Source organism: Xenopus laevis, chromosome 9_10S, assembly GCF_017654675.1.
Source record: "Xenopus laevis strain J_2021 chromosome 9_10S, Xenopus_laevis_v10.1, whole genome shotgun sequence".
Taxonomy (NCBI): domain Eukaryota; kingdom Metazoa; phylum Chordata; class Amphibia; order Anura; family Pipidae; genus Xenopus; species Xenopus laevis.
In genome coordinates, this window is record NC_054388.1 from 107,182,575 (window position 1) to 107,293,514 (window position 110,940).

The 110,940-nt window shown below is 42.6% G+C and overlaps 4 protein-coding genes across 4 annotated transcripts; 1 reads left to right on the forward strand and 3 right to left on the reverse strand.

The window, feature by feature from the left end:
- Positions 1-2,585: 2,585 nt before the first annotated feature.
- rhbdl1.S (rhomboid, veinlet-like 1 S homeolog) lies at positions 2,586-25,396 on the reverse strand. Its single transcript, NM_001092742.1, is given in 8 exon segments — positions 2,586-4,672; positions 5,319-5,379; positions 6,317-6,417; positions 6,530-6,642; positions 11,535-11,683; positions 16,016-16,240; positions 19,811-19,969; positions 25,022-25,396. Coding segments are annotated over 8 exon segments (1,119 nt in total). The 5' UTR covers positions 25,061-25,396; the 3' UTR covers positions 2,586-4,400.
- A 3,672-nt stretch (positions 25,397-29,068) lies between these two features.
- Positions 29,069-39,729, reverse strand: LOC121399076. The gene is made up of 10 exons (XM_041578903.1): positions 39,130-39,729; positions 36,671-36,754; positions 35,285-35,317; positions 35,089-35,172; positions 33,612-33,685; positions 33,241-33,319; positions 32,538-32,580; positions 32,142-32,231; positions 31,090-31,140; positions 29,069-30,337 (listed from the first exon to the last, which is right to left on the reverse strand). The coding sequence occupies exons 1-9, from the start codon at positions 39,232-39,234 to the stop codon at positions 31,127-31,129; spliced, it is 606 nt and encodes a 201-aa protein (XP_041434837.1). The 5' UTR covers positions 39,235-39,729; the 3' UTR covers positions 29,069-30,337; positions 31,090-31,126.
- A 5,231-nt stretch (positions 39,730-44,960) lies between these two features.
- On the reverse strand, positions 44,961-69,531 carry rhot2.S (ras homolog family member T2 S homeolog). Its single transcript, XM_018239334.2, has 19 exons — positions 69,119-69,531; positions 66,705-66,763; positions 64,239-64,320; positions 61,400-61,443; positions 61,106-61,159; positions 59,789-59,841; positions 59,583-59,691; positions 58,480-58,581; positions 57,752-57,850; positions 57,017-57,125; positions 56,821-56,941; positions 54,228-54,312; positions 53,192-53,340; positions 51,971-52,071; positions 48,877-49,007; positions 48,691-48,771; positions 46,552-46,674; positions 45,777-45,973; positions 44,961-45,675 (listed from the first exon to the last, which is right to left on the reverse strand). Exons 1-19 carry the CDS (start codon positions 69,153-69,155, stop codon positions 45,558-45,560), a joined length of 1,854 nt encoding a protein of 617 aa, XP_018094823.1. The 5' UTR covers positions 69,156-69,531; the 3' UTR covers positions 44,961-45,557.
- Positions 69,532-92,088: 22,557 nt separating this feature from the next.
- On the forward strand, positions 92,089-93,977 carry LOC108703246 (protein PERCC1; the record flags this gene model as incomplete). The annotated part of the gene is made up of 1 exon (XM_018239336.2): positions 92,089-93,977. A coding segment is annotated over one exon (816 nt), but the record flags the coding sequence as incomplete, so codon positions are not given.
- Positions 93,978-110,940: the final 16,963 nt, after the last annotated feature.

The window sequence follows — 110,940 nt, forward strand, 5'->3', positions numbered from 1 at the left end:
AGCAGTTGCCTTCCCCCATTTGTATTTTTTGGATAAGTCTTATGAGAAGATGAATGAGTTGGTTGTAACCAAGGCAAAGTAAGAGCCTATATGGGGGATAAGTGGGATATTTCATAGAAGGAATTAATGTGGAAGGGGAGTGGGAGACAGAAGCACAGGGTTTAAAGGGATACTGTCATGGGAAAAAAATTTTTTTTCAAAATGAATCAGTTAATAGTGCTGCTCCAGCAGAATTCTGCACTGAAATCCATTTCTCAAAAGAGCAAACAGATTTTTTTATATTCAATTTTGAAATCTGACACGGGGCTAGACATTTTGTCAATTTCCCAGCTGCCCCATGTCATGTGACTTGTGCCTGCACTTCAGGAGAGTAATGCTTTTTGGCAGGCTGCTGTTTCTCCTTCTCAATGTAACTGAAGGAGTCTCAGTGGGACATGGGTTTTTACGATTGAGTGTTGTTCTTAGATCTACCAGGCAGCTGTTATCTTGTGTTAGGGAGCTGTTATCTGGTTACCTTCCCATTGTTCTTTTGTTTGGCTGCTGGGGGGGAAAAGGGAGGGGAGTGATATCACTCCAACTTGCAGTACAGCAGTAAAGAGTGATTGAAGTTTATCAGAGCACAAGTCACATGACATGGGGCAGCTGGGAAATTGACAAAATGTCTAGCCCCATGTCAGATTTCAAAATTGAATATAAAAAAATCTGTTTGCTCTTTTGAGAAATGGATTTCAGTGCAGAATTCTGCTGGAGCAGCACTATTAACTGATTCATTTTGAAAATTTTTTTTTTTCCCATGACAGTATCCCTTTAAGCTGCCGATGCACAGCAGAGCAATTAATAATATACACACAGATATTGCAAATGAGTCCTAACCTTGATGGAAGATAAGATGTATGATATCATGTCCTTCTCAACTTGCTCTAATCTTTTCCTGCCATGTCACGCCATAATATACTGCATATCTTTCCCTGTACATCACTGGAGGAGTGTCCTACTCAACTGGCCCAATATATCAATTTCCTTATCCGGGAGAATTCCCCTAAGTTTGCTCATAGCCTGTGCAGAGAAATCCCATAAAACTATGGCAGCATAGGTATTCCCTGTACTAAGCACAATTCAGCAGGAACAGTCCCTAAGTTTGCTCATAGTCTGTACAGAGAGATCCCACAAAACTATGGCAGCATAGGTATTCCTCTGTACTAAGCACAATTCTGCAGGAACAGCCCCTAAATTTGCTCATAGTCTGTACAGAGAGATCCCATAAAACTATGGTAGCATAGATATTCCTCTGTACTAAGCACAATTCTGCAGGAACAGTCCCCTATGTTTGCTCATAGTCTGTACAGAGAGATCCCATAACACTATGGTAGCATAGATATTCCTCTGTACTAAGCACAATCCTGCAGGAACAGTCCCCTAAGTTTGCTCATAGTCTGTACAGAGAGATCCCATAAAACTATGGCAGCATAGGTATTCCCCTGTACTAAGCACAATTCAGCAGGAACAGTCCCCTAAGTTTGCTCATAATCTGTACAGAGAGATCCCATAAAACTATGGCAGCATAGGTATTCCCCTGTACTAAGCACAATTCAGCAGGAACAGCCCCTAAGTTTGCTCAAAGTCTGTACAGAGAGATCCCATAAAACTATGGCAGCATAGGTATTCCCCTGTACTAAGCACAATTCTGCAGGAACAGCCCATAAGTTTGCTCATAGTCTGTACAGAGAGATCCCATAAAACTATGGCAGCATAGGTATTCCCCTGTACTAAGCACAATTCTGCAGGAACAGCCCATACGTTTGCTCATAGTCTGTACAGATACTGTAAAAGTATTCCAGCATAAATATTCCCTTGTACTAAACACAGTTCAGCAGCAACAGCTCCCTATATTTGTGTGTAACCTTTGCAGAAAGCATACCATGTATCTGTTTGTGAAGATTCTCATTCATCCAGGTCATGGTATATCAGTAGTAATAAGTCACCTGGACTTGCTGTGTTTTTCTTCGTTCTTGAAGACGTTTCACCATCATCATCTGACTGGCTTTCTTAATTTTAGAATTGTCCAGGCAACAAGTAGTTCCCCTTTAAATTACCCACTCATTTATTGAGACCTTATTGTGACATTCTCTGTCTCCCAAGGACACACTACAGACCAGACAAGCTGTTTGATATGCAGTAAGTATGAAAGGAAACTATTCTGGAGACTCCGTGGTCTCTATTACTTGCCAATGCCCTTGAACCTGTATTTCCATCAGATAAAATAATTGACAATTTGCCTTTGAAAATCTTAGATCCAAGTACTTATCTTGTTGCCTACTGGCTCAGACAGCATATCACCTATAAATAATGTAAAGGGCAAGTATGCCTTTGTACAGCATGTCGATTTTATTAAACAGCTATAGATAGCTCAGCTTCCCTGTACACCCGCTAAACCAACCCGTTAAAAAGATTACCCATGTGGCAACACTGGTGCCAATAAAATAGAAATTTTCTGTTTGTCCTGTGCAAGGTTTTCGGTTGGTTTATGTGTCCTTTATTTCAGATTTATGTTTCAGTCCGGGGGTTTCAAAAATTTCACAAATTTGTTCATTTGCAGTATATATATATATATATATTTTTTTTTTTTTGGGAATATTTTGACAATAAGTCGTAAATGTTTCTATATACTAAAATACCCATTTATTCTTTTTTTAATATATAAAATACAGAATGCGCAATTGGCGGGGCACGTTTAAAACTGATGCCTCACTATGTTCCCTAAATAAAATATTTGCATTCGAAATGTATTTATTTTTTCTTGCATGACCAGCTTTTGGCACAAAAGTAATCAAGGCTCATTTACTAACCCAGGGCTAATTTGCACCCATGCTGTGACCCATAACAACCAATCAGCAATTCTACTACAGGTAGAATAATGGAGATAAACTTATGGGGTAGTGTGTTGGGGCAAATTTGCCTACTGTTAGCAAATGAGCTACACTGAGTTTGAAGGCCAGTGAATGGCTTCCAAATTTGTAATCACTAATCTTGGATCCTGGGTTGGTGCTTTTTTCTTAGCCTGTGGTACTTGTGAGTAAAGAGCCACCATCTTTGCCTGTACTCAGTGTTTCCTTGTGCTGCCCTATTATTATTATTATTATTATTATTATTATTATGCCAACTATACTATACCCTGGGTGTCCTCCCCTAATGCACAAAAAGAAAACACTGCCAATATATACAAAGATGGCGGCACAGCTCTCTGATGACATATACCCTGGGCTCATGCATTTTTAAATAAGAGGAGTGCTAGCATGGGGTCCAAGGTTTACAATTGGATTTACTTGCGGGTCCACAACAAAGTGAACTGGCTTTGTGTTGTTCTTGAAGGTAATGCTGAATGTCATTTTTAGAGATAAAGAGTTCCTGTAGCTATACAAAGAGGCTGGAACCAACGGATGAGCTACACAGCTGGAGGTCCATGGGGTGGATATGGCCACCCAGAATGGTCAAGATTTTGGATGATTTGCTATTTCATTTTATAGGGAATAACTTGCCCACAGCATTGAAAAACTTGGACTGCACCTCCTTTCTGCAATTATTTATATTACACGTCCAATACACTTTTTATTATTATTTTAATCCCTCCCTCCAAGAGGCCCCTCTGGGTTCAGGGTCCAGGGCAAAAAATCCCTCTCTGACCTACTCTAAAATTGACCCTGCATTAGGGGCTTGTTATGAATCCTAAGATTCTATTAACCCTCATCTAATGTCTGTTTCAAGATGGCTGCCAGGTACTTTCTGTCGGAGGTGGGATACATTGGGAGACATCAATCAACATCCTACTGTTTAACACAAGTAGCGAAAGAGTAATTTAGAGGTAAGGGTTTCCAAGGGGAGCCATTCTGGGGTAAAACCATTTATCAGGCCTGAGATTGTTCCTTACATAGGTGAGATCTCATTACGTAGGTGAGACCCCTTTGTCCAGTGAATGATGATGATCAGGAGGTGGGTTCTCATCAGGAAAGTCTCTCTTACTTTTAGGATGTAGTGGTGGTTGTAAAGCCTCCATGAATCTTTGTATGTAATGGAAAAATGATGGATTCAAGGGTATTATTGCTTGATGATAACCCAGCTCCTGAACATCTCAGAGTGCAGGCTATGAAGAGTAATAACAGTAAGAGCTTACAAAATGACCTGGCTACATAGGTACATACATTTAAATTCTGTAGCAAACTGTATCACGTCACCCTGCTTTGTCACATTGTCTGTCCCACACCTGGATCACATTGATGTTGACTAGAAGGTCCAGCATGTGTTGGAGTGATATATCTTAGCTGGTTCCTCAGTTAAGGAAAGGTTTAGGATAAGCAGTCTCCCACATAAGGAGCTTCAGTTGAGGGATGTGCATCGTCCAACGATCAGGGGGGATGTGGTATCTGCACTCCTAGAAGTTCGTAGGCGAAGACATTCCAAAAGATAGCGAAGGCAAAGAAGGTAGCATAACACAGTAAGATGACCCACCAACCGCACTGGTCCTGGAGGTTCTCTTCGTAGCTGCGCAAGATGGTCAAGCCCATGCTGACACCAACAGCCGCCCCAGCAAGGTGAGCCATGAAACTGGGCTGGGGACCGGCTGCAGGTAGCGGAGGGGAGAAACGGAGCCAAACTGCACGACCTACTTCTGAGCTCACTGAAGAGAGAGAAGGGTGTTAAGGGTAAGGAAGCTTGGTCCAATTTTAAGCATTTCATCATCTAGCAGAGATATGGCAAGTATTTGGGTGTGCCATTCAGTAACAATGGCTGGTGGACATTCTTTTGGGACATGTGACCTGAAGAAAGGCCCAAAGGCTGGCATAGAATGGCACATTGTTAGGGACAGCAGGTTGCCCCAATAAAAGCTGAAGAGTATAAGGTAGAAGATATACCATGTGAGTATCTTGCTGAATGACATGAAAACATACAGGTGCCCAATTTGGATGCTCATGTGCCACCCCTCATTAATGGAAAAGGTGCTCCAAAATGTACCCAACACAGGGCATAGTGCAAAGTACAAAAAACATGGCATGTTGCATCTGCATTGTGTTTTGTAAATGACAGTCCAGAGACTCAAGCAATGGACTCGAGTAGATTACTGTTCACACAGTGTGTGCCCATCGGCTTTTTGAAAAGGTTTCGAAAATCTTCAATACATCTCTCCTTCTTAGCTCTGCAAGGAGGCAGCCCAAATGTACTGGCCAATGCAAATGCTCTGTTCTACATTAATCAAGCAGCGCTGTGGTTTAAAAAAAAAAAAGAATTAATACTAACAATTGTGTTATTTGAATAGATATACTTACTACAGACCAGTGCGAGTATCATTCGAAGGACCTTGTATGGACAGCGCATTCCAGCCCAGTTCTGTAGAAGGGCCATAGAAAAAAACAGCAGGGTTACATCACGCTGGGCTATTTTAAAGAGCATATCCATGAACAAAATGAGCAGAAAATGTGAATGGGGTACAGGGTGTTCATGATCAAAAATGGTTTTGTACTTAATGAAAAAAATGTTCCCCTTTAAGGGCAGAGACACACGGTCAGATTCGGGGAGATTAGTCGCCCAGCGACAAATCTCTTCTTCTTCAGGGCGACTAATCTGCCCGAACTGCCGTCCTCTGCCTTCTGGCCGGTTAGAATCGATCACGAGGAAACTTTGGGCGACTTCGGAAATGAAAGCGCTCCAAGTGCTATCTCGCTGGTGATTTAGATTCTAGACGGCAGGAAGGCGGTTCGGTCTCCTGCAGCAGGTCGGGTACCCGCGGGTTACCTGCAAAAAAAGTGGGCACCCTGCGGAATGAGGGGAGGATTTTCAGGTGCGGGTATACCCATGGGTCTGTAGAGTTGCGGGTCTTGGATCGGTTTGCGGTTCTTATCTAAATTTCTTATCTTATGTAATATTGTCTATATTTTACTCCTTTTAAAGTTTTACAAAACTTGTTTCTGTCCCCGCCCACTTTTGAAGATGTCACTTCCGGTTTGCAGCACCATCACTTCCTGTTTGATGGTGGTCGGCGGGTTGGGTCGGGTAGCGGATCAAAGTGGGTAAATTATGCGAGTTGCGTTTCGGGTCGCGGGCTGTGGGTTCGGGTTCCGGGTCTTAGAAATTGGTTCCACTCAGGACTCTAGGTCGGGGAGATTAGTCTCCCAAAGAAGAGGAGATTTGCGACTAATCTCTCCCGAATTTGACTGTGTCTCTGCCCTAAAAGAGACCTGTAGGGTGTGTCTATTTCAGATTAGGCTGACTGTGATTTGATCACATATAAAAGAAAACAATAGCATGATTTTACATTATAACATACCATAACAACATTGGCAAGATGGGCAGAGCACAGGGCATAGACTCCACCTGACCCTCCGACCAGTGGCGCTCTCATATCTGTGACCGACACTGCAAGGGATCCTGGAAATGGAATAGGAAAAAGTGACATACTGTGCATGGGAGTCTGGAAGAGCAGTGAAAGCTCTAGGAGTCCTGGTTTAAGTAAAACAACCAGATGATTTGGGGAACTTACCTGCCAAAACCCCTGCAAGGTACAGGAAGCTAATTCTCAGTATCCCATGAACCATCTCCAAAGGAACTCCGATCATTAACTGCAGCAGAGTGTTAAATCCCAACTGTTCTAGACTGTCAAAAACAGCAAAAAACAGTAAAATCAATGATTGGTCCACTGGATCATATGGTTGCGGCCATTTCTAGGATGTTATTGGTCATGCTTCTCGGGGGATTGTTGTCATGTACAGCTGCATTGCAGCAAAGCCAAAAACTTGATAGTCCATTATTCATAAAGGTTCCATTGCATAGTTGATATTAATGTCCCAGGTTTAAAGGAGAACTAAAAGCCTAACTAAAGAAGTAGACTAGAAATGTTGTACATTTTGTTTTGGGCTTCTGTACCAGCCCAAGGCAACCCCAGCCCTTTGTGTTTCCAAAGATGCCCCAGTAGCTCCCCATCTTCTTTTCTGCTGATTCACTGCACATGCTCTGTGCTGCTGTCACTTACTGAGCTTAGGGAGCCACTCACAATATACAGTACACATAGAATAGAAATGTCACAATATAAGGCTAATTAGTAATTAATACAGATAATTACTACATGGCAGCACAGAAACCAGTGCAATTAGCATCAGAATTGAATAATCAGCAAACCTGTAGCATCAGCTTATCTTACAGCCAGGGAAGCTCATTTTCTGCTGGATAATTAGTGACGACCCCTAAGCTTAGCTTCTCAACAGCCAATCAGAGCCCACTGAGCATGTGAGTGTCACAGACACTTTCCAAGATGGTGACCCCCTGTGACAAGTTTGAAGTCCTGGATCATTGCTGCTATTGACAAGCTGAAACTTTAGCCTCGTGCAATAAGTTCAGTATATAAAATATAGTCTCATTAGTCACTTTAATGTTTAGGATTTTGTTCTCCTTTAAGATTTAACAGCGGGTGTCCTGGGCATATCTGCTCTCTGCACTTTGTGACAGATTTAATGTCTGGCATGAGGGGCAGATGCCAAGTGCATTACTGATGGGTACAAGGCAGCCTTGTCCTTAACAACTGACAACTTGGGCTTCTCCCAAGTTAGTGGACACCTTTGTGCCTCCACACACCAGTCCCTGATGAATACAGTAATGCTGAATGCAGGAAGCTCTGTATTCATGGGAGGAGTGCCCCATATGTGATAAATGAGCTAAATGAAGTCAATAATCCATTGCATATTATTATGTGTAATTAAGTCATCCCTACTTTATCTCTCCGTTAAGAAATCTCTGTAGTTGTCCTTTAATAACTCCAAATACTAAGCAAATGTATTCTTAGAATGAACACCCACCCCTCTCTTGTCAGTCCCACCCACACATGTGAATCCGTTACAATCCCAATTTCCACAATAAATGCTCATTTAACACCATTTCTAAGCTTACGGCAGAGTATTCAGTCCCACTAACTGAGCCGCCGCTTGTGCACGGGGACATTTATTCATGTGGGATCTTTTTAGTATAAAGTATTCATTCATATAAATATGTGCTTTATTCAGTCAACTGGGTGCTCTTCGGGTGGAAGAAATAGGGGATCATTTCATTTGTATGGGATTTGGGGGGTATATTTTTCAGAATGGTAAAAGTGAGTCCATCCTTTCATATATGTGCTTCTAAAAATCCCATAGGAATAAACAGAGTAGAAGTGTAAATGATAGACAGGGGCGAGTTCTATGCTAAATAGATAGAGATCTTTACAAAAAAGTAATCACTTGACCCTACGTCACCGGCCTGCCCCTGCCTGTTTTCCCCAAGCAAAAAAGGTGACAACTCTAGCCGTATTTAGGGTTGCCACCTTTTGGCCCTTCTAACGCTGGGTATGGGGCGGAGCCATGATGTAACGAGGGTGGGGCAGTGACGTGGCATGTCAATCATAGGAAATCCTGCCTGGTTTTCCTAATTTGGCAGTTTTCACTTGGACAGCCAGGGTCGGACTGGGGTGCCCGGGGCCCACCGGGACTGGTGTCCAGGGCCCCCCTCTGACCCCCGCTACCTAGGCGAATCGCCGCTCGGCATAATTGCCCAGGCGGCGCATCGCGCATGCGCAAACGGAGCTAGGCACGCATGCGTAAATGGCGCTAGACGCGCATGCGTAAAAGGCGCGCATGCGCAAACGGCGCTGCGATCCGCCGAAATTTTGTTTATTTTTTTTAAAAAAAACTGTTTGGGAGAGGGGGTCTGGCCCGGCGGGGGCCCACTAGGGTCGGGGCCCACCGGGTATTTTCCCGGTATCCCGCCGGGCCAGTCCGACACTGTGGACAGCCCTTCAAAAAACCAGGGCGTCCGGGTCAAAACAGGACCATGGCGCACACAATATCCCCCCTCAGCTCTTGTGTATTACTCCTTTCCCTTTAGAGTGTAAGCTCTTTTGCATAGAGCCTTCCTCATCTTTTGTACCGGTATTGATTGTGATGTATGTAACTCCATATGTTCTATGTATAGAATTCATGTGATTTAGTTGTAAAATCACATTTACTTTACAGCTCTACGCAATATGTTGGCGCTATATAAATACATGTTAATAATAAATAGACAGACACTATTTATTGCCCCTGATTGGGTCTCATTGTACTTGAAGTGCCAGGGCCTATTTTGAATCTCAGTCCAGATCTGCCCATAACCATGTGGACAAGGGACAAGAGGGGGCACAACTGGACGGATCAGGGGCATTACAGTTGGTTGAGTTGTTACATTGCAGAAGCAGGGAATCTAGAAGCCAAAATGTATTCCTGTGTAGTTGTCACTATCAGGCTCATATTTACTCACATTATAGTAAACAAAGTGACATCCAATCTCAGACTGAATTCTATAATGTTACAATTGTAGGCACCAAGCTGCACACGCCGCTGCTATTTACATTCTACACAGGAGGTGTTACCATTGGAGATGGAGAATTAGAACTAAAAAGGCCTCACGTAGTTCCACTGGGGTTACTATAGCAACAGCCTGTAGGCCTTGAGATCCATGTAAGGAACGAGCTGAACGAGGTGAGAGCAGTGCTGAGGCAATGGGAGCAGTGACATGTAGTGACGCTGTGTGAGGGACACGTGGGAAAGGAATAGCAGTGACATGACTGGGCAGGAGGTGTAGCAATATTACACATGCAATACAAACAAGCTCCATATTAAATGTAATATGAATATTCATTACCACAGTAAAAGGTCAGGGGTTAGTTTACTCAGGCCTAGTGATCCACAGCAGCAACCTGACTGGCCAAGTAACACGCCAATCATTTACTTGGCCAATGAGGTCGCTAAAAGGCAGAGTTAGTGGGATTTAGTGTTGCCAGGTTGGTGGTTTTCCAGCCAAATTGACCTACTTTTTGGGCCTTTGGCTGGTTTGTACTTTGGAAACCAGCCAAAGTCTTTTTTCTTCCCCTAATGTGCCAAGCCTGTGTCTCCCAATGCAAGTTGGTTAATGTCGTTTTTGTTTAACAGTTTGCCAACTGCCAAGTTTAAAGGGGAACTATCTTGAAAATGAAAGTGTAATATAAGCTTCCGCTTACTGAAATAAGAATTTTTCTAAATATAATCAACTAAAAATTATGTTGTTACGTTGCTGAGATCAAGTTCATCTTCACTTTTCCTCTCTCAGCATCTGTTTCTCTTCATTCTCTCTTCATGCAGCAGTTGGGTGTCAGATATTCATTGACAGTTACATCCAATATATCTTATAGGGGGGCTCCTTTTGCCTAGAAGATGTATTAGAGCTCACTCTATTAAACTCACCAGACATCATGTCTCTCTACATGCAGGATTTGTACAAAAGGCAGTTATTTTGTTTGTACTGGAATCAGTTATTTGAGTGAGCTCTAATACATCTGCTAGGAAAGGAGCCCCCCTATAAGATATATTGGATCTAACTGTCTGATGAATATCTGACACCCAACTGCTGCATGAAGAGAGAATGAAGAGAAACAGATGCTGAGAGAGGGATAGTGAAGATAAACTTGATTATTTCAGAAACAGTGCAGAATATTTAATTGATTGTATTTAGAAAGTTTCTTATTTCAGTATGATGGAGCTTATATTAAATTTTCATTTTTGCGATAGTTCCCCTTCAAAGACTATAATACCCAGCATGCAATGGGACTGACTTGTGTAGAAGTCAGGTGTTACCAGATTTTGGGCTCTGTACCCGAGTCTCCTGTCCCTCTTAAGCATTCTCGTATTTTCCAGTGACTTTCCTCAATTTCAGACAATTTGGGGTAAAAATCTTTTGGCCACCAAAATGTCTATAAGTTGACATGTTTTACCAATATTTATTAAATTGTATATGTATTAAGGCCTTATAGGGCCCCCTCAGTGGCGGAACTACTAGGGGAGCAGGGGGGTGCGAGCGGGCCAGGGCCCGCAACCCCTCAGGGCCCCCCGGCAGCGCTGCACGCCACTGAAATCACCCTGGCAGGGGGGGCGGGGCCCGGCTGCGCGTCATGCACCAGGGCCCGCCCCCCTCTAGGAACGCTGCTGGGCCCCCTTTATAGTTACACTTCTGGTTAGGGGCAAATCTGACCTATTTTGCTTCATGGAAAAATTTAACAATAGTGAAAATTTGAAAAAGGGGTATTTTCATATATTTATTTTTTTAGACTTTTTTTCACAGCACATATTGTGCTATTTGTGGGCTACTTTTGAAGTGCCTCTCAGCTAGTTTTGAGCTGGTTTTGTAGCTGACTTTGTCTGGTTTTGAAAATTAGACCTGGCAACTCTGATGTGTCTGTCACACTTGCTCTTTAACATCCCCCTTCTCTGCCCTTCTTCATCTCCGCTCCGTGTAGGGTGTAGAATTTTAGATTGATGGTCCCATGTCACGTGTAGCTAGTGTCTATGAGTGGCTGCGTATCAGCTGTACTGTATGGCAGCACCGTGGTCAGGGTAGATGAGGAAACCTATTATCATTATTTTATGATCAAGGCCGTTGAGCCCAAGTCATTCAGTTCCTCCCAGGAAATAAACAGAATAAGCAGAACCCCTTGTGATGCCCAGCCTTACCCAACATGCATGAACATATAGGTGAGGAAGCGCCAAGCTCTGGCGCGGTGCCCGGGGTGGTATACAAGGGGGCTCTTCATATATTCAGGGTGGTACGTCTGTAAGACCCACTTGTTCAGTTTGATCCCATAACAGAGGAAAACAATGATCTAGAAAGAAGGAGACACCAGTAAGCTGAGGGGATCTAAGGTAAGTGATCATATAGACAGGTGGGTTCATTGGCAACCCCCTGTGAATTCCACTTTACTTGTCCTTTCAAGTTTTCCAGATCTCAGCAGCTTTTACACTGCTAATATAATGAGTCTGAAACAACAGCACCACCTTCTGTTAAACTTAAAGGAGAAGGAAACCCAGTCGGCGCAAAAACCCTCCCTCCTCCCCTGTGTTGCTTCCCCTCCCTCCTCCCCCCTGGCCTATCTGTCTCGCTGGGCAAATGCCCCTAACTTGTTACTTACCCTTCTGCGCAGGTCCAGTCTACGGAGTTCACAGACGCCATCTTCTTCCAAGCGATCTTCTTCCTGCTTAGAACGGCATTTTGGCGCATGCGCAGTAGGAGCATTTCGCCGGTACAGATCTACTGCGCATGCGCCAAAATGCCGTTCAAAGCAGGAAGAAGATCGCTTGGAAGAAGATGGCGTCGGTGAACTCCGTAGACTGGACCTGCGCAGAGGGGTAAGTAACAAGTTAGGGGCATTTGCCCAGCGAGACAGGTAGGCCAGGGGGGAGGAGGGAGGGGGGGCAACACAGGGGAGGGGGGAGGGTTTTTGCGCCGACTGGGTTTCCTTCTCCTTTAGGGCTATTCCACACGGGGAGATAGCCTTGCGTTTGCGGTCGCGGCGACAAAGCGCCGCGCCAGTCGCCGCGACCGGCGCAGGCGACAGTTTTGTATGGGCGCCTATGTAAAAACGCCTGTGCTAACCACACGAGGCGATGCGCTTTTCAACAGTCGCCTGAAAATGCCTCGCCAGGCTTTTTCAGGCGACTGTTGAAAAGCGCATCGCCTCGTGTGGTTAGCACAGGCGTTTTTACATAGGCGCCCATACAAAACTGTCGCCTGCGCCGGTCGCGGCGACTGGCGCGGCGCTTTGTCGCCGCGACCGCAAACGCAGGGCTATCTCCCCGTGTGGACTAGCCCTTAAGCTGAGAGTGTTTCTTTGGTCGGTTCTACACGAGATCAATATCACAAGACTTTCCTCTTCTCACTAATTTCATTTTCTGATGACTGTGTCCTGTTGTCCGAAACTGAGCAGCGGGCGGTGCTGTTGTGTCAACATATATTAAATGAAATTGCAAATAATAATACATATGGTAAAACTGCTTAGAAGTGCTCTGCGCATGTTGATACTTAATCGTTTCAAAGGGTTTGCAATTCCTGCCAGAAGAGACAGCAGGAGAACACAGTTTAATCTATACGAAGAAAATTCCTTCCATGCTTATAAGGTGGATATACTGTACATAGGAGCTGCCCTGCTACATTTCCTATGGACAGAAACTGAAATGCACAAGCCTCTTTGAGCAACAATATGGCCGCACCCAGTCCCATGTGTTATTGCAGCATGTTCCATGCACACAGTGTCCTACAGCTTAATTTCTACATCTAAAACCTATTTTGTATAGTTTCTACACTATATTGTACCCCTATTGCTGCTATTAATGTTACCGTTAATATTCAGAACTTCCTACCTGTGGACTGAACCCAGCCTCTGTTCTGTTAGGTGGTGCACCACTGTGGTTTAATTTAAAGGGATTCTCCCATGATTTTTATGATGTAGTTTTTATTTCTAAATGACACTGTTTACACTGCAAATAATTTACTCTACAATATAAAATGTCATTCCTGAACCAGCAAGTGTATTTAGTTGTAATATTGGTGTGTAGGTGCATCTCAGGTCATTTTGCCTGGTCATGTGCTTTCAGAAAAAGCCAGCACTTTAGGATGGAACTGCTTTCTGGCAGGCTCTTGTTTCTCCTACTCAATGTAACTGAATGTGTCTCAGTGGGACCTGGATTTTACTATTGAGTGTTTTTCTTAGATCTACCAGGCAGCTGTTATCTTGTGTTAGGGAGCTGCTATCCGGTTACCTTCCCATTGTTCAGTTGTTAGGCTGCTGGGGGAGGGTGATTTCACTCCAACTTGCAGTACAGCAAAGAGTGACTGAAATTTATCAGAGCACAAGTCACATGATGTGGGGCAGCTGGGAAACTGACAATATGTCTAGCCCCATGTCAGATTTCAAAATTAAATATAAAAAAAATCTGTTTGGTCTTTTGAGAAATGGATTTCAGTGCAGAATTCTGCTGGAGCAGCACTATTAACTGATGTGTTTTGAAAAAAAAAACATTTTTTCCCATGACAGTATCCCTTTAAAGGAGCCGGCCCTCCCCTCCTGTAGAAGAATCCAGTGCCCTGCGTATATAATGATTCCCATTTACCATATAATCGTCTCACTCTGTACATTGGCTCCGTGTGATTTTGGAGCTGACGTGCCTTTTGGCTGATTCCCCCCACTGGGAATCTTTTGAGTGGAATTCTGCCAACTGTGAGCCTTGCCTGGAATCAATAAATCTGATGGCGGATTTGAGCTGGAGTAGCCCAGGGACTAGCGTTCATTCTGGTTAAGCAGCTACTCATTTCTGGACATTAAAATCTCACTTTGCTGCAGGATCAGGATCGCTTGCTATTTCTAGAAAACTCTGCAGGCTGCCATCTCAGCAGTTTCTCTAGTGAGAGGAGATCTATCGCCTGACTGGTGGAAAGGCCTCATTTCACGCCACAAACTGGAATTTTCACAGAGACAAGTGTTGCTGGCTACTGACACACCAAGTATTTAGGAAAATAAGGGCATACAGGCACAAAATAGAAAGGAAAGGGGCAGACAAGGTAAGAGAGTGAGAGGGATGAAATAGCGGCACATAATAGGGGCACACAGGGTAAGAGAGAGAGGGATGAAATAGGAGAGTGGACTGGGCCAATTAGTTTGGGGCAGGCTGGGCCGATTCAGCTTGGGAGCAGGCTTGGTTGGATTGGGGGCAGGCAGAGCCTATCAAGGTTGGAGGAAAGCTGGGCCTATCAGAGTTGGGGGCAGGCTAGACCTATGGAGTTGGGGGATAGGCTGGCTTATCAGAGTTGGGGGTGGGCTGGACCTATGGATTTGGGGATGGGCTGAACTCTCAAAGTTGGGGGCAGGCCAGGCAGCATCATGTGCTGAGGGAAATATTATCTGTGCTGCCCTGTGGTCCGGGGCCCCCAGAGGTGCGGGGCCCTATTGGGCCCAATGGTCCAATAGGCCTAAGGCCGGCCCTGCATCTAAGTAGGGCAGCCAGCTAAGTAGTACTCATCCAGCTAAGAAATACTCACCTAGCTAAATAGAGAAGACAGATTAGGAAGTACTCACCAAGCTAAATAGTGTTCACTCAAATAAGAAGTACCCACCCAGCTAAGTAGTACTCAACCAGCCAAATAGTACCCACCCAGCCAAGTAGTACCCACCCAGCTAAGTAGTACTCAACCAGCCAAATAGTACCCACCCAGCCAAGTAGTACCCACCCAGCTAAATAGTACTCAACCAGCCAAGTATTACCCACCCAGCTTAGTAGTACCCACCAAGCTAAATAGTACTCACCCAGCTAAATAGGGAGGCCAGTTTAGGAAGTACTCACCAAGCTAAGTAGTGTTCACTCAAATAAGAAGTACCCACTCAGCTAAGTAGTACTACCCCAGCCAAGAAGTACTAACCCAGTCAAGTAGGGTAACCAGCTAAGCAGTACTCACCCAGTTAAGAAATACTCACTCAGCTAAATAGGGAGGAAAATTTAGGAAGTACTAAACAAGCTAACTAGTGTTCACTCAAATAATAAGTACCACCCAGCTAAGTAGTACTCACCCAGCCAAGTAGTAGTCACTCAACCAAGTAGGGCAACCAGCTAAACACTAGTTACACAACATCCAGTTAAGAAGTACTCACTCAGCGAAATAGGGAGGCCAGTTTAGGAAGTACTAACCAAGCTAAGTAGTGTTCAGTCGAATAAGAAGTACCCACTCAGCCAAGTAGTACTCACCCAGCCAAGTAGGGCAACCAGCTAAGCAGTGCTCACCCAGTTAAGAAATACTCATCAAGCTAAGTAGTGTTCACTCAAATCAGAAGTACCCACCCAGCTAAGTAGTACTAACACAACTATGTGGTACTCACCCAGCTATCTAGAATGGGGCCTCATGATTTCCGGTGATTGCCCTAACATGTTGTCAGGGGGTTAAAGCATGATTAGAGCTGTAGCACAGCAACACCAGATATATGTTCTTGAAGTCCTCCATATAGTATAGAACATAGTGACATTCAGGGGTGAGTTATGTGTTTGGGGACAGGGCTATTTGTCACGAGTCAAAGCACCAAATCCAGAAAGTACTAGTTGTACAATAAAACACTGGTATAATATTGACAAATTTATATTTTATAGGTTAGTTCTTGCCCATCATCCCTTACCTGCGTTAAAGTGACAACTGCCATGAAGATAGGTGGTGGGCATGGCCGGTGTTGGTAGAAGTACCAGCGTCTCTCCATCTCACCCGGCAAAATTTCATAGGCCACATAACGTACAAATCTTTTGTAGATGCCGAGCCCGTCCTGATCAAGTAGAACATCTCTTGGTAGGGCGCGTTGACCACTACTGATGGCCCTTCTGAAACTACTGGACCTTTTGCTGCTGATCTATAGGAGGGGCAAGCAAAATTACTTTCGTTGGACATGAACTGCCTATGGAGATCTCTTTACTGCACGGCTGGTATATTTAGAAGATGGACATCCTATATTCTCAAATAACAGCTGCCAGTTGGCCACAATAAAGTAGATGGAAAGAAGAAGCCTGAGAGGCTGAGAGGACTGTGGCCACCAAAACACATTGTGTGCTCTAAGAAATGGTGGTTCTGAAGTTTGAATTGGACAGGAACGTGGAGGCAGAGTTGAATGAAGAACAGTTGGAAAAGTGGAATGTGGTGGGTCATGTTTCCTGCTATCAGAATATATTGTATCCAAAAAAAGAGACCAGTGTCTACTAAAGTTTTTTCACTATATACTATTAGAGTTAGTCTTCTATTTGCCTATATTATGCCAAATTGGCAGCAAATTTGTATTTACAAAACCAGACTGAGAAGAGCAGGCTTGAATGGAAGAGTCTTCATCTTTCTTATCAGCGGATCCTTGTCCAATGTAGTTGGACGAAGACCCCAATCATTACATGGGTAAGGCCCTCAAACTGAATTGCAAGTAATTCCTACTTGTCGAACCAAAATGTATTCTTATAGTTCGATTTATTTATCACATTTATTAGATCCAGATACGTAGAGGTATATAAAGCTCTAGCCGCACAAAGGTTTTGAATCATTTTAGCAGCAATCATTCTCCGTACCTCTTTTACTCCACGGCTCTAGGGATTTGCGTTTTTTTAGATAGCTCTTCTACAGATTAGTTAAAATACTGAGACCGCAGTCCTTAGAGTCCTGCCTTTCTCTCCGTGTGGTGTCCCAGGGCATTAGACAGAAAAAAGCCTTATTTAGGAGATTTTAGGACAACTTCACCTCTCATCTAATTTCCTTTTCCATTCTTTTTATTCATGAATTGCTGAGATATATAGGATCCTCTTTTTATTATAATATCACATTTTCAATGAATTTTTGATATTTAGTAGCACTAGCACTTTAACCGATTAATTGATAATCAATGAATTCTTAAATTAATTGAAGTTATAGAAGCACTTTTTTGAATGAACTATAACTGATGTTTTAAACTAATTCTGGTAAAATGAATTGGTGGTGTGTAGGTATAGAATTAATTCAATGGCACGTGAAGCACTAAGCACTTTTTCTAACTGTTGCACCTTAAGGGTAATTTCATTAGTCAATTAATTCTACAACATATTTTTAACGATACTGTGGGGTTACTACTTTTCTTTCAATTTAATTAAATATTTTCATTGTCATAATGGATCTCTGCTGCTCTGCATCTTCTTCTTCCCCAGCAGATCAAACAAACAAATCAACTTAGAGGCAAGTTTGTCAAACAACAGATTTTTGATCAGTTTGACCAACCGAGTGGTGAATCAAATCAAACTGATTTCATTGTTTTACCCTTAACTGAATGACATGGGAACATGCTGAGTGAGGACTGTCTTCAACCCTCTATATGGATTGGACAAGTCCCAGTCAGATGCTTTGGCCTCATGCACAAGCTAACAAGCCATCAACTCAACTCATCTAAGAGTGGCATTTTGGAGGTGTAACCACTCTTTTCACAACTAGAGATGTCGCGAACTGTTCGCCGGCGAACTTGTTCGCGCGAACATCGGGTGTTCGCGCTCGCCGGAAGTTCGCGAACGTCGCGCGCCGTTCGCCATTTTGGGTTCGCCATTGTTGGCGCTTTTTTTTGCCCTCTCACCCCAGACCAGCAGGTACATGGCAGCCAATCAGGAAGCTCTCCCCTGGACCACTCCCCTTCCCTATAAAAACCGAAGCCCTGCAGCGTTTTTTCACTCTGCCTGTGTGTGCTGAAGAGATAGTGTAGGGAGAGAGCTGCTGCCTGTTAGTGATTTCAGGGACAGTTGAAAGTTTGCTGGCTAGTAATCGTTTTGATACTGCTCTGTTATTGGAGGGACAGAAGTCTGCAGGGGTTTGAGGGACATTTAAGCTTAGGTAGCTTTGCTGGCTAGTAATCTACCTTCTACTGCAGTGCTCTGTATGTAGCTGCAGTGGGCAGCTGTCCTGCTTCTGATCTCATCTGCTGACTGCTGCAATAACAGTAGTCCTTGTAAGGACTGCTTTTATTTATTTTTTTGTTGTTTTACTACTACTACTACTACTACTACTATAAGAGCCCAGTGCTATTAGTCTAGCAGTGTTGGGGAGTGGGACTGGTGTGCTAATCTGCTGCTCCTAGTAGTTCAGCAGCACCAACTTTAATTTTTTTTTTTAATATTCATTTTTTTTTATTTTACTTTTTTTTATTTTACTACCGCTGTAGTAGTGTATAAGTTGACCTTTTAGGCATTATTTGCCCTGTAGGCATTATTTGCACACTGTTTTCTTCAACCCGCCATCTAGCTGTGTGACCTTGTTCACATTCTGTCTAAATATCCATAATATTACCGTCTCCAGAAAAAACACCGGAGTGACTTTTTTCAAGCAGCATTCATATATTTTACGTAATCCGTATCCACCGCTGTAGTAGTGTATACGTTGACCTTGTAGGCATTGTTTGCCCAGTTTTTTTGGCCGCAGCCACTGAAGCACAGAGGCCAGAAAAAATATGCCATATAAATGCTGAAAATAGTCATTTTTTGCCATACGTTGACTCAACGTATATGGCAAAAAATGACTATTTTCAGCATTTATATGGCATATTTTTTCTGGCAACTGTGCTTCAGTGGCTGCGACCAAAAAAACTGGGCAAACAATGTCTACAAGGTCAACGTATGGCGAAAAATGACTATTTTCAGCATTTATATGGCATATTTTTTCTGGCAACTGTGCTTCAGTGGCTGCAACCAAAAAAACTGGGCAAACAATGTCTACAAGGTCAACGTATGGCGAAAAATGACTATTTTCAGCATTTATATGGCATATTTTTTCTGGCAACTGTGCTTCAGTGGCTGCGTCCAAAAAAACTGGGCAAACAATGCCTACAAGGTCAACGTATGGCAGTTGTTTAAAGAGAACAGTAGATTACTAGCCAGCAAAGCTACCTAAGCTAAAATGTCCCTCAAATCCCTGCAGACTTCTGTCCCTCCAATACAGAGCAGTATCAAGCAGATTACTAGCCAGCAAACTTACTATCATCTGTCCCTGAAATCACTAACAGCTCTCCCCCTACACTATCTCTTCCAAGCACACACAGGCAGATTTTTCAGATACATTTTTGCCCTTGATCCCCCTCTGGCATGCCACTGTCCAGGTCGTTGCACCCTTTAAACAACTTTAAAATCATTTTTCTGGCCAGAAATTTTTTTTTTAGATGTTAAAGTTCGCCTTCCCATTGAAGTCTATGGGGTTCGCGAACCGTTCGCGAACCGCTCGCGTTTTTGCGCAAGTTCGCGAATATGTTCGCGAACTTTTTTTCCGACGTTCGCTACATCCCTATTCACAACTTTCTGGATTGCAAGCTTTCCATTACAAGCAGGTTCCACTCAGAATAAAGGTAGTTTTATCCAAGATGTCAGTGTTTTGGGGCTCCCTGTACTGAGCAGCATATACTTATCATCTGTGTGTAGCCTGGGTTGCTTCTACTCACCAGGTCCACCAGCTGAGAGTAGCAGATTTGTCCATCCTCGTTGCCCTGAGAAAGGGCAAATAACATTTCCAACTTGGTGGGGTCCAGGGGCAGCTCATGATCGTTGACCAGGGCAGCAAATGTTTTTGCGCACACAAAACCTGTATGCTCTGGGTCAAGCTTCAGAGGGAGAAGACAGACGTTACTCTACATGGGAATATTACATATTACACCAAAACCAAATGCAATACTGAGTGTCCTGTAGTAAAAAGTGGCTTCACTCCTGCAGTACAGACAGGCATCACTTCTAGAAGGCCAAAACAACTATAGAATGGCTTTAGATTTCTTTCTACCAAAAAACTGTGATAAGCATCATTGTGTAATATATGAGTTTCCTTACCTTGTGCCTTTATATGGTCACAGAACCCCATAGTGACTTCAAATATCCTTATAATTTACAGTAGGGGGTACATTATCTCTTATAATACATGAGTGATACTCAGAGTTCCCTGTATAACTCAGCCTGCAGCCTTGTGTCTTTATATGGTCACAGAACAACCCCTCAGTGACTTCTAATATCCTTATCATTTACAGTAGGGGGTACATTATCCCTTATAATACATGAGTGATACTCAGAGTTCCCTGTATAGCTCAGCCTGTAGCCTTGTGCCTTTATATGGTCACAGAACAATCCCTCAGTGACTTCTAATATCCTTATCATTTACAGTAGGGGGTACATTATCCCTTATAATACATGAGTGATACTCAGAGTTCTCTGTATAACTCAGCCTGCAGCCTTGTGCCTTTATATGGTCACAGAACAACCCCTCAGTGACTTCTAATATCCTTATCATTTACAGTAGGGGGTACATTATCCCTTATAATACATGAGTGATACTCAGAGTTCTCTGTATAACTCAGCCTGTAGCCTTGTGCCTTTATATGGTCACAGAACAACCCCTCAGTGACTTCTAATATCCTTATCATTTACAGTAGGGGGTACATTATCCCTTATAATACATGAGTGATACTCAGAGTTCTCTGTATAACTCAGCCTGTAGCCTTGTGCCTTTATATGGTCACAGAACAACCCCTCAGTGACTTCTAATATCCTTATCATTTACAGTAGGGGGTACATTATCCCTTATAATACATGAGTGATACTCAGAGTTCTCTGTATAACTCAGCCTGTAGCCTTGTGCCTTTATATGGTCACAGAACAACCCCTCAGTGACTTCTAATATCCTTATCATTTACAGTAGGGGGTACATTATCCCTTATAATACATGAGTGATACTCAGAGTTCCCTGTATAACTCAGCCTGCAGCCTTGTGCCTTTATATGGTCACAGAACAACCCCTCAGTGACTTCTAATATCCTTATCATTTACAGTAGGGGGTACATTATCCCTTATAATACATGAGTGATACTCAGAGTTCCCTGTATAACTCAGTCTGTAGCCTTGTGCCTTTATATGGTCACAGAACAACCCCTCAGTGACTTCTAATATCCTTATCATTTACAGCAGGGGGCAATGTTCCCTCTAAGCTGTGCGATCGTGTGTGCGCACACAAATTATGAGGCCAGTGCATTCAGCAAATTGTGGTTGAATCTTGTATGAAAACACAAAATTGTGCATTTATTCTGACCTGCGCACACAGTTTGTAAAAATGCACACGCACGTTTAAAATGTGTAGGGAAGCACCGAATCCACTATTTTGGATTCGGCCGAACCCCCGAATCCTTTGTGAAAGATTCGGCCGAATACTGAACCGAATCCAATTCCTAATTTGCATATGCAAATTATGGGTGGGAAAGGGAAAATATTTTTTACTTCCTTGGATTGTCACGTGATTCTCCTCCCGCCCCTAATTTGCATATTCAAATTAGGATTCGGTTCGGCCGGGCAGAAGGATTCAGCCGATTCTGAATCCTGCTAAAAAAGGGTAAATCCCGAACCGAATCCTGGATTCGGTGCATCCCTAAAAATGTGCACACAAATTTTTTTTTTTTTGGCGCAGATAGTCAAGAAGGAATTAGAGGGAACATTGGTAGTGGGTACATTACCCCTTATAATACATGAGTGATACTCAGAGTTCCCTGTATAACTCAGCCTGCAGCCTTGTGTCTTTATATGGTCACAGAACAACCCCTCAGTGACTTCTAATATCCTTATCATTTACAGTAGGGGCTACATTATCTCTTATAATACATGAGTGATACTCGGAGTTCCCTGTATAACTCAGCCTGCAGCCTTGTGCCTTTATATGGTCACAGAACAACCCCTCAGTGACTTCTAATATCCTTATCATTTACAGTAGGGGGTACATTATCCCTTATAATACATGAGTAATACTCAAGAGTTCCCTGTATAACTCAGCCTGCAGCCTTGTGCCTTTATATGGTCACAGAACCCCTCAGTGACTTCTAATATCCTTATCATTTACAGTAGGGGATACATTATCCCTTATAATACATGAGTGATACTCAGAGTTCCCTGTATAACTCAGCCTGCAGCCTTGTGCCTTTATATGGTCACAGAACAACCCCTCAGTGACTTCTAATATCCTTATCATTTACAGTAGGGGGTATATTATCCCTTATAATACATGAGTGATACTCAGAGTTCCCTGTATAACTCAGCCTGCAGCCTTGTGCCTTTATATGGTCACAGAACAACCCCTCAGTGACTTCTAATATCCTTATCATTTACAGTAGGGGCTACATTATCTCTTATAATACATGAGTGATACTCGGAGTTCCCTGTATAACTCAGCCTGCAGCCTTGTGCCTTTATATGGTCACAGAACAACCCCTCAGTGACTTCTAATATCCTTATCATTTACAGTAGGGGGTACATTATCCCTTATAATACATGAGTAATACTCAAGAGTTCCCTGTATAACTCAGCCTGCAGCCTTGTGCCTTTATATGGTCACAGAACAACCCCTCAGTGACTTCTAATATCCTTATCATTTACAGTAGGGGGTACATTATCCCTTATAATACATGAGTGATACTCAGAGTTCCCTGTATAACTCAGCCTGCAGCCTTGTGCCTTTATATGGTCACAGAACAACCCCTCAGTGACTTCTAATATCCTTATCATTTACAGTAGGGGCTACATTATCTCTTATAATACATGAGTGATACTCGGAGTTCCCTGTATAACTCAGCCTGCAGCCTTGTGCCTTTATATGGTCACAGAACAACCCCTCAGTGACTTCTAATATCCTTATCATTTACAGTAGGGGGTACATTATCCCTTATAATACATGAGTAATACTCAAGAGTTCCCTGTATAACTCAGCCTGCAGCCTTGTGCCTTTATATGGTCACAGAACCCCTCAGTGACTTCTAATATCCTTATCATTTACAGTAGGGGGTACATTATCCCTTATAATACATGAGTGATACTCAGAGTTCCCTGTATAACTCAGCCTGCAGCCTTGTGTCTTTATATGGTCACAGAACAACCCCTCAGTGACTTCTAATATCCTTATCATTTACAGTAGGGGGTACATTATCCCTTATAATACATGAGTGATACTCAGAGTTCCCTGTATAACTCAGCCTGCAGCCTTGTGTCTTTATATGGTCACAGAACAACCCCTCAGTGACTTCTAATATCCTTATCATTTACAGTAGGGGGTACATTATCCCTTATAATACATGAGTGATAAATGCAGTGCTGGCAGAGCAAAATAAATAGATTTGGCTTTTTGTATTTGTATTTTGGATAGTTTGTGCTTCAGAGTGAGGGACAGAATATATACACTTTGCAATTTAATCGCTTCAGTTACTTCTCTCATATTCCCTTATTGCTTTAAATACATGGTAACACCCTTTCCTCTTCTTATTTCTTTTAAATATGCTTTCTCTCTGACACCCACTCATCTTCTTTCACCTTTTTCGCTATTTTATATATATACTGTAAAATAATTGGCTATATAATATATAAAAAAGTTTCCATTCTTCCCTAGCTTGATCCTTTTAACATTACCACCCACCATATTTCATTCTCAGACTTACTATGTATTTTATTCTTGTACAGTGGCCCCCTATCCTTAATTCTTCCTCTTTACAACAATCATTGCACCTTCTCTGTTACACTCTCCTCTACCAGCTATTATCCCCACTGTTACTATAGGCACCATCTCTCCCTACTATACCTGCTATCCCAGAGTCACACTCCCTTCCCAGAGACTATTATCCCACTGTTACTATAGGCACCATCTCTCCCTACTATACCTGCTATCCCACAGTCACACTCCCTTCCCAGAGACTATTATCCACTGTTACTATAGGCACCATCTCTCCCTACTATACCTGCTATCCCACAGTCACACTCCCTTCCCAGAGACTATTATCCACTGTTACTATAGACACCATCTCTCCCTACTATACCTGCTATCCCACAGTCACACTCCCTTCCCAGAGACTATTATCCACTGTTACTATAGGCACCATCTCTCCCTACTATACCTGCTATCCCACAGTCACACTCCCTTCCCAGAGACTATTATCCACTGTTACTATAGACACCATCTCTCCCTACTATACCTGCTATCCCACAGTCACACTCCCTTCCCAGAGACTATTATCCCACTGTTACTATAGGCACCATCTCTCCCTACTATACCTGCTATCCCACAGCCACACTCCCTTCCCAGAGACTATTATCCACTGTTACTATAGGCACCATCTCTCCCTACTATACCTGCTATCCCACAGTCACACTCCCTTCCCAGAGACTATTATCCACTGTTACTATAGACACCATCTCTCCCTACTATACCTGCTATCCCACAGTCACACTCCCTTCCCAGAGACTATTATCCCACTGTTACTATAGGCACCATCTCTCCCTACTATACCTGCTATCCCACAGCCACACTCCCTTCCCAGAGACTATTATCCACTGTTACTATAGGCACCATCTCTCCCTACTATACCTGTTATCCCACAGTCACACTCCCTTCCCAGAGACTATTATCCACTGTTACTTTAGGCACCATCTCTCCCTACTATACCTGCTATCCCACAGTCACACTCCCTTCCCAGAGACTATTATCCACTGTTACTATAGGCACCATCTCTCCCTACTATACCTGCTATCCCACAGCAACACTGAATATCTTAATTTAATGATGGGTATAATTTTTCCCAAAACACTCTATTTCCCCAATCCTTCATTTCTCTGCCTCCCCTCCCCCCTTTGAGTCCTCTCACCTGCCCCTGGATCAGTCGCAGCATAGAACTCCTGTCCATATACCTACAGTCGGGACTTGTATGAAGGCTGCAGCAAGAATAAGAGATTGGGGGTGTTCCCTGTAGCTGCAGGCAATCCCATGCACACTGCCAGCCTACCCCACTGTGCCAGGTAGAGGGGGCATATTAGGGCGGTTGAAGGGAAAACAAAGAAGGTAGGGCTGAGAGGTGGTACCAGAGGCTGCTGGATATGCAGGTGATGGCAGGGTGGTCACAGGCAGAATCTGGGATGGAGAGAAAATCGTGATGGTCTGGAGAAAGGAAAATGTACTTGAACAGGAAATAGAGAACAGGGGGTGCAAGGGACTGGTAGGTAGAGGGGGTGCAGGAGGTGCAGGGGACTGGCAGGTAGAGGAGGTGCAGGAGGTGCAGGGGACTGGCAGGTAGAGGAGGTGCAGTGCAGGAGGTGCAGGGGACTGGCAGGTAGAATAGATAGAGCACAGGGGAGCAGGGTTGGGGAGGGTCAGGAGATGAGCACAGGAGATGAAGGTACAGTAGAAAGAGCACAGGGGGACAGGGGTAAAGAAGTGTATGACTTAAGGGTGACAAGGAATGCAACAGGAGATAGATGATGATGGAGCTCAGAGGTAAAATAGGGAGATGAGGAATGGGTCAGGCAATTAGGGGAAGCAAGTGATGGAGAGGGGAAGGGGATTTGGGTGGGACAGGAGATGAAGGGAAACAGGTGATTATGGAAGGGCAATAGGGGGGCAGCTAATATAGCACAGCTGTCAGAAAATAAAGGGGGCAATAGAAGAAGAAGAAGAGGAGGAGGGTGGTCTGTCAGATTATGAAGCAGAGGGGTCAGAAAACTACAAGACAGACCGTGGAACAGTAGCTTGGGGGGATCAGGTTATGGAGCACAGGGGTCAGAAGGTTGTGGGGCAGGTAATGGAACAGAATATTGGGGGGGGCAGGTTATGGAGTCCAGGGAAGCTGGAGATAAGGGGACAGAAGTCACAAGTCCAGAAGGGCCAGGGGGATCCAGGCAGGGGAGCAGCAGCCCAATCCACTCGGCTACACAGAGGCACGAGATGTCACTTCCCTCCCAGCTCCAGGCAACAGCATCTCCCTCAGCCTCCGACCCCTCCCGCACAGACCCGGGGACCGCCTGCGAATGCCAATGAAATGGAACGGGGTGTGTGGCAGCCGGCAGCCAATCAGCACAGGGGGATGTGGGGGGCGTGTGATGGGTTGGAGATTATCACTAGAGAAGGTTTGGATGAGATGCGGCTGCTTTATGATCCCTTCACACCATATACACCCTGGCACATTGTAATCCCCCCGGCACCTACATCCAGTGTTGGACTGGGATACCAGAGGCCCACCAGAAAACATTACACCGTGGGCTCACTTTCCAAACTATTATTCCTCCTCTCCTCACTCAATCTCTTTATTCTCCTACTCTTTTATATTTACTTAGTCTATTATTCCATTATTAAACATTTTTTCCCATAAAGAAATAGGGAATGAGCATGAAATTGGCCACATAGTTAGAAGCAAAAGGGCCACTGACACCCGGGCCCACCGGGAGCTTTCCTGGTATCCCAGTGGGCCAGTCCGACACTGGGTACATCTTCTCTAATCAGCTCTGCACTCAGTACCACCTCCTGACTCATGTCCTCTGCTCCTGGTATACAGCAAAACCTGTTCATTTGTACCCTAACCCCCTGGCACAGCACCTACTTCTGCCTTGTACCCCAACACTCTAGCAGCACCTACTCCTGCCTTGTACCCCAAATCCCTAGCAGCACCTACTCCTGCCTTGTACCCCAACACTCTAGCAGCACCTACTCTTGCCTTGTACCCCAACACTCTAGCAGCACCTACTCCTGCCTTGTACCCCAACACTCTAGCAGCACCTACTCCTGCCTTGTACCCCAAATCCCTAGCAGCACCTACTCCTGCCTTGTACCCCAACACTCTAGCAGCACCTACTCTTGCCTTGTACCCCAACACTCTAGCAGCACCTACTCCTGCCTTGTACCCCAACACTCTAGCAGCACCTACTCCTGCCTTGTACCCCAACACTCTAGCAGCACCTACTCCTGCCTTGTACCCCAACACTCTAGCAGCACCTACTCCTGCCTTGTACCCCAAATCCCTAGCAGGACCTACTCCAAACTGCCTCGAAAATTCACCAGTGAAAAATTTGCCGTGTGCGTCAGAATAGTCGCGTGCATAAACATTAATGCTTGTCAAAATTATTCAGATGCCTATTGAGTTTAATGCATTTGGCCAATATAGGCGTATAACAATTGTCGTGGGCGTTGAAATTGACACGCGTCAAAATCATTTTGACACCCATTGACTTCAATGCCTTTCACCCATCACTACAACACAGTGGCACTCAGCAGCCCATTATTGAGTGGTAAGGGCAATCTTAAAATGGAATATACAGTACCAATTACATGACAAGGCTGGGGCTATAGGCTGTAGTGGCAGCCAGTATCAAAGTGCCATTTTATATGAAAGTGAACAAATCAAAAGTACATACCAATACCTGCATATTGTGTGGCTGCTCTGTCCCTGGGATCATCTTGGAGGCCTAGAGCCCAGCACTGACATTGTATAAGGAATAAGGGCTGACGTGTGAAAATTCCCATTCATCATCATCATCATCCCTCTCCCAGGTACCAAGTGCACATTTCCTCTGTCTTTTGCTCCCGTTTCCTTGGCAATGATTGTCTTGCATGAGAGTATGAAGGGAAAGCCAGGAGGTTGTTGTTTTCCCTGGTTATTCATACAATCCATCTAATTGGGCTACAGCCTTCAGATGCATGAACTGGGCCCCACCTGTGGCCCTCAGGCTGGTATTGCACTACAACTCCCAGCATCCCCTGACAACATTTGGCTCTGGGTGGATATTTGGCATGGTCGGAAATAGGAATAGGTGAAGGGGGTACAATTAGAAAGAGAGTGTAAAAGCCTGAGCTGTGTGTGTGTGTGGGGGGCTTCAATGGTAGTGGCAGAAGAGGTGGTAGAGGTGTGTGTTTGGTTTGCAGATGAAGCAGAGCAGGGCAGAAGACAGTAATATTTGCCTTGGGCACCAAAACTACTTGCCACAGCTCTGATATTGGGGGTTGCCAGGTGACCTTAGACCCAGAGGCACCACTAAATGAAGTCTCAGACTAGAGCAGCGGGCTACACCCTAATACCAATTACAAAGGAAGGGAGGTGAGATAAACCTTCCATAATAATATCCCATTAAAAGTTCATTATGGCCTCAATATTTTCTCTGTGGCATTGCCCTTAGTACAGAGGAGTATCTGTTTTAGCATAGGGAAAGTGTAGTTTATGGTTTGTTCAGCTGGCTAGACTGCCAATTATGCCACCTGCATGACCTCTTTTAGTTATTTGATCATAACACAATAAGAGGGCTATGGGTGCTGGTATGGAAGTTTGAGAGCAATCAGGCTGAAAAGGGATAGAAAAAGGATAGTTGCTTAGGCAAGGCTAGAAGGTGATGGCTCCACCGCAGGGTCCGACTAGGGGGCCTGGTGCCCACTGCTTCAGGGAATAATGTTTGTATCCATCTTCTTCATTTATCTGCCCATTCCATTAGAACTTTATTGTTATTCTCTGAATGGACAATAGAGAAGAAGATTTAACAGAGGTCTGAAAGGATATTTGCAGTACAAAAGTTATAGAAGATGGGAATGCACAAAGGCTGGGGCCCAGACTGATGAAATTAGGAGCATGTTCATTCACTCACTAAGCCAATCAATATTTGCACCCAAGGCAATAATACTACTTAGCCCCCCTAGTGAGGACCTGGCCAACAATACCCTGACCCTTGCTAATCGCTCAACTTGCTGATAGTCTTCTCATTTCTTTTCTTCTCTGGCTCCCCTTACATTTGGGCCCCACCCTGTTGTACCCAAGGAACATACAAAGTGAAATAGTCATTGATATTGGAATGGGAATTGTGCCAAATATTGTAACACTGAACAAAATTATTGTCAAGTTTAATCCATTCTGGTGGCCACATCAACATTTTTGGAAAATGGCAATACATTTTATTCTCTCTCATTTTGCAGAGAAAACAAATTCTTTGCTACCATCAGTCTCACATACGGAAATAGGAACATAAACACCAAAACTGGCCAATATTCTAACTGTGTTTTTTTTACTATGGTTATACAGTATGTGCAAGTAGCATTTGTTACAAATAAGGGACCACTTGGATTATTGGCCAAATGTCCCCACCTCCCTATCCAAAAACCCAACTAAATGTAAAATTTTTTGTTCACCTTCCAGCTGGACTTTCTAGAAGATCTTTAGGTAATATGGTAAGTAATATGGGTTACTTGACTGTCTTCAAGGCAAGAGTCTGCAAGTATTGGGAGAGTAGACCAAAGATGGTGGACAAGATGGAAAAAGTAGGACACTACAGAGAAAGAAAGGCAAGATGGAGATGGTACAATAAGGTAAGTGTAGACAGCAGGGAAATATGCTGACACTAGACAATACTAGGGACAGATAGGGAAGGTAGAGCAAGATGGCAAACGTAGGACAACATAGAGACAGTAGGGCAAGATGGAGGTAATAGGTTAAGGTGGAGACAGTAGGGCAGCTTGAAGTAGTAGAGGAACAAGTTGGGACCCAAAAAAAAGATGGCTGTGCAATTGCTTGGAAAAAAGGCCCTTTCAGGCAACTCTGTTCTTTGAAATTTAATAATAATAATAATAATAATAATACTAATGCAAAGAAACAACCCCCCAAAAAAAAGAAACAAAGTCTCACTTTTATTAAAACTAATGAACAAAAGGGTTATAAGATCTTATATTGAAATCACCAAGCGGCTAATGATAAAATTCTCAGCCCAAGCCCATTGCACCAGTACATGTAGGGTGTAACACTCATCTCTTGCCTTGTCACGACATTAACATTTATTAAGGGGAATGAATAAAATTGAAACGGGAACAGTACGGCTCTTTGCAACAGTTCAAACAGAAATATTAAAAGCAAAAACTGTACACAAGTGAGGTTTCCATGGTAACAATATCTGTAGCTGCGGCGGTTTTCTCTTGTAGGTGAAGTATATGCAAGTCAATGTGTTTGTCCGTCACAGAGCTGACAAGCCTTCTATTGACAAGGTAGGGCACTATCCATTGTCTCTTGGTAGGAACGGCATCTTCTTTAGGTAAAATTCAGAGTTTCAGGTTGATTGGTGAGAAATGGTAGATTGAATATTCTCTTTGATGTTCCAAAGTGATCAGTCAGGAGTTAGTCTATCTCTTAGACACAAGAAGGTGTTAGTATCCCGGAGTATGGCTGGAAGAGGAGATACAGGGATACAATGATACAGTTAATAATAAAGAGAATAATTGTGCAGTGCATAAAAGAACAATGGGGTAACTATGTAATAATAACATATAACATAATACATTAACAATAAGTAAATAAGAAGCATGCAGATTACAGTAAATAGTAAAATAACTCAATTATGGACCAGCTGCAAGACAGAATAATGGAAATAGTCGTACTAACTGGGAGACAGGATGATAGAAAGTTGGACCAACTTATAGATAAAATCCTCAATAGAGGAGAGAGAGGGAGCAATAGAAAGCTGAATAGACTGAAAGCATAATGAAAATAATGCCAAATAATGACATACAAGGTGAACCAACTATAGAATAAATGAAGGAGATAGAATGATGTAAAGTAAGAGGAGATAGAATGATGTAAAGTAAGAGGAGACAGGATGATGGAAAGTAAGAGTAGATAGGATAATGGAAAGTAAGAGGAAATAAAATTATTGAAAGTAAGAGTAGATAGAATAATGAAAAGTAAGAAGAGACAGAATGATAAAAAATCAGGAAGAGATAGGATGATGGAAAGTAATAGGATATAGGATAATGGAAAGTAAGTGGAAATAAAATGATGGAAAGTAAGAGGAGATAGGATGATGGAAAGTAAGAGGAGATATGAGGATGAAGACAAGTGGCTGAACAATAGAGCAACAGCTTTAGCCAAATATGATAACATATGGGGAGATTGGTTGAATAACCTAAACTGAGACCCACCTGGATGTGTTTTATTTCCCTTCCATTCACTGGTCTTTCATGTTTTATTTCCTGAGACAGGGCAAGAATGGAGGAGGTGTAATATTAGAGTTCTCTATAAAGATTTGGGTTTTTGTACAATTATGTTGGTGGTTTCCTGCCATCTCAGATTACATCCCCCCTCCACCCTAATCTCCACCCTCTCTACCCAAATAAAACTCCCATCTCAGCTCTATTGATTATGATGCAAACTTGTAAAAGTCATATACCCCACTAGCCACCACAAATTCAGTATAACTTTCTGTTTGAAGTATGGTTTTGCAAGGGAAGTCTATGATGAATAGTCACATGACAAAGCTTGTAATCTCCTGATGGGTTATATTCATTTTGGTCAGTGCATAGCAAGCAGTGGACAACCTACTTCCTAAGTTTGGTCTCAATTGTGTTTTAAAATTGAAAGCTCACCATCCTTAGGAAGTAGGATGTCTGCTGATTGCTAAGCACTGACCAAAATGAATATAAACCACTGATTACAAGTTTTGTCATGTGACTATTCATCATGGACACTTTAGGACCAAATATGGATACGACGCTCACCACCACTGAGAGCTTCAGATGTTGAGGGATGTTGAAAGGTGAATTTCTCTATAAAAATATTAGTCATGCAGACGAATAAATGCTGCCCTTAGGCAAGCTTGGGTCTTAAAAAGTCCATGAAAGGTCACCAAATTGATATCTGTGACCTAATGGAAGGGATCTCCCAACCAGTAGCTGCACATTCATAGACCCTGGGTCAGGAAAAAACTCATCCCAAACCCAACCCTATGCCAGACCCTCAAAATGTTGGCATAGTAGGACCCGCTCCAACCCAATATCCAGATCTTCTAAATCTACACTATTTCCATGTGCACCTCTGGTTAAAAGACAAAGAATCTTCAGGAGCACATTGACCCACACCCAACCCTAACCTGCAATTGTTAGCCAAATCTCAACCCGAACTTGCCCAACTAGCTGAAAACCTGCATGAGCTTCTGGTCAACCCGCACATCAATACTGCACAGAAGAAAACTCACCTTGATCTTTCTTCACAAACTGTGACGGACGATTGAATGTGATCCCATCAAATGTCTCATCAATGAATGAGTCCAGATCAGCAACGTCACCTGTGTGTACAGGAGAAGATGTCATCAGAACTTTCCACAGTTCACACTTGCTGTGTAGTATAGTCTTTAGTTTCCATTGGGTGATGTAGCTTACAATGGAAAGAACATTTCTTCTCTGTATAGGTGCATATTTCATTCCTTGCCTAAGGAACCAATGCCACCACTATGGTGCAATGCATAACATACACTTGTTTTTGTTTTATTGGTTTGGATAATTGCTCATGCAGAGAAGGAACGTTCTGTACTCACAATAACCTATTATGTCATAGACAGATAACAATACCTATGTGTTAATGAGACACATACCTTCTTTGCCAACTGTGATTTCAGATGCATCAATGGGTTTGGACTAGAAAAAGGATAGGAAATTGGATCAAACAGTGTTCATTCTGGTTCTTCTTTAAGAGCAATTCTTTTTACTTCTGGATCAGTCTGCCCATTCTATGACCTTCCTCAGAAACCATCACCTGGGCTTGGTGGCCTTTGGCTTTAATTTGCTCACCTCTTTATTTAGTTTGCTCACCTCTTTATTTAGCTACTCATACTTTCAGAAGTTCTTCCTAAAAAGTGGGGCCTTAAATAGAAGACAGAGGGTTCCAAGTTGGACAGCCATTTAGAAATCTGGAGATGATGCTCATGAAGTGTCTTCAACATCTCTAGATCTCCAGCAGATGACCGATGTTCATTCACATGACTTTTTGCTACTAGTTAAGAATGGACAGTGTAAAAAGAATCTAAATTGCATGGGCAATAAAGCTGCAGGGTGTAACCTTACTTATGGTGGTCACTGGGTGGTGAGAGCTTCAGCAACATCTCTATAGGGTGTCTATGGACCTATGGACCTCAATAAAAATTCTGCAACTGACCCTCCCCAATATATTTAACTTGGCCAATTTATAGTGCAATGTTCTTAAACTTCTAAGAATGTTGCTTCCTGTGAACAATTGTAGTCCCACCTCTACCTAACAAGACTCATTGTGATAGGCTGCAGCAACACCAGCATTTTTACCTGAGTCATCCACTCACAGATCCCACGACTACATTCTCCTGGCCTCTCACGTACAACAGGTGTGTCGGTCGGGCTCCGGCTGCACACGGACAAAGGAAGTCAGTAAATTTAAAGTTTTGGAGCTGACGGAAATGTGGGAGATGTGAGTTGGCCCATGGGAATGACCGCAAAGCAGATGCAGCAGTAGCCTAATCAAAAGAATGTGCCCAGTAGAAGGAACTGTAACTCTCGTTACCCACCATCATGGGTATTTGTTGTAAAGCTTCAACAACCACAATAGTCCTATTCTATTAGATAGTAGGGCAGGAGGGTCTACTGGCATGGGCAGCAGCTACATTACTGTAGATAGAAGCACATCTATTAAATACAACCTTTTTCTCAGTTCCATCGTTTTGTCCTGTAAGGCCTGAAGCCACTTTGTCCTCTCCACGTTGCAGTCTGCAGACTAGAAATAAAAAGCATAATGCACTTCTGTATTAGGTACAATCTATAGACGTATCATATACCCAGGGCATTGATCTAAATTGCATTTGGTCTGGCAAACGGGGGCACACCATTTGAAATGATGACCAAGGTCTGTGGAATTCTAAACACCACAAAACCCACTTGGGGGCACATCAGACCCTTGATCTTCTAGTTTGACTTCATCTAGTTTTTCCTGGAGAAATGTGTTTAGTACTAGAGGTACCTTAAGGAACTCGATGAAGTTGACTTTACGAAGACTTCCAATGACTCCCATCTACTTTTAGGTTACTCCCCACTGGTAATGCAGGTATGGGATCTGTTATTCGGAAACCCATTATCCAGAAAGATCCGAATTACGGAAAGCCTGTCTCCCACAGACTCCATTTTATCCAAATAATCCAAATTTTTAAACAATACCTTGTACAGTATAAGATCCATACTAAGTTATAATTAACCTTTACTGGAAGCAGAACCAGCCTATTGGGTTTATTTAATGTTTACATGATTTTATAGTAAACTTAAGGTACGAAGATCCAAATTACAGAAAGATCCGTTATCCAGAAAGCCCTCAGGTCCCGAGCATTCTGGATAACTGGTCTCATATCTGTAATAGGAAATAAAGGTGTATGGTGGGTTGTTCCAAAAATTCAAAAACAAAGTATATTAAAAGTCATTTAATAGGACAAAAAAAGGCCTAATGCGTTTCATGCCTATTGGGGCACTTACTCATAGGTTCTGCCTAGCCAGCCTATGAGTAAGTTCCCCAACAGGCACGAAACGAGTAAGGCAATTTTTGTCCTTATAAATGACTTTCTGTGATTAATATATTTTGTTTTTGAATTTTTGGAAAAATCCACCGTACATCTTTTATTTCCTATTATTGACACACACCTTCGGACTAGGGTGCACCGTGGGATTTCCTCCAATCTCTACCTAAAAATGAACTGTTGAATGTACAGGGTGTGGTACCCTTATTCTTCTTATTTTTTTTATTGAGGGCTGTAAAGAGTACAGCAGTAAAGAGTGACTGAAGTTTATCAGAGTACAAGTCACATGACTGGGGGCAGCTGGGCAACTGACAATATGTCTAGCCCCATGTCAGATTTCAAAATGAAATATAAAAAAATCTGTTTGCTCTTTTGAAAAAGGGATTTGCAATGCTGAATTCTCCCGGAACAGTACTATTAACTGATGCATTTTGAAAATAAATAAAACATGTTTTCCAATGACAGTATCCCTTTAATTTGCAATGCTCCAGCATTCCCTGGCAGTTGGTTGCACTGGCCTAATATAAAGTAAAATGTATCTAATGATCATTGTACAGTATAATGTATAGTGTGAATCTACCAATAATACATGACACTGAATACAAACAGTACATACCAGCAATATGACCTTCCCACTCCTCATGGTCACTTCTATAGGATAACGATGACCAATGGCATCAGCAGAGTTCAAGCACTGCACCTGCGCATGGACACGGACACAGTTATTTACAAATACAGTGGCCTATTTGGGACATTCATATCAAATATCGCATCATGTTGCATGCTGGTGAATCATAGCCGCTGTTACTTACATCTCGCAGTTCGATGGTGCCCCATAGCTCCCCCTAGAGGAAACAGACCAGATGTTCTTTGAGATACATAATGTGATTGGATGCAGTAATGAGTTAATGCGGGGGCTGAGACAGGACAATATGGTTGTCATCTCCACTGTCTCTGCCAGAATAATTACATAGTTACTGTACATAGTTAAATTGGGTTGAAAAAAGACAAAGTCCATCAAGTTCAACCCCCTCCAAATGAAAACCCAGCCCCATACACACACCCCTCCCTACACTCACATCAATTCTATATACCCATATCTATACTAACTATAGAGCTTAGTATCACAATAGCCTTTGATATTATGTCTGTCCAAGAAATCATCCAAGTCCCTCTTATAGTCATTAACTGAATCAGCATCACAACATCACCCGGCAGTGCATTCCACAACCTCACTGTCCTGACTGTGAAGAACCCCCTACGTTGCTTCAAATGAAAGTTCTTTTCTTCTAGTCTGAAGGGGAGGCCTCTGGTACGGTGATCCACTTTATGGGTAAAAAGGTCCCCTGCTATTTGTCTATAATGTCCTCTAATGTACTTGTAAAGTCTAATCATGTCCCCTCGCAAGCGCCTTTTTTCCAGAGAAAACAACCCCAACCTTGACAGTCTCCCCTCATAATTTAACTCTTCCCTCCCTCTAACCAGTTTAGTTGCACTTAGTCTCTGCACTCTCTCCAGCTCATTTATATCCCTCTTAAGGACTGGAGTCCAAAACTGCCCCCATACTCCAGATGAGGCCTCACCTGGGACCTATAAAGAGACATAATTATGTTTTCAGACTTCTAGCGAGACCTTCCGGCCAATGTGAGATGGATTCCAAATCTAATGCACAGTGGAAAAAAGACGCATGCAAAAAGTTCCTGTGGGTGCCAAATAAGGGCTGTGATTGGTTCGTTTGTACCTGTGGACTGGCAGCCTACAGGAGGCTCTGATTGGCATTAGAATGGGTTTTTGTGCAACAGAACTTGCCTCCAAGCCAGGGATTCAAATAGAAGCACCTACTTTGAGGCCACTGGGAGAAACATCCAAGGGACTGGGAAGCAACATGTTGATTGGGAGTCACTGGTTGGGGATCACTGCCCTAGACTAACGACTATCCCAATTAATAATAAGGCTTATGATGCAAGGCCCAGCGGAGCTTACAATCTAAGGTCCCTATCACATTCACACAGTAGGGTTAGTTTTATCAGAAGCCAGATAACCTGCCTTCGGGGTGTGGGAGGAACCAGGAGTATTTGGAGAAGCCCCATGGAAACACAGGCCAAATGTAAGTACTTGTGGATTGCGCCTGCCTGGAATGGAACCTAGAATCCCAGGACTGCAAACTTGGGTCAGGGGGACAGAAAAATAAGTGTCACCTCTTTCTCGTTGTTCCCTCGGAGCTTGTAATAAGACAGCGCCGACCCCTTGAGGACAAAGTTGTAGACTTTCCAATGGAATTTCTGCAGGGATGAGACAAGGAAGAGATATCAGTGTTAGTGCATTCCTGATGGGACAACAATATGTCATTACTGATTCAGCATGAAGCTTCTCTGAGATCTGTGTGACCATTGGGCCTACTTGTGTGTGGGCCAGAACCTACTGTCTCTCACCATGTTAAATAATGTAACATAGTCCACGTTTATTGTCCACGTTTATCGTGCACATCTATAGTCCACGTCTGTTGTACACTTCTATTGTTCATGTCTATTGTCCACGTCTGTTGTCCACTTCAATTTCCCACGTCTATTGTCCACTTCTATTGTCCACGTCTATTGTCCACGTCTGCTGTCCACATCTATTGTCCACGTCTATAGTCCACGTCTGTTGTACACTTCTATTGTTCATGTCTATTGTCCACGTCTATTGTCCACGTCTATTATCCACGTCTATTGTCCATGTATATTGTCCACGTCTGTTGTACACTTCTGTTGTCCATGTCTATTGTCCACGTCTATTGTCCATGTCTATTGTCCTGTTGTACACTTCTATTGTCCACGTCTGTTGTACACGTCTATTGTCCACGTCTGTTGTACACGTCTATTGTCCACATCTATAGTCCACGTCTGTTGTCCACTTCTATTGTTCATGTCTATTGTCCACGTCTGTTGTCCACTTCAATTTCCCAAGTCTATTGTCCACGTCTGTTGTCCACTTCTATTGTCCACGTCTATTGTCCATGTATATTGTCCACGTCTATTGTCCACTTCTATTGTCCATGTCTATTGTCCTGTTGTACACTTCTATTGTCCACGTCTGTTGTCCACGTCTATTGTCCACGTCTATTGTCCACGTCTATTGTCCATGTCTATTGTCCACGTCTTTTGTCCACATCTATTGTCCACGTCTGTTTCCATGTCTATTGTCCACATCTGTTGTACATGTCTATTGTACACGTCCATTGTACGTGTATTGGAGGCAACATACAGGTGGGCGAGCAGCTACCACCTTATTAATTCATAGGTATTGCATCCAATGGTTTTAATACAAGACACCAACAAAGAACATTGCATAGAATATATACAAAAATAAATTGTTCACCTTTAAATGAACCTTTAGCTGGTGATAGATTACTCCTTCAAGTTTTCCTCTGGTTTATGAATAATTAACATTTCTCAGCTGCTTCTTCCCACCTACTAACTGTGTCACTGACCCCGGCAACTGATAAACTGATGCTCAATGAGCCAACGTTTTTATTGTTACTTTTCATTTGCTTTTCTTTCAGTTCAGGCCCCTTACTATTCATTGTGACTTCCAAACTGCTGTCTGGTTGCTACAAGAAAGTGGCACCCTAGTAACCATATATAGTGCTTGAAATTCCAAACCAGAGAACTACACAGAAAAAATGAAATGGCATTTTAAAATGTAAGGGGTGGTTCACCTTTAAAGGACAACTAAACCCTAAAAATGAATGTGGCTAAAAATGGCATATTTTATATAGTGAACTTATTGCACGAGGCTAAAGTTTCAGCTTGTCAATAGCAGCAATGATCCAGGACTTCAAACTTGTCACAGGGGGTCACCATCTTGGAAAGTGTCTGTGACACTCACATGCTCAGTGGGCTCTGATTGGCTGTTGAGAAGCTAAGCTTAGGGCTCGTCACTAATTATCCAGCAGACAATGAGCTTCCCCTGAAATATAAGCTGATGCTACAGGTTTGCTGATTATTAAATTCTGATGCTAATTGCACTGGTTTCTGTGCTGCCATGTAGTAATTATCTGTATTAATTACTAATCAGCCTTATATTGTGACATTTCTATTCTATGTGTACTGTATATTGTGAGTGGCTCCCTAAGCTCAGTAAGTGACAGCAGCACAGAGCATGTGCAGTGAATCAGCAGAAAAGAAGATGGGGAGCTACTGGGGCATCTTTGGAGACACAGATCTTTACTGCTAAAGGGCTGTGGTTGCCTTGGGCTGGTACAGAAGCACAAAACATCATGTACAACATTTCTAGCTACTTCTTCAGTTAGGCTTTAGTTCTCCTTTAAGTTAATTTTTAGTATGTTACGGAATGGATAATTCTAAGCAACTGATTTTCATTTTTTCTTTATTATAGTCTTTTAATTGTTTGCCTTTTTTCCTGAAACTGCAAACTGAAGAGCTGCTGAATAAAAAAAGCTAAATAACTAAAAAATGAAAAAATAAATAAAAAAACAATTGCAAATGGTCTCAGAATATCCCTCTCTACAGCATACTAAAAGTTAATTTAAAGGTGAACAACCCCTTTAACCTATCCCTTTCCTTTATACTCCACTATACACGGAGCTGAGGAAGTGGAGCCTCTTTGCAATTCCAGCCATAGTGACATTGAGTTTCATTCCTTTTCCACTCACCAGATTCTGACGCCTCTTCTCCAGGATTCCAGACAGAGACACTGGGGTCTGGGCATTGCTCTCCATTGCTCCTATGTGTAGAGACCCCTCGGAGGGCAGAGACATGAGATGATACAAAGGGGTCGGTTAGTGAGCGGCTGAGGCTGTGAGATGCTCCTGACACTGGGAAACACACTGAAAAGACAACTTCTTGGACTTTGACATTTAATGGCAGTTATCATAGGAGCTAAAGTCCGGAGTGATGTTCCCGTCTGAAAAAGCGAGGAATCTTGGAATTTCACATAAAGCCCTTATGCTTCATTTTCTTGTCTATTCTTATAAATAATAGAAAATAATCCATTTCTGTCATTATCCAGGGGGTGTGAGATCCGAACAGTTCTTTTATTGTGGCCCTGACATTTGTGCCGGGTTTGAGAAGGAAAGAGGCAAACGGCTAATATCTTATAAACTAGGGGGGGAAAGTCGTTTATTAAAGTAGCCAGAATTGCTCTTCCAACAGTTATTAGCTGTGAGGGTTTACATTCCCTTTAAAGCTGACCATACTGCTAAAGGGGTTGTTCTTCTTTAAATGAACTTTTAGTATGATATTGAAAGTGATATTCTAACACAACTGGTTTTTATTAGGGATGCACGGAATCCACTATTTAGGATTCGGCCGAACCAAATCCTCATTTGCATATGCAAATTAGGGGTGGGAACTTTTTAATTCCTGGTTTTGTAACAAAAAGTCATGCGATTTCCCTCCCCGTACCTAATTTGCATATGCAAATTAGGATTCGGATTCGCTTCTGCACGGGCAGAAGGATTCAGCCGCATCTGAATCCTGCTAAAAACCAAATCCTGGATTAGAAGCATCCCTAGTTTTCATTTTTATGTTTTTTAGTTCTCCAGTTTGCAATTTTAGCAATCTGTCCAAGTTACCCTAGCAACCATGCTTTGAGTTGAATAAGAGACTGGAATATGAATAGGAGAGGCCTGAAGATGAGTAATAAAAAATAGCAATAACAATAAATGTGTAGCCTTACAGAGCCTTATTCGTTTTTAGATGGGCCAGTTCCCCTTCAGAAGAATAAGGGAAAAAGCTGCTTAGAATTAGCCAGTCTATAACTAAAAGGTGAATGACACCTTTAAAGATCAGACAAGTTTAAAAGCTAAAGACGCTTTGGGCAGAGACACACGCTCAGATTCAGGGAGATTAGTCACCTGGCGACAAATCTCCTCTGCTTCGGGGCGACTAATCTCCACAAACTGCCTCCCGCCAGCTACAATGTAAATCGCCTGCGGGATGGTACTCGGAGCGCTTCGTTTTCCGAATTCGCCCAAAGTTGCCTCACAAGGAAACAGTAGCGTAACTAGAGGGGGGCGGGCCCTGGTGCGTGACGTGCAGCCGGCCCCCCCTTCCGTACTCGTATTTTCGCCCTGCATTTCAGTGGCGCTCGCACCCCCTGCTCCCCCGGTAGTTCCGCCACTGCCAGGAAACTTCGGGCGACTTTGGAAAATAAAGCACTCTGCCATCCCGCGGGCGATTTACATTGTAGCTGGCGGGAGGCAGTTCGGGGGGATTAGTGGCCCCGAAGAAGCGATTTATCGTCGAGTGAATAAATCTCCCCAAATCTGAGCGTGTGTCTCTGCCCTTATTGTCGTCTTCAGCTTTTGGCCAACCAAACGGTTTTACGCACGGGGACCTACTGTATTTACAAATGGCTAGCTTTGGCCCATGTTTGGCCCCCCCAGAAAAAAAAAAGTAGTGATGGGCGAATAAATTCGGCAGGTGCGAGTACATGAAGAATTTTTGTGTTTCACGGCTAGTGAATAAATTTGCGAAACTGAAGTGAAAATTCTCCGGCAAAAAATCCACCATATCATCAAAAAAAATGATTTGGACGCCCATTGACTTTAATGCATTTGGATAAAATAGGCGTGTGTATAAAACGTGTGTTGCTCGAGTCAAAATGAACACGTATCAAATTGATTTCATATTCGCCCATCACTAGCCCCAAGCTGCCCAACTGGTGGATCTTTCCATGTTTTAGTCACATTCCAAGAGATGACATGGTGGGCCGGCCATAATTTGCAGCAGATATATAGGCCTTGTATATTCATAATGTCCTGGAGTTCGGGTCTCCACCTTCTCATGTTACCTCTCTTCTTTATACAATAGCACTGGCATCATTCTATTCAAATCTCTTTTTCAACAGCAGGTGCACTAAACACAAGGTGGCTCTGGCTATTTGGCATCTATATCTGGCATGTGATCAATACCTTGCAGGGGGTTTGGCTTCCACTTGCTTTGTTTTGGCTTTGTTGGTGCTCAAACACCCAGAAAGTCTTTTTATGGCAATGTTCCCAGCTGGTTCAAAGTGCCATCAGCTGCTTAATGTGTCACCCAAAGTTCCACTCGACAATTACCAAGAATTGAAGAAAACATTGCAGTCTCCACTTGAGTTGGCTCTGTCATCTCTCACACTGATTAAACAGAAGGCAAACCTTTCCCATGATCTTTGCCGGACGGCTAAGGGTTTCTAAAGGCACAATCAAGTATACGTCCAGCAGAGGGCAAGTGATACAATGGTGTGGCCAAACTCTAAGGTCTGATAGAAGATCAAATTCTTCAAGACTAACCGTTCTAGGACATTAGGTAAGAAAGTATTGGCGCCCCAAGGATCCTGTTCTGTTTCCCTGGGGCAGAAGTAGTGGTGGAGTTCTTGGCCGCCCCTCTAGGGATAACATTTTGCAGTAATGTCCCTAAACCTACACCTGCTGCCTGTGGTACTGAAGAAGGACACAACCTCAAGAAGACTCTACTGTGTTAAAGATAAGGCTCCTCAATAGAAAGTCTCTGTGTCTCACACCTCCTCCTGGCTAATGTGAGGGCTACTGTTCTACCACGGTCCTCATCAAAGTAATACATTTAACATTTGCAGAAGTGAGGGGGACCAAGTGATGCTCAGGGATGAACATCAAAATGCAATTCAGGTTCTAAGGCAGACACACTCTCAGATAGTGGCTCTATGTCTATATTCTGCTTTAATTATCTAATTGGAAGGTCTACTTCATTTTGGAAACATGTTATTACTTCTTTAGTATGCAGACAGTCAGCCCATGTGCAAGTAGTCAGATAGATGAACCTATCCCTCAGAAGAACCACCAAAATGAGAATATACTCCAAACTCTGTATTTCTGGACTAAGCTCAAAAAAACTAAGATGACAAATTCTGTTGGGTTAATAGCTGCCCTTTCAAGATCCAGGCTGCCAGGACTAGTCTACTGGGATGGGAGTTGTTCTGGATGAAAACCCAAGCCTTAATGAACCAGTTTTGTTATATTATGATGGTTTTGTCTCTATAAACCCAGAGCTATGGTCAGCAAAGGGGGGGAAACATATCCCAGTCTGCTGCTCCAACATTGACAGAAGTCTGTCCTCATTAGGGAATAGACGTTTCAGCAAGATGTCCACTGGCAGGAGAACCCGGTATCAAAAGAGACACTGGAACCCTGCAAGACAGTCTATCAGCTCAAATACTCTGATTTGCCATTGTCTGTCCCTTTGACATGACTGAAACATCTAATGAAGAATGAATTTCAAGTCATTGCAAACTCCAGGTACCCCCTTGTTTGTTTATAATGGCTGTCATGGTGGCATTATCATATCTGACCTTTACTGCAGCCCCTTTGGTTAGTTGGCCTGTTGCTTTGAATGTTCTCCAAACACCAAGGAACTTTGAGTCATCACAACCTGATTCTTCACCAGTTTCTTTTCTAGGAAATCAACTGTAAATAGGATCTCAACCTTGCCTCCTGGTAGTGGACAAGCCAGTGGTTTAGAAAGCATGGACAGATAGAACTTGGCCCATCATCTCAGTGAATACTCTTGAAGAACAGAAGTTGGCATGGTCTGTATCAGTGAATTACGCCATGGATGATACCACCCTGTTTGTCATCAGCCTAAGTAATGTCTTTATAGCCACTTCTGAACCATAAAGGAAGTTCTGCCGGCAACGTATGCCATGACATTCAGTACAGCAATGACTTGGGAGGGGAGAGCAGGTGAACTTTGTTCAGATGAGGAAGTAACTTAAAGCCTATTGATATGGAACTGAAGAGACCAGGCAATATTCTCCTTATCAAAACGGTTAAGGCAAAAGATAATGAATGCAAATGAGCCTTTACCACTCATTTACTCTCATTTTTTTCACCTAGGTATTTTGACTAAAGGTGGCCAAACACGGGCAGATAAAGCTGCCGAAATTGGTCCTTCAGACCAATTCAACAATTTACCTGACGGTGTATGGGGGCTTCCGACGGGTCTTCCCAATCAATATCTTGGCACGATATCATTTGCAAAGGTTTCATTTTTCCGCCGACCGTCCTGTCGGAGCCCATTGCTCCTCGTTGTAATCTGGTTGTTCGGCTCTATGGTCGAATGTTCAGATTACCCCAATATAGTCCTGCCGTGGGCATATTGGGGAACGATCCACTTGTATGGCCAACTTAACAGCCACCGGGGGGGGGGGGGAAGGTACAATTAGGGGCCCTGTGGGAGCCGAAACCCCTAAAAATGGAAAGATGTGTTTTGCGTTCAGGTCGTAGGCAAGTTGAGCACAAACGGGGTGTGGCCATATGTTCAACATTTACTGGTTTTACTACCACCAAGATGACCATTGGGCTAATAATTGGTTCCCCTTGGAAAAAGTGGGGCGTCAGCTCTTAAAGCTTTGGTCTTGTCTGAACTGTCATTGTTGCTTTGATAACAGAACTGCATTATCCAGGGGGGGAAATGCTTCATCTTTCAATGAGAGACACAAAAACCAGCCTCGGGGTAGAACAGTCCGTAATACACCATTTTCTTCAAAACTCCACTGCTTGTTCCTTCTTCTTCCTGGAATAACACCAGCCCCTTGCCAAAAAATCACACACGGGACCAGGGAAAAGTAATTAAAATAGGTCTTTATTCTTTACTGACATAAAAACAAAGTAAAATCGTGGTCTCCCTTTGCGATACAATTTTTATCCTTTAGTTCATAAATAACAAAAAGAAAAAAACGTGATTGATCTGATAAAAACCAAAAAGACCTGCGCCTGTACAATGTGGCAACCAGTCAGTTCCGAATCCTTCAGCCCGGCCGAACCAAATTATAATTTGCATATGCAAATTAGGGGTGTGGAGGGAAATTGAGTAACAAAATGTTTTCCTCTTCGCATCCCTAATTTGCATATGCAAATTAGGATTTGGTTTGGTATTCGGCCAAATTTTTCGCAAAGGATTCAGGGGTTCAGCCGAATCTAAAATAGTGGATTCGGTGCATCCCTAGTTGTGATGATATAAAACATAAACGCACATCATAGATCACCGAGACTCCAGGGTCCCAAGAGCTCATCTTAGTCCCGCTGGATGGGAGCAAAACTGCAGGTCACTTTGAAACGTGGTCTCCTGCAACACAGTGAGAAGTAGTTGGGTCAACTGTGGGGCCGCACTGGCACTAGGAGACTCGAGCAGCATCATAAGGAGTCAATACGTTGAATAAAATGGAATTGTTAACACTGATGAGAGGATTGAAGAGGGTAACCCCCACCTGTACTGCCAGGAATAGTAGATAAGAGAGGGAGGCATTGGCTTTCACTATCAGAAACCTCTTATCTGCTCTTGATATATCAGCACCATATAGACATATAGAGAGAGGGAGGGAGAAAAAGGGGTGGAGAGAGAGAGAGGGAGGGGGGGAGAGAGAGGGAAGGAGAGAGGAAGAGAGAGAGAGGGAGGGAGAGAAAGGGGTGGAGAGAGAGAGAGGGACAGGGGCAAGAGAAGGAAGGAGAGAAAGGGATGGAGAGAGGAGGAGAGAGGAAGAGAGGGAGGGAGAGAGAGCGGGACGGGGGCGAGAGAGGGAATGAGAGAGAAGGAGGGAGAGAAAGGGATGGAGAGGGACAGAGGAAGAGGGAGAAGGAGGGATAGGTGTGTAAGTTATATATGAACAGATTAAAAGATTAACATTCTTTTCACATGATCGGTTTGGGGAAATGTTGGTTCAGGAGGAGTCGGGACAAACATAGGTCAGAGGATACAAAAGCCTCATCTAAACATCAGCGTCAGTGCAGTTAATTCACTTTGGTGTTATTTGGGGCAGCTCTGCTGGGAGAAGGGAATAAGGCAGATACAAATGAGTGTAAAAAGGTTTCCATCGGTCTCATCAGCTGAAAGGGAAGCAGAGCAGTTACAATTAGTTGAGATGACAACTGTGGTCCCTTTAGTCTATTAGAAGGGAATGGGGTTAGAATGAAGGAGGCGGAAGCCTGTTACTGTCGGAAGTAGAAATGGCCCCTTGTGTTCTCTTCAGCCCCTCCCGGTGATTAGCAACGGAGGAAGGAGAGAGGCGGAGAGTGTTTCTAGGGCAGCTTTATCTTGATTGGTGAATAAGTGGAAGTCTGGGAGATTATTTGCTTCTCAGGAGAGACTTGTAGAGGGTGAATCCCACGACGGCAGCGACGGTCGCACCCAATGCCACTCGCAACCAAAAGGAGGCGGCGCTGAGCTCTGTGTCATGTACATGTCTGGGGAAGAGGGGAGAGGAGGTGTCAGTGCAGGGGACCCCAGTAATATATCGTTTGACCAGCAAAGCTTTCCCACAACCCCCTGCCCTACTGGTACTTACGGAAAAGCAGCGGCAGAGGCGAGTTTGCTGAAGATGCTTCTGTCCGGGGGGCCCTGGCAGGTAAAATGGTAGGGAGGCGGCAGTCGGTGCTTGTGGCAGAATTCTACGGGGGAAATGCCGTGCTGCTGTTTCACCTCTCCCTGGTCATACTTGCAGCCCACAAACAGGCACGGGGTCTGGCTGTCCATATAGTGCTGCTGTTACGGGGAAAATGGAGAAGAGTGGTAAGAAACACGACCCTAAAGGAGACATTTTGTGTCAAAAATAACAGTGTTTTATACTTATTTACAATTAGAAAAATTGTGTTTAAAACAGTCGTGTTTCAGTCTGATTTATTGAATATTATTATTAAATATTTCTGCACTCAGCTCACTGCACTGTAGGACAGGAACCAATCAGCAGCTAGCAGGACCTGACAGGGAACTGAAGCCTGTCTGTGCTTGTGAGACTGCAGGGCTGTGATTGGCTGTCCCCCTCCTACTGTGCTTTTGGTTAGGACACGCCCACCCCTCATTTGAAAAAGGGACCAGAGAACATCTATAGGGAGCTCTAATACAGGGGCGATTTTTTAAAGATAATATTAATTTTTAGCACCATGTAAAAGTCACATCATATATTTCTTATAATTGCCTACAAAATTAGGGGTTTTATCCTATATGTCTCCTTAAAGGAAATGAAAATGGCATTATAAGATCCATTATTCGGATCAGGTGCTGATCATGTATCTGAACTGCTAAGAAATGGTGCAAAGTAGGTAATTAGGACCCCCCCTCACCTTGTAGATGCTGGCACAGTAGTTGAAGGACTTGGAGTCAGAGACGTCGTACATTAAACAGGCCACGTCACAGGGAGAGTCGGAAGTCTTCAAGAACTCAGTGTCCACGTCCACTTCATACAGCTGCCGAGAAGCAATATCATAAGTACAATATGATAAGTACAATATTATAAGTACAATATCACAAGTACAATATCACAAGTACAATATCACAAGTACAATATAATAAGTCTAATATTATAAGTCCAATATGATAAGTACAATATCATAACTCATAAGTACAATATTATTAGTATATTATGGGGCCTGCCAACTGAATGCCCTCCATTACATTTCGAGGGCCTCCAGGTAAATCCTGGCATCATGGTGCAATAAAAAGCAGCCAAAGGGGTATTCCTGATAAATGCCTCACGATCAGCCAATTAGATTTCATATCCAGCTGTTTTCTGGATGCCATTGGCACAATGCTGTTGTACAGGAGGGACACAAACCTCCAGCCCTGTAGGATGCGCAGATGAAACCCCATTTTATTTGCATCAGAATGGGGGGGGGGGATCTCTGCCAATTCAATGTGGGAATGTTAAAGTGAGGCCAATCATTGGGGGTTTCTAACGCGTTCTTTTAATTAGGTTGATTAGGTTTTGCTGTTAATTGATTTGCTCCTCTGTGACAAGGCGCCGTTTGAAGTAGTTGAGGGACACGGTGAGAAGGTTTTACATTCACTGTTGTTTCATGATAACATTTATGTCTATGTGTGGGCAGGGCCGGCAACAGGGGGGCACAGGGGGTATTGTTGTACCGGGCCTAAAGGGGGGCCCATCTGTGCTGCACTTTTCAAAATAGCCCCCCTTGACAGCGCCAAAATCATGCTGAAGTGCCGAATTCCCAAAGAGCTGAAGAGCCAAAGCCGCGTAAAGACCCGAAGTTGAAATCCTGAAGCCACAAAAAGACTCAAAGCCATGAAAGGAGCCGAAGTTGAAGTCCCGAGGCCACGAAAAGACCCAAAGCCACAAAAGGAGCCGAAGTTGAAGCCCCAAAACAAACAAAGCCACGAAAAAAGCCGAAGCTGAAGTCCTGCAGCCACAAAAAGACCCAAAGCCACAAAAGGAGCCGAAGTTGAAGCCCCAAAACAAACAAAGCCACGGAAAAAGCCGAAGCTGAAGTCCTGAAGCCACAAAAAAGACCCTAAGCCACGAAATGTTCCGAAGCCACAAAAAGACTCAAAGCCATGAAAGGAGCCAAAGTTGAAGACGCGAAGCTGTGAAAAAACCAAAGCCACGAAAGGAGCCGAAGTTGAAGTCCTGAAGCCGCAAAAAGACCTGAAGCCACGAAAGGAGCCGAAGTTGAAGTCCTGAAGCCGCAAAAAGACCTGAAGCCATGAAAGGAGCCAAAGCTAAAGCCCCAAAGCCACTAGTTCAGTTCAACTGAACACCAATGTCTATGTTTTTTATTAAACCCCTGGCCACCAATGTATTATTACTCTATAGGCCCCTGCCACCAATATTTTTTTAAAAAAAAATATTCTATGGGGCCCCCAATGTTTTTTTTTTTAAATTGTAAAGGGGGGCCATGACCACCAATGTTTTTTGAAAAACTTTTATGAGGGGCCTGACCACCAATGATTGTTTAAAAACTTTTATGGGTGGCCCTGGTGTCAATGTTTTTTTGTTTTTAACTTATAAGGGGGGCCCTGATCATCAATGGCTTTTTACAGTATAACTTGTGGGGGATTTTCCATTTTTAGCGCTGATGGCTGTGTGACCTTTTTACTGTGGTGTGGGCGGGATTTGGGATGGGGGCTGGGCCCAGAAAATCTTGTACGGGGCCTGTGATTTCTAATGGTGGCCATGTGTGTGTGGGAGCTGCCATACTAGGTTGGAAATGCATCTTTGGCGAACACATGATCATGAAGAAAGAATGAATGCTCGTTGCTCCTCACTAAGCAAAAACTTATCAGCAAAGTATCAGCCAGATGTAGGCCCAGCCTTGTTTAACCCGGGATAAGAGCCGAGCATAAACTGTTCCCGAAACCCATTAAAGAGAGGCACATTGTCCCATTAATTAGCCTTGTTCATTGCCAGTAACGATATGATCCACAGCCCCGGAGTCCTTATCCCATTGCTCGGCCCAATAACTCACAATGAGATACTTCTCTTGGCCACCGACCAACACTGTATTCACGGAGTAGAACGAGGGCGGCTTGTTGCTCTGCCGCTGCTCCTGAGGAGAGAGAGAAGAAATTGATCAGATATGATGAGAGATGTGGGCAGAGAATAGAGAAAGGACATAATAAACATAAGGATGTTTACTATGTTTACTACTTACCTCCAGACTCTGCCCCAGAAAGGCTCGTAAAAAGGCCGACTTGCCCGTCCCACAAGGACCGATGACTCTGCACAGGAAAACGTTTCTCTGCGTCTGCCCCTTCTCCAAGTCTATACTCTTCTCTCTCATCACTACGGCACAAAATGAAGATAAATATTATCCTGTGTTTATACTACGACTGCACTGTATTTACCTACGACAAAAGTACAACAGGGACACAAAGCTGGAGGTTCAGCACCCGACTGTAGAAGCAAGCACCCTTTCATCTCCTCTCCCGCTGCTGCCTATTCAGGGACTTCTACACCACTACAGTGAGGGCCCTCATGGCAATGAAGAGGTTAAGATTTCTGGGCTTGAAAAACCCTTGCGACTCCCTTTTCACATAGCGATTACATTAGCAGAGCTCTGCCAGCGGGATCTCCCCGTGAGACACAGGTCTGTAAGATTAAAGCACAATAAATATTCCCTAGAATAAAAAAATTATAGCAAGTTTTATCTCCTGGTTTAGAGGAAAGTAAGTGGAAACCAGTTCTCTATGTTCATAGATAGGAACTGTAAATGATAAGGATATTAGAAGCCACTGAGAGGTTGTTCTGTGACCATATAAAGACACAAGGCTGCAGGCTGAGTTATACAGGGAACTCTGAGTATCACTCATGTATTATAAGGGATAATGTACCCCCTACTGTAAATGATAAGGATATTAGAAGTCACTGAGGGGTTGTTCTGTGACCATATAAAGGCACAAGGCTGCAGGCTGAGTTATACAGGGAACTCTGAGTATCACTCATGTATTATAAGGGATAATGTACCCCCTACTGTAAATGATAAGGATATTAGAAGTCACTGAGGGGTTGTTCTGTGACCATATAAAGGCACAAGGCTGCGGGCTGAGTTATACAGGGAACTCTGAGTATCACTCATGTATTATAAGGGATAATGTACCCCCTACTGTAAATGATAAGGATATTAGACGTCACTGAGGGGTTGCTCTGTGACCATATAAAGGCACAAGGCTGCAGGCTGAGTTATACAGGGAACTCTGAGTATCACTTATGTATTATAAGGGATAATGTACCCCCTACTGTAAATGATAAGGATATTAGAAGTCACTGAGGGGTTCTGTGACCATATAAAGGCACAAGGCTGCAGGCCGAGTTATACAGGGAACTCTGAGTATCACTCATGTATTATAAGGGATAATGTACCCCCTACTGTAAATGATAAGGATATTAGAAGACATTCTGTGACCATGTGAAGGCTTGAGGTGGCACCCATTTGTTTACCCACTGAAAATGTTCAGTATTGCTGTCAAAGCAAAGTTAGTCTGCAGATACAATCAGGGTGATGATATGTGAAACCACACATTAATACTGCAAATGACTGCATAGTTACTGGTGCAGTTAGTCCAAATCCTTGCAGCAATAAATCTTATTAATGGAGAGTATGAGAGCGCTTGCTAAATCAAGTGTAAAGCCTGGAAGCAGCAGTACTGCTGAGTGGATTTTATTAAATAAGGCTTGTGCAGAAGTCGGGAGCCGGCTCAGATCAGCCCTGGAATAGTGAGTTTCGGACCAGCGACTGGGTCCTTGAGCCTGATGAGATGATCACACCGTGAAGGTGCCCCAGCCCAGGCTCAATGATGGGAAACTCATTCAAGGTTTATGGGAACACACAGAGCAAATAATGAAATGACTGTGCAGACATGAAAGAAATAATAGTAAAGTATCTATGAATACACTCAAGGTATTCATAGAGTATTGCTTCTTATATAACAGCACATCACACGAGAAAAAAAAACTGAAATGCATTGGGTGGTCTAAGTCTCATCTGATTGGCCAATAAATTTGCTCAGGCCCATAACCAAGACATCGCTATGGCTTCTGTGACAGACATCAGTGGTCAGACCTTCTGTTTCAAACTGATGGGGTGATATAAAGAAAGGGGCAAACTCTGCTACAGGCCTAGTAACCCATGGCAACAAATCATTTACCAGTCAGCTGCTTGAAAATGATTGGTTGCTATGGGGGGTGATATACCTGGGCAAATGCCATGATTACATTAGCACATCAAGGCTCTGAATACTGCTGTAAAGATTTATTCTGTAGATGAGATCAGCAACTTTGGTGCTACCTTTAATGACACATGGGCAACTTTTGTTGATCATGATAAGCCATTGCTTTGGAAAAGTTGAAGAGATAAGCTTAAAGGAGAACTAAACCCCTCAATAATAAAAACTCCTAACATGGGTAATCACCCACGTGGGGGGGGGGAGCAGGGGGGACTATATAGGGTAGTGGGTAGGCTTTTTTTTTATTATTGGGGGGTAGTTCTCCTTATAATACTAAAAGTCCAAAGTTCTGTGTAAAATTCAATGTGGCGATAACATTAATCGGCATAAAACAAAAAAAAGTCAGATGGCACTCACAATAGCATATGTGCTAAATCCTTTGTGTTTTATTGAGATCTTCACTCAACATTTCAGGGGTTCCTCCCCCTTTGTAGGTGAGAGCACTTGAGGAAGGGGAGGAACCCCCGAAACGTTGTGCGAAGATCTCAATAAAACACAAAGGATTTAGCACATATGCTATTGTGAGGGCTATCTGACTTTTTTTGTTTTATGCCGATTAATGTTACTCATCGCAGCTGAGACTGAGTTAATCAGTGACTATAAAGAGGGGCAACATGGGACATAACTGTTCAGTGAGTTTGTAATTGATCCTCAACATTCAGCTCAGATTCAAAAGCAACAGATATGACTCATGTGACTTCCCCTCAAGTCTCTTGGTTACTGCCTGGTAACCAATCAGTGGAAACCAAGAGAGCTGAAAAGCAGGAAGTAGTGTTCTGGCTATTATGTTACACATCCAGTCACTTCAGCCTATATTAGATACATTTTATATTTTGCACAGCCTATTTATTTACCCACTTTTTATTTGTATACTGAACTGTTCCTTTAAAGGGAGTTTGAGGTGTCACTTGTCAATGGCAGCTGGGCTGGGAACTGGGAAGGCTGGGTACTGCCCCATAGACACCAGACAGCTAGTATGTGCTAGCCAAAATCACCCACAAGATGTACAAACATGCTACCCACCTGTGATGGCGTGCGTCTGGCTGTCCTGCTCACACAGGATTGGGTAACCCAAGTAACCCAGATGTTCCAGACACCGATGCACATCTAAATAAGCCACCAACCTGCCACAGAGAAGAAGACTCTTTATTGTCACACACATCTGTTATCCACTATTTGACCTGTGCCATATAGACTTTTTTCAATTTCCGCCATTGCTACACAGCAGCTTGTTTATATAAACTACAGTAGTACTTATCTGTTATCTACTGTGTATCCTGTGCTTGAATGGCTGCCCCCATGGCTACACAGCAGCTTGTTTATATAAACTATAGTAGTACTTATCTGTTATCTACTGTGTATCCTGTGCTTGAATGGCTGCCCCCATGGCTACACAGCAGCTTGTTTATATAAACTATAGTAGTACTTATCTGTTATCTACTGTGTATCCTGTGCTTGAATGGCTGCCCCCATGGCTACACAGCAGCTTGTTTATATAAACTATAGTAGTACTTATCTGTTATCTACTGTGTATCCTGTGCTTGAATGGCTGCCCCCATGGCTACACAGCAGCTTGTTTATATAAACTACAGTAGTACTTATCTGTTATCTACTGTGTATCCTGTGCTTGAATGGCTGCCCCCATGGCTACACAGCAGCTTGTTTATATAAACTACAGTAGTACTTATCTGTTATCTACTGTGTATCCTGTGCTTGAATGGCTGCCCCCATGGCTACACAGCAGCTTGTTTATATAAACTATAGTAGTACTTATCTGTTATCTACTGTGTATCCTGTGCTTGAATGGCTGCCCCCATGGCTACACAGCAGCTTGTTTATATAAACTATAGTAGTACTTATCTGTTATCTACTGTGTATCCTGTGCTTGAATGGCTACCCCGTGGCTACACAGCAGCTTGTTTATATAAACTATAGTAGTACTTATCTGTTATCTACTGTGTATCCTGTGCTTGAATGGCTGCCCCATAGCTACACAGCAGCTTGTTTATATAAACTATAGTAGTACTCATTTGTTATCTACTGTGTGTCCTGTGCTTGAATGGCTGCCCCCGTGGCTACACAGCAGCTTGTTTATATAAACTATAGTAGTACTTATCTTTTATCTACTGTGTATCCTGTGCTTGAATGGCTGCCCCCATGCCTACACAGCAGCTTGTTTATATAAACTATAGATATATATATAAAATACAAACACTGGGACAAAGAGAGGGAGTAGAAGCTTACGTCCACTGGCAGAGGTATCCGTGCAAGGGCAAGTAGTTGCCCCCTTCTGAAGTGCAAACTGTGCTGGGTAATTCGGGACCCCAGGGAGTGTATGGGAAGACACTGAAGAAACTCTGCAGCTCTGAGGGGCTGAGAGCACCGTCTCCATCCTTAAGAAAGAGGTAGAATTACTATCAATAAGAAACATCTCAATTATGTGAAACTAAATATATTTCATGGGGGGTATTTTTCCATGTCCAATTCTGGTCTAGTATTAGACACAGTAGGGATCCACTAAAATGCCTGATAACAATGGCCTGATCTAGTCAACCAATACCTTCCTCTATACAAAGTCACATTTTATATAAGAGGCTGCCCAAAAAAGTTTGGTCTGTTTGGGTAAATGAACGTCTTTCAAGAATAGTATAATAAAGTATAAGGACATAAAGTGTTTTTATTTCTTTTCCCAATCTTTTACTAACTCTCTGTATAATATAAAAAAATCCTTATGTTCATTTGTAATGACTAACTGCCAGATCTATTATGATTGCTATAATATCCTTTGTTTTCTTTTGTTTTATTGGAAATGTGAAAACTCAATAAAAATAATTATCCAAAAAAAAAAAAAAATGCCTGATGACAGATCGCAAGTTCAAAAACGGTGGGGCTGGTCTGTGCAATGCGGGCAAGGCTGCCATCAAAAATCATTCGGCCTCGTATTACTTATATGTCGTTAGGGCTTTACTGCTCCCAGAAGGCAGCAGTAAATGGCCAACTTGTACAAATTTTATGTCAACAATTATTATGTGAATCGAGCAGCCTGGAAACATGTTTGCAAAGGTTGCACCAGCTCTAGTAACCCATATAAACCAATCAGTTATAAGCCACCAACAGCCTAGTGCTATTATAGAAACATCTGATTGGTTGCCACTTCTACATATCAGTACACATAATCAGGTGGTACATCTACAGACCTACAACCAAGTGTCTGGCTTCTATTCCCCTTTTCTGTAGCAAAGAATATTAAAAAAAAGGAATTTTTTTCAGCGTTTCTCACCAGATCGTGTTTCTCGAAAGCCTTCTGCAAGAACTGGTAGCCGAAGTGGTTGAGTTCTGTGGAAGAATCATGAGGAATGCGCAACCTGCAGGATGAGGAGAGAGTTGCAGTTACATGTGTAAAAGGAAACGAGGGAAGTGCAACAGGGATAGGAAAGAAACAGCAGCCACCCAGTAGAGTCCTGCAGGGTTACCTGAAAAAAACAACCAGGTAACCTGCAGGTTGCGGGTATAGATGCGGGTCGGTTCTGCAGGTTGTGAGTCTTCTCAATAGTGAGTTTTACTCCTTTACGTATGATTCTGTCCATGCCTACTTCTAAAGATGTCATTTCTGGTTTACAATGCCAGCACTTCCTGTTTGCAGACAGGCTGGGATTTTTGGCGAGGCCACAAAGGCCCGGGCCTAGGGAGGCAAAACTTTAGGGGTGGCATGCCACCCAGCCACTTCCCTAAGGAGCACTGAGGACTCAAAGCTCCCCAGTGCTCGGATGCTTGAGAGCGCTGGCGTGGGGATGGTCCGGGCAGTGCCAGCGCTAGGACCATGCAGAGTCAACGGTGAACGCAGAATTGGCTGGCACTGCGGGCTTAGGGTGACGCCTTCCAAAATCCAGCTCCCCTCTGTTAGATCCCCACTGTTAAGGTGGCCATACACGGGCAGATAAAGCTGCCGATATCGGCCGTTTGGACCGATTTGACAGCTTATCTGCCCGTGTATGGGGGCTTCCGACGGGTCTTCGCGATCGATATCTGGCCACGATATAGATCGGGAAGGTTGGATTTTTACCCGACCGACCCGTCGGAGCCGTTTGGCGCATCGTAATTCGAGCGTTTGGCCGGCCGAACGCTCGAATTACCCCCGATATAGCCATGCAGTTTAGTGGCATATCGGGGAAAGATCCGCTCGTTTGGCGATGTCGCCAAACGAGCGGATCTTTAAGTCTATGGCCACCTTCAGCTCTACACGTGTGTATTGAAACGAACGATCTTTCTTGGAAAGATCTCTTCCAAGAAAGATCGTAATTGTTACGTCTATGGCCACCTTTAGTGGCATATCGGGGAAAGATCCGCTCGTTTGGCGATGTCGCCAAATGATCGGATCTTTGAGTCTATGGCCACCTTTAGCTCCCCTCTGTTAGCTCCCCTCTGTTAGCTCCCCTCTGTTAAAATGGCCATAGACGCAAAGATCCGCTCGTTTGGCGACATCGCCAAATGAGCCGATCTTTCCCCGATATGCCACTAACGAGCATGGCTATATCGGGGGTAATCTGAACGTTTGGCTTTACGATGAGAGCGCAATGGGCTCTGGTGGGACTGTCGGGACAAAATCAAATCTGTCCGATAGACCAAACAACCGATCTCCGCCGGACGGAAAATGTCGGGACTCACCACACGCGGTCCGAAAATCATACGAATCCTCGATTCGTACGATAGGATCTTTGCGTCTATGGCCACCTTTAGATCCCCATGGTTTCTGTGGCACATCTAATATCTGTATCTGAAAAGCTGTGATGACTCTACTATGGAGTATTCTATTACCAGCATGCAATTCCCCCTGGTCTTAACTCCTAGACAAAATGTATAACAGAATAAAAATTGCAAAAACAAACAAAATTTGCAAAATTTAAAGGAAAAGTAAACCCTCAGAATGTTTTCCTTTGCTGATCTTTTTCACAGTTCCTCCAATGGATCACCAAATCAACATACAATTATAGATCAGCACCACAGGCTATGGAAAAAAACAAATTACCGGACCTAGTGCAATATTGTTACTATTCAGTGCAGTCACCAAAGTGTTACAGCATTAATCTGTGTGTGTGTCTTTAACCATAGAAAGTCTATGCACAGATTTTTATTGTGTGTTCTAAAGGTCTATAGTGATTTCTACAAAGTGCTATCTCCGAAATAAAATTATAATTAAGTCAAACAAGGTGCTTGTAGTGCTTGCTTCAAAAGGTAAAATGAATTAAAATAAGATGCAACAGTGTTTTTTGCAATCAGTATGTGGCTTCTCCACTCTCTGGTATGATTGGCAATTTACAAGATTCCTGATTTTAAAACAGCACATCAATATCAACTCCAGGGTATTCCATTTTATAAGTCACACTTCTGAGCTATATCAAACAATCCAGTCTTATAGTGCAGATCATGGAGGTGAACCTTTGCAATACAAAGAGATGGGTTCTGTTGGCGTCTCACTCTCCCGTGTGCTCCACTTGTACATCTACTCACTACTAAGACCGAAAGTGATGTCACACACCTGACGCGTTTCGCTGAGGTCAGGTTCTTCAGACAGACACTTGCAATCTGTCTCTTCAAAAAGTGTTATTATGCCATTGCATTGGAGAGCTATGGGAAAGGAATGCTGTGTCTAATCAGTGTAACACAATGGCAGCCTCAGCTGTGCCGTTACCCTTTATATGAGTTAGAGGAAGTAAATACCCTCATCTTGTAATACTTCCATTAGACAAAGAGAAAATAAAAATGAATGTATAGTGTGCGTCAGAGAGAGTGAGTGAGATAGAAATCACAGCCAGCCCAGCTCCCACAACTACAGGCTGATAGAGGGGTTCAGTTGGCTGTACTATGTCACTTACGGTGGGTAGAGGTAGTCATCTGTTAGTTCCAGTGAATCGTCATATCCGAAACGTCTCAAGATGGTCCATGTGGTCTCATGGCGGCCGCGCTGGATGAAGAGAGTGTTGAGGAATAAGAAGCCTGTGAAACCGAATAAATATTAAATAATACGGATATGAAAACGGGCCATGAGCCACCCTCCATCGTATTCTGTACCATTCAACGTCAGTCCATTCTCTCGTACTCCGTCTGCTGTGTTCTTCTTTACCACCATCTTCACATCTTCCAGTGCTTGAGGAGCTAAAGGGTTCCCAAAGCTCGACTGCTGCCTCCCAGGAAGAGAGGTGTGAAAACAATAACAGAAATGAGACCAGTGACAAGCCAGAAACATGAGAGTAATCAAAGTCATTTGAGGAGAGGAGAGATGGAAGAGGGAAAGAAACACAATAATATTCACTGTAATAGTTCAGTGTAGAGTAGGGTCCCAACCTTTTTTATTTATTATTTTATGTTGAGGAGCAACATAAACAAGGCTGTGATTGGCTATTTGGATTGGCAGCCTACAGGAGGCTCTGTTTGGCAGTACAGTTGGTTAGGCTTTAATGCAGTTTGGTTTTAATGCAACAAAACGTCAAAATCTGAAATTCAAAAATAAGCACCTGCTTTGAGGCCACTGGGAGCAACAGCCAAGGGGGGTTGTGAGCAACATGTTACTCACAAGCCATATAAAATAAATTATCGATATTAAAAAAAATACTATTTTCAGGCAGGGTCAGGCAGAAGTGTGCTGGGGCCGGTATGAGGGTATGGGTCAGATACGAGTCTACTAAAACAAAACTGTGTGGGTCTCTACTCTAAAGTAAGTTTACATCCATTCACTTTGGGGTTTATATCCAATTAAAGGACCGGAATCTACATTGTAGAGCTTGGTTACAGGTTTGCGAAAGATACCTGGAAGAAGTTGAGCTCTTCATCGCTGAGGATTTGATTGTTGTCCTGGTCAGAGATGGTGAAGATTCGAGTTAAGGCCTTTTTGCACTGTGGTCTCAGCTAGAACAGAAATACTTAATAAGAAGCCAAGAAAACTTACACAATACGCAGGCTTTGTCCCCTGTCAGCGCTGATGTCACTTGCCTTCCCCCTCTGAGAGCGCTGCAACAATAAGGCTGATTAATCAGATTCAATGGTTGCTGCAAAGGTTACCATATTCTAGTACAATGCTGCTAATGGCTGGGGGAACATGGCTGAAGTCACGCTCACAGCTGGCTGCCTGTTTAGTGTATTGTGCTGCGTTTAAGCCACTCATAAATATACATTTGTTACAGTGCAACTTGCTGCTCTGCATTCAGATTCACTCACAGTCAGGCGCATACCAACATCTGGGTTAAAGCAATTGCAGAAACCCTTCATAACAGCCTATAAACAATAATAATAAGAAAACCTTTACTCCCCAATTCCAGCCAAACTCAGCAGAGGTTAAATGTCTTGGAACCATACTGTGGCTCAGTTACAAACATGGAGGTTACATTGCACCACTGCAAATCTGCTTTACATTAAAAAAAAAATGTCCAACATCTGATAGGGTTGCTTTGGATAAATGCTCTGGTGCAATGCACCTTCTTTATTTGCAATTGAACCCATTAACTTAACACAGTTGGCTCCCTTTGCTGGCTACTCACCTGCTTCTCTTCCGGGTCATACAGCGGGGCTGTTGGGTGCAATACTGCCTTCTGAGCATAGTAGAAAACCTCAGAAATATTCTTTAGGTTCTTGGCTGAACACTAGAAAGGAAAACACATTCCTACATTAAAATACAAATATCTGTTTTTACATTAAAAATCCTTGGCCTCCCAAATGGGTGCAGTCAAAATGAACATATTACCTTATCTACTACATTTATTTGTAGGGATGCACCAAATCCAGGATTCGGTTCGGGATTCAGCCAGGATTCGGCCTTTTAGGGACGGGGAGGGAAAACTTGTGACTTTTTTGTCACAAAAAAAGTAAAAAATGTATTCCCATTCCCACCCCTAATATGCATATGCAAATTAGGATTCGGCCAAATCTTTCACAAAGGATTCGGGGGTTCGGCCGAACCCTTATGGTGCATCCCTATTTATTTGAGACCCATTTCTATCCCCACTGCCACCCTGAGCGACATTCAGAAGGAAATCTAACGGCTCATCTGGAAAGGCTCTAAAGACAGGATACTAATATCAGTTTTAGTGTCAGGTATATATAAATATTATGAAGCAGCTCAATTACGGCAGACCTTAGCGTGGACACAAGCTACACCTCCCACAAGATGGGCACAAAAATAAGCATTTTATATACACATCCCTATAACATCAGCAATTTACGCAAGATTTTAAGATACCCTTTCACTACTCTACTCCCAATGCAATAAAGTTCTCGGTATCTATCTGGAATAAATGCAACAAGAATCTGTGGGACCTCCTCCCCACTCACTCCGGTATTAGCTAATCCCAAATTCCCTTCAGGGCTAATCCGAAGCCAAAAGGCAATTTGGTTACCGGCTAGCACTTACGTCTAAATCAGGGGTCCCCAACTTTTTTTACCCATGAGCCACACAAAAGTATAAAATAATGTTGGAGGGCAACACAAGCATGCAAAAACTTCCAGCATATTCCAAATAAGGGCTGTGATTGGGTATTGGTAGCACCTATGTGGAAATGCAGCCAAAATCATTGGCCTCCATAATACTTAATGACCATCTTATAGCGTGTTTTTTGAGATCTGATTGGAGCATGCCCCTGATTACCTCCACGCAAGTCTCAATCTCAGAGAACTGGTTCATGATAGGGAGAATGGATTCCATGGAGCTGCCACACTGAAGGTCTGATTTGTTCCCCACTAGGATTATGGGAAGCCTAAGTAAGAGACAGACACATGTTATCGGAGGTTCAGAGAATACAACTGTGTAAAAAACAAAGAAAGCACAAACCCCTCATTGTAGAACATCCTTACCGGGAGTTTCGTTCTGCTTTGTCGTTCACCATGGGAATCCATTTTGAAGCAATCTGGAAAAGGCACTTTATTAAGAGCACATATAAAAGATGGCTAAACACTGCCAAGCTGATTAAATTATAGTTAAAGTAAGGGCATATGAGTGGGCTGAGGTCACTTTTGCCACATATATGGTCTTCCCACATTCTCTTACATGTGACCTGGGATCAGCTAATTTTTCCAGCTGAGCAAGTAAAAACTATGATAATTGGCTTTGAAGGATGAGTAAACCTTTAAAATAAGTGAATGTAAAATTGATGAGGAGGCTATTCTAAGCACTTTTGTAATGTACATTCATTATTTATTTTGTTTTTATTCCAAGATATTAAGGGATACATGTACTGTTAATATGAATGAATTTTGTTACAACAGCGCCACCTGCTGGTCAGTTTCCCACCAGTCTGACCACCAAGTAGTCAAGGAAGTTGTCAGGAGAAAGAAAGAGGCTGCTCTGATGTTCTTCTGCTTAGGAAAGATTTGAGAAAGGTTCCTAATTATTTTCCTAAGCAGAAGAACATGAGAGCAGCCTCTTTCTTTCTCCTGACAACTTCCTTGACTACTTGGTGGTCGGAATAATCAGAAAATTTATGGATAGCAAATGCAGTAAATCTTGTCGCAGAAGTGGGCAGGCAATGGGTGTGTTTCAAAGTATGGGTGAAACTGGGATAGACTGGGGGGTTGTCAATATTATTTTTTTTTTCAGCTGTGCCTCCTTTTACAGGGCCCACATGGCAGTTGGCAAATAGCCGGGGCTGCTAAAAGGGAGGGCACTGTTAACGAAGTAGTATGGGGTTCTACTATTTCTAATTGCAGCCCTGCACTTCACACAGATCTCTGTCCAGATCAAATTCCTGCCCCAAATCGAAGGCTGATGGGCTGCAAATAATGACCCAAATCCAGCAGTGCCATGTTGACAAACACAAGAAGCATTTGCAGCCTGAAAAGCATTCGTTTGTGTTGTTGGGGCACTTCTCAGTTGAATTATAAAGTACTAGTGGGGAATAACACACAGGGGCAAATTTATAAACAGCGGGCAAATTTGCACCTCAGCAGTAACCCATAACAACCAATCAGTGATTAGCTTTTTTTTCAGCCAGCTGCAGTTTGAGCACTGAAAGCAATCATCCGATTGGTCGCCACAGGTTACTGCCCAGGTGCAAATTTGCCCACTGTTTATAAATGAGCCCCAGTAATTGTAAGTGCGTGCACCTGTGCTTTTACTGACTGATTGTGTAACTGGATCTGCCCTAGGCTCCGATATAGTTATGTGGAGCTCACCTTTTCAATGGTTTCTAAATCCGAGACATCATACACAATACACACAACGTTTGCCTGTGGGGAGAGAGGAGGAGGAGGACATTATTATACGTCAACAAGGTTGAAATTTGCTATTGTTTGGTACACAATAGTCTTGGGAGGACAAATATAAGGCTCAGGCCCTTTTGTAGGAATGCAGACTACTAAATAAACATTCTTATATAAATACAGGCCTGTCAGTCTGGGTGTCGAAACAGTAGGTCTGGTAATAGCAAGTTATAAAAGTGTTGGTAAAAAATTACAAATGTAACTCACCTTTGCAATCTCTTCCCTGAGTTCATCCTCTGTCTGTTCTACTTCTGAAAAACACAATGGGAAGTCGTCTGAATAGAATTAAATATGGCTAGAAATGGTGTATTTGATGTGCCCAGGGGTTCAGCAGCCCTATCAGAAGAATGATCCAGGCCTTAAGTAGTCCAGAGTAGATCCCCATCTTGGATCTTGTTAGACCATGTTTTTTGTGTCACGTGTATTCTGAGCTGCTTATCGGTCATCAAGATTCATAATTTGATTTGTCATAGAAGCTGATGCTACAGGGCTGATTATTAATAAATTCTCATGCAGAATGCACTGGTTTCTATGCTGCTATGTCACGTGAATCGGAATTCACGGACTTCCTGAGGACAGCACACGATTAAGAGCTGAAACGTTGAATTAAAACCCTTTTTTTTTTTTTGCTAAAGACAACATGGACTAGTAAATAAGCCCAAAACACAACATGTAACATTTCTAGCCTAATTAATTAAAGGGAAACTATCGCGAAAATGAAAAATTTTATATAAGCTTCCTCGTACTGAATTAAGAAACTTTCTAAATACAATCAATTAAATATTCTGCATTGTTTCTGAAATAATTAAGTTTATGTTCACTATTCCTCTCTCAGCATCTGTTTCTCTTCATTCTGTCTTCATGCAGCAGTTGGGTGTCCAATGAATGATCCAATTTATCTTATAGGGCGGCTCCTTTTGCCTAGAAGATGTATTAGAGCTCACTCTATTAAAATCACCAGTCCCATTGGATACATTTTATGAAGACAGTTATTGGTTAAGTATAATATTGTTTACTTATCATTTCGTTATTAACTGATTATCGTTAACTAAGTTAGTAATTGTAATGTTTGAAGAAGACTTGTTGTTTCATTTTGCAGCTGAGTGTAGTGAAATCGCTGTTTTATACTTATTGCAAATCCCCTTATTCTTCCTTCTTTTCTGTATCCCTTTTACTGTGATAATTAAAATAAAGAATTATAAAAAAAAAAATCACCAGAAATCCTGTCTCTCTACATGCAGAATTTGCACAAAAGTCAATTATTTAGTTATATTTTGTTTGTACTGGAATCAGTTATTTGAGTGAACTCTAATTCATCTGCTATGAAAGGAGCCCCCCCTATAAGATATCGGATCATTCATCTGACACCCAACTGCTGAATGAAGACAGAATGAAGAGAAACAGATGCTGAGAGAGGAATAGTGAAGATAAACTTGATTATTTCAGAAACAGTACAGCATTTTTAATTGATTGTATTTAGAAAGTTTCTTATTTCAGTATGAGGAAGCTTATACTGAAAATCTGTGGCTGGGTTACTGGAAGGTTCTTTGTGCAAACAGCAATATTGGCAGAAGGATATGAGTTGTAATATTATCATTTATTAATGATCTGAAAGTCAAAGATCAATAAAATAAAGTTTTGCAGTGTCATAAATGTAGAACAGGTTTATTTTTTATTTAGAGCTGAGGATCGCCTCCACCCCCGTATACTAAATGGAAGGAGATTGATGGTAAGATTTGGGGTTGAGAGCTGGTTCACTTTTCTGGATACCCTTGTGACTACAGGCCTGCAGAAGCCACTACCTCTGATGACATTGGAGATGATGTCACAGACAGGGTGGGTGGAGGGTGCAAGTAATGGTCTTTATATTGTTCCGTTCCTAAAGTCTGAATGATCAGAACAGCAGAGGTTTCAGATGCACTGGCAGATATGGTGAATTTGCAGATTACCATTTCCAAAATGTGATAGATTGTCTGGGAAGCATACAATTGGGACTAGTTTGGTCCACAACCTGTCCATGTAGCAAGGATGTGCTCTACATATCTGTAACCTTGGTAAGAGTTTAATAAGGGCCTGACCCAACTTTTTATTTATTTTTTTATAGCAGATGGTACCTGACTTTCTGCTAATGTTTTAATGGTTCCCATGACCCCTAATTGTAACTTCTCAACAGCAGCCTAGAGCACACTGAGCATGTGCAGTGTCACTGACACTCAAAAACAAGATCCACCTTTTTTGGGTAAAACATTTTTCTGTCCAAAAGTTGAGTTAGGCCCTTACTGAACTCTTACTGAGGTTACAGATTTGCTGTGCACCTTTTTTTACTGTGGTTAGAGTTCAATAAGGGCCTGACCCAACTCTTTTTTTTTTTTTATTTCTATAGCAGATGGTACCTCACTTTCTGCTAATGTTTTAATGGTTCCCTTTTTTGGGTAAAAAAAACTTTTCTGTCCAAAAGTTGGGTCAGGCCCTTTCTGAACTATAACCGAGGTTACAGATATAGCACATAATTATTTACCCAAAAAGTTTTCGTTAAGTTTGGTCCACAATCTGCCCCTGTAACAGGGAGGTGCACCATCTGTAACCTCTGTAAGAGTTCAAAAAGGGCCTGACCCAACTTTTGGACAGAATTTTTTTTTCCAATTAAGCAATTCAGGCAGCACTTCAGATAGATTTGAGGGGGTTTATTGCAACATTAGGGTTTATTGCAACAGCAATGTTTCGGGAAACATTCCCTTAATAAAAGGCATGCTATGATTAATGATTAAGGGAATACCTATGATTAAGCGAATGTTTCCCGAAACGCGTTTTTTTTTTTTAATTATAAAACAGGGCTCAGTGTCAGGCTGGATGCGGAGACTATACAACATCAGCAATGGAAGGCATTCTGCAAGATCGGACCATTACAGATGGGGTTTCGCTTGTGCAGGCGTCCAGGGAGCTGCCTGTTTATTGACCAAGAAAATGAATGAAGCCCCTGGGCACCAATGCTGCACATATTTTTCAAATGAAGTACAGCACGAGAAACTGCAAAGGTTTTACATACCTGAGTAATCAACGATGTGTGTAGGGACTCGCTCTGGGGTCACATCAGCAGGAATGGTAATTTCTTCCGCACGACATGGAACCTGCGATATGCATGAAGATTTTCAATCAGTTATTAATAACCAATAATATCCCGGAGAATATATGGAAACCAACGTGTTTAGAGACAGGCCAGAAAATGACTAGCATTGAGCTAGTGCCATATGGAACCAATTCTGGGCCTGTATTTTTATTTGGCCTCCTCCTGTGTCTGTAATCACAAGCATTGAAGGTGCAGACACAGGATCAAGCAAATCAACGGATTCTCAGCCTGTGCTTATTGGCAAGCTAACAATCAGCCCTGTGTGGCACTAGTCATAAAGGGCAAGTTCATTTTTATAAAAATATACATGATACATAATTAGGGATGCACCAAATCCAGGATTCTGCCTTTTTCAGCAGGATTCGGCCGAAACCTTGTGCCTGGCTGAATCCTAATTCGCATATGTAAATTAGGGGCAGGTAGGGAAATCACATGCCTTTTCGTCACAAAAGAAGATTTTTTTTTCTCACACTTTTTCCGTTCCCACCCCTAATTTGCATATGCAAATTTGGTTCGGTATTTGGCCAAATCTTTCACCAAGGATTCGGCCAAATCCCAAATAGTGGATTTGGCGCAACCCTACACATAATGTAATATAGTAAGTTAGGTTGAAAAAAGACTTGTCCATCAAGTTCAACCTTTTAACACTATTTAAACCTGCTTAACTGCCAGTTGATCCAGAGGAAGGCAAAACCCCATTTGAAGTCTCTCCAATTTGCCTCAGAGGGGGAAAAATTCCTTTTTGGTTTTTGTTCAGTTGCTTTCTGATTTCTGACAGGGACTAATGTATTAGATTATAAAAACTGTTCTGTAACAGGCTTTAGTAAAATTCATGGAGTCAAAAAGACAAAAAAGCAAGCAGAATTTATTATTTGTGGTATATAAATAATTTATTTGTGAAGGTGAACTGCCCCTTTAAGGGGGTAGTCCAAGTCAGCGACTCTGTAGGGGCCCCAAGAGATGCAATAGGCAGGTCACAAACGTAACAATTTATGGGGAGTGTTTGGGGGTTTGGTAGTTATTAACAGGGCTAATGTTTAACGCTGGGCAGTAACCACAGCAAACAATTGTTTTTTTTTTGTTTTTGTTGTGATATCTGCCACTGGCTGAAAAAGCCAATAATTGATTAGTTGCTATGGGTTACCAGCCAAATGCAAATGTGCCCAGTGCTGGTAAATGAGCCGGCGTTTGTGTTATCTGTTTTATGTGGCAAACTCAAATGTAAATACATTAGTTCCACTAGGGCAGTAGTTTTTGGACTTTTTCCACTCTGAGCGCTACTTTAATGTCCAACATTTGTTTAGGGTCCCCCAGTACTTTATAGGATGGTTACAGACATATGAAAGCATTTATGCATACAATGCAGTTACGGGTGCACCGAATCCGAAGTGAAAGATTAGGCCTTATACCAAAGGGGCAGAAAAGAAAAATGTGGAGAAAAATGTTTTACTTCCTTTTTTTGTGATGAAAAATCACATGATTTTCTTTCCCGCCCCTAATTTGCATAAACAAATTAGGATTTGGATTCGGTTCGGCCAGGCACAAGGTTTCGGCCATATGCAAATCCGGTGCATCCCTAAATGCAATACAAGAATATCCTGGGCATTTCTAAGAGCCAACAGACATACTCCTCATCCTAACTGTAATTCATACTGGCACCCCAGTCAAGCCCACAGTTTGGGGACCACTGCACTAGGTTTTTATTAAAGGAATTGTTGAGTATAACAACAAAAACAGGTTAAATAGATAGGCTGTGCAAAATAAAAAAAATGTATCTAATATAGTTAGTTAGCCAAAAATGTAATGTATAAAGGCTGGAGTGACTGGATGTGTAACATAATAGCCAGAACACTACTTCCTGCTTTTCAGCTCTCTTGGTTTCCTCTGATTGGTTACCAGGCAGTAACCAGTCAGTGACTTGAGGGGGGGGGACATGGGTCATAACTGTTGCTTTTGAATCTGAGCTGAATGCTGAGGATCAATTACAAACTCACTGAACAGTTATGTCCCATGTGGCCCCCATTATAGTCACTGACTAACTCAGAGTTAGAGAGCTGAAAAGCAGGAAGTAGTGTTCTGGCTATTATGTTACACATCCAGTCACTCCAGCCTTTATACATTACATTTTTGGCTAACTAACTATATTAGATACATTTTTTATTTTGCACAGCCTATCAATTTTTATTTTTTACACTGAACTGTTCCTTTAAAGGACCAATCAAGTGTGCAACAAAGTCATTGCTTTCTCGTGGGTCAGTAAGGAAGCCATCAGCAATACAGAAGGTTTACTGCAAGACCGTTCTGCCATATGGTGGAGGAACACATAGCTGAAGCTAAATTTGGCATAATAAAGGTAGAGGGTTAGTGGATACCCGGCACACTTACTTCATCAGGGAACTCTTCTCCCACCAGAGCCATAATCAGAGATGTCTTCCCCACCTGGGCTGCAGTACAAGAAAGATATAGAAATGTCAGACACAGGGCTGCCTTCTAAAATATGCAAATACTGTATATAAAAATATGCAAATATATAAAAATATGAAAATATATAAAAATATGCAAGCCACTTATAACCTTAATGGGACAGCACTAGATGTGAGTTCACCCAATCCGATTAGAAGAAAGGAGGTTCCGCCTAAATATTGGGAAGGGGTTTGTTACAGTGAGATCTGTGAAGATGTGGAATTGTCTCCCTGAATCAGTGGTACAGGCTGATACATTAGATAGGTATAAGGGGTTGGATGGTGTTTAGCAAGTGAGGGAATACAGGGTTATGGGAAATAGCTGTGCATGGGAGGGATTCTCTGGGCTTCTTCAGGTTCATCTTAGAGACCCAGTCACAATATACTGTATATATACAATATAATATTCCCAATAAAAGGCTGGTTAATAATTAATTCAGAGATCCTGACATGGCAGAAAAACAGTGATTTCTACATCATGATTAATAAATAATCAGTCCTGTAGCTCCAGCTTTTACAGCAGATGGCACCTCACTTACTGCTAATTGTTTAAGGATTCCCATGACCCCTTATTGTAACTTCTCAACAGCAGCCTAGAGCACACTGAGCATGTGCAGTGCCCCTGACACTCAAAGACAAGATCCACCCTTTTTTTGGGTAAAAAATGTTTCTGTCCAAAAGTTGCTTCAGGTCCTTATTGAACTCTTACCCCTTTTAGTGATGGCTGGATCATTATTGTTATAGGGGTGCTATAGTGTATAAAGTGTAACATGTCTAACCATATTCATTTTCAGGCTTTAGTTCAGCTTCAAACTAAATGGCGAGTCACAAATTGGCTGAAGTCCCATTGAAAAGAAAGTAAATGAAAGCCTTAAAGTGTCGCTGCCCGATCTCTATGAACAAGGGCCCACACCTTCCCATTCACCTTTTATTTGGAATAGAGATGAATCAGTGTGAATGAGTAATATAGGAAGCTCCTCCCTGCATGTACCTGGCCCAGGGCAAGTTTACAAATCACTCTCCTAAGCGATGTGAAATGATTTAAAGCATTTTATATATCTGCTTTCCAATGCGGCCTTTGAGAAAAATATAGTTTATGCCTGTGAACAGTTGGCCAGTCGGGCAGCTCTAAATCTACATTTGCAGATAAAGAGAGATGAAATATTGTGCACACAAGGGAAATAAGCAGTCGCCTTTACTAAATGTCAGCACTAGATACAGGCTCACTTGTGCCCATTGATGGACAAGGTAGGGACGTGCCCATATGCTGCCAGCTACAGGCAACCCTCTATCTACAAACAGATTCTCTGCAATTCACTGGGAGGGCAAAGAATTATCCTCAATGTCCCTATGCACAGCTTGTTTATCACTTTGAGGGCAAAAATATGGCACTTTACCTCCCCCATGATAACGTGATAGTGACTTTTCAATCTATGAGGGGGGAGACCACTGCGCTCATTAACACTTCATTTATAATCTGTGCTGTAATGATATTTACAAGCGCTGGAGCACAACCTTTGCACTGGATCCCACCAGTGTTGGACTGGCCCACAGGGATACCAGGAAAACTCCCGGTGGGCCCAGGTGTTAGTGGTCCCTCATGCTGCTAAAAATTTGGCCTATTTCATGGCCATTTCCTATTTCTATGAGAAAAGAGGCTAAATAGGTGGAATAATAGATTATAATGTGTAAATAAAGAGACTAGGAGAATAGAGGTTGAGTGAGAAGAGTAAGAATAATAATAGTACTGTGGGCCCCTGGTCTAAGGGTTTGTTGGGTGGCCCCTGGTCTAATGATTTTTGGTGGGCCCTAGTCTAAGTTTTTTTGGTTGGGCCCCTGGTCTAAGGTTTTTGGTGGGCCACTGGTCTAAGGGTTCTTTGGGGGGCCCCTGGTGTCCCAGTCCGACACTGGAGCCCACCATGCAGTTCTCTCCCAGCAGCCCGGGCTCCCTGGCACTTGTGCCAATGTTTCTAATCCCGCTGCAGACTGCAATGGTTTCCCCACAGAGTGCAATAAAAGGAGCAGGCAAGTGTTACACATGGACAGTTATTAGGGGTCGGCTCTACAATCCCCAGGAAATCATGTAAATGAGAGACAACAGACGAGCACAAGTTGCATTACAACAACAGGCCGGCCAGTAGGAGCTGGATTGGTTGGTCGGTTGCTATGGGTTACTAGACTTTCACTACCTCGAATTATTAGACAGTTCCTCACAGCCTGATGCCAAACATAGGGATACTGGCCAGAGGTCACACGGACACTGCTCCATGTCTCTATACTTCCCCAAATGGGGACGCGAGTGAACCTCCCAGCAGTGGTCACATGATTCCCACTCACCCTCCCCCAGCAGGAGGATCCGCACGTCCCGCTTCATGGCTCCGGTGCCGCTGGGGGGACTTCCTTAACGGCCAGTGACAGGATTCCCTCTACTTCCGGGTTCCCTTGCTTGGGGGGTGCGTCACTTCCGCCACGCGCCCGAGTGCTCGGCTCAGAATGTCTGGAGCCGGCCGGCTTGGACGTTGCCATGGTGACAGGGGGTGTGGCTTGCCATGGAGCCTGGATTATAGCACGTAGTGTACCTGAAGCTGAGCTGGGACAAGCCCCGTTACAGGACATTGGTCCCCGCCTGCTTTATTTAGTTAATATCCCAGCGAATTAATCAGCCGCATTACATACTTAGACAGGCAGGGGGCGCAGGAGAAGCCGGAGCTGAACTGAAGAGGCGAATAGCCGCCCACGTGCACAAACCCGGCTCATTTGAATTTCCCGCCCTCGCAAGAACTCACATTGGGTCCTAGTGACCGGAAGGGGAAATATATTGGGTCCTAGTGACCGGAAGGGGAAATAGTCTTCTTCTGTGCTGTGGCAGGTTCTGCAGAATTCCCCTTCCCCCCTGAACTGTCAGTGTAGAGAGACTGTAGGTAATGACCCAAAGCTGCTATGAGGGTATGCTATGTATAAGGTACTGTTTTATTATAACAAAGAAAAAGGAAATACTTTATAAAGAATTGAATTATTTGGATACAATGAAGTCTATGGGAGACGGCCTTTCTGTAATTTGGAGCTTTCTGGATAATGGGTTTCCGGATCCCATACTTGTATAAGGGACTAAAGCTCAGCCTGAAACATGTGACACTGTGTCAAAGCCACAATGGTACGGTATATAGAAATGGAGGTCCAGCCCAAAGGTCAGGAAAATATATTTTATTTTTTTCATGAACAACGTCTCTCCCAAAAAATAAGGCGCTCTGTATAAACAACACCCCTCCCAATCATTAGCCTTTGACCTAAGGATCAGCTCATTATACATACTCATCATACAGTATGTATTTCTAATCTGGCAATGGACACACACCCTGTCTTGCTTCATAGGGTCCCTCCGCACCACCTCTAGACCACCAAGTACTTTCACCAGCCTGGACTGGACTCCCCATTGCTGCCAACGACTATAAATGACTCCATTGGAGACAGGGTAAGAAAAGTGAGAGAGCGGGATCCTCAGCAGCGCCTGATGGAAAGAAATTGCTTAGTTCCAATTTATGAGTAAATGAAGGGAAAGCTGCCAGTACGTGGGCAGGATATATTACTGCCAGTGCTTGCGCACAGCATATTGCTGCCAGCTGGTGATGCTGACAGTTACTCCTATGAGACATACACACAGGCTGCTTCTCTACTATCAGTTGAAGCTGTTACAGGACAAGTGTAAAACACATCCAGCCGTCTGGTGGTACACGTGGTCTTGTGCATCTGAGAAGGAACGTGTTACAGTAACTGCACATTGCTGCTTCTGGATTAGACTGTAGAACAGAATTTCTTTCTCCACCAAAAAAATCCAGAATACACCACAGTGCCAGACTGCCAAGGACAGAATGCTGCCATGGAGCTAGACATATTGTCAGTTTCCCAGCTGCCCCCAGTCATGTGGGTAAGTGTGGCCTTAAATGCGCTCCATGCTTACCTAACACTTAGTCATAGGCAATCTCTCTAGGTAAGCATGAAACGCGTTAGGCTCCATGTGGGGTGTTTTTTGATATTTTAATATGATCTAATAAACAACACTTTTACTTAAAGAGCATGCATTTAGAAAAAAATGTTTGAACAATATGTTATACCTCTGTTTGGTCACTAGAGGATTCTAGCATGCCAGTAATGGTTATTCGTTATACTTATAACTCTATATCCAAGAATTTAGCCATAGTGTAGACTTAATTGTGACCCACACATCACTATTAGAGGGTCATGTCCTCAGCTTTCTTCTCAGGCCTATGTCCAGCCTCATATGCCAAATCGGTCAACTCCAGCGTGTGGTATTCACCCAAAGTCACTGGACTGGAACCCAACCGACTGAGCAATTATGTCCAGGGGCGATTTTGGGGCTGCAGCAGCCCAGATGCTGCCCCCCCCCGCTTCACGTTTAAAAAAGCAGCAATGGAGCAGGTCAAAGGGGACAGCATTGCTAGTGCATTGAGTGCAATAGCGCTTTAAGAGGAAATTCGGCTCCGCTAGTGCAGAGAGCTGCACTAGCGGAGCCGAATTTCCTCTTAAAGGAGAATTCAACCCGAACGTTAAAAAAACCCTATCCCCCTACATAGACCCCCTCCCTCCACCCCCCCAGCTTACCGTATATTTGAGTATAAGCCGAGTTTTTCAGCACCCAAAATGTGCTGAAAAAGTCTGCCTCGGCTTATACTCGAGTCAGTACCAGACCAGACCCTGCAGACAAGCGAGCGATAAAGCCAATGCGCACCAGAGATATCCGCGGGCAGGTTCGGGTTCACTATTGGGGGTCCGTGGCAGGTACTAAAATAGTGAATAGCGTCAGACAGGACAATGTCTATGCAGTTTCCCTGCAGAACAACACACAGTACCTGGGATTGTGATACGGCTGCTCCTGCAGGCAGCGCGCACAGACCATCGCCTCTTCTCCTCGCCACTGTCCGCAAACATGTCCGCCACAACTGCGACGTTCTCCGCCAGATCCTCCCGGACTCCATATTCCTCTTGCACAAGTTACAAGTTACTCCCCGTCCGCTCTCGCTCAGCCTCTGCGGCTCTCACGAGACTTTCAGTGGGCAAGATGGCAGTGGCCAGTAGAGAGTGCGGTACGGGTTACCACGGTAACATTGCAGTTTAGTAATAGAAGCTAGCCAGGGGTGATGATTAACCCCTTCCCTGCTAAGGTTGAGTGTGACTGCTCTGAAATAGGGTAAGATGGAGACAGCAGTTCTTCTGAAGAAGGTATTTTGCCATACATTTATCACATACATTCTAAACAGTTTTATTATCACCATCCTGTTGTTATATGGTACCCGAGAGCACTGGAACTGCCAGGCTGCTTTGAACCTCAAGTGATATTAGGTGATGCTTGACAGAGAGCTTTGCCACTTGGGTGATCCTGGCCCATTTGCTTGCTGCTGCCCCCCCCTCATCTTTTTGGCTCTGGAGGAGGTTGTGGGTTCCACAATGCTAGCCCAGAGAGGCACAATTGTGCTCTCTGAGCTAGAAGAGCCACATTTAGGGAAACTTAGCTGCTGCATTTCTCACCCTAGGCTTATACGCGAGTCAATACGTTTTCCAAGTTTTTGTAGGTAAAATTAGGTACCTCGGCTTATACTCGGGTCGGCTTATACACGAGTATATACGGTAAGTGTTACCCCGGGCAAATGCCCCTAATGTTTTACTTACCCCTCGGTGCAGATTCAGTCATCGGAGATCATGGGTGACATCTTCAGCCGTTTCGGTAGTCTTCGGAATAAGACCGTCGCTTCTGCAATTTTTGTGAGTTTCAGCGCATTCGCAGTTGAAACAGAAAATTGCTCCAAATTCGCATGAGCCGACATGCCGGTCTCATTCAGAGGATTTCTGAAGAGAAGAAGATGGCGCCTATGAACTCCGGTGCCTGAATCTACACCGAGGGTTAAGTAAAACGTTAGGGGCATTTGGGGGGGGGTCTATGTAGGGTAGGGTTTTTTTTAATGTTAGGGTTGAATTCTCCTTCAAAGTTACAAGAGGCAACTTTTTGCCGCCCCCTTGCAACTGGCTGCCGCCTGAGGCAATGTTCTCACCTTGCCTTATGGCAAGAGCGGCCCTGGTTTTGTCCCATGTGGCCCCCCTTATAGTCACTGACTAACTCAGAGTTAGAGAGCTGAAAAGCAGGAAGTAGTGTTCTGGCTATTATGTTACACATCCACTCACTCCAGCCTTTATACATTACATTTAACTATATTAGAAATATTTTTTATTTTGCACAGCCTATCTATTTACCCAGTTTTTAACCTGAACTGTTCCTTTAAATATCAACCATTACAGCCTCATACACGAGTGTCATCAAAGAAACTGATTTCATGGTCTGGATGTCAACGTCTGTGTCAGCTTTTGCCAAAACTACAACTGGCCTGAGACGTATTCCATAAAAGCACCATCTGCAATGGCAGCCCAATATTAAAGCTTTGGCGACACTTACACATTGATAAGAGACTAATTAGTGAAATACTCACTCACTCACTCACTGTTTTTCCATGGCCGTCTTTTCCTACATCGTATAAAATGGTGTGAGAAACTGTAACACACACACTTTTGTAAATATATTTAACACATTAACTGAACTGTTCTGAATTGTATTAGGGGCACAGCTTTATATCAGAACAGTAGAACAGTTTTATTTTTATATTGCTCACTGGGATCCATTATCCAATATGCTCTGAATTATGGGAAACTCATCTCCTATAGACTCCATTTTATCAAAAGAAATCTATTTTTTTTTCTGTGTAATAATAAAACAGTAACTTGTACTTGATCCCAACTAACATATATTTAATGCTTAGGGTAGGACTCCACAAGCATTTTTGTCGCGATCCGACGCGCTGCGACAAAACAAAAATATGGTAAGTAATAGAATTGTCGCATTGTGTTGCAGCGTTGATCCGACGTGACACCACTGCGTCAGATTGCGCCAAAAACGCTCGTGGAGTCCTACCTTAATTGGAAGCAAAACCAGCCTATTGGGTTAATGTTTACATGATTTTGTTGTATATTTACGGTATGGAGATCCAAATTATGGAAAGATAAGTATCTTTCCATAATTTGGATCTCCATACAGTAACGGGTCCCATACCTGTACCTACAGCATTGGCTAAATATGAAGAGATAACTACACAGGCACTTGGTGCTGATGGTCCGTTCATATTCCAAGGCCAATCGTGGGCCCGACACATTTTCATTCCAAACAGACCAACTGCAGTCCAACAGTTTAAGGAAACTTGCAATTACACTTTTATTGGCCATATTAAAGTTGATAATGAGAGCTTATTGCTGATTGGTTGCTGTGGGTTACTGCTGCAGGGAGCTACTTCATGATTGGCTCTCTCCTAGATGATTTGCTATGGGTATTACCATACAGAAGATCCCACCACTGGGGGAAAGGGGTGCCAGTGTGGGCCCACAATCTGCATCCTCCTGCCTGCTCCAGTGCTGGGGTAGCAATGATGGGGTGCAACGTAAAGGGGGGACCAATACATATTTATGTGTGGCTGCAACAGCACAATAAGACAAGGCCTTGTGTCTCAGAGACTCCAGAGATTGATAGTGTGGCCCAGACATGATTTATGGCACAGCCAATTGGGGGCGGTGAAGGAAAGGAATTTAGTAGGAATAAAGGCTTGGGGATAAGTAATCTGAGGGCAGACAGGAGCTTGGAGATAACTGTGATTAATGGGGTCAGTGTGAGCCAAAGGAATCCCAGTGGATAAGCAACAACAGGAGATATTTCTGCTTCCACTGATACCACTGTGTGTGGAGTGGGGCAGATATGGGCTCAGCACAAAAGGGTCAAAGGGCTATAGAAGGCAATGAAATGGATATTGTACTGACCAATTACAAAGGTGTATACATCAATAAGACAATGTTTAGCCCTACTAATCCAGGGACATAAACAGAACATCCAGTTGATTGGGCTCAGCCATCTAAGGGTAAGGTCACACTGGGCGATTTGGGGAGAAGCGACGCGTGTGCCATGCCGCAGGCGACTTTTCATTTTAGCCGGCGCAAGACAGAGGTAAGGCATTTGGGGAGATCGGTCACTGCAAAGACGAGTCGATTAGTCGCCAGGCTCCCCAAATCGCCCAGTGTGACCTTACCCTAAGGGTGGTGACACATGCTAAGATTCCGGGGGAGATATCCTCGTCTTTCGGGTGACTAATCTCCCACTGAAAAGCCTTCCCGCCAGCTAGAATGTAAATTGCCGCAGGATGGCACTCGGATTGCTTCATTTTCTGAAGTTACCTCGTGAGGCAACTTCGGGAGTCTTCGGAAAATGAAGCGCTCCGAGTGCCACCCGCAGGCGATTTACATTCTTGCCGGCAGGAAGGCATTTAGGGGAGATTAGTCGTCCAAAGAAGAGGTGATTTGTCGCTGGGTAAATAATCTCCCCAAATCTTCGTATATGTCACCACCCTTAGAATACAGAAATGTAATTACAGGGACATTGAGCCTTTAATGAAAGGAACTTATACTGATTTATTGTGATAACTGCACAGAAGTGATGTGCGGGTCGAGATTTCCTGCACTCACCTTCCAGCCACCCCGCACCCGACTTCTGGGTTTCTTTTATAGGCCGCTCCGCAGATGATGTCACGAAAGGGGCTGGGCAAGTAGGCGCAGCGTCTATATAAGAAGAAGCCAGCATTTGACGGTGGTGGGGAGAGTAGGAGAAGAACTTAACCCCACCCGCGAAGACAAGTGCAAGGTCATCCCGAACCCGCTCATATACCCTTAGGATTAGACCGACCAAAGCAGCACAGCTCAGCTATCCCTAGGGCAAACTGTCAAAACTGGCCAAATAGCACCTGACCATTCTGAACTCTACCGATATTGACCCTTGCCTGCCTGACCATTCTGAACTCTACCGATATTGACCCTTGCCTGCCTGACTATTCTGAACTCTACCGATATTGACCCTTGCCTGCCTGACTATTCTGAACTCTACCGATATTGACCCTTGCCTGCCTGACTATTCTGAACTCTACCGATATTGACCCTTGCCTGCCTGACTATTCTGAAGTCTGCCAATCCTGACCATTCTTTGAACGATGCCTGTATCGACCGTGGCCTGATTGACCCTGCTTGAACTCCGCATGTACCGACCACTGCCTGTCTGACTACGCTTTTCTTCTACTCCTTGAACTGTTGCCTTCCATCCAAATCCTTGAAAATGCACATGCCCCTTTGCACGTTTAGAACAATTGCTTTGCTCCTCTCGAGTTTAGACCTAGCGGCATCTGAGTAGCTGAGGGCTCCTCCCAGGGGCCAAAGTCGCCTGCTACAGACGGAAGATTGTGCCGTGACCAGGGAGCTTAGCACTTGTTCTGAATTTACATGACAACCCTTATCACAATTACCCAAAATGACCAAATCAGGGCTATGTGTATGGCCATATGGGGCTTGATGTATTTTTGTGCACTGTAAAACTAAGACTGGGCTTAGAGTGTTATTACTATAGGCAGGAGCAGACCTGGACATCAAAATAAGCCCTGTCATTCCAAGTACACAGAGGCCCAAACAGCCCCCTATATGGTAACTTTCTATGGAACCATACAGCAGCCCCTCTGCCATTTGCCAGAACCCACAGATTGCCAGTCAGAGCCTGGGCAGGAGGCAGGAGCTCATCATTCTGAATGAGAAAGGGGGGGAGGGTGCGCTGAAAGAACGTGGTTTCACTCGTTGACCTAAAAAGACATAGTAATCCCAAATAGTGTAATAGTCCTTTGGTGATATAAAGATGTTTAGGTGAATCGGATCTACTCACAGACAGAATGTATCATAGGTGCCTTTAAAGTATTGCCGGCGATGTCTGATTCTTAGGATAATTACGTCTGTAGGGAAAAAACTTATATAGTGCAGTACCGACGTGTTTGCTCAGGACGAAAAATTCTAACCGCACTTACCCCAGATTCGTGGGAGAATGCGCAAAGGAGAGATCGTTGAGGATCAGCTTACGGTATCCTGTATGGCTAGATGTTATTTCTTTCGCCTGCCAGTTAGGTAACTTGTTGGAGCCGTGTCTGCTGCGGGGAAGGGCTGAGATGGTGTAACACAGTGGGTAAAGAGAACGGTGATAGTTAAAGGCCGCACTTACCCTTCTATGATAAATCAGGTGCACTTTGAAATGATGCGGTCGCTCTGTCTCTTAAGCGCTCAGGTTTCAGCAGAGCCGCATATGTCTTAGTGGTTCTTTTTTCGCCGGTTTAGCGCCTCCTTCCTCGTGTCAAACGCCGATTGTAAGTCTTTGAAGCTGATTTTGAGCGGATTCAGTTCGTCACTATTTTCTTTTTGATTGGTTCAAACGAAATCCACACGTTGAAGAGGATTGTAGGTTAAATAATTATTTTTATTGGTAGATAATTAGACATACATAGCCCAACGCGTTTCGTATTGTAATAATACTTCCTCAGGGGCACAAAAGGCTTTTTCCCATAATTCCTGGTGGTGTCTTTTATCCCCTAGGTGGGTGGTTCTTTCAATTGGGTTAATTGGTTACTAATAGTATAAGGTTACAATAGTGATACAAATAAAATTCGTTTATAAAAACATATATGGAATGGAGAGTACATAATCACGCTTTGTTAACAATAAATAGTTAAGATAGGTCATAAAAGGTTAATTTTTCTAAACGAATTAACCAGTTAAAAAGCAATTCAAGTCGATGTCTATATTTAATCCTTTAGGATTTAGGATTTGTGCCCCTGAGGAAGTATTATTACAATACGAAACGCGTTGGGCTATGTATGTCTAATTATCTACCAATAAAAATAATTATTTAACCTACAATCCTCTTCAACGTGTGGATTTCGTTTGAACCAATCAAAAAGAAAATAGTGACGAACTGAATCCGCTCAAAATCAGCTTCAAAGACTTACAATCGGCGTTTGACACGAGGAAGGAGGCGCTAAACCGGCGAAAAAAGAACCACTAAGACGGATGCGGCTCTGCTGAAACCTGAGCGCTTAAGAGACAGAGCGACCGCATCATTTCAAAGTGCACCTGATTTATCATAGAAGGGTAAGTGCGGCCTTTAACTATCACCGTTCTCTTTACCCACTGTGTTACACCATCTCAGCCCTTCCCCGCAGCAGACACGGCTCCAACAAGTTACCTAACTGGCAGGCGAAAGAAATAACATCTAGCCATACAGGATACCGTAAGCTGATCCTCAACGATCTCTCCTTTGCGCATTCTCCCACGAATCTGGGGTAAGTGCGGTTAGAATTTTTCGTCCTGAGCAAACACGTCGGTACTGCACTATATAAGTTTTTTCCCTACAGACGTAATTATCCTAAGAATCAGACATCGCCGGCAATACTTTAAAGGCACCTATGATACATTCTGTCTGTGAGTAGATCCGATTCACCTAAACATCTTTATATCACCAAAGGACTATTACACTATTTGGGATTACTATGTCTTTTTAGGTCAACGAGTGAAACCACGTTCTTTCAGCGCACCCTCCCCCCCTTTCTCTTTACATATAAGTGGACCAGTGGATCCATTCCTTTTTTGGGTGCTGCTTTTATCTTCACGGAAGCGCGACTTCACCTTTGTAAATAGAGTCATCATTCTGAATGCCACTTATATATAGTAGAGGGGTTGAGTGGCAGCTGTTAGACTCAGGTGCACCATTATTACTTAAAACAGACCCCTCCAAGTTTATAGTTAGACATTAGTGGATTGGGGAGCTCTAGGGCTTATGTTAGTGGATTGGGGAGCTCTAGGGCTTATGTTAGTGGATTGGGGAGCTCTAGGGTTTATGAATTTCCCTGCGGTGGTATTTTCTACGTTCCTCTGCACATCAGCAGAGCCCATTCTTTGTAATAGAGGCAACTTCTGAAAAACAAATCAGTGAGTGTGGCAGTAAAAGCCATTCGGTTTGCAGTTATATATCTGCATATGTTGTTCTGTGATTTGTCTGAGCGATTGTGAGCGTTTTGTAGCTCCGAGGGGGTGGGGACAAAATGCTGAAAGTACTCAGCGTTCATTGAATCGGAATCGCTTTAGTGCATGTCACTTGACTGCAACTGGGCCCTTGCCGGTAATTCCCATTTGAAGAATATGAGAAAGACTTCAAACTTTTTGTCCCCACCCCCTGGAGCTACTAAATGTTTATAATTGACTTGTTCTAATCTAAGCTATGAGAAAGAGCAGCGAAAGTCTGCAGCTATTTACCTGCAAATGTTTTCAGAATAAAGGGCAAATTAAATAAATGAGCAAATTACGGCTCGCGTTTTATACATTTCCTTTGATACACAGCACAGATCCTGAATCTACATGGGAGACTAATGTCAGGGTTAGTTTATCTGTTATCTGGAGGCAAAGCCTAATGTTCATCTAATGACGGCGGTGCTCCTGTGCTTAATGGCTTGTGTAATTCATTGCGCCTCTCCTTAAGTGCTGACATATTGGCACTATTGATTCACTTCCCAGGAAAATCAATAAGAGCAGGGGAAGATGGGAAGGGAGGAGGCGTGGGGCAATGGCTAAGGTTTGGGATTCTTGAAAAGTTTCTGGGCAACGGGGATAAGCCAGGCGGAGTCCTGTGACCTCCTGCAGGATGGGCTGATAAGAGAGGGAGCCGGGGATGCTTTGCACAGAGCAGATGCTTGGACATATGGCTCGTCTCATTGCACCTTCAGGCTAGGAAGGGACCAACGACACCAGCCTCCTGCCTTTATTATTTTCAATCACCCAGTGCAGCAATGATCTAGGCTTTCTAAACCGCTGTATCAAGGGAAAATAAGTTAAAAGGGAAATAGTCTTGAAGGAGAGAAAAAGAATGGGGCAGTGGCGGAACTACTGGGGGAGAAGGGGTTGCAATTGCATCAGAGTCCACACACCTTCAGTGCCCATCAGCAGTTTACACGCCCTCGTATCCGGCAAGAAGATCAATTCTGGAGGGTAGTGGAGGGCCCAGCTGCACGGTCTGCACTCGGGCCCCGGCACTGGCTAGTTATGTTACTGGAATGGGGGGAAGCAATGCATTTGTATTGTGTTTATGTAAATTAAAAAGCACACCATATACAGTAGGCTGGGCAGCAAATGGGGACGTTTCCATGCTTATTACATCCCCAAATACAATAGAAAAAAAAGTTCTTGGTTCAAGCATCAATTTTTGATTCCTTATGGCTGCAGGTTCAGGTGTCTGTGTTGCATCTTAAGGTACAATATTCAGGAAAATAGTTGAATCAAACAGCTCCAGGCAGTATTTTTAAACTGCAATGTGTTTTAGAAGTTTTAGCAGTGTAGGCACACAACATGTTTTCGGGCAAGGCAACATGTATTGTGCCTATACTGCTAATAAAAACACATTGCAGTTTAAAAATACTGCCTGGAGCTGTTTGATTCAACTATTTTCCTGAATATCCTCAAAGAAGTGGGTTATTTATCAAAATCCGAATTTATCTCGGACCAAATCCGCACAGGTTATTTCCCCTTATTTATCAATACATTTTCCTGAATTCCAGTTCGGGAAAAAAACTCAGAAAAATCGTCCGAAATTTTTTTTTGGGATTTTTGCTCAAAAACCACTAAATCTTTGGATGATTGCACAAAACCCAGCGCAGATCAGGATATCTTCGGTACTTCTCCCATTGACTTATTGTATATACAACCTCGGCAGGTCTGAGATGCCGGATTTTCGAACTTGGACTTTTTCCATCCTCGGGGTATAATAAATCCCGAAAAATTTTAGTTTTTTTCACAAAAAAACCAAAAAGATTTTATAGTAAAAAAACCTCAAATCTTTTGAGTTTTTGGCATTTGGACTTTAATAAATAACCCCCTTAGTGTTTAATATGCCACCCACTCCCTGTAGGGCTCATTTGAGCAACTGGGGCACGGTTTTTGCCATTTGCACTTTGTCCCATATGAATTTGTTCCTTGCACCCTGTGGAGCAATTCTTTGTACTCCAGTGATGCTTGGGGTTGGCACCTTTTCTGGAAAAAAATACTGGCCTTCCTGTATATTTATCTTTTTTGCATATTAATAACATTGGAATCAACCATCCCTAGTCAACCCTAGTGATGCGTAACAGGAATGGTGGGAGGATGGCAGTAAGGGGGCAACATATATAACAACCAGGGGATCACTGGGGGCCCTTCCACTCACTGTACTTATTACCTACCTACAGAAATGCCTTCTTTGCCTTGGGTCCAATTTTTTAATCCAGGGCAGGGGGGGCAGAGGGCAGTAGCTGTCCTGAATGGACTGGCCATATAATTGCATGGCCCTCCAACATTGGCATCTTACTCTTTGTAAACAAGATCCTAAATCTGCTCCTTGTATAGCCTTGTTTAAGCTGCCATTATCTCTCTCTGGAAGGCTGGTCACATCCATTCATATCACCTACCATAGTCTTCCCATTGGACAGTAGTAGCCGTGTAGCCAGCCCACCATGGCCGTTAATAGCCTTCTCAATGGCTGGACCATCTTGCTAGGTATTGTGAGCCTCCAATGAGAGCAGAATGGGCATCGTCCTGTAGTGAATGACAGCTGCTGGAAATCTGAGGGTGCAGTGATGTAAGAAATAGACATTTTGGGTACACCGTTATGTTACATATGTATTTGTTTGTGGCTTTATGTATATTTTTGTGTTATATATTGTCGGAAAAGTTAGTCTTCCAGGTAGCTTACACTCCACGTCACACCCAAATTTCCATATTAAAGGGTTGTCTTGGAATTGTAGTTGGTTTCTACAGAAGCTATAAAACTGATTTTGTATGCAAAAAACCTCACTCACGGGATGTGGGCAAGTTGGGGGGGTTTATCTTGGCATCTGGGCAGTCAAGAGACTGAGTAACCTGGAGAAGAGATGGAGGAGCCTGGAAAAGAGATGGAGGAGCCTGGAAAAGAGATGGAGTAGCCTGGAGAAGAGACAGAGGAGCCTGGAGAAGAGATGGAGGAGCCTGGAGAAGAGACGGAGGAGCCTGGAGAAGAGATGGAGGAGCCTGGAGAAGAGAGGGAGGAGCCTGGAGAAGAAGACGGAGGAGCATGGAGAAAAGACGGAGGAGCCTGGAGAAGAAAGGGAGGAGCCTGGAGAAAAGACGGAGGAGCCTGGAGAAAAGAGGGAGGAGCCTGGTACAAGACAGCATGTGAGAACTGCAGACCAAAGGGAAGCCATGATATAGCTGACCTCTATTCTATTGCTATGGTGGTAACAACAATGTAGTCTTATAGAACATTTGTAACTGTAAATATTGGTTATTGTAATCATTTATGTGTAATGATCCATTGATTTATTATACAATATAATCACTTTAATATACACTTATTTGTGTGGCGTCTTTGTCTGTTTGCTCAAAAGAACCAAAACCCTAGTAAGAGGTTTATTATTATTAATATATTATAATCTCACAGTGGCACTTTAACATCACTGTCCATGGTGCTGAACAGAAAGACTTTGTGGAACTCCTAAACCTAAATTCCACTCAATTCTTATCTCAAACACTGTCTGCTCATTAATCCTGTTAGAGGATCAAACTGAGTTGTAAACAATGGGTTTATATATGAACTGGTGCCAATGCTTTGTTATTGAGGTAGCCATAAAGCAAGACAGAACTGCTGCACTGCACTATGTATCTCCTCCGCATAGACTTCCATTGGCTTACTATTTACACTTCTCTAGCTGAACTGATAAAGCCAGGGGATCAGTATCATTATAATATATTATTATTATAAATTATTTGTCAGATTAAGGTGCTTGTCAGGTCACTATCAGTGCATCCTTCTCCTCAAATCCTCAAATTTTGAAAAGTTGAGATATTAGCATTTGCAATTTTTTGCCACAATTTTCTGGAAATAAAAACCCACTTTTGAATTTTAACAAATGCGTCCCTTAGGGGACTGTTCCTGCAGAATTGTGCTTAGTACAGGGGAATACCTATGCTGCCATAGTTTTATGGGATCTCTCTGTACAGACTATGAGCAAACTTAGGGGCTGTTCCTGCTGAATTGTGCTTAGTATAGGGAATACCTATGCTGCCATAGTTTTATGGTATTTCTCTGTACAGACTATGAGCAAACTTAGGGGGCTGTTCCTGCTGAATTGTGCTTAGTACAGGGGAATACCTATGCTGTCATAGTTTTATGGGATCTCTCTGTAAAGACTATGAGCAAACTTAGGGGGCTGTTCCTGCTGAATTGTGCTTAGTACAGGGGAATACCTATGCTGTCATAGTTTTATGGGATCTCTCTGTAAAGACTATGAGCAAACTTAGGGACTGTTCCTGCTGAATTGTGCTTAGTACAGGGAATACCTATGCTGCCATAGTTTTATGGTATTTCTCTGTACAGACTATGAGCAAACTTAGGGGGCTGTTCCTGCAAAATTGTGCTTAGTACAGGGGAATAGAAATGTTGCCATAGTTTTATGGGATCTCTCTGTACAGACTATGAGCAAACTTAGGGGGTTGTTCCTGCTAAATTGTGCTTAGTACAGGGGAATACCTATGCTGCCATAGTTTTATGGGATCTCTCTGTACAGACTATGAGCAAACTTAGGGACTGTTCCTGCTGAATTGTGCTTAGTACAGGGAATACCTATGCTGCCATAGTTTTATGGGATCTCTCTGTACAGACTATGAGCAAACTTAGGGGCTGTTCCTGCTGAATTGTGCTTAGTACAGGGGAATACCTATGCTGCCATTGTTTTATGGGATCTCTCTGTACAGACTATGAGCAAACTTAGGGGCTGTTCCTGCTGAATTGTGCTTAGTACAGGGGAATACCTATGCTGCCATTGTTTTATGGGATCTCTCTGTACAGACTATGAGCAAACTTAGGGGCTGTTCCTGCTGAATTGTGCTTAGTACAGGGGAATACCTATGCTGCCATAGTTTTATGGGATCTTTCCGTACAGACTATGAGCAAATTTAGGGGCTGTTCCTGCTGAATTGTGCTTAGTACAGGGGAATACTTATGCTGCCATAGTTTTATGGGATCTCTCTGTACAGACTATGAGCAAACTTAGGGGCTGTTCCTGCTGAATTGTGCACTGCTTTCTATAGGATGCCCTCCTTGATGAGAAAATAATTTTGACCATTCTATATCTTTAATCTTTTATTAATGACATTGTTATCAAATGCTACTTTTACTAGCAGGGCTGCTAAGCTATTTGCCAGGTTTTACATGTTATCTATATTGAAGCTTAGTTGAAATTTCAGTTTAATTTGAATGCATTTATTACTTTAAGGTGGAAACGCGTTTCACGCCGCGGTGTAAACCCCCACCCCCAGGCTTTCATGCAGCCCTGGCTCAGTTTATATTCTTTTCCGCCTCGCTGGCCAATTGTCTGTATCAATATTGACTGTTTGTTAAGCTTTATGTCCTTTCAAAGATGCTACTCCAGAAGTCAAAATAGCATGAAATGTAATTTTCCAGCTATTTGTCAGGCAGGTTTGAGCATGAGATGTGGCAGGTGATAAGGGGGCTAAGTACAAGTGTTTCGGGCGCTTCAGCATCTGGGTTGGGACAGTTAATCGCTGGAGCTGCAGTTGCTCCACTTGACTGTCCCCTGGCAGGAGCTCCATTAACTCACAGCTCCCCATCCGCTCCAGTTTACTCCCTTTCCCTTTTGGTTGCCGGGCGCTAAAGCAAATTCAGCCTGTGTTTGTCCAGTCTCCTGTTACAATACCACAATATCAAATATTTGTCAACCCACAGCCCCAGCCTTCCCTATAAATACCTGATCTCAGGTACACAGGACAGAGACATAGGGGCAAGCAGCTCTCACACAAGGTAAGTCTATATATAAATTATATCATGTATGTCGCATAATATTTTAGTTTTGTTACAATTTTTTCATGTATTTATGTAATTATAAAATATTATAGGCATTCCAATTAAATTTCCTATTAAAAATAAATAAATAAATAAATATATATATATATGTATCGGACCTGTTATCCAAAATGCTCAGGACCTGGGATTTTCCGGAAAATGGATTTTTCCATAATTTGGATCTTCATACCTTAAGTCTACTAGAAAATCATGTAAACATTAAATAAACCCAATAGGCTGGTTTTGCTTCCAATAAGGATTAATTATATCTTAGTTGGGATCAAGTACAAGCGACTGTTTTATTATTACACAGAAAAAGGAAATCATTTTTAAAAATTTGGATTATTTGAATAAAATGGAGTTTATGGGAGACGGCCTTTCCGTAATTCGGAGCTTTCTAGACAATGGGCCGGATAACGGATCCCATGCCTGTACAGATTTTAAAATAAAAAAATATCCTTGCAGAAAAAAATAGATCAGTCCAATATATATCGTAATATATAATTTTTTTAAAATTTTAAAATATTTTTGAACAGTGTTAAAGGGGTTGTTCACCTTCAAACAACTAGTTGCCTTCAGATAGATCACCAGAAATAACGACTTTTTCCAATTACTTTCTATTTCGTATGTGTGATCGTTTTTCTAATATTGAAGTGTAAAGTACATTTTTCACCTTCTGAAGCAGCTCTGGAAGGAGGGGTCGCCGACCCTCTAAACTGTTCTAAATGTATACATTTAGTTGATACATTTCTAATCTTAGTCCCTGCTGAGCAGAATCTCTGAGTTTCATTACAGGCAGCTGTTAGACTTGATACAATAGTTACTAATACTCCAGAGATGCTGCAGAGAAATGGATCAATTTAGAGGCAGATTTATCAAGGGTCCAATCTTGAAGTAAAAAATACTTCGAAATTCGAACATCAAATTAAAATCCTTCAGCTTCAAACATCGAAGTCGAAGGATTTTTCACCGAATTTTGCAATCGAACGATCGAAGTAAAATCGTTCGATCGAACGATTCCAACGATATCGAACGATTTTACTTCGATGTGTAAAGACTTAGAAAATGATTGTAGAAGGTCCCCATAGGCTAACATAGCACTTCGGCAGGTTTAATTTGGCAAAGTATTGAAGTCAAAGATTTTTTAAAGAGACAGTACTCCGATTATCGAATATTCAAACTATTTTTACTTCGAATCGAAGTTGAGGTAAATTCGAAAAAATTACTTTGAATTTCGAATTTTTTTACTTCGAATATTCCCTCTAATTCACTTCGACCCTTGATAAATCTGCCCCTAAATATTGCAAAATGATAAGTTCTGAGTCTGCACCTGAATTACTGAGCTGCCAGACTCAAACACCAGAGACACGAACATTCAACTTTACACTTAGATTTTGGAAAAATGGCAAAAAATAAATATTGGAAAGTAATTGAAAAAAGTCTTTATTTCTGGGGAACAATCTGAAAACAACTGAACTGAAAAAAGAGTTTGGAAGGTGAACAAGCCCTTTAAGGCATGGTGATCCTATTACAGAAAGACTACTACAAATACGTTCAATATGCCTTATATATATATATATATCTATATATATATAGATATATATATGTGCACACACGTGATTTTTTAAATGTGTTTCATTTAATGCTTGGAAAGATTTGAATCATTTTTAAAAATTTCATTATTTAAATTTGTACAGGTATGGGATCTGTTATTCAGAAACCCGTTATCCAGAAAACTCCAATTTACGGAAAGACCGTCTCCCATAGACTCCATTTTATCCAAATCTACATTTTTAATGATTTCCTTTTTCTAATAATAATAATAATAATAATAATAAGACATGAAGATCCAAATTACGAAAAGATCTGTCATCCGGAAAAACTCAGGTCCCCAGCATTCTGGATAACAGGTCATGTAGGTGTATTACATTAATGATGTATTTGTTATTCATATTTATTCCGTTATTACAATATTTGTTCTCTTTGATTTGAAAATTTAAGGCAAAAACCGAATATCAACATTAAATTAAATGGGTTTTTTTCAGTTGAAAATCTCTTGATGAGATTCATACTTGTATTTGTCATGTTTTAGTCACTTTAAAGAAATACATTTGGGGGCAGATTTATCAAGGGTTGAAGTGAAAATTTGAATTAAAAAAATTTCAAATTTCTAGCAATTTTTTGTGTACTTCGACTAGGGAATAGTCCAAATTTGATTCGGAAAAAAATAGAAAATTTGAATATCGAAATTTATCATGTAATGTCTCTTTAAAAATTTGACTTCGACCATTCACCACCTAATTGCTGTTTAGCCTAAAAAACTACTTGGAGTCAATTGGTGGACTTTGAAAAATGTAAATTGTTTTTTTTAGAAAAAACTTCGAATCGAATTAGATCGAATAAGATGTTACTTCGATTCATATGATTTGAATTTGAACGAAAACGGCCTATTCACCCGGAAAAAAACCCAGATTTTTTTAACAAAATTTTGTTTTTTTATTCGAATTTCAAAGTTTTTTTTTAATTTTGAAATTTGACCCTTGATAAATCTGCCCCTTAATCTGAATTCAGTGTTGGTTTATGCACATAATGAACCGTGAGCCAGGCTCAATATTGAGATGAAAATGTTTCCAAAAATAATAAAGCCTAAGGTTTTTCCCATAATAAATTTGGCCCAAGCCTTTTAAAATGCTTTTTTGCATTAGAGACAAAAAGGAAAAAAATTGTACGATATATTTGTCATTAAATGTAGAAAATATATTTGGGATCATAATGCTCTCAAACATTTCTATACATGTATGGGACCTGTTATCCAGAATGCTCGGGACCTGATAATGGATCTTTCCGTAATTTGGATCTTCATACATTAAGGGGCAGATTTATCAAAGGTCGAATTTCGAAGTGAAATATACTCCGAAATTCGACCATCGAATATCGAAGTCGAAGTTTTTTATACCAAATTTGACCATTTTGCGGTCGAAGTAAAATCGTTTTCGATTTCAGCGATCAATCGAACGATTTTACTTCGACTACAAAAAACATAGAAAAATGCATTAGAAGGTCCCCATAGGCTAACATAGCACTTCGGCAGGTTTAATTTGGCAAACTATTGAAGTTGAAGTTTTTTTTAAAGAGACAGTACTTCGATTATCGAATATTCTAACTACCTTACTATGAAACCAATTCGAAGTAAATTAGAAGTCGTAGAGGTCAAAGTATCCTAAAAATTACTTCGAATTTCTAATTTTTTTACTTCGAAAATTCCCTCGAATTCCCCCAGATTTAACAAGGATCTAATTGAAAATTTTAATTTTCTTTTTTTCACGGTCAAAGCTGTCAAATTCGACTAGGGAGTTATCCAAATTCGCTTAGCGTTTTTTTAAAAAAAATAATTCATTAAATTTTCATGATTTATCATACTCTGGCCCTTTAAGAATTTGAATTTGAAACTTGCCGAATTGCTGTTTAACTCAATAGGAGACGTCCTGGGATCAATTTGGAGCTGTTTGCAGCCTTCCTGACTGTTCTTTTTGGAGAAAATTCAATTCAAATTCGATTAAAGTTTTCGTTTGATTTTATCATTTCAATTCTGAGTTGAAATATTTTTTGATTTAATCAATAAATTTTGATTGGTCGAATTTCTAATTTCTGGGAGTTTATGGGAGTTTTAAAAAACTCACATGAATTCGAAATTCGACCCTTGATAAATGTGCCTCCCCGTCAACTAGAAAATCATGTAAACATTAAATAAACCCAATTGGCTGGTTTTGCTTCCATTAAAGGACCAGTAACATAAAAATTTTTTAAAAAAATTCGTTAGTATACAAAGAAAAAAACCCACAAAGACAAATTTAAATTTGAAATCGCTAAGTCTTTATTAAGAAATGACTTACAGAAACTCCGCTTGCGCTCCTCATCAGAAAAGATGACAGGGCAAAGAAAAATTGATGTTACTGGTCCTTTAAGGATTAATTATATATCAGTTGGGATCAACATATTCTATAATAGCCATTCAGATTAAATAAAGTAGTAAAAGAACAAATCAAACGATGTTCTGTCTGTGACAGCAATCATACAAAGGTTATGTCTGACAAATAGAAGTGACAGTCACCCATTTATATTATCTTATTGGTAGCCGACAGAATTATTCTAACCTGTCCTATCGACTAAATGACAAATCACCATGGTAAGAAAAATGTCAGGACCGTCCGAAAAATCATACGAAGCTTTGTTTCATACGACTATATCTTTGTGTCTATGGCCAACTTAAAGAGCATTTAGCAGCAGTCGATCACCAGTCATCTACTTACTGCTGGCAAAGTAGAATGCTACTGAAATTCGGAAGACACTTAGGGGCATATTTATCAACTTTTGAAAAACGGCGAAATTCGAATTCAAAAAGACCAACCGAAAATAAAGTCGAAGGTTTTTTTCGGGCAAATAGGTCCGCTTTTGATCAAATAGGTCCGTATTCGCCCAAGTTCGAATCGTAGTAGTAATAGCGCATTCAATCGAAGTCGAATCGAAGTTTTTCCCAAACTTCGATTCGATTTCTAGGAGGTCCCCCATAGGCTTAAACAGCAATTCGGCAGGTTTTAGATGGCAAATGGTCGAAGTCGAATTTCAGTACATGATAAATTTCTAAATTCAAATGACGTTTTCATTCAGAGGCCTACTGTGACTCTGTGATTCTGTGTTCTTCTGCTTAGGGAAACAATTAGAAACCTTTCTCAAATCTTTCCTAAGCAGAAGAACATCAGAGCAGCCTCTTTCTTTCTCCTGACAACTTCCTTGACTACTTGGTGGTCAGACTGATCAGAAACTGACCAGCAGGTGGTGCTGTTGTAACAAAATTCATTCATATTAACAGTACTTGTATCCCTTAATAAGGGATAATAAAAATAAAATAAATAATTAATGTACATTGCAAAATAGTTTAGAATAGCCCCCCTCATCAATTTTTTCATGCACTTATTCTAAAGGTTTACTTATCCTTTAATTTTAAAAGTAGGAAGTTCTTTGAAGCCACAGAAGTGTTCTAATGTCATCTGCTGCTCAGTCTAACAGTGGTCTGGTTTTGCTGAATATAGAGTAAATGAATCGTGTTAATAATGAAGATTCACTGGAGAGCAGAGAAGTTCAATTCCTTGGTGAATTTATTCAGAGATGCATGGCACTACATGTTTCAGACCACAGGGGTCCTTCTTCTGGTGAACCAGAACTGCAACAAAACTACTCCAGAACTTCTCCAGAAGAAGGATCCCTGTTTATAAGTTACAATGACTATTTCATGATTTGCATCATCAGTCTGGGAGTCCCGTGGCTCAGTGAGAGAAAGTGCACCTAAGCAAACACCATTAGGGTAGATCGATGTGACCATTCATTACTCCGACATCTTTCTATTCACTGGAACAATATTATCAGCTTGTCTAGGGGTGACAGCAGTTTAGTGTATTGTGTGTATTCCATGGTGTTCTCCAGATAAGCTGAGAGTGCAAATGATCTTGCAGGGAGCACCCATTTAATCAGGGACACAACTACCAGGGTGCGGGGGAAGGGGTGCAATTGCACCTGGGCCTGCACCCCCTTGGATGCTTGTGCAAATGCACGCTGAAAACTGCATCCCCCCGGGCAGAACTGGGCCCTGGTCGTGATGGTTCCATTACTGCATTTAGTGTATCATATTTATATCTGTTTTTCCTTTCTTCCATGAACCACAAAAGCTGAGCCCTTTTCTTAGTTAGTATTTAAGAGTCACAGTTGCCAGCTTGTAATATATATTTTGGGCTGGTTTTATAGAAGCATGAATTTCATTAATGGACTACATGCCTGGAGGCATCTGGTTGAGGTTAGAACCAATGTGTAGGTCAGAAGGCAGGGTTAGAGAGAGTCTGTAGGCATCTGGGTGAGGTTAGAACCAATGTGTAGGTCAGTAGGCAGGGTTAGAGAGAGTCTGTAGGCATCTGGGTGAGGTTAGAACCAATATGTAGGTCAGTAGGCAGGGTTAGAGAGAGCCTGTAGGCATCTGGATCAGGTTAGAACCAATGTGTAGGTCAGTAGGCAGGGTTAGAGAAAGCCTTTAGGCATCTGGGTGAGGTTAGAACCAATGTGTAGGTCAGTAGGCGGGTTTAGAGAGAGCCTGTAGGCATCTGGGTGTGGTTAGAACCAACATGTGGGTCACTAGGCAGGGTTAGATAGAGCCTGTAGGCATCTGGGTGAGGTTAGAACCAATGTGTAGGTCAGTAGGCAGGGTTAGAGAGAGCCTGTAGGCATCTGGATCAGGTTAGAACCAATGTGTAGGTCAGTAGGCAGGGTTAGAGAGAGCCTGTAGGCATCTGGGTGAGGTTAGAACCAATGTGTAGGTCAGTAGGCAGGGTTAGAGAAAGCCTTTAGGCATCTGGGTGAGGTTAGAACCAATGTGTAGGTCAGTAGGCGGGTTTAGAGAGAGCCTGTAGGCATCCGGGTGTGGTTAGAACCAACATGTGGGTCACTAGGCAGGGCTAGATAGAGCCTGTAGGCATCTGGGTGAGGTTAGAACCAATGTGTAGGTCAGTAGGCAGGGTTAGAGAGCCTGTAGGCATCTGGGTGTGGTTAGAACCAACATGTGGGTCACTAGGCAGGGTTAGAGTGAGCCTGTAGGCATCTGGGTGAGTTTAGAACCAATGTGTAGGTCAGTAGGTAGGGTTAGAGAGAGCCTGTAGGCATCTGGGTGAGGTTAGAACCAATGTGTAGGTCAGTAGGCAGGGTTAAAGAAAGCCTGCAGGCAACTGGATGAGATTAGAAACAGTCTGTAGGCAATAGGGTCAGGTTAGACACAACTTGTAGGCAATTTATAGGGGTTAGAAACCACCTACAGACAACTGTGTGAGGTTTCATCCAACTTGCAGGCAAATAGGCAGGACTGGAAAGTACAGCTAACAACTGATAGAGGTTATAACCAACTTGTAGGCAACTAGGAGAGATTATAAACAACCCGCAGGCAACTGGATGAGTTTAGACACTGGTAGACTCCCAAGCCGGGTTATAATCAACAGCTAGGCAATTGGGTAAGGATCAACCTGTAAGACACCAAGTCGGGTTAGACACCTCCTGTAGGAAATTGGGGCGAAAATAACCAACCTGAGGGCCACTAAGTTGGGGTAGAAACCTGCAGACCACTGGATGAGAACAGAACCAACCTGTAGTCAGCCAGGGAGGTTAGAACGAACCTGTAGGTCACTAAGCAGGGTTCGAAATAACCTTCAGACCTCCAGGTATGAACAGAACCAACCAACCTATAGACCACTACAGGGTTAGAGACAACCTTTAGAATATTGGGGAAAGTTTGAACCATCCTGTAGGTTACAGAGTTAGAAATAGTCTGTAAGGAACTGGGTGGAAACCTGTATGCTACTTGTATCTGCAGCCAATCAGAGCCAATAGAAAGCTCTTTTAGCTTCACACAAATTGATAATCAGTTTCTCTTTCTCCTATTTTTAGTTGATCCTGTTTTGGAGCAATGGCCACAGGTGTGATCCGAAACGTATCAGAGTTCAAGTTCCCACCACCTTTTCACATTCCCTTTCTATATCCATCACTACAAGATGACATGGATTTTCAGGAATCATCTGAGGATGAGGAAGAAGAAGAATTACTGGAGGATGAGGATATGGAGGACGAGGTTGAAGGGTTGAACCCAGCGACCCCTGTGCCAAGTGACAATATGAATAGCCAATACACCAGTGACCTTAATACTGAAATGACATTGCAACTTCTGAAGTTTTCTGAGCTAATTAGCTCTGATATTCAAAGGTACTTTGGACCAAAGACGAAGGAAGAAGACCCAGATTCATGCAACATTTACGAGGACTACAGTGGCCCACAGCTATCTGGGCAGGAGGTGTACTATCGAGACCTTGTGAAGATGGCACATGACAGGGAGGACTTATTTAACCCCCTGACCCCTCCAGGGGACATAGACCAGAAGATTTTGCAGTCAATTTGCACCAAAGAAGATCCTAAAAAACTGGGACCTCTTATGGAGTTGTTTGACTTTGGCCTTCAGAAGTACACAAGGCAGAAGGTGACAGGGAGCAAAGAAGGCAGGCAGCAAAGGCTGGATAAGAAATATGCCCATATAGTTCCCATGACCAGGAGAATGCTGCCCATGTCCTTCTGGAAGGAGCCTACACCTGCTCCAGTCTGCATGCTGAACACTAACACTCCAGACTTTAGTGACCTACTGGAGAACTGGACCTCCGATGCTCACAGTGAGTTGCACAGTACCACCAGGGACTTGATCAGTGAATTCAGCAGATGAACTAGAACACTCTGTCTCAGTCCAAACTGTCACTAAACAGACAGTTTAGTTCCTTTGTAAATTAGCTTATTGTTAATGACAATTTGCAAGTAGTCTTTTGCTATCCGGTCAACCTATTCCTACACCTAGCAATCAGGCCATGGTGTGGAAATGGATAGAGGGGACCTGTGTAGAATGGAAAGTGATGGAAAAAGTCTCACTATAATCTAGCCTCAGATATAATCTGCTTTCTGGTTTCCAGGTTTGAAAGGTATTTCATTGGTTTCCATTACCAACCCCTATTGATATGATATACTCTGAATATGCCCATCAGCACTGCCCACTCGCACCTCATTTTAAGTGTGCCGGGTGGTGTTACTGCAGGCGAAGCACAGTTAGATATGTGGAACATGTTATAGTGTTGAGAATGCCTCAAGAATGGGCAACTGAGCAATCTTGTTGGCCTGTGATTTCAAACCTTAATTCAAAAAGGGATCAGGTTCACAGACCAAAGGTATAGGGCACGGAATTTGCTCTTACTGCACACCCACTCGATCCTACCTGTCCCCCCTACTAGTGAGCACCACCAGACCAATAGGGACAACCCAACGAAGAGAAAGAAGTCCGGAACATTATAGCAGCTCCAGTGTCTGGTCAAGGCTACGGCTCATACAAGACTTTACACATTGGTTACATCTTCTCAAGTATTACATCCTACTCTGCAAACGTAGAGCCCTCCTATCTTTGCCCCCTATTAATCCAATGAAGGTATTCATTTTACTGTTGGGACAGGTTTCCAATGCCTATCCTACAAAAAACTTCATGGTTTCATACATCTTGCCCTTCTGAATAGTTATGGTCCTGCATAAACCCCAGCGAAGCTTGGCCTGAGGCAAGGAACCCAGTGCAGCCAATCAGCATTTGCCTTTCACTAGCCTAGCACAGTTACAAGATAGAACTGAATTAATACAACCGTTACCCATTAAATAATAATGAAGCTTGATTCTCTTTTGATGGAGGTGGGCAGAAGAATATTTTCCTCCTGAACACTAATATTCTGTACATCATGTATATAGATTTGTTGCTGGTTACATTTCTGTTCAATTAATAAATTCATATTTTGTACTTGTTTTTGCTGAATTATTTTTAGGAGATATTTATTTATTTAATATTTCTGAAAATGTTAGGGTCATCAGAGATGAAATGGGTTAAGTGTGTTTCTGCTCTTGGGCTCCAGTATGAAACTTGGGGAATGTCTACTACAGATAATGTGGTAATGTGGTAATGTGCACTGAAAATCCAGGGGCACACATACAAAATAATAATAATATGGGTTAGATCACAAAATATACTGTATCTGATTATTATACAGGACATAAAGTAGATAAACAGAGGGATAAGGAGGATCAGCAAATGCTGTGCGGGTGTTGTTGCTAAACACTCTATTGGCACATTGCTTTATAGTTCTTGGTTCTTATTTATGGGAATACTTCTGTATTATTGAGTATCGCTAATAGGGTTGTGGTTGGCCCATGAGGGCCTGAGGATATTTCCTGGTGATTATGTTAAAGGATAAGTAAACCTAAAATAAGTGAATGTAAAATTAATGAGGGGGCTATTCTAAGCACTTTTGTAATGTACATTCATTATTTATTTTGTTTCTATTCCAAGATATTAAGGGATACATGTGCTGTTAATATGAATGAATTTTGTTACAACAGCACCACCTGCTGGTCAGTTTCCCACCAGTCTGACCACCAAGTAGTCAAGGAAGTTGTCAGGAGAAAGAAAGAGGCTGCTCTGATGTTCTTCTGCTTAGGAAAGATGTGAGAAAGGTTTCTATTTTTTTCCTAAGCAGAAGAACATCAGAGCAGCCTCTTTCTTTCTCCTGACAACTTCCTTGACTACTTGGTGGTGAGACTGGTGGGAAACTGACCAGCAGGTGGTGCTGATGTCACTAAATTAATTCTTACTAACAGTACGTGTATCCTTTAACACCTTGGAATAAAAACAAAATAAATAATGAATGTACATTGCAAAAAATACACTCACTTATTTTAAAGATTTACTTTTCCTTTAAGATACAGAATCTGTAGGAGTAAACGTTGATCGAGACTAGCATCAGATCAAGTACCCGTGGGTAGTACCTGCAGTGCGAGGCTGCTATTAGCTGGGTAGAGCAGGTTTCACTGCCTTTCAAGTAGGGATGCACCGAATTCAGGAATTTGACCTTTTTCAGCAGGATTCGGATTCGGACAAATCCTTCTGCCAGGTCGAACCAAATCCTTATTTACATATGCAAATTAGGGGCGGGGAGGGAAATCCCATGACATTTGTCACAAAACAAGGAAGTAAAAAATGTTTCCCCCTTCCCACCCCTAATTTGCATATGCAAATTAGCATTTGGTTTGGCATTTGGCAAAATACATTCGTGTTCATCCAGCGATTCCCATATTCCTGACACAGACAGATACAATTAGTCATGAAACATCAGTCCGAGCCTCTTTCATCCATCCCTGGGGCTCCTATGAGACAGGACTCAATGGATACAATACAGTAGCACCATCAGGCCTGGTAATTCTAAATAGTCAGGCCACTGGAGGAACCTACTGGAGGTTAGCTGGATAAATACATAGATAGAAGAAAGAATGTGCAGAATAATGCATCCTCTTATTGCCCCATAAGATATTTCTATCTCTTACCCCCAGAAAGAGCAAAAAAATCAGGGTGATTCTAGTAAAGATGAACTCTTACAGGGCAGCCAGCTCCTAAATCAATGTATCATTACACCACAAGAGGGCAGTGTTCCCAGATGAATAAATACTACCCTGATACAATTTGTTCTACCACACGTGATTGGCTGGCACCATGTCTATGGATAAATCATATAATATACAGCCAACTTGCTCTTTAAAGTTCCCCCAGTCACGTAAATACTGCACAATTAGTACCATGCCAAGAACAGCCCTTTTACCAATTCCGTGCTCCATTCTGGAGGCCTCACCTTGCAGTCAGACAGTGGGACGTCACGTCACAGGGGCTTCCCAATGAATGAACGGGACGCTCTGCAGCTTGATATGGAGGTCATACAGACCCTGAAACAAATATAAAAAGGCAAAGATATGCATGGGGTTTAGCTTGCCCTTTAGAACGACTGTGTGGCTCTTCATTGCTACTCCAGTCTAAGTGCTGGATATTTTTGCAGAAGATTAAAGGGATGGTTCACCTTTAAGTTAACTTTTAGTATGTTATAAAATGGCCTATCTAAGCAACTTTTCAATTGGTCTTCATTATTTAATTTTTATAGTTTTTTTTCATTATTTGCCTTCTCATCCTGAGTCTTTCCAGCTTTCAAATGGGGGGTCACTGACCCCATCTCCAACAACATATGCTCTGTAAGGCTACAAATCTATAGCTGTTGCGACTTTTTATTACTCATCTTTCTATTCAGGCCTCTCCTATTCTCATTCAAATCAGTGCATGGTTGCTAGGGGAATTTGGATCCTAGCAATCAGATGGCTGACATTGCAAACTGGAGAGCTGCTGAATGAAAAAAGTTAAATAGCTCCAAAACCACACATAATAAAAAATAAAAAACAATTGCAATTTGTCTCAGAATATCCCTCTCTACATCATACTAAATGTTCATTTAAAGGTGAACAACCCCTTTAACAGTAGATATTGGGGAGCAAACATTGCAATAAATATATATAATACACAAAAGCCATGAATATCCTGTAAATTATATCCTTATAAACGGTGACTAGTGATGTCATCAGTTATAGGTATGTATGTGTGTGTATATATATATATATATATATATATATATATAAATTCGCAAAGCTGGAGCACTCATATAAAACAAAAACAGCTGCCTGGGTGCGGTGTTCAAAAAATTATGTAGACCGCATATTGTACAAAAAACCGCACACTCAGGTCTTCTCAGAGGTGAAAAAAAACAACTTTATTACGACGTTTCGGCTTCTATACTGAAGCCTTTCTCAAGTGGAGTGCACAGTGCAAATGACAATCCAAATTTAAACACAAAATGGCGCCAAGGCCCACCTAGTGACGTCATAGCGTCATGTGAGCGTCATCAAGTGAATGGTGTATAAGTTTAACATATTATGCCTGCGTTCCCCCTAAGGAGCAGAACTGTCCAGCTCCAGAGGAGAGAAGTTAGTGCCCATAAACACAGTAAGTGCCCAAGTGCATTCAAAGACATAGTGTTACCAGGTGTATAGCACATTCATTTTAAGTGGCCTAAGTGCTGATCGTCACTTACCCCAAGGGAACACGGCGATATGGAGCGCATACCTTTTGTCATTCGTGTTCCCTTGGGGTAAGTGACGATCAGCACTTAGGCCACTTAAAATGAATGTGCTATACACCTGGTAACACTATGTCTTTGAATGCACTTGGGCACTTACTGTGTTTATGGGCACTAACTTCTCTCCTCTGGAGCTGGACAGTTCTGCTCCTTAGGGGGAACGCAGGCATAATATGTTAAACTTATACACCATTCACTTGATGACGCTCACATGACGCTATGACGTCACTAGGTGGGCCTTGGCGCCATTTTGTGTTTAAATTTGGATTGTCATTTGCACTGTGCACTCCACTTGAGAAAGGCTTCAGTATAGAAGCCGAAACGTCGTAATAAAGTTGTTTTTTTTTCACCTCTGAGAAGACCTGAGTGTGCGGTTTTTTGTACAATATGCGGTCTATATATATATATATATATATATATATATATATATATATATATATAAATATATATACATATATAATATACACAGCAACAGAGATTATGTGACACATGATTAAATATACAGGAGGAAGGCGCACCCTGCCATTGGAGCTTACAATCTAATCACGGTCCTGAATCGGCACAGATATCAGTAACTGTCAGATAAAGGCAAAGTATAGTAGTAAAGACATAGTAAATGCATAGTAAAGGCATAGTAAAGGCATGGTGAGGCTATTACAGCAGAAAGTGAAGCTGAGCAAACACTGGTGGAAATACCAAATGTTTTGTGTGAGGCCTTATGATTAATGTGTAGGGGCCATCTGTTGCAGCAGCAGGTAGTCATCTGTCAGCCCAAGCTGTCATCCACTGGCCATATAGTAGGAATAGAACATAGGACCCCAGTGATGCATAGCAGAAATACTAACTAACTAATATGCCCCCATATTCACATGTATACAAAGCAACAGGCGTATTCTTCATGTACGATTACATAGTGGTGCCCATTGAGCTTATAATGAAACGGTGTCATTCTGCTGAAAGCAACATGGCAGATCCCGGGCACAGTGTACAAATGCAAATACGGAGAGCGGGAACGTTTTGTGCAAGGGAGGGCGAATCAGTTGCCCATGTTACCTCAACAAAATAATCCCTGACCAGCTTGGATGTGATCAGGACAAGCATGATGGGAAAAACATAGGTGACGTTTCCCGTGGCTTCCACCATAATGACAGTGAGACTTAGAGTCATCCTGACGATGATGCCACCTACAGAGAAGGGGGAAAGGATTTTATTCTTTTATTTAGGCCAATTTAATAGTTCTAATGGATAAGTAAACCTTTAAAATAAGTGCATGTAAAATTGATGAGGGGGCTATTGTAAGCACTTATACAATGTACATTCATTATTTATTTTGTTTTTATTCCAAGATATTAAGGGATACATGTACTGTTAATATGAATGAATTTGGTGACAACAGCGCCACCTGCTGGTCAGTTTCCCACCAGTCTGACCACCAAGTAGTCAAGGAAGTTGTCAGGAGAAAGAAAGAGGCTGCTCTGATGTTCTTCTGCTTAGGAATAAAATTCAAAACCTTTCTCACATCTTTCCTAATCAGAAGAACATCAGAGCAGCCTCTTTCTTTCTCCTGACAACTTCCCTGACTACTTGGTGGTCAGACTGGTGGGAAACTGACCAGCAGGTGGCGCTGTTGTAACAAAATTCATTCATATTAACAGTACATGTATCCCTTAATATCTTGGAATAAAATAAATAATGAATATAAATTACATAAGTAATTAGAATAGCCCCCTTATCAATTTTACATTCACTCATTTTAAAGGTTTACTTATCCTTTAAAAAAGAAACATGGCGGCATGACAAGCAGTTTAAGGGTGCCATATATCCAATCCAACCAGGGAAATAAATGTATGCCCAACCTGCCACCCTCTGTCTGGTGATGATTTTCCAATTGGAAGCAACTGGCAGTAGCAGTGTGGGTATATAGGGAAAACATCTTCCAATCCTCCATCAGATGTGTGTTCTGTACATTTTACAAATTGTATGTTCTCTTCTGGAGTCTTGGGGTCCTACTCCTAAGACAGCCCTGGAGAAGAGGCAATGTTATAATAGAATGAGCCACCCTTCTGATTCTGTTTGCCAGAATAAAATGGCCTTGTGGGGGGCAATAGCTTCCATTTGGCAAAACTCACTGGGTAAAGAAATAGCAAACACTGATTGGCTGTGCTCCAGTGACTGCAGGAATAGACTGCAAGAAGTGGAAACTGTAGAGGATTAGAGAAAACAGTCCATTTGTTAATAAACTTACCCAGCTGAGCTGCTTCTCCCATCAGCGCATACTTCCCCGGGTCAGCCCATGTCTGTGAAACACACAAGGAAAAATCGTTAAAGGGCCAATAAAAAAAGCAAAAGTAGCCTCACACACAGATGAATGGCTTCCTTTAATGATACAAAGGAATGGACATATCAGTTTTATTAAAGTGTGTGTAGATTAAAGGAGAACTAAAGCTTAACTAAAGAAGTAGGTAGAAATGTTGTACATTATGGTTTGTGCTTCTGATCCAGCCCAAGTCAACCACAGCCCTTTAGCAGTAAAGATCTGTGTCTCCAAAGATGCCCCAGTAGCTCCCCATCTTCTTTTCTGCTGATTCACTGCACATGCTCTGTGCTGCTGTCACTTACTGAGCTTAGGGACCCACTCACAATATACAGTACACATAGAATAGAAATGTCACAATATAAGGCTGATTAGTAATTAATACAGATAATTACTACATGGCAGCACAGAAACCAGTGCAATAAGCATCAGAATTTAATAATCAGCAAACCTGTAGCATCAGCTTATATTACAGCCAGGGAAGCTCATTTTCTGCTGGATAATTAGTGACGAGCCCTAAGCTTAGCTTCTCAACAGCCAATCAGAGCCCACTGAGCATGTGAGTGTCACAGACACTTTCCAAGATGGTGACCCCCTGTGACAAGTTTGAAGTCCTGGATCATTGCTGCTATTGACAAGCTCAAACTTTAGCCTCGTGCAATAAGTTCACTATATAAAATATGCCATTTTTACCCATATTCAGTTTTAGGGTTTAGTTTTCCTTTAACCCAGTTATGCTGAATCAATCAATTGCGCTTAATCCAGTTTATGTAATGTCTCTGCAATGTCCATAACCCTTTTGTGCTGCTGCCAGAACCCTGTGTTTTATGAATTAAGCCTAAAACCTGGACTTCTGCTTCCTCTCTCTTCCCCTAGGCAATTGAATAATGGTTCCTATTATGTTCCCTTCTCTCAAAGCTGAAACAAACAGTGTTTACACTGAAAACTTCCCTTTGTTTTAATTAAAGGGGGTTCAATCAGGGTGACTGTTAATGATCTAAAATCACAAGGGATGTGGCTTGATCCTGGAAATGTATAATCAGCCTTATATTGTGACATTTCTATTCTATGTGTACTGTATATTGTGAGTGGGTCCCTAAGCTCAGTAAGTGACAGCAGCACAGAGCATGTGCAGTGAATCAGCAGAAAAGAAGATGGGGAGCTACTGGGGCATCTTTGGAGACACAGATCTTTACTACTAAATGGCTGTGGTTGCCTTGTTCTGGTACAGAAGCACAAAACATCATGTACAACATTTCTAGCTACTTCTTTAGTTAGGCTTTAGTTCTCCTTTAATGAGAAGGTGCAATGAGATGTCTGACTGTACCTTATTCTGAAGGTAGTGAGGCAGTGGTTTAGGGCGTTGAACAGAGCACCGAGCATGCCGCCTGCACCCATCCAAGGAACATAAAAGGAACAAAAAGAGAAACACATGAACATGCAGGCACCTATCAGGCTCATGATGGCTTATACACAAATGGTGCACCTAAAATGATAGGGGGTGCTGGGAGTTGAAAGGAGACCAGTTGCCCATCAGTTTAGATCTACAGGGTCAAGCTGCACTGTTTCTATAGTAATTGTAATACATAATACAGACAGCTGCTAAAGGACATCCCAAATAGTTAGAAATCCCCCAGTGATTCTATTTGCTCACCTCCTACCCCAGACAGGTACTAATCATTCAAAAAAAAAAGTACCAACCCTGGAGACTTCATGTTGCATGTTTGTATGTGTAGTACAGAAATCTGAAAAAATGTGATGTACTGCAGCTGCACTTACCCAGGGGGTTATGTGGGAGGCTCGAAAAAAAAAGATGGTGGTGGTGCTGCTCAGCGTAGGGACAGTTTTTGAAGAAGAAAGTGGAATGAAGCATTTCATGTGGATACATGATGGACCAGTTGGTTACTTTTGCCAACCACCAGCAAAATCTTATACATGACCAGGTGTAGAATAATTCGGAATTTATACTGTTCCCTATGGGCAATGTTCCCTATGGGCAATGTACCCTATGAGCAATGTACCCTATGGGCAATATTCCCTATGAGCAATGTTCCCTATGGGCAATGTTCCCTATGAGCAATGTTCCCTATGGGCAATGTTCCCTATGGGCAATATTCTCTATGAGCAATGTACCCTATGAGCAATGTTCCCTATGGGCAATGTACCCTATGGGCAATGTTCCCTATGAGCAATGTTTCCTATGGGCAATGTACCCTATGGGCAATATTCCCTATGAGCAATGTACCCTATGAGCAATGTACCCTATGGGCAATGTTCCCTATGGGCAATGTTCCCTATGAGCAATGTTCCCTATGGGCAATGTTCCCTATGGGCAATATTCCCTATGAGCAATGTACCCTATGGGCAATGTTCCCTATGGGCAATGTTCCCTATGGGCAATGTACCCTATGGGCAATATTCCCTATGAGCAATGTACCCTATGAGCAATGTACCCTATGAGCAATGTTCCCTATGGGCAATGTTCCCTATGGGCAATGTTCCCTATGGGCAATGTACCCTATGGGCAATGTTCCCTATGAGCAATGTACCCTATGAGCAATGTACCCTATGAGCAATGTACCCTATGGGCAATGTTCCCTATGAGCAATGTTCCCTATGAGCAATGTGCCCTATGAGCAATGTACCCTATGGGCAATGTACCCTATGGGCAATGTTCCCTATGGGCAATGTACCCTATGAGCAATGTACCCTATGAGCAATGTACCCTATGGGCAATGTTCCCTATGGGCAATGTTCCCTATGGGCAATGTTCCCTATGAGCAATGTACCCTATGGGCAATGTTCCCTATGGGCAATGTTCCCTATGAGCAATGTTCCCTATGGGCAATGTTCCCTATGGGCAATATTCCCTATGGGCAATGTACCCTATGAGCAATGTTCCCTATGAGCAATGTACCCTATGAGCAATGTACCCTATGAGCAATGTACCCTATGAGCAATGTACCCTATGGGCAATGTACCCTATGAGCAATGTACCCTATGAGCAATGTACCCTATGGGCAATGTTCCCTATGGGCAATGTACCCTATGAGCAATGTACCCTATGAGCAATGTACCCTATGGGCAATGTTCCCTATGGGCAATGTACCCTATGAGCAATGTACCCTATGAGCAATGTACCCTATGGGCAATGTTCCCTATGGGCAATGTTCCCTATGGGCAATGTTCCCTATGAGCAATGTACCCTATGGGCAATGTTCCCTATGGGCAATGTTCCCTATGAGCAATGTTCCCTATGGGCAATGTTCCCTATGAGCAATGTACCCTATGAGCAATGTACCCTATGAGCAATGTACCCTATGAGCAATGTACCCTATGAGCAATGTACCCTATGGGCAATGTTCCCTATGAGCAATGTTCCCTATGAGCAATGTACCCTATGGGCAATGTTCCCTATGGGCAATGTTCCCTATGGGCAATGTTCCCTATGAGCAATGTTCCCTATGGGCAATGTACCCTATGGGCAATGTTCCCTATGAGCAATGTTCCCTATGGGCAATGTACCCTATGGGCAATGTTCCCTATGGGCAATGTTCCCTATGGGCAATGTTCCCTATGAGCAATGTACCCTATGGGCAATGTTCCCTATGGGCAATGTTCCCTATGAGCAATGTTCCCTATGGGCAATGTACCCTATGGGCAATGTTCCCTATGGGCAATGTTCCCTATGAGCAATGTTCCCTATGGGCAATGTACCCTATGGGCAATGTTCCCTATGAGCAATGTTCCCTATGGGCAATGTACCCTATGAGCAATGTACCCTATGGGCAATGTTCCCTATGGGCAATGTTCCCTATGAGCAATGTTCCCTATGGGCAATGTACCCTATGGGCAATGTTCCCTATGAGCAATGTTCCCTATGGGCAATGTTCCCTATGAGCAATGTACCCTATGGGCAATGTTCCCTTTGGGCAATGTTCTGGCCCGAATATAACATATCTCTTACCTACTACTCCCATAAACATGAAGATTGGAAGCTCAAAGTACTGATAGCTGTTCTCCTGTTAAGATAAAGACAATCTTTTAGGAAAATACAAATATAAAACTTCCTCATTCTGGTCCACTAGGTCTTTTATATATTGAAGAACTGGGGCTAATTTTTTTACATAGGTTTATATTAGTTCAGAGCAGTCTACATTCTACTGCAAGTGAGAAAAAAATGCAAAAACAGACTGTTTAATATGAGCAACTGCATGGTTGGCACATCTGGAACTATAGCAGGGTCACTGTTACCCCAATGTTTCTATATATCTGTAACCTTGTTATGAGCTAAGGGGGCCCAGTCTGAAGGTCAGTTAGGGGGAGATTTGGGGTGAGTGTTTATTTGTGCCCTGGGTACCCCTGGAACTATAGCAGGGTGACTGTTACCCCAATGTCTCTATATATCTGTAACCTTGTTATGAGCTAAGGGGCCCAGTCTGAAGGCCAGTTAGGGAGAGATTTGGGGTGAGTGCTTATTTGTACCCTGTGTACCCCTGGAACTATAGCAGGGTGACTGTTACCCCAATGTTTCTATATATCTGTGACCTTGTTATGAGCTAAGGGGGTCCAGTCTGAAGGCCAGTTAGGGGGAGATTTGGGGTGAGTGCTTATTTGTGCCCTGGGTACCCCTGGAACTATAGCAGGGTGACACCCCAATGTTTCTATATATCTGTAACCTTGTTATGAGCTAAGGGGTCCAGTCTGAAGTCCAGTTAGGGGGAGATTTGGGGTGAGTGTTTATTTGTGCCCTGGGTACCCCTGGAACTATAGCAGGGTGACTGTTACCCCAATGTTTCTATATATCTGTAACCTTGTTATGAGCTAAGGGGGCCCAGTCTGAAGGCCAGTTAGGGGTAGATTTGGGGTGAGTGCTTATTTGTGCCCTGGGTACCCCTGGAACTATAGCAGGGTGACTGTTACCCCAATGTTTCTATATATCTCTGTGACCTTCTTATGAGTTAAGGGGCCCAGCCTGAAGGCCAGTTAGGGTGAAATGTGGGTTCTTTTCTTTCAGTGCCCAAATGTACACAGAAAACATTATTTTTCTGCCAGTGAAATGTTATTTTATACTTAAAGGATAAGTAAACCTTTAAAATAAGTGAATGTAAAATTGTTTTTATTCCAAGATATTAAGGGATACATGTAATGTTAATATGAATGAATTTTGTTACAACAGCGCCACCTGCTGATCAGTTTCTGACCAGTCTGACCACCAAGTAGTCAAGGAAGTTGTCAGGAGAAAGAAAGAGGCTGCTCTGTTGTTCTTCTGCTTAGGAAAGATTTGAGAAAGGTTTCGAATTATTTTCCTAAGCAGAAGAACAACAGAGCAGCCTCTTTCTTTCTCCTGACAACTTCCTTGACTACTTGGTGGTCAGACTGGTGGGAAACTGACCAGTAGGTGGTGCTGTTGGAACAAAATTCATTCATATTAACAGTACATGTATCCTTTAATATTGTGGAATAAAAAGAAAACAAATAATAAATGTAAATGGCAAAAAGTGCTTAGAATAGCCCCCTCATCAATTTTACATTCACTTATTTTAAAGGTTTACTTATCCTTTTTTAACAATAAGTTTCATAACAGAAGAAGTAGAAAAAACAAACCGACGGGGGGCGCCAAACGCAGCCGAGCCCCGGCAGCAGCTCCGGCTGATACAAAGTCTCTCTTTTCTGTGTCTCTGCGAAAGTATTCAAAGATCATGAGTCTCCCAGATTTGAAGCACCGAAACATGATAGCCGTGCAACTTCCTAACATATGGCGACAGATTTATTTAACAGAGGATTTACGCAGCCTCAACCAAACAAACTTCAAGTGTTCCCAGCTTTAGAATTATGCATTTCTGCCTGTTGTGCATACAAACACACACTAACGGAATCATTTGCAGTATTTAAAGGGAAAATATACCAAAAAGACCATATGCCCTATTCCTTTCTCATACATAATTCATATATTATCTGGTCAAATCATAGAGTGCAGAGAGCTTTCATTTGATCTATATCTGCTTTTATTAAGAGTGTAAGCTCTGTGATAGGTTTTTGCAAACTTGAGAACAGGAAGTTAGGTGTTAGGTCCAAAGGCTATTGTACTGTGTGATATTAACCCTAAGAATACTTGGATCCCAGAAGATGCATTTTCAGATACTGACCTTAAAATCCTTCTTCAGGAAGGTTGATCTTCCTTGTGAAATTCCGGCTGCAACCACAGCTCCTGAGTGGATCATAGGACCTTCCTAAATTCAGAGAACGCAGACGTGAGTGGCATGTGTAACCATGTTCTTGGCTTGGGAAAAGTTGGCTTTAAATGAGACAGAATCTGTAAAAGGGCAGTAGAGTGTCGGATAACACATTTTGTTAAAGGAGAACTAAACCTTAAAAATAAATATAGCTAAAACTGACATATTTTATATAATGAACTTATTGCATAAGGCTAAAGGTTCAGCTTGTCAATAGCAGCAATGATCCAGGACTTCAAACTTGTCACAGGGGGTCACCATCTTGGAAAGTGTCTGTGACACTCACATGCTCAGTGGGCTCTGATTGGCTGTTGAGAAGCTAAGCTTAGGGCTCGTCACTAATTATCCAGCAGAAAATGAGCTTCCCTGGCTGTAATATAAGCTGATGCTACAGGTTTGCTGATTATTAAATTCTGATGCTAATTGCACTGGTTTCTGTGCTGCCATGTAGTAATTATCTGTATTAATTACTAATCAGCCTTATATTGTGACATTTCTATTCTATGTGTACTGTATATTGTGAGTGGCTCCCTAAGCTCAGTAAGTGACAGCAGCACAGAGCATGTGCAGTGAATCAGCAGAAAAGAAGATGGGGAGCTACTGGGGCATCTTTGGAGACACAGATCTTTACTGCTAAAGGGCTGTGGTTGCCTTGGGCTGGTACAGAAGCAGAAAACATCATGTACAACATTTCTACCTACTTCTTTAGTTTAACTTTCCTTCTCCTTTAACTCCAGGCAGTAATGGTGTAAACAACAGAAGCGATGCCCGTTCGACTTTAAAAATTAAAATACAAAGAATCAATGCTCTGCGCTCAACTTTACTGCAAAGTATTATACATAATGGCAACTGGAACCATTTCTCTTTTATTTCATTATGAATAATAAGGAGCCATAAGGGCTCTTACTGACTAACGTTTTTACCTGCGCTCCCCTGCGTTCTGTTTTTCTGCGTTCAGCCGCAGGGGAGCGCAGGAATAGACACATTACATTTTTCCAATGGGGCTGTACTCACACAGGCGCGTGTAGGCGCCGAACGCAGGTTGAGACGCAACATGCTGCATTTTTCCTGCGTTCGGCGCCTACACGCGCCTGTGTGAGTACGGCCCCATTGGAAAAAATGTAATGCGTCTATTCCTGCGCTCCCCTGCGTCTGAACGCAGAAAAACAGAACGCAGGGGAGCGCAGGTAAAAACGCTTGTCAGTAAGAGCCCTAAGAATGAGCAAATCAGATAAAAACAATAACTCTTTGGTTTACTAAACCCAAGTCCTTTTTTTCCCTGATGAATGAAAAAACAGTTGCCCTTAAAATTCAACTTAATTTCAGTGTACAAAAAACCCAGACCCTCCACTATATTTAACAATACATAGGATCGCACCGGCACTAAAATTACTCTGACCAATTTACATTTAGGTGGTTAAGACATAAATATATATGCTGGTACCTTGAGTCTTACAACGTGTGGGATCTTGACTCCACTTAAAAAACACTTGATTTGCGGAATGCCACTGCCACAGGCTGAAAGATGAAATATAGGGAAAAGTTAAAGGGGTTGCATTGCCTTTAATTATGATATAGAGAGGGATATTCTGAGACAATTTGGAATTAGTTTTAATTTTTTATTATTTGTGGTTTTTGATTTATTTAGCTTTTTATTCGGCAGCTCTACTGGTTTGCAATTTCAGCAATCTGGTTGCTAGGGTCCAAACTACCCTAGCAGCCATGCAGCCAAGAAAAAAGCAAATCATTAAAAAAAGCCATGAAAATAAATAATTAAGACATTACGAAAAGTTGCTCAGAATCAGCCATTCTATACTAAAAGTTAACTTAAAGGTGAACCACCCCTTCAGCGTTCCTTTTCTGCCAATGATCCCCCACCTGTCATTTGCCAGTGTTATGTGCTTTACTTTCAGAGCATGCTGGGAGTTGTAGTGCATCTATCTCAGGAGGAAAGCAGGCTTGATATAGTAAGCACTATCTAGCTATAGGCTGGAGTATGGGCTAATGGTACACAGCTGACTGCCATGGTTAGCTTTAATGCTATACACAAATCCACAGGGGCTAACAACTGTCATATGGAATATATAGTAACTGACATATACACACAGATAACAGCAATAGGACATAGGGAGCTTTTGGACTAGTTGGTGCCCACAATGCCAATCGCCTGAAAGTTCTTGGGCAAGTGATTATCCAATAGGAATGCATATTTTAAAGTGAGAAAGCCTTAACAAGTATAGGCTTTAGTGCCTTATTGGCTCTGAATACCATCCTGGCTTATAACAGGCAGTTTTGGGTGTTTTAGTGCCACTCTCTGAGCTACTAAAGTGCGCATGTGCCAAATTGCCCTACCGACCATTCATCCACTTAGAAATAGGGTATATTGTGCATATAATGGCGCCACTAGGTTACAGTAAATAGAAAATTTGGCAGCTCCAACTGTATGTATGGACTATGGTACACACTGCATTGCCATACTGCTGCTAGGGAAGGCCAAATATAGTCCTAATGCAAATAGACAGAGACAACTGGACTACGTATACAGGTATGGGACCTGTTATCCAGAATACTCGGGTCCTGGGTTTTCCGGGTTAATGGATCTTTCCATAATTTGGATCTTCCTAGCTTAAGTCTACTAGAAAATCATATAAACATTAAATAAAGCCAATAGGCTGGTTTTGCTTCCAATAAGGATTAATTATATCTTAGTTGGGATCAAGTACAAGTGACTGTTTTTTTATTACAGAGAAAAAGGTTATTATTTTAAAAAAAAACTAGATTATTTGGATAAAATGGAGTCTATGGGAGATGGCCTTTCCGTAATTTGGAGCTTTCTGGATAACTGGTTTCTGCATTACGGATTCCATACCTGTACACCTTTGCAGAGAGGTTTGTATGGGGATACTTGACTAGGTAATAAAAGAGCAGAACTTACTCCAATGAAGGCGACAATGAGTGAGCCAATCATGACAAAGGCGCAGTTTAATGCAGCCCATAGCAGCAGTGAGAAGGCCTCCTTTCTCTGTGAACTTGTCAATGTCTTTGTGGATTTAAACTAAGGCAACATGAGTGAAATAAAAGGGCAGTAATATCATTTATGTGCTGTCTGGTCCGGTCGTCTTTGGAAAAGGGTGGGTCCAGCGCTGATATTTACTACTGGGTTTACTTTCTCACATTACAAACCCTGGTGTATAATGGCTCTAGGGTTGTAAGGGTCCTGAGTCACACTGCCCCACTCCCCCCATATAGTATAGCTTAACATGAGTAAGGAACCCAAATGCGCCCTTATCCTTATCCCCCACCCCAAGCAGCCAGAGGATAGAGGGGGATAAGCAAAAAGCCTCTATCCAATTACATATTTCCTGCCTTTGAAGTAACTGGGTAGCAGGAATGTCATATATTTCATATTTAATAGCAGGGCTTCATTGTACAGACACAGTAAAATGGTGCAAGTCCTGTATTTAGAGGAAATATAGCAAAATGCAAAAAATAGTATGGATTTTGTGAACTTTGTGTCCTAACCCAGCATAATAAATGAACCCTTCAAAGTGGTAAAATCAGATCTTCAAAGAAAGTCTGCGGAGGTAGGACTAAAAGGAAGAATTAATATATCAATGATATGTTTACTGGCTCTTGACCAAAGTTATGCTATTGGGCATCTGTGTGCCTTTAATAGGGAAAGTAGCCATCTTGGGAAGGATACTGTCTTTGATCAGTACTTTACTCCGGCCAGTTTCTCCACCATGATGTCTATGAAGCAGGCGATGAGACCAGTGAAAATTCCAATCATGCCACATATGACCCAGCGGGTTACCTCCACTGTCCGGAATGCCTGGAATAAACCAAGAAATGTGCATTGAATTAATAATATTACATTTCAGACCCCTAAGAATTAGCTTCACAAAACTGCACAAGAACAATGTTTATGCACCACATAGGTAGGATCAGTGGCTTGTTTATACAGGGGCGTATAAATGGGCTCCATAATAAAACACTTTAATCTTCTCTCAGATACAACCCTAGCATGCTTCAGATTAAAATTGATAGCTCCTGAAGCATCTTTCCTTCTGTGCTGCCTGTGCTCTAAGATTTCTGCTCTTTTCACACCATGTTTATCTGATGCAGGCGGGAGGAAGGAATGGAAGTCCTAGGATACAGGCAGGAGGAAGGAATGGAAGTCCTAGGATACAGGCGGGAGGAAGGAATGGAGAGCCTAGGATGCAGGCAGGAGGAAGGAATGGAAGTCCTAGGATACAGGCAGGAGGAAGGAATGGAAGTCCTAGGATACAGGCGGGAGGAAGGAATGGAGAGCCTAGGATGCAGGCAGGAGGAAGGAATGGAAGTCCTAGGATGCAGGCAGGAGGAAGGAATGGAAGTCCTAGGATGCAGACAGGAGGAAGGAATGGAAGTCCTAGGATACAGGCAGAAGGAAGGAATGGAAGTCCTGGGATGCAGGCAGGAGGAAGGAATGGAAGTCCTAGGATACAGGTGGGAGGAAGGAATGGAGAGCCCAGGATGCAGACAGGAGGAAGGAATGGAAGTCCTAGGATGCAGGCAGGAGGAAGGAATGGAAGTCCTAGGATGCAGGCAGGAGGAAGGAATGGAAGTCCTATGATGCAGGCAGGAGGAAGGAATGGAAGTCCTAGGATACAGGCAGAAGGAAGGAATGGAAGTCCTGGGATGCAGGCAGGAGGAAGGAATGGAAGTCCTAGGATACAGGTGGGAGGAAGGAATGGAGAGCCTAGGATGCAGGCAGGAGGAAGGAATGGAAGTCCTAGGATGCAGGCAGGAGGAAGGAAGGAAAGTCCTAGGATGCAGGCAGGAGGAAGGAATGGAAGTCCTAGGATACAGGTGTGAGGAAGGAATGGAGAGCCTAGGATGCAGACAGGAGGAAGGAATGGAAGTCCTAGGATGCAGGCAGGAGGAAGGAATGGAAGTCCTAGGATGCAGGCAGGAGGAAGGAATGGAAGTCCTAGGATGCAGGCAGGAGGAAGGAATGGAAGTCCTAGGATGCAGGCAGAAGAAAGGAATGGAAGTCCTAGGATGCAGGCAGGAGGAAGGAATGGAAGTCCTAGGATGCAGGCAGGAGGAAGGAATGGAAGTCCTAGGATGCAGGCAGGAGGAAGGAAGGAAAGTCCTAGGATGCAGGCAGGAGGAAGGAATGGAAGTCCTAGGAT

Coding starts and splice junctions, on each gene's coding strand:
- rhot2.S (XM_018239334.2), bottom strand. CDS start 69,155: ATGAAGCGGGACGTGCGGATCCTCCTGCTGGGGGAGG. Junction 59,842..61,105: donor ATTTAGAAACCATTGAAAAG/GTGAGCTCCACA, acceptor TGCCTTTTCCAG/ATTGCTTCAAAATGGATTCC. Junction 53,341..54,227: donor CTTTCGAGAAACACGATCTG/GTGAGAAACGCT, acceptor CTCTTTCTTAAG/GATGGAGACGGTGCTCTCAG.
- LOC121399076 (XM_041578903.1), bottom strand. CDS start 39,234: ATGTCTCTGCCCTCCGAGGGGTCTCTACACATAGGAGCAATGGAGAGC. Junction 33,686..35,088: donor GTGGGAAGGTCATATTGCTG/GTATGTACTGTT, acceptor TTTTATTTCTAG/TCTGCAGACTGCAACGTGGA. Junction 32,581..33,240: donor TCTGTGAGTGGATGACTCAG/GTAAAAATGCTG, acceptor TCCTTTTTCTAG/TCCAAACCCATTGATGCATC.